Source organism: Mesocricetus auratus, unplaced genomic scaffold (genome assembly GCF_017639785.1).
Source record: "Mesocricetus auratus isolate SY011 unplaced genomic scaffold, BCM_Maur_2.0 Super-Scaffold_100011, whole genome shotgun sequence".
NCBI classification, from domain to species: Eukaryota; Metazoa; Chordata; class Mammalia; order Rodentia; family Cricetidae; genus Mesocricetus; species Mesocricetus auratus.
In genome coordinates, this window is record NW_024429195.1 from 7,838,809 (window position 1) to 7,960,071 (window position 121,263).

At 42.5% G+C, this 121,263-nt stretch overlaps 2 protein-coding genes across 3 annotated transcripts; one reads left to right on the forward strand and one right to left on the reverse strand.

The window, feature by feature from the left end:
* The first annotated feature begins 10,187 nt into the window (after positions 1-10,187).
* Pfn2 (profilin 2) lies at positions 10,188-16,093 on the forward strand. 2 transcript variants are annotated; one of them, XM_040754400.1, is made up of 3 exons: positions 10,188-10,413; positions 12,432-12,624; positions 14,790-16,093. In XM_040754400.1, the coding sequence occupies exons 1-3, from the start codon at positions 10,282-10,284 to the stop codon at positions 14,885-14,887; spliced, it is 423 nt and encodes a 140-aa protein (XP_040610334.1). In that variant the 5' UTR covers positions 10,188-10,281; the 3' UTR covers positions 14,888-16,093. The 2 variants fall into 2 exon arrangements, with proteins under 2 accessions (XP_040610334.1, XP_040610333.1); XM_040754399.1 differs by having other exon boundaries at positions 10,197-10,413; positions 14,469-16,093.
* Positions 16,094-21,995: 5,902 nt separating this feature from the next.
* Rnf13 (ring finger protein 13) lies at positions 21,996-100,011 on the reverse strand. The gene is made up of 10 exons (XM_005077902.4): positions 99,876-100,011; positions 72,824-72,948; positions 69,503-69,583; positions 56,010-56,135; positions 45,168-45,255; positions 40,684-40,774; positions 35,960-36,065; positions 28,776-28,869; positions 24,071-24,151; positions 21,996-23,613 (listed from the first exon to the last, which is right to left on the reverse strand). The coding sequence occupies exons 2-10, from the start codon at positions 72,935-72,937 to the stop codon at positions 23,252-23,254; spliced, it is 1,143 nt and encodes a 380-aa protein (XP_005077959.1). The 5' UTR covers positions 72,938-72,948; positions 99,876-100,011; the 3' UTR covers positions 21,996-23,251.
* Positions 100,012-121,263: the final 21,252 nt, after the last annotated feature.

A 121,263-nucleotide genomic window follows, 5' to 3' on the forward strand; every position in this document is an offset into this window, starting at 1 on the left:
TATGGCCAACCTACAGCAAAAAACTGAATGTGAAAAAGCAGGATCAAGAAATTATATGTCCATTTCCACCACACTTATTCAGGTAGTACTGGAATGCCATGCAATAAGACAAGAGAAGAAAGGTAACCAAGACGCTGATAAGAAAGGGACATCCAGGTATCTCCATTTGCCGATAATACGATTCTCTACGTAAAACCTCCACACCTCCGTCAAACATCTGTAAGAACTCATACTGCAGCAAGGAACAAATTCAATACAGAAAAAGAAGCACGCCGAGAAACAAATCAGAGAAACAATTCTTTCATAATCGCCTCAGAAACACACCGTAGTAACTCTAAAAAGCATGCGAAAGACCCTTATCATGAAAACTCCGAGACACCAAAGCAACTGAAGATGGGAACCGCCTGTGCTCCAGGATCAGCATTAATACTGAGAAAATGGTCATCCTATGAAAAGCAGCCTCCGGATTCCATGCAATCCCAGTCAAATTGCACTGAAATTCCTCACAGAAATAGAAGAAAAAACAAAAACAAAACACCCAAATGGAACATAAAAAAAATCCCAGGATGGTCACAAAAAGCAAACACAGTACCTCTAGAGGTATCACCACACCTGACATCTTAGGGTTTCTATGGCTGTGATGAGACACCAGGAGACAAAAGCAGCTTGGGGAGGGAGGATTTGTTCATTCACAGTTCTATAGAACAGTCCATGTTCAAAGTAAGTAGGGGCAGGAACCCGGAGGCGGGAGCTGACTGATGCAGAGGTCATGGAGGAGGGCTGCTTACCATCTACAGCGTTCTTATAGAATCCAGGACTACCAGGCCAGGGGTGGCCCCATCCACGATGGGCTGGGGTCTCACACACCAGTCACGAATTTAAGCCTATAGCTATAGGCATAGCCACAGCCTGACCGTAACTGAAGCATTTTCTCAACTGAAGCTCCCTCCTCCCTGATGACTAACTTGTGTTGACATAAACCAGCCAGCACCCCTGGTTTCAAGTTACACTACAGAGTCACAGGAAGAAAAAAAAACAGCATGGTACTGATCACTGGAATAGAAAGAGGGCCAGACACAAAACATAGTCAACCGAATTTTATAAAGATGCCAAAAGTACAAGTTGGAGAAAGACAGCTTTACAAATGGTGCTGGGAAAACTGGACATCTACATGCAGATGAATGAACCGAGAACTTTTACTCTAATCCCGAACAAAAGTCAACTCCAGATGCAGTGAAGACCTTAGTCTTAGAGAGGAAAACGTAGCAGGACATTTCAAGATACGGGAGTATATAAATAGGACTCGGATCTCAGGAACTAAGCCCAATAACCAACAAATAGGATCTCATGAAATAGAATAGCTCCCATAAAGCAAATGGAAGAAAAACTGCCAGACATATGTTTGATAGAACAGTAGTATCTAGACTATACAAAACAAGCAAACAAAAACAATAGGAAAAAAACCCCTCAAGAAATATCCCAGTCAAATCCTGTCTTGAAAAACCAAACAACAAAACAAAACAAACAAACAAAGAAACAAAAAACATAGGCTAATGAACTCAATAAACAGTTCTCAAATGAAGAAATATAACTAGACAATAAATACTTTAAAAAACGTTCAGTGTGTGGGGCCACAAGCATAAGTTACACCGAAGGCCATTAAAAGCACCAGAGTTGATTTGTTGTTTTTCATTTTGTTTTTAGAGTCAGATTTTCTCTGTGTAACAGTCCAGACTGTCCAGGAACTCTATGTAGACCAGGCTAGCCTCAAACTCCCAGTGTGATGAGATTACAGGTGTGCGTCACCACACCTGGCTTGGGTTGTTTGTTAGTTTTTTTATTTAAATTAGGGACTAGAGAGGTGGCTCTGCTTTTAGGAGCACTTGTTGCTCTTGCTAAGGACTTAGTTTGACTCCCATGGGGGGTCACACGGGAGTTCACCATCTTCTGTAACTCCAGTTCCATGGCCTCCACAACTCCAAAGCCAAGAGATCTGGGACTTTTGTTCAGGAAATCTGACACCCCCATCTGACTTCTGTGAGCACTACCCATATGTAGTATATAGACATGCATACAGGCAAAACACTCATATGCATAAAAGAAACCTTCAAAAATTACAATTAAAAAAGAGGCACGTGGCTGGAGAGACGGCTCAGAGGTTAAGAGCACTGGCTGATCTTCCAGGAGACCAGGGTTCAATTTCCAGCACCCACGCAGTGACTCACAACCATCGGTAACTCAACCTCCATGGGATTTTCTCCTGGCCTCCCTGGGCAACGCATGCATACGTATAAAATAATTTTTAAAAAGAAAGGCATAATGCCAAGTATTGGTAGCCAATGAAACTTTCACATAGCAATCAGAAAAATCTTCAAAATCCCCTATCTACCAAATGAAAAGAAATAGATTTCTCAGAGAAACTAGAGTAGCAGCCTGCATGTGAGTGGGAATGATGGGAATGGTCTGAGGTCAAAGGTCAACAGCCACAGCTCTGACTGAGGGGTGGGACCAGGTTCTTTTGTTTTGAGAGCCCACCACAGAGAGGGCTGAGGGAGGACCAGGTGGCTAGCATCCCAGGACACACAGCAGAAGCAGAGGCAAATCTTGTTTGAAGTGAAGTGCCTTCAATTCAGACCACTAGACTCTCCAACTACTAAGGACGTCAGGTGTGGTGCCACACTCCTACAGTCTCAGAATTTGTAGAAGTAAGAGGCTTACCATTTGAAGGCCAGCCAGGGTTACAGAGTAAGTCTCTGTTTCAAAAATCCAGGGGCTGGCATGTCGCTCACTGGCATAGGACTTGCCTAGCAGGTAAAAGGGCTTGGGTCCCATTCCCAGTGCCACAGAAAGAAATGAAAGCAGGAAGAAATATTAATTCAGAAGCCAGTATGGGTAAGGAAGAGTAAAGTCAAAACGCACAGTTATTGAGAGGCAGACAATGCCAGACAGATACAAACTATACACTAACTAGGTAGCAGATTCCCAGAGAAATGATCCAACTAGCCACAAAGATGACAAGCTAGCCCAGGACCAGCAGGGATCCTGTGAAAGTGAATGCTTAATAGTAAATTGTAATTTCAGAAATGAAAAATAAAGTTTTAGAATAAAAAATATTGGCATTCATCAGATGAAACAATTTAAAACTAAAATGGAGTGTGTAACTAAAGAAATTACCCAGGATACAGTTCCAAAGCAAGAAAGTAAAAATATGGAGAAAGTGTCAGGCTTTCATCAATAGATACAATCTATTTTTTTTCAGAAATGAAATATAAAGACATTTTCAGGAAAACAAAAACATAAAATTTTCCAGCAAAGACCTATATTAAGATGTAATTAAAAACAAAGGAAAATGATAACCTGAGATGTGACAAGTAAATAACAAAAATGCATGTACAAAGACAAATGTCAGTGTAAACGGTCTGCAGAATGACCAGATTTCAAACGCTATGATTCTTGGACCCTTTACAATACTACTTAAAGTTCTACTATGTTAAACATAAAAGGCAGAAATCTTCAGAGTATGACAAAGGTAATAAAATTGAGCATATAAACTTCAAATTAAAATTTTAAAATACCTAGAATAAAAGATCCTCTTCAAGCACATTTCTTCAAATGAAGAAAGAGAAAAAAGCATAAAATGGCACTAATTGATTTGTCTACATATGTTCAAATATATGCTAGTGATTACAATGAATATAAATGGAATAAATTTGCCAACTAATGGATATGGTGTTAGATTTCATAAAATAACAAAATTTCACAAAACACTATGTGGAATTTCCATCTACAATGTAAAGATGGAGAATGTTAAAAACAAGCTGAAGGATGATGGGGGATGTCCTTCTGTATGTTTCTCTTATTGGTTGATGAATAAAGCTGCTTTGGCCAATAGACAGGCAGGATTTAGCCATGTGGGAAATTCAAACAGGGATAGATAAAGGCAGTAGGATGAGTCAGGGAGATGCCATGTAGCTGCTGGGAAAGCAAGAGACCTGGACATCACTGGTAAGCCAAGGTCATTTGTAAACCAAGGCCATTTGGAGATATAAAGATTAATAGAACTGGGTTAATAATTAAGAGAGAGCTAGCCAAGAAGAAGCCTGAGCTATTGACCAGTTTAAAATTAACATAAGCCTCTGTGTGTTTATTTGGGACTGAATGGCAGGAGAGCAACTGTCCATCTACCTGTGGCACCCAACATGTATAAAGAGAAGCCTTCCCGCCAGCCTGGTTCCAGAGCCGCATCAGTCCCAAATAAACACACAGGAGGCTATATTAATTATGAAGCTGTTGGCCTTGCTTGTTTCTTACTGGCTAACTCTGACTTAAGTATTTATCCCAAAATTGTTCATCTAAGTATTTCTCTTACCGGAGAAGTTTCCGGGCTTCTTATCCCTATGGCAGTTACATCTTGACTCCCTGTGTTTCTCCTCCCAGAGTCTTCCTGGACTCCTAGTCCCACCTATCTTGCTTCCCTATTGGCCAACAGTGCTTTATTGACATATACACAGGACTTCCCCAACAAACATGCAACAGAACTTCCACATAAAACCTGACAAAAGCTTAGCAAGGGATTCTACAAACAAAAGAACAAAGTCAAGCACAGCTTCTTGGTAGCAGCATTTTCTCGGGTGGGCTCTGTTTGCTAGAGGCAAGAAGAGACACATCTCCTTCAAGAGAGGTTTCCTGACTCAGCATGAGTAGTAAAAACCACACAGCTCTTTTAAGAAGTCCTGCTACCAGACACCTAAATGGTGTTTATGAGCATGCTTCTTGGTGGTGGAACAGACTAGAAACTCTGAAGAGTTGTGACAAATAAACATGGCTCCCGCCAGTACCTCCATCATGAAGGTAGACTCCCAGGAAGCCAATAAATGTGGCAAATATACTTTGTTTTTGATTTTTGTAATACACATTTCAGAATTTTTGAGATTTGTTGTCTAAAATATACAGTTCTTCTGTATATTTTGGGAGGAGGATGAAAGGATTAGGAATTTGGGGTCATTGTGAAGTTGACTATCAAGTCCGAGGTGAGCCTGAGCTACAGTAAGTAGACTGTGTCTCAAAAAACAATGAAACAGAAAGAAGTTGAAGCAAAAATAGGATATAAAAAGTAAAAGCTAATAGAAAAGGCTGTGATAACTGTCTTAATAATTTAAAAATAGATCTTAAGACAAAGTACTATAGGAGTTAAAGAAGATATTGATAAAAGCTAATTTAAATTTTTCCTGATTACTATATTACTTTTATAATTAATATCCTTCCCCTAAAATGAAAAATGGGGGTGAAGATTTTAGATGAATTAGGTAGATTCAATTCTGATTTTTGTAAATTGGGTAATTGGAAACTATGGCTTTAGTTTTTACTCAACCATTTATCAAGCTGTATATATCTTAAATACAACAGCAATTTCTGTTGGCCAAATTGTTAATTTATGGACTTACATAGTTTACATTGTTTAGTCACCAGCTGACGTCTCCTTTAAAGTTGTTCCACATGAACATGTTTAGGAAAGAATGCACATAGCTAATCACTCCAAATGTAGACATGTGACTAGCTGTTAGCCACACACCATTCTAGTGTCTGCACCGGCAGCAGAGCCACAGCCCTAGACTTCTTCCAAGGCACTGCTTCTCTGAAGGAAAGGAAGGCACACACCAGTGACTCTCTCATTCTGATGCCCCTCTGGCCTATACTGTTGCTCCTAAGCCCCGCTATTCTGTCTCTCCTGATACTTTTTGAAATGTGTGATAAGCAGTAGCTGACCTGGGAACAGACCGTTGTATACATCCTCTTGGCAACAGGCTAGGGGAGTTTGCATTTACTTTCACACAGTACTAAAAACACAGCCACAAATGCACTCTTGGTATACAAGCTTCAATTTAAACTGTAGCTAGCAGAATGTAATTTTCAGAGCTATTTAAAATTTACTCTAGGCATTTCTAGAAAAAAAATAGTATCATGTTGAAAAAGTAAAACTAATTAAAATGCATTGTTACAGTTTGGAAAATATGAGAAAGTGACAGGCTTGAAACTCTTAGGCTTTTTTTTTTATATACTTGATTTTAGACAAAAATAAACAACTGAGATGCAATTAAATTTTATGTCTTTGGCAACATATATTTTTAGAATGTGCAGATTAGGATTTCCAAAATACTAAATCCTTCTAATCCTTAGAATTTTAAAGCCATCACCAAAAGAATGTAAATGAAATAATAAAGTCCAGAATTAAAATCTTAAAAATGCCAGAGAGTGGCTCACAGATGAGACCTAGAGGAACCACGAATCTTAAACACCCAGGGCTGTCCCTTTGAAGGGAACAACGTATGTATAACCTGTTTTCTGCCCAGAAGGCTGGGAATGGACATGATTGGTAGCCTAGTAGCCTTTGCACTATCTTTGTGACCAAGAACACACCAGATCCTCCCGCAGAGTCTTATCAGGAGCTTGTCAATCTATATAACCCATCTGTATGGAAGATGTCACATGTACTGTATAAAGAGTTTTGATGTGGTTATGTGTTAAACTTTGTTGTTCGCATAGAACAGAGTTACTTATCAAGGCAAATTTTCCCTAAATTGTGCTGTGCTTGAATATGCTTAAGCTACTCAGGGTCAGTGTAGGGAAAAGGGACCAGTCAAAGAATCACACCCTGAGCAGAGCCAAAGAAACACACTTTGGCCCTGCAACCAAAACCAAAGAAATGTACCCTGACCTTGAAACCAGTGCCAAAGGAGCACACTTTGTCCCAGGAATCAGAGTCAGTGAAAGAAATGCATCCTGGCCCTAAAATTGGAGCCAAAAGGCTAAAAAGGACCAGAGAAAGAAACACACTTTGGCCCTGAAACCAGAGCCAAATCTGACCCTAATTCTGTGCAGAAAACTAACCAATCCTTGGATAGGTGCTCTAGCCAATCTAAGCTCAGCACTGAAGTCGGACCAATCCCCACCCTGGAAAAACTTCCCCTGCCCCCCAAGAATCCCTATATAAACCCTGTGTATGTTCAGCTTAGCTGGTCCAGCTGCTTCCTTCCAATAAACCCTGGGCAGAGCAGAGAGAGCAGGGCTGTAACACTTTTGCTGGGGAAACCTTCCCTTGGCAAAGCAGTTACACTCTGCTCTCCACTCTCTGGAAGCAGAGCTGAACTGTAGCAACTTCCCCGAGAAAACTCCTGCCAGAGCAAAACTGCTACACTGGGCAGACATCCCCAGCTGGAAGACCCTGTCCTGCTGGAGCTGATGATACACTGGGGAAGCCTGTCCCTGAGGCTGGGCTGTAAGCTGCTATGCTTACTGTGGCCTGTGGTGGTCCTTGGCTCCTGAGCTCCAGGATACCTTTCCACCTGAGCTGTGTAACACTCAGTATTCTGTGGCTCCCAAGCTCCAGGATACCTTTCCATCTGAGCTGTGTAACATTCAGTATCCTGTAACTTCAGAGCTCCAGGATACCTTTCCACTTGAGCTGTGTAACACTCAGTATTCTGTGGCTCCCGAGTGCCAGAATACCTGTCCTGATCCCCCCAAAACGCTTACAGTCAGAGTCTCCAAGTTTGAACCAATACCTGCTGCTTACATGTTGAATGGAACTGCCTTCTTACCTCCAGGGGATCATTACCTCTGCTGGCCACCAACCCACTGCTCTGTGCCAGAGTATAAAACATCATTTCTATATTTCTGTAAGCTATCATGATCTTTTCTCTGATTAAATGTTTAAATTTGCTGAATTATAACACACATAAAGAAGACAAACATTAAACATTATCACTTTATGAGTTTTCAAAAAGTGAACATGTCCATGTTACTGGTAAACTATAGCCACCATTAACTTGATGGGTCTCACTATGTAGCCCTGGCTGACTTGTGACATACTATGTAGACATGGCTTCAAATTTAAAAGTTCCTCCTGAGTCTGCCAGTGCTCGGAATAAAGACATGTGGCACTACACCACACCCCATCCCACCTTTAATTTTTTAAAGGATTTATTTCATTTTATGTGTATGGGTATTGTGCCTGCGTATGTGTGCGTGCGTGTGTGCGTGTGTGCATATGTGTGTGTGTGTGTGTGTGTGTGTGTGTGTTGTGTACCATGGATCACCTGGAACCGGAGTTACAGATATTTGTAAGCTGCCATGCGGCTGCAGGAATTGAACCTGGGTCCTCTAGAGGAATACCCAGCACTCCTAATCACTGAGCCATTTGTCCAGGTCTCCCCCTCCCGTCCCTGATACTTAAGGCGATAATGAAAGTTAAGAAATAATAAATAAGACAGTTGAGACTACACAGGGCAGAGTGATAGGCAGGAAGGAGCAAAGGGCGACTAAATCGGGTGTGGACACCGCAGACACACCGCAGACGTGGAAGGACTTCTTCACGAGCACAGGGGTCTCTGTCTTCTCAGCATAAGGAAACGGTCTCAGCCAGACAGCTGCTTCATCTACAGTTTGTCCTACCCTACCTTCCACAGCCCCAGTCCTACCTGTGCGGGTTTGAATGAGAATGACCCCCATAGGCTCATCTGTGTGAATGGTTAGTCATCTGGGACTGACGCTACTTGAGAAGGATCAGGAGGTGTAGCCTTGTTGGAGGAAGCGTGTCACCGGCTTTGAAGTTTCAAAACCCCAAACTAGGAGGACCAGTGGTCCCACCTCATTTGGATCCAGATGTAGAACTCTCAGTTACTTCTGCATGACAGCCTCCACGCCACCACACCCCCCCCCCATGAGGATGCTAACGAACTAAACTGAAAACGTAAGCAAGTCCCAATTAAATGCCTTTTTTTTTATGAGTCGCTGTGGTCATGGTGTCTCTTCACAGCAACAGAATACTAAGACATTACTTTTATTCTTAAAAGTCGGGGGAGGGGTTGTCAGCGTACTTCACAACTTTAAAATTGACAGTAGTGTGCAAGGTTTTGGTTGGGGCTTTCTTTCCTGTAATAGGCAGGTCAGGCTTGTTCTAAAGCTGGTCATTGTTGGGGAACATCTGATTCTGGGTTTAGACCCTGACCAAAAGCTAATAAAAATGTAGGAGAAAGCTCAGAGACTCAACTATCTTCCACCCTGTTAAATACAAGTCTGTCTCAGATTTGGATTCTGAAACGTTTCTCGCGGTTTAGAACAGTGGTCCTATGGGTCATAGTTCCATTATGATTCGTAACAGTAGCAAAATTACAGTTCTGAAATAACAAGGAGAACAATTTTATGGTTGGGGGTCATCACAACATGAGGACCTGTATTAAAGGGTCGCAGCCATCAGGAAGACTGAGAGCCACCGCTCTAGAACCCTTTCCTAGCTCGGTTACTCTGTTCCTTCCAGCGCACAGCGTCTATTCCAGCGACCAAGTGCACGCAGGTCTGTTTCATGTAGAATTTCTGGACGATCCAGTGCCAGGCATGATTAGCAACACCGGGTTCAGGGCGAAGGTCCCACAGAACCCCAGGCTCCGGGTACCCAAGGAGGCAACAAAGAGCCTGGAGCGCGCTCCCCAGTCCCTGTCTCGGCTGGCTCTGATGTCAGCAGCTGTGCTGGCGAGCAGCTGGCCGAGGTCTCCTTCGAGATTCCTGCCCAGGCATGGGCCACCCGCACTGGCCGCTCCCACCGACCACAAAGAGTAAACCCTCCGCACCCGTCACCAGGGCAACCCCGCCACCAGCCACCGAGGCTGTCAACGCCGCGTCCAGGGCCAGCGTGGGGATAGGAGGAGGGCGCACGGTGGCCCCGCGGCGCCGAGCTCCAGGGACCGGTACCCACTCGAGCTGCCTGGCACGGCCTGAGGCTACCGCGCCGCGCCCCAGCCGGCGCCAGCGCCAGCCGCTCGCCCGCTCGCCCCCCCGGCACGTGCCGGCCGTGATTGTCCCCGGAGGTATCCCTCCGCGCCCCCACCCCGCCTCCGCTCCCCCCCGCCCTTCCCGGGACCCTCGCGGGCGGGCCGGCCGCGCTGCGGAAGGATCGCACGCACACGCACGCGCGCGCTCACGCCCCTCCCGCCCGCCCGCCGCAGTGACAGTCGGCCGCCGCCTGCCCCGCTGCCCGCGTCGCTCCGCCGCCGCCGCCGCCGCTGCCGGCTCGTGAGCCCCGCGGCCGCGGCCGCCCCGGCGCGCCCCGCTGCGGGTCCCCGTCCCCGTCCCCGCCCGCCTCCCGCAGTTCCCCGGAGAGGGGCGGTCGGTGCCTGCGCAGAGCCGCCTCCTCCCCGCCCCCGCCCCGCCCCCGCGCCGCCGCCGCTGCGCCTCTGCTGCTGCCGCCGCCGCCGCCGTCCCCGCTGCAGTGCGAAGGGCTCGAAGATGGCCGGGTGGCAGAGCTACGTGGATAACCTGATGTGCGATGGCTGCTGCCAGGAGGCCGCCATTGTCGGCTACTGCGACGCCAAATACGTCTGGGCGGCCACGGCCGGGGGCGTCTTCCAGAGCATCACGGTGAGGCCCGGGGGGTGGTGGGGGGGGCGCCGAGCCCGGCAGGTGTGCGGCCCGGGGCCTCCGAGCCGGGGACGCCGCCGCCGCCCGCCCGCCCGCCAGGGAGGGGCCCGAGGCGGCCGGGGCTGCGGGCGGGCCCCGGGGGAGGGCGCGGGTGCGGGCCGCCGACACGGGGGATGCTGCCCGAGGCCGCGCGGGGGCGGGGCGGGGCGGCCGGACTCTGAGCCCCGGCTGGCGGCTGCCGGGGTGGGTGGAGGAGGGGACGCCGCCCGAGAGCATCATTCCCCCGTCCCCGGGCGCCCGGGGAGCCCCGTGGGCTGCAGTGCGGGTCCCCGGGTGTGGGCGGGGGTCCTGGCCGGGCGGCCGGCTGGCCCCGGCTCGGCGGGGAGCGCGGGCTGTGGGAGGCGGCGGCGGCGGCCGGGTCCCGAGAATTAATGGAGTGACTCTGCGTAGGCTGGCCGGCCGGGACCCGGGCCTCCGGGGCGGGCAGGCAGGCAGGAAGGGCACGCGGACCACGTAGGTGGAATCGTGCATCTACTTCATCCGTGGCTCTTTAGTTTTTTTTTTTTCCTCCTCCTCCAAGATGGCGAACTGCCATTGATTTCTCTCCTCCACCTATAGAGATTCATCGATATACCGTTATCCCCAGTTACGCAACATAGCTCTAAAACGGAGGATGGTTTGGGGGTGATTGAAAGGAAAAAAATCTGGAAGTCGCAGGAGGGGGTGACACTTCTCCAAGTCACTCCCTCTTGATAGAGACGGTAGTAAAAGAACTAATGGCCGATTTATGCTTCACCGTGCATCATAGTCGTGGTCTTGGTGGCTTCTGACTTGGTTGCCGTACATTTGGGAAATATCCGTCAGTCAGCCCCCAGTACCGCTTATTGTTAGGCCCGTTTCTACGTAAGGCTCTTTAAAATGTTGACGCCAGTATCAAGTACAAGACCATTCCCTTAATCTCGTAGCCCTACACTCCCCCTCTCTCCCGTCACACAGCAGAATCCCTGTCTCATATCACAAGTACTCAGCATTTTACTGCTTAACATGGTTTAACACGTTAGAGTACACTCAGCCCTTGATAGGGCTGCCTCAGGATCTCCTGTCCCGTTGTGGGAGACTACAATTCCCATAGCGAATTGACATTTGGAGATCAACTTTTTTTTCCCCCGCAGTCTTGTCTTTGTGTGTGAGTTCCCGCTGTCTGGCTAAGAAGATTGCGGGAGTGTGCTTGGAAATGGCTGGGGCCTGCTATGACTTTGCAGTTCTGATGGGGGCGACGCCTTCCTTCTTATTCATGGAATGTTCGAATGCACGTTTTTTTCCTTTCCGGTTCTGGTGGCTACCTCACTTTCTTTACCAAAGCCCCTCCATTTTCTCTCATTTTTACTATCGCCTACGGCAGTGCTGGAAACAGAATCCACTCCACATTTGTCCCGAGAGAAGGCTGAAGAGTGAATGAAAGGGCGAGGCAAGTTGGAGAGAAAAGAGTAGTGGCTAGGAAATAGGAGGGAAATACGGATTTGGAAATGTCCGGCAGTCTGGTGATTGAGACTGGCACTGCCAGGGATATTTCAAGCTGCTCCGAGGAGAGAAAGTGAGCAGGTTTATCAGGGAGACTTTTGCCCAACTTTAAATTGGTTGCAACATGGCTGGCTAATGCAGCTGCGTGTGATGGACAAGCTGTGGGAAGAGCTTACAGCTGAATCTTTACAATTGCATAAGCTCCTCCAAGCACACCTGACGTGATAGTTTATAAATAACTCGTTTTCAGTTTGCACCTAGTGTCAACTACCAACTATTTAGGGAGACTCTTTGTATGGCTGGTATTGCACTAGCTTTTAGTTAGCAGACCTCACTGTTACAGTGCAAAAGCAGACTAATTAATGTGTGAAGCATGTAATCATGTAGGAATAGGCAGTAACGGAAATCGTTATCTTCACTTTACATCAGCACTGTCTCTTGTATCAAACTCTGAAAGGAATTAACTGCAATTTTTTTTCTTTGTTTTTGGTGGCCAGCCAGTAGAAATAGATATGATTGTAGGAAAAGACCGGGAAGGTTTCTTTACCAACGGCTTGACTCTTGGTGCAAAGAAGTGTTCAGTGATCAGAGATAGTCTATACGTTGATGGTGACTGCACAATGGACATCCGGACAAAGAGCCAAGGTGGGGAGCCAACATACAATGTTGCTGTTGGCAGAGCTGGTAGAGGTAAGTAAGCTACTTTTTATTTGTGTGTGTCTGTGCGTGCGTGTGCTTAAAAGTTGCATGCCATATGACAACTGGAGTTTCTTAGTGTGTACACTAAAAGGAGCTCATGATGTCTGTGCAGGTGGTTTGTGAACTGCTCAGCACTGAAGGGAGCTTCAGTGTCGCTTCCCAGTCTTTGCACACGCAGCCTCATGTCTTTAACCTGACTCACTCTAAATTACTAGTGTCAACTCTCCATCTTAGCTTCAGTACCCTAAAATGCAGAGTTGCGTCCTCAACAACCCCACGTCCCAACCCTGTGATGGATGTGATGACTAAACTGCTCAAGTCTCCTGGTTATTTTGTTTCTAATGAGTCTTGTGGGTCTTTCAAGTTTGCTTAGATTTGAAATCAATTCACTGCTCATCATAAAAAAATCACATTGGTTCATTCTTCTGCTGGGTACATTTCTGAAGAAGAGAAAAATAGTTAAATGAGGGTTTTGGAGTACATTCTCCATTTACTGAAATAATTCTAAAGATTTCAATTTGAAAAGTAGGAAACTACATGTAGTTTACATACTTGGCCCACAAACTATGGAACCAATCTCCAGACTTGATATAAAGATTCTGGTTTCAACCTGGCAGAAGGAAATCTAATATTTCAAAAAGAACTTTAAATTGAAGTTTTCTCTGACATCTTACTGACACGTGAATGCATTTAACTTGCGTAACTTCCTCAATTGGCTCTACAGATAGATGAGCCTGCAGTGAGTTATCATTTAATGCTGGCATTTTATCAACTTCCTGTGGGCATCTGATATAGGTGTGATTTGCTTAAGGGTTTCTTCAAAACAAGATGACTTTAAAAAGACAAATCTTAAGTTTTAGCAGCTTCCAGTTATATTAGATGCTTTTTTTAAAAATGCATCAGTTGAAGGGCTGGAGGACTGGAGATTCGGCCCAGTGGTTAATAGCAATGACTTGTCTTCTATAGAACTGGGGTTCTAGTCCCTACACCTACTGTCTGTAACTACTGTCCCAGGGGCTCTGATGCCCTTTGCTGGCCTCCAAGGACACCAGACCATGCACTATAGAGATCTGCATGCATATCCAAAAATACCCATACACATTAAAAAAAAAAAGCCAAATGAAATTTCATACCATACAACAGTGCTGACATCTAGTGGCAGTGAGCATGACATCTGACGCATGCCTGTACATATATTTGAAATAGACCTTTGAAGTACAGTGCAGAATTAGGTGCTAGAAATAGGAAACAATTTTTATGATTTTTATATTGGAAAATGACTAGCAAAGGGAAGCATCTGTATAAGAAATACCATTAATGTAATATTTTCTGACTAACAGTGGAATTGCTGTTTAAAATTTGGTTTTCATTTTTCTCTGGAAGTAATAGACATGTTTATTCATATTTATAGTCATACTCATAAGACATTCATCAAGCACATTTATCCCATTTACCAAGCATGTTAGATTTGGGAAGAATTTGTAAATGGAAAATATCAAAAGTTTGTAAAGTATATTTTGGGAGACAAATACTGTATCACCCAGACTAATTCTTCCTAGAATGCAAGGTGATCACTTTTCTCCTGGCTCTCATAAAGACCCCTTTATGGAACTCTCTTTTGCTTGGTGGGGTTTCCCAGGGACATCCAGTCGTGTGCTCTGAGTTTAGTTATTCCTAGCCTGGAAGCTCCATTCCCGAGACTTGATGGATTTCAGTGCTTGACAGTTCACGGAGAACTAACTTTTGTTAACTTATTAATCGGGGCTCTGTCTGCTTAGACTTAAGTGATCTCTGACTAACACTTCTTTTGAAACGCTTCTCTCTTTCTCTTTCAGTCTTGGTCTTTGTAATGGGAAAAGAAGGGGTCCATGGAGGCGGACTGAATAAGAAGGCATACTCAATGGCAAAATACTTGAGAGACTCTGGGTTCTAGCTGCTAGGCAGACTGCTAAGTATTAGGGGAAAATTGCTCTTAAATTTTCCTAGCTGTAAGCTTCGGTCTTAATTGTGGAAATTTTATTAGCAATGCAGGGTGATGGGATATGAACCTGTGTCTCCTTTGTGTCCCTCTGTTGGTGGGGAAAGGTGTCTTTCTTTCTGCCCCTCCCCCTCACATAATTGTGTTCACTTTTGTTTTGTCTCCTTGTGTACTCCAGCGCTGGTTATAGTCATGGGAAAGGAAGGTGTCCACGGAGGCACACTTAACAAGAAAGCGTATGAACTTGCTTTGTACCTGAGGAGGTCTGAGGTGTAAGCAGCCTGTCCCATCCACCTACCAACTGTCTCATCACCACCCCAGTTATGGTCACAGTGCTACCAGATTGTAGATGGTAGCTAGTTTTCCTTTATCTGTTTTTTAATGTCACAGTTCCCAAAGGGTCATTTGTATGTTAACCACTGTGTGTAACCAACCTTTATCTGGCATCATAATTGCAGCACAATAATGATTTGCATGATATCTTGAAATTGGGGAAGGGGGCATGCCGAGGTGGGCATCACTTTGTCTTAGCAATTAATGGGATACTGATTACTAAAATAAGTTACTATTAAGCAAGGTGCCGGTTGTACAATCTCTAATTTGATCAATGTCTTTTCAGCACTTTGAGCATTTTCTTGGCTCATTTAGTCTTCCTTTTGTAGCGCATGCTTGGGAGGAAACAGTGCATGCATCTTTACTTCACTCTGTTCTCATCCCTTCCCTTTGAACATGAGGGATTTAGTTTGCTTCCATTTTCTTCTGTGTAGTGCCTGGTTTACTTAACCTAATTAATACCTCTTTGTTGACGAGCTGTTGAGAGTGATTTCCTTTAATGCTGTGGTTGCACTTGAGACAGACCGTCTGTAGTACCTGTGGGCTATGAAGAGTGCAGCTGTCAAGAGCAAAGACACTTCCTCCCACGACCTCACTACAGTAACCACGCCATCAAATCCCCAGGGACATTCTGTCAGCACAGTAGCTCAGACTTCTTGTCCTTTCTTTGCACACCAGCTCTGTTCTTGAGTAAAGTTGTGAAAGGCTGCCATTATGGATATTAGGTATCCCAACATAACCATCTGGAGTGTGTCCAGTTTATTTTTCATAGGACCAATTTTTATTTGCAGCTTAGGTTTTTATATGAAGTTGCATTATTGTGGACTTGGCTGTCTTGTGATGTATTTTTTCATATGTATTCTGTGCCATACTATTGTTAAAATGAACTGTTGCTATTGTGAGATGGAGTTTCTTTCGAATGGCACTACTTTAGGGGACATTCTAGTATTTGCTTCTATTGTTTGGGCATTGTGGATAATGTACAGATTTAAAAACAAATCTTGTTGCTGATTTGTCCATTTCTTTCCCTGCACTTTGTTACATCTGGGATACAGTCTAACTCATCTGATTTAATATGCATTTAAAAAAATGCCATAACTATTAAACACCTTGTTTACAGACAGATGAAATAAATTTATTCCAACCAAATACTTTATAGACTCCTGTTGTTATTATAAATTCTAAGTTGTTGGCTTTACTGTTGGTGTTGACTTGAGGGTGGGATGGGGTGGGAGGCTTAAACTCAAAATTCTCCTGCCTAAGCCTTCATGGTGGTGGCATGTGTCATCACACCTAGCTATAGCTGACCAAAGGAGATGTAGGGGATGGGCCAGACTCATCTGTAAGCGTATATAAGTATCTACAGCTCTCTTTTCATTAAGCTCTGGTGTACTAAAGGTGGCTTTTGGTCATTCATTCCATGATCATCCTCAAACTTACATGAAGAAAACAACCTGATAGGAAATAAATGTGTTAGGTTGGTCTCTTGACGTGAACTCAATCTCATAAGCACATAGAGGCCCCGGCAGCAAGAAGAGTTTCTGTGGTATCCACTATTGAGGGTTCTTCTGGATTGAACTGTCAGTGACTTTAGATTGGCAGTCTGCTGTCAGCCCATGAGTCTCATAAAAGAGCAGAGCCATTCCTCAAGCAGTACTTGAAGTGAGTTGGAAACTTTTACATACTCTGGTTTTCAGGGTAACATGTTGATCACAGCCAAGTGTTGTAGTGCTAGAGTTTCTTAAGTAAATATTAAAGTTCAAGACTATTGAGACAAACCATTACTCAGCAGTAGGTGTCAAGTTATTCTGAGTGAAAGCGGGGAGCTAGGAACTGTGTGAATAGACTCCAGGGTTCTGCCCTATACGTGGACATTCCGTAGCCCGGATAATCAGTGTTTAGAAATAAGTCAGTGTGGTTTATATCAACTGACCTGCATCCTATCCTTGAGAAATAATAGGAAATAGGAGTTAATCTGTTCCATACTTAAGGTATACTGTACATGATGAATCTTTCTTTGACAAGTTGTTAGGCATGAATTTAATTTACATATAAGATGTAAAATAAATAGAAGATAAAATCTGGCTCTACTTTAGTACATAAAAACACCCTAGAAATTACAAAAGTTAAATTTTGGTATCAGTCTTTGTCAAGAATAAAGGGTGAGCAAATGAAAATTTAGTGAAGGTGAGTAATCATTCACATATTAGTTGTAGTAAACCAGATAGTGAAACCCTTAATGTACCAACCAGTAGATCACAGTGTATGTTGAATGTGTGGTAGCGGAAGATTGTCACACTGAAATAGTAAAAGACTAAGTCGTTGGCTCCTGTTCTCGATTTGAATAGAAAATGCACTTAGGGAGGTGAATATGGGGTGGGGTGTGTGCATGTATGCACATGCCCATTTTCTTACGTACTGAGAATTTAGCATAAGGAAATGGAGCTACACAGACACTTGCCTATCAAAATGCCCATCTCACTTAACAATAGCCAAACGTGGAAAACTTTGTAGAACTCAGCAATCAGAATGAGTAGATACGTCCTTGGGCAGAGCAGTTGTGGAAGAATGACACACGACGCTGCTGCTGCTGATCTAGATAGGCAGGCTGCACAGTATGTTACACTTGAACTCTGAAGGCAGAACGTTCAGGTACTGTTATCCTTGGGACAGTTTCTAGGTGACTGTCTTGATTCCCAGTGTTTTATATTAGAATTTAAAGTAGAACCTTTAATAGAAAGTGGATATTATTTTATTTCATGCCATACTGAAAAAAGTTAATAGCTATAACCATGAAATTGTAGATTTTAAGTAAATATTGAAAACAAATGCCAGCCATGGCTAGTGTTTTAAAAAGATGACCCAGAAGAAACCCTAACTTATATGTAAGGGCACCAGGTTCTTGTTCTGACCTGAGCTTTAATGACTAAAGGTAGTCACAATCTTACACGTAACTAGAAACACAGTGGCTTTAAACTTTTAACATACCCCACTTGACTGTGATGTTTTTATTATTTTAACAGCTATTCACTGTGCATTCATTGGTAGACAGTGAGCTTAGTGTTACATAATCTTCCTTATCTTAGATTAAAGTTGGGGCCTGGGTCTAGGATGGCTCAACAGTTAGGAACACTTCCCGAGGGCCTGCATTCATGTCCCAGCAACCATGGAGGCTTACAACACCCATAACTCTAGTACCAAGGGATCCAACACTCTCTCCTGACCTCCCCAGGCACTATACATGGTGCACAGGCAGATGCAAGCAAATCACCATGCACTTGAAAAAAAATAACGCTTAGATTCAGAAAATAATGCCGTGTTTTAACTTCTACCTAACTACCATGGTAAAGTGTTTCTCAGGCCTCTGCTTTATCTTAAAGGAGTAGGAAACGGCACTGACATCTAGTGTATGTTGAACTGAACCTTTTACTTTCCCAAACAGAAATAACATTTTATACTTTATAAGAAATTACAGTGTTGCCATTGCTCGGTAATAAGATTATGATTTTAGTTTCTTGTGTTTTTATTACATATTCTAAGGTCAATTTTATGACAAATTTATTGAATGAGGAAATATACTTTGAAAAAAAGTAAGTACAGGAGTTTAATCTAATTTGGTAGCATTTTCCATAATATTTAAAGCATTTCTACTAAAAGTGTCAATAGAAGAACTGCCATACAACCTAATTTAAAATTCTAAGGGGTTGTGTATTTAAGCTCCTCCTCAAACTATGTCTGCTAGGTTAGCTGTGACACTTCGTGCTGTCAGTTAGCAAAAGGCAGAGGGATTGCATTATGGATACAGTCCTCCACAAGAAGACCAAAGCTCTGGTATAGTTACTGTCCAGTAGTAGTTCAAAGGGATTACCAGAAAACGATAGTGGCTCAGCCTTAATTTGTCACTGTTTGTTAGTAGTGTCTGTCAAGCTACCAACAGCTAGTGTGCCCTCGGAGTTCTGGATGGTTCATTTCCATCTAAAAGTCAACACATCCTGTCATCTTTGTCCTAGATACACACACTTGACTGGATCAAGACCTCTAAGCACTTTAATCTGGAAACCGAATAGCCTCCGTGTGAGTTTTCTGTCCCGTCTAGTCATTTTGGACTGGACATGAATTTTTTTTGATGGCTTGAATTTTTATGAATAGACTTTCCGACTACCAGAATATTTTGTCTATAAATTTGTACATTGAGTACAAATATTTTTAATAGAGATCTCAAAATATGAAACTAAATCTAATTTTTCACAGTCAAACTTATTTTGAGTCTCATGAAGTCCTGCCTGGCCGCCTGCCTCTGCCTCCCAGTGCTGGGGTCAAAGGTGTGTGCCATGTCCAGCAAGCTTTCTGCATTTTCTAAGGTTTTTGACAGTTTCATATAATGGATTTTAGTTGTTCTCAAGACCTGTTCCCCTCCTCCACTGGAACCCTTCTTAATAAGGCCTGCCCTACCTCCATTCCCCTCCCCCTTCTGAGTTCCTTTAGTCTCTTGCTCAAGCATAAGTGGGGGTTACTTACTAGAGCAAGGGCAACTTCCTAGTGCTTACACCACTGGAGAGTTACCCCCTCCAACACTGTTGATCGCCGTGGTCCCTCAGGGAGGGATGGGGCCCCTTCCCAGCCCACAGTAAAATGTTGCCGGGCCTGTCCTGTGCAGATTAAGCAGAGCTGCTGTGAGCTCGTGAGTGTGATGGCTATGTCATGTCCAGAAGTCATCATTTTGCTTCAACTTTGCCCATCCTTTTAATAGTCTCCCCACCCTCTCTTTCATGATTCCCTGACCCTTGAAGGAGGCTGTTCCATTTGGGACTGAGCACACACCACTGTCACTTACGCTTAGCGTTTTGGCATTTAATGAGTTTCTATGTTAGCCTCTGTCCTCTGCTCTAAGCTTCTGTGGTGAAGGTTGGGAGCAGCACTGACACATAACTGTGAACATGAGTGTTTACCATGTAGTAAGACAACAGGGCCTGTGACCTCCCTAGCCATGGGCTCTTGACCAGGTTTACAGAACTAGGCATAGTTTCTCTCTTGTACAGTAGGCCTCTAACCAGTAGTTGGTATCCCCTACAGTCATGGCACTCTTTCATAAGCTGGCATATCTTGCCTGGTAAGGCATTATGACAGTGCTCAGGATTCGTAGCTTAGTAACACCATTAATGACTTTTCTCTCCCAGCAGCCTGCATAGCACACTCTTGCAGCAGGAAAGAATATTCCAACTGAGCTCCAGCCCTATTCTGTCTTACGACCAGAGTGTGTGATATCTCCAACAATGGTCTTAATCAGGTTCAGGTGGGCAACCAGGTTCAGTATCAATGGCCTTGAAATGTTTGAGCTCCCTCCCCTGCCCCCAGTCAAACTCACAGGAGAGGGATCCCATATCTGGCACTGAGGTTTTTACTTAATAATCTATGGCTTTTGGAGGAACATTATCCATCCACAGAGGATACCTATGACCAAACTTTTTTCTTTTTTTAACGACCTCATAAAACGAGTACCCATTTGGGTTTTCTATATATCCTTGGGTTATCCTTCCCTGTACCACCCTCCTCTCTCTGTTCTCTCATGCCTTCTCCCTGTCAGACCTTCTTATCCCTAGTAACCCCACTTAACTTTCATGCCCACTGTACACACAAACACACACACACACACACACACACACACACACACACCCCTCCTGCCCCCCCCACCTCTTTCTGGCCTTTACCAAGACTCAATATTAAGCATGCTGTCCTAAAACTCCTAATTAGGATTGTCATACAAGGGAGAACCACAGTGTTCGTCTTTCTGGACCTGGATCATAGTTCTCATTTTATTCTTTACCACTACTGAATAAAATTCATGTGTGTATACACTTTGGTTATCCATTCTTCATCCACTGACATTTAAGCTGGCTCCTTTTCTTCTGTTAGGAACAGATCTGCAATGGACATGGGGCCACAAGTGCCCCTGCTGGAGGGTGTGGAACTTTGGGTCTGTGTCCAGTCGGGTCATATGGCACAATTCTGTTTTTGGGGTTTGAGACACTGACACTGATCTTCATAGTGGCTGCTCCAGTTGTACATTCCCACCAGAAGTGGGTAAGTTTTCCTTTCCCACAGCACGGCCAGAATTTGGCATCATTTGCTCGTGATAATAGTTGTTCTGATTTGGGGGAAGATGTTGAACACTTAACTAATTGTTTTTCTTGATGACTGTTCAGTTCCCTAGACCACTGTTTGAATCGGACTGTTTCTGGTTTTGATTTTTAGCTTTTTAAGGTCTTTATATACTCTGTATACAACAATCCTCTATCAGATCTCTGGCAAAGACTTTCTTCCATTCCTTAGACTGCCTCTTCACTTGATTAACAGTGTCCTCTGTTGGCCTTACTTCCTGAGCAACTGGAGTTGGCTACAGACACTCATCACCTATTCCTATATCTAGTTTACTCAGAACTTTGTCCTCTGTTAGCTCAGAGTTGCAGGTCTAACACTCAAGTTTTCACTATGTTTGGAGTTGATTTTGTGCAGGGAGAGAGAGAAAATTCAAGTTTCACTCTTTGTATATGGATACCCAGCTTTCTCGGGCCGTCTGCTGAAGACGCTGTCCTTTCTCCACTGTGTATCTGTGGCATCTTTCTCAAACCAGAAACCAGGCGGCTGTGATTATGTAGCCTCATACCTGGGTCCTCTGTTCTTTTCTGTTCATCTCTGTATATTTTTGCATCAGTACCATGTGCTTTTATTTCTATAGTAAATAATCTGGTTTTTTAAGGGTGGTGGTGGTAGTATACACCTTTAATCCCAGTACTCCAGAGGCAAAGACAGGAGGATCTCTGAGTTTGAGGAGAGCCTGGTTTACAGAGCGAATTCCAGGAAAGCCAGTACTACACAGACAAAACCCTGTCTCAAAACAAACAAAACCCTGTCTCAAAACAAACAAATGAAAACAAACAAAAAGGGTATTTTTTTACAGAAAATTCAAAAATTAAAATGTCTTTTTTTACTGTTACATTTCTCTTAAAATACAGCATTTTAAAACAATAATGAAAGGTTCATACACCTGATATACTTATTCTATAACACGATTTTATTCACTTTCCCATATCACTAGATAAGCTACTGTAAAGTGTGTGCCACAATTTACAACAGAGTACCCTAATTCACACTATTTAGGGGATGATTCTGACTGTAGTGTTGCTTTGGTGGATAGGCCTGAAAGCTTGAGAGTAGTTAGTAAGTAACCTTGTATAAAATCGTAAGGTGATGCACGATCTCTGCCATTTTCCTTTAGAGCACCCTGCATATAAGGCTAATGTGGTAAGAGTTCATCAGAACAAATACTTTGTGGCTTTTAAAATGGAAAACATTTATTAACATTGAAGCTCCCATCATACAAGGCCATATAAAAAGTCTTAACATTCTGATTATACTTAAGTATATTTTCATAGTTACAGTGTTATATAATTTAGCTTTTCATAATACATTGCCTCAATACATTAGTTCTGTTAAGCAAAAGCACTTATTTTCAAACCCAATACTTGAACGATTTCCTCTGCCCAGGTTCAGCAGGGCCAACTAGTATAGGATGCTCTTTATGAAGAGGTATATGATCTCAGTGTTAACAGTTGCTGAAATTTGCTATTTTTATGCAGCATTTTTTTTATTGCAACACAAAAGGATACTGAAATATGGAAAAGTAAGGTCCAGAGATGTTCCTGTGGAATCAAGCTCATAACACTATAGTGTTTAAAAAACCTTATAATGAAATATTTGAAGTCTACACTGACCTTTCTTATGAGGAAAAACTATTTTGGAATAGGAAAGAAAATGACATCTTTTAGTTTCTTTGTGGTTCTAAGAAGAAAAATCCTAAAGTACCAATTGTCGCTCACTAATCATGACAGGAAATATCAGAACAGACATGGACCAACCCAACAATTCTAGGCAACTTATGGAAGTGGGAGTTGTTTTAGCTCGTGCTAGATGACCATAGCAGACTTCATGTGTAAGACATTTGCATACTGTGATCTAGGTCTTCATTTCAAGGTGTACTGACAATTTTTAAAATGCCTTGGCTACATTTCATCATCCCCAGAGAGTAATTTGATGCCTGAGTTACAGCACCAGTGTGTTACATGTTAGTGAAATGGAAGTATACTATTGGAGATAAGTGTCATAGATCAAATAGCCTATTTCAGGAACGTGATTACCCTAGAAAATTAAAAAATAAGTTATTTCTACAGAAACCTCTAAGAGAGCAGAAAAACCAAACCATATACCTAAATAAACATTTTAAGGGGAAATAAACCAACCACCCGAAAGTCACACAGTATTTGCTATGTTGTAATCCTGTTCCCCATTGGGCTGCAGCTGGACCACAACACTGTGCTGAGTAATTTCATTGTCTGCGTCACTGCTGTCGGTCTCATTGTCATCTTCCTCGTAGTCTGAAGACTCTGTCATGTTCTGGTGTGAGTGGGACTCTGACAAAGACCCAAATGACTGGGTCCTGACAGAAGCTGAAGGTGGGAGTAAAGGGGTGTGCTCTGACACTTCATTTTCTTCCTGACTGCTGTCTGTGTCAGAGTCCGAATCACCTTGGGAAGGAACAACTTTTTGTTTGCAGACTGGACAGGTTTTTTTGGTTTTAGTTAGCCAGGGATCTACACACTTGCAGTGATAAGCTGTTGAAGCAAAACATACATCTTCAGTACAACAATTCTGTTAGACCAAAGCACTAATTTTCAAATTCAATACCTGATTTGGTTTGGCAGGGCATAGGATGCTCTTTATGAAGAGGTATATGATCTCAGTGTTAACAGTGGCTGAAATTTGCTATTTTTATGCAGCGTTTTCTGTTTATCACAACACAAAAGCATGATACTGAAATATGGAAAGTACGTTCCACAAACATTCCTGTTGAGTCGGTCATGCCTAACACTATAGTGTGAAGAGAATGCTACTTTTAAGTGCTTGCTGTGTTCATTCAGGGTGGTGGTTTCTATACATTATATATACACAAAAGTTAGTACATTTTTAGAATCGCATCTACGGATTAGTTTTGTATTGCGGTGTCTTCTCCCTTGATAAAGAACTCAAAATTAAATTATAAACTCAAGGCAGTATGTGATTTACTCATACCATGGGAACAGGGAAGGATCCTTAGCTTATCCCCATCTTCATATTCCTCCAAGCAAATAGCACACACATCGTACTCATCTCCTGTAATGAAAATTGTAAATAAAAATATGGAGACTTGAGAATTACAAAAGCATTGAAATGTTAGTTTTGAAATATTCTAAGGAATAAAATTTCACCAAACTTTTCAAATTCTGAATCATTTCCGTGGCTGATAGTAGGATTGAATTCAGGTATGCTAGCAGCTTTATGACCAAGCCACATCCCCACCCCACCCCACCTTCACACAAAAGCAAATCAAAGCACTCAAATACTTACAATACGTTTAATAAAACAGATTTGAAGTGGTTTTGGTTTCAAATAACCACCATGTGCCAGTTCTGTGGCGTTGAGGCTGATAGGTAAGCTAATGGCCAAGGAAACAGGCATCCGCTACACAGCTACTTAACAGTAACACAATTGCTATTTTGTTTTACTATTGTTTACTGTCTTATAAAATCTAGTTTTCTTAATTCATAGCTCTTCTGGGATTCAAAGGATACATTTTTTAAGGAAGCAAGGCAGCATTCTTTTAAATACAGGTGCTATTGGGGGGGATGTTTAAAAATACTTTGACACCTCTGACTGCTTTAGTTAAGTGTTTTCTAGTTACTTTAAAAAATAAACTTAGGGCCACCATGCCTTTAAACCCAGCACTCAGGAGGCAGAGACAGGCGGATCTCTGTGAGTTCGAGGCCAGCCTGGTCTACAGAGCAGAGTTCCAGGACAGGCTCCAAAACAATACAGAGAAACCCTGTCTCAAAAAAAAAAAAAAAAAAGAAAAAAGAAAAAAAAGAAAAAAAGAAAAAAAAGAAAAAGAAAAAACCCTTAGGAAACAAAAGAGGGTTGCACTGCCTGACATACATACACTGAGGAAAAACACGAAATTAAGTACCTGTTAAGTGTAAGAAGAAAAGGCGTTGTTGGGAGCCAGTGGCATGGCTCAGCAGCTAAAGGCACTCGCACCAAGCCTTCACCTGAGCCTGATCTGCAAGCTCACAGAAGGAGGGAATCAACTCTTACAGTCGCCCTCTGGCCTTGACATGTGCCTTGTGATGCCTGTACTCCTCCCATAAACAAGTAACAAAATAAATGAAAAAAAAAAGCAGAAAAAAGAGGGTTTTTCCCCCTTTTCAGCAATGACCTTGGAACTAGAATATGGCTTTAGTGGATTTGCTGAGCTTGGTGGAAGAATGTTGTCTATGTAAGGTAGGAGGGGCTCTGGGAGATCTTAACTGCAGTCCAGCATATACATTGAATTTAAAATCCTACAGCAATCCCGAGGTGTTGGGGGAAGTCCTGTGTATATGTCAATAAAGCACTGTTGGCCAATAGGGAACCAAGATAGGAGGGACTAGGAGTCCAGGAGGACTCTGGGAAAGAGAAACACAGGGAGTCAAGATGTAACGCCATGGGGTAGGAAGCCCGGAACTATTCTCCGGTAAGAGAAATACTTAGATTAACAATTATGGGGTAATTACTTAAGTCAGAGCTAGCCAGTAAGAAACAAGCAAGGCCAACAGCTTCATAACTAATATAGCCTCCTGTGTGTTTATTTGGGACTGACGCGGCTCTAGAACCAGGCTGGCGGGAAGGCTCCTCTCAAGGAAAAGGTTTCCCTTTACACCGAGGAGCGGAGAAGGACAAAACAAACAATGAGGTCTATCTGGGTCCTTCAGAAGATCATTGTGGTAAATGACCTGTCTCTGGAGTTCCTGAGCAAAACATTAACACAGAGACAAATGCTGTGTTAATTTCTAGAAGGGAGAAAACTGTTGCCTGAGCAACAGTTCAGAGAAAATATAAATGATAAATATAGTGCAAATTAAAAGGATTAAGCTCATCCTAGGGAGTGTACAATTATTTACACACACACACACACACACACACACACACACACACACACACACAGTGTTCTGTATACATTTCTTCTCCGGTTTAAAAGTAAAGTACATTGAGATTGGAGATTTATCGCCCAGACTGGGGCTTTCAGTGACCCATGTGCCAATGAAAATGAAAGGGACACAGTGCTAGCTAAGCTGATCAGAGCTGGGGGCCAACTGCAGTGGCAGCACAGGAGTCTGTTGCTCTTGCTTCACCTTGGGCCTGATGCAGGCTAAGCAGCACAAACTGGCCCCACCAAGACCACAGAGCATCGGGGAGGACGCACAGAGACTCCACAGCAGATGTAGCGACACAGCAAGAAGACTACCAAATGCCTCATGGAAAATGACCGTGGGCTACAGAGTTGGATGGGTTAGTGCCCCATCTATGCTGCTGTGCAAAACACTGCTCTTTTCCTGCAACACCGCTGATACAAATGAGGATCTTCTCATGCAGTACTGGACCATGCGAGCGCCTTTTCAGTAGCAGTCCAAGACAGCAGCAGGCTTCAAAGGCCTTGCCACCTTCTGTAAATGCTAACCCGGTGTGTCTTACAGATGTGGGACGGGATCTGGAAGAATGGTAAAACTATAACAACTGAAGTGTTTGAATGAAGTCACTGTGCATGGGTAAGAAAAGATATTCCCAGGAGCCATAAGGTTGCTAGGTAAAAACTTAAGTCCCAGGAGTAGGTTGCCTTCCTATGATTTGCTGGCAAAGGAATCCCCTGATACTCTACAAACAATAGGGTTATTCTCACTGCTGTTAGCTGCACACCAGAGCCAGATGGTAAGACCCGATTTCTAAAGATGACAGACACTTAGGCTGTAGGACATAGAGAAATGAGACTGAGACCAAGCTCAAAGTCCCCTCCTTTTACAATACAGTATCAGACTTTGCACATTCCTAGGGAAGAATTGTTGCTAATAGTTCTGCTCAGATACAGATGCTGTGTGCTGTACTAACACACCAGGCAAGCTGAGCATACTGGTATAACAGTGGCATAATGGGCACAACAACTAACTGCTTTTTAAAATTAGATCTAAAACCTACTCCACAGGATAGAATCCATGATCGGTATTCTAAAACAAGCAACAGCAACAACAACACGCGCGCACGCACACACACACACACACACACACACACACACACACACACGGCTGAGGAAATGAAGAAAGACTAATCAATGATGAGGAAGAGGACAGGGAGAGTGGGGTGAGCCAATCAAGCTAAAGATATATGAAAAACTCTTACAGAAACCTACTATTTTATTTTTTATTTTTTAAAGATTTATTTATTGTGTATACAATGTTCAGCCTGCATGTGTGCCTGCACACCAAATCTCATTATAGATGGTCGTGAACCACCATGTGGTTGCTGGGAATTGAACTCAGAACCTCTAGAAGAGCAGCCAGTGTTTTCAACATCTCTCCAGCCTCATGCCCAGAGGTATTTTTGTAGACTTTTTGATCACATTGCTTTGTTTGGATATTTTTGTCTCACTGGCTTTGTGCTTGTATATTTTGGTTTCCATTTTTTGTGTTGTGGTGTTTTTGAGCATGTGTGTTTCTTGGGGTTTTGCTTTTGTTTAAAGAAAGGGCATGGAGTTGGGTCAGTGGGGAGGTGGGAAGATCTGGGAGAAACTGGAGGAGGGGAAGCATGATCAGAGTATATTGTGTGAAAAAGATTATCTCACATTACTCAAGGAAAAAGTCTTTAAGGTAGGGAGTAAGAAATATGAAACTAAGCCTAGAAAACAGGGCCTTAAAAGTGATTCCTACAGCTAGCTTTCTTTTGGGGTCTGTCTGTAAAGAACTTCTAGATGCTCATTTCACACGTTAGCAGTTTTATAGCATCTGTGTCCTTCAAACCGGAATGGGATGCTGTCTCCACTTTTCTTATTGTCACATTTTTAACAAGATAAAATTATAAATGGCAATAAAACATTTAGCTATGTGGAAAATGAAATTTTGCTTTTTATTTACTAATCATTCATGCATTTATTTTATATATATGGGCATATTTTGTCCGTATGTGTGTCTGATGCCCGGTGCCCATGAAAGTCACAGAGGGAGGGTGTTGGAGTCCCAGGGACTGGAGCCACAGAGGAATTGAATCCCAGTTCTCTAGGAGAGAAGCCAGTGCTCTTAACCACTGAGCCATCTGCCCATCCCCTAGAAGAACATTTTAAAGCCTTTTCTATTTTCACCTTCTGTCCCCTACACTCTCTGGGAAGTACTAGTCCACAGGATTAACAAGTACACACCTACATTAGGAGCTCAGCAAGCCCAGAGAAGGGAGCTGTCGGCTGTAGGACAGAACCTAGACTCCTATCCAGCTCTGTCAGTAGAGTCCAAGCCCCAGGGAAGGTCTATTTCCTTGTGTATAATGGAGGGATGATGATAGCACCCATTTCATATTAATGTGAACATTAAATGACAGGCAAAATGCATACATATCATAGCTCCCTATGCCTTTAACAGCACACTGTACAGTGTACAACATAGCAGAGCCCAGGAGGAAGGCCATGAGAGCAGACCACCATGGTGCAAGGAAGTGTCAAAGAAACTGCTGGCATATGGTGGTAGCTTTCTGCCAACCCTGTACCCTCTACCTGCCTTTAGCAAGCTACCAGAGCATAAATGTCTCTCATAAGCATTCATTATTAATGTTAGTTAGTGTTGGACATGGTATATAGCCGAGACTCAGAATGTAGTATAAGCATAGTCATCATGCATTCTGAAACACACTAAATATTATCATTTAGAAAACAATATTCACTTACCCTTCTTGAATTTATGTACAGGGAGTTTTTTAAGTTGATCTTTACGAAGTCTGTTTCTTCTGTTTCTATGTCTGTCCTGGACAAACTTTGTGATCTAAAGATTTAAAAAAAAAAGGGGGGGAGAAGGGACAGGTCAGATACAATTAGAGAATTGACACTGAAATAAAAAATATTTTAATGTATATGAGTCCTCTATCTGCATGAATGCCTTTATGCCAGAAGAGAGCATAAGACCCCAACCATAGATGGTTGTGACCCACGATGTAGTTGCTGGGAATTGAACTCAAGACCTCTGGAAGAACAGACAGTGCTCTTAATGACTGAGCCATCTCTATACTGCAGCTTCCATGATGAGACTTTTCCTTTCTCCTCCCCACTTTTTTCTCTTAAATTTTGTTTTTTTTTTTCCCCCGGAGGGAGGGAGACAAGATTGGGAGGCATGACAAAAAAGATACAAAGAATAAAATAAATAAAAATCCTAACAATGAAACCAGAAGTGACAGTTTTGAAGGAAAAAATCTATTAAGCTTCTGGATACCAACTATAAAAAAATTTATTCAGTCCTAATGACAATATTATTAATTAAAACATTAAGTTAAAAGTGATTAGCTATCTTACATATTATTATTTGAACTTCTTATTAATGAATTTTATGTTCTTAAAATTATTAATTTGTTTACGTACATATCTGTTCTGTATGTGTGTATACATACACACAGGTTCCAATATGAACATGTGGAAGTCAGAGGACATCTTGGAGGAATGGGCTCTCTCCTTCTACCCTCTGGGTCCCAGGAATCGAACTCAGGTCATCAGGCTTGGCGGTAAGCCTTACTTGATGAGTCATTTTGCCAGTCCAAACTTTACCCTTAATTTACTGATAGCGGCATTAAAAATCATATTGTTTGCAAAAATACAAATAATAAGCTACAGATTATTATTGGTTAAAAAAAATGGGAAATTGGGTCTGGAGAGATGGCTCAATGGTTAACAGCACTTGCAGCTCTTACAGAGGACCCAGATTCAGTTTCCAGCACCCAAACAGAGGCCCACAACCACTTGTAACTCCAGTTCCAGAGGATCCAACGCCCTCTTCTGGTATCCATGAGCACTGGGCAAACTAGAACGAATACAACTCAGCAAGGAAAAGAATGAATAATCAACATACTCAATAATTTACATAGATGCCAAAAGATGACATTCATAATTGATTAGTAAAAAGCCACTGTGAACAAGCTGTAGTGAATAAAATCAGGTTTGTGGTTATCTAGGCATGAGAGTCCAAAGAGATATCAAATAGAAGGGGATTGCCAAGGAATATAGGGAAATTTTTCAAGATGATGGTTACCTCATTATCTTGACTGTAATAGTGATATTTTTATATTTGTGTATGTTTGAGTACACATACATGTAATTATATAAGTGCTAAATTTATTAAGGCATATAACTTAAATATGTGTGGCTTATTTTATGTCAATTATACCTTAATAAATATTTTAAATAATCATTAAAATTAACAGTATGAGGTATCAGGCTAGGAATACAACTCAGTAGTAGAGTGGTTGACTAGTTTATACAACGCTCTTGCTTCTAAAAAGAAAAAATTCAACAATATGATATAAGCTTTTAAAGCAATGAGAAAAAAGTAAAACTTATGTAATCCAAATTTACATAAAGAAAGCTGAATATTATACTGTCATTAATTCAAATGTGTATGAGTACAATTGATGTAAATGGGATGATAAGTTCATCAATTTTAAGAGGATATATAATAAGAAAAAATCCAATTTTATGCCATTTACAAGATATTATTAAAACTGAATGACACCTTGAAGTTTAAAAAGAGGGAGGGTACAGATATGCCGTAAGCACATTAAGAGAAAAAAACCAATAGTAAAAAGAGTATTTCATCAAGAATATGCTGAAGACTATGGGGCAATATGCAATTCAAAGCGTTAGGGACTGTATCTAAATCAAACACAAGCATTTCAATGGCAGAGCTGCCCTGGCTCTCATTGCATGCCACAAACAGGCACTTGAAGGGCAGCCCTTCCACGGGAGGGAGCGCTCTGAGAACAGACACAGCGGCCCCGAGATGCAGTGCTGAGAGATAAACCACAGTTGTATGTGTGCATTGAGGCCTCAAACATTGTAACCTTAAGCAAAGTATTCAAATTCACCTCACTTGTTTCCTTTTACTTTGTTGAATTTGGCTACTGGGGTGTTCTATTGCTTGGTATGGTTTTAGAAAACCTAAGAATACAATACAGACAACTATAGTCAAAGTTGCACAATTTCATGAACATACTGAAATCGCTAAATTATGCGTTTTAAATATGTCATTTTTATTCTGTAGGAATTATATTTTTTAAGCTAGACAAGTCCACAAACTTAAATGAAAGAACATGTATGTAACTTGGAATTCTCCACATATATGAATGACATTTATAAAATTTAACTACGAAAGGATCCACAGAGCAGGTGTTTGAAAATTACGTAAGAAATTTCTTACCATAATACAACTAAATTAGAAATATATAGGAAAAGACACTGAGAAAAATACATGCCTGCGATTTAAAATTTTAATAAGGTAATCTGTGAACCACAAAACAACTCACAATGGGTAACAGGTTTCTGGTGAAGCCTCTTTACCCCCTAGAATCTCAGCAACACAGGAAAGACCATGAATTATGGAGGAAGGTGAAACACTGCCTCACTGGAGAGAGGAGGCTTTTTACTGAGCCATAGAATTAGACAACCTTAACCACTCAAATGTCTGACGGCAGCTCTGAGACGGTGCGGGCTACCCCAGAACCACCCTGGGGAGCTGCACACCAGCTGCAGCAGATGGGAGGGAAGCTGGGGTACAGCCAGGTATGCCTGTGTGTTCCCCCAAATGTTCCACAGGGTTACTATTCTCTCCATGACAGAATGGGCAAGAGAACAGAGGAAGGCTGGAGTTGAGTTCCCTTCACGTGGAAGGAAAAACAAAACAGAGAAATGCCATACACGGGGATGAAGCTTGAAATGAACTGTACAGCCCAGTTCCAGCGGGTGTATCTACGCACACTCCCTCACGGGAGTCTCAGGGAACCCTGCAGAAGAGGGGCACGGAGACTCTAAGAGCCCAAGGTCTGGAGAGTATGCTGTGGGGCCTGTTTCCTAGCAATACCAGAAGGCGCAGCCGTCAAGTCTCACCAAGACAACCGGCCATCTGAGCTGAACAGAGGGCAACAGTGAACACCCTGAGCTGGAGGAAGAGAAACCCCTGAGCACTCGAGCGTCACGGCAACTGAGGACAGCTGGGGACAGAAGACGCGGTTCTCCCTAGCCAAGGGCACACAGACTGCTTTCCAAAACTAAACAGACAGCCCCGAAGTCACTCACATTCTATGCACTGGACAGGTTATACACAGGAATATATATATATATGTATATACATATATATATATATATATATTCATGAATATGCATGTGTATACTTACATGCATGCAGTAACATTAGTCTTTAAAAACAGGCCATGAATTTGAAGGAAAGAAGGGAGAGTACATGGGAGGGTTTGGAGGAAGGAAACAGAAGGGAGAAAAGTGATCAAATTATAATCTCAAAAATAAAATACAAACCTTTTTCTGGGAACCTGCATGGAGCCAAACTAGACCCTCTGAATGTGGGTGACAGTTACATGACTTGATCAGTTAGGGAGGCCCCAGGCAGTGGCACCAGGACCTATCCCAGGGGTTATGAACTGGCTTTTTGAAGTCCATTCCCTAAGGTGGGATACCTTGCTCAGCATTGATACAGGGGGAGGGACTAGGCCCCGCCTCAATTTGGTATGCCAGGCTTTGTTGACTCCCCAAGGAAGGCCTTTGCCCCAATGAGGACTGGATGGGGTGAAAGGGGGCAGGTAGGGGGACAGAAGAAGGGGAGAGAAGGGGAACTGAGGTTGGTATGTAAAATGAAATTTATTCTTCATTTTACATACTAATTAAATTACCATTTACATACCAAATTAAAATAAAGACTTGACTTAAATCCCCTAAGGGACAAAGGTGTAAATAAGAGCAATAAAAAGACTTTAAGAAAAAACAAACTTTTAGCCAGGTGTGATGGCACACACTCTTAATCCCAGCACTTGAGGAGGCAGAGGCAGGTAAATCTCTGTGAATTCAAGGCTAGCCTGGTCTACACAAAGAGAGAGTTTCAAGAAACCTTGCCTAAACAAGTGAATGAATGAATGAATCAATGAATACTTATTTTTATGTATTTTGCTCACTGATGAATATATAGATCCCAAAACAATGTGGACCTGGTTTATTATGGAGACAGAAGGAAACTCTTTGGAAGACAAATCACACAAACATCCAACAACCAGGCACAGCTAATAAGAAAGGGAACTGACTCCACATATGACAGAAATTCTCCTAAAAATGTTAGTGAAGCATATGAATAACTGAGAACATTCTGTCTTCTATACCGAGTAATTCCTTACAGGAGACCGCTTCCTGAACATAATACCAGTAGCACAGACACTGAGAAGCTTCTGTAAGGCAAAGGACACAGTCAACAAGACAAAAAGGCAGCCCACAGAATGGGAAAAGATATTAATAAACTCCACATCTGACAGAGGGGTGATCTCTAAAATTTACAAAGAACTAAAGAAGCTAGTCTCCAAAACACCAAAGGATCCAATTAAAAAGTATAGAGCTAAATAGAGAATTCTCAGTACAGGAGTCTAACATGGCTGAGAGGCACTTGAGAAAGTACTCAACATCCTTAGCCATCTGGGAAATGCAAATCGAAAAACAACTCTGAGATACCATCTTACTCCTGTCAGAATGGCTAAAATCAAAAACACCAATGACAGTTTATGCTGGAGAGGATGTGGAGAAAGGGGAACACTCCTCCACTGCTGGTGGGAGTGCAAATTTGTACAGCCACTTTGGAAATCAGTATGGAGATTTCTCAGGAAAATGGGAATCAGTCTACCACAAGACCCAGCAATTCCACTCTTAGGCATATACCCAAAAGATGCACATTCATACAAGGACATCTATGTTCATAACAGCACTATTTGTAATAGCCAGAACCTGGAAGCAACCTAGCTGCCCCTCAACTGAAGAGTGGATAGAGAAAATGTGGTACATTTACACAATGGAGTACTATTCAGCGGACAAAAACAATGGAATTCTGAAATTTGGAGGCAAATGGATGGCACTAGAAGAAACCATCCTGAGTGAGATAACCCAGTCACAAAAGGACAAACATGGTATGTACTCACTCGTATATGGATTTTAGACATGGATCAGGGGAGTGCCAGTCTACAGAGTCTGGGAAACAGAACCTTCAGCCAATGACTGATGGAAGCAGAGGCAGACATCCACAGCTAAACACTGAGAACTCAAGGAACCCAATGACAGAGAAGGAGGACTGATGAGCATAGGGGTCAAGACTGGGCTTGTTTAACCCCCAGAAACATGCTGGGAATCCAGCATGACCCCCTGAATGTGAGTGTCAGTGAGGAGGCCTAGGCAATCTATGGGGTCTTGGGTAGTAGATCAGTATTTATCCCTGGCATACAAATGGACTTTGGGTGCCCATCCCACAATGAGAGATGCACTCTCAGCCTGAACTCTTGGGGGAGGGCCTAGGCCCTGCCCTGGATGAAATGACAGACTATGGATAACTCCCATGGAGGGCCTCACCCTCCCTGGGGAAAGGAGTGGGGACTGGAGGAGGGGGGATGGGGGGTTGGTGGAAGGGTGTGGGAGGAGGGGAGGGAGAGGGAGCTGAGATTGCCATGTGAAACAACCTTGTTCCTAATTTAAATTGAAAAAAATAAAAGACATAAAACTATATAAGTTAGACTAGGTGGTGGTGGTGCACGCCTTTAATTCCAGGCCTTGGGAGGCAGAAGCAGGTTGATCATTTTGAGTTCGAGGCCAGCCTAGTTTACAAAGTGAGTTCCAGGACAGCCAGAGATGTTACACAGAGAAACCCTGTCTAGAAAAACCAAAAGACAAAGAAAAAAGTATAATTTAGTAAAACGTTGAGCTCTTCCAGGAAAATGGAGGACTTTAAGCTGCCTCTACATGGCCGGTTAAGGAGAGACATTGGGACAAGACAGAGTAGAGCTGATTCCAAAGGAAGGAGGTAGAAGTCAGCTTCAGAACTCAGAATGGCAGAACAGAACCTGAGACAGACGATGGAGAGAGGCAGGGGGGTGCGCATCCACAAAAGGAGCTCCGCCACGCACAGCGCCAACCATGGCTGACTGCTGGTGTGAGAGGACACAACCATAACCTAAACTGGGCGACCCGCCCATGGTGACAAGAGACTTGCCCTAAGGGACAAACGTGTAGCCCTCCCCAGCCTCCAGTGCAATTCCTGGTCTAGGTAGAGTGTAGTAGAGAGGAACCCATTTTATTACCCTGTGACTAGAGGGTGAGATCTTCAGGCAGTCTGTGTTTAAACCTAGCTAGAGTAGGGGCCTGAGAACAGACAACAACCTCAAGCCAGGGAGTTATAATTTAACATGGCTCAGCCCTGGGCCAAGAGACGGTCTTGGAAGACACTTACAAAAAGCAGGAGGGCCAGATGCTGACAAGCTCAAATTGTAGGCTACAGGACAGTTGACTCAGGGGACTGAGAGAATAAGCCCATCTTTGGTGGCCCGAACAGGTGCACTGATGGAAATAACCATGCTGTCTGACAGCCCTGGGCATGGGATCCAACTCTGTAGTCACCTGTCTACTATTCATTACTACAGGGCCCAGGAACACTGAAGTGCATCATCAGCATGGAGACTAACACTTAGATCTTGAGCACGTGGACACAGGTCCTCCTCTACACATCTCAAAGCTGTGGCTGCCTCTTATGCATCTTTCATGTTTAAGAGATGGCCCCCTGCTAGAACATTAGCTACCCTCTTGGATATAATCTTGAGAGCCTCTAGAAAGAACTTACTCAGCCAACAGACTACTAAGCTAACTATGACCAACAGAGGCCTGTAGTACATGAAGTTTTCAGTGGAGACACCTTTGGTACACAATGGACACTTGAACAACAGACTCAATACATGCTCAATATGTACTCTTTCAAATAAGGCTTCTCTGACTTAATTGTTCAATAATTTTTAGATCTACCCATAGTACTTTTCATAATTCCTAGACGTTAACTGACCTACCATAAAAATGACTATCAGGATGAGGCAGATGCCCACTATGATGAGGAAAGGGATCAGATAGTACTCCAAAGGAAGACTCATCTCTGGAACCAAGATGACGTGGCCCCTAGAAGAAAGAAAAATTAATAACTGAGAGTAACAATTATCAAGTTATGTTATTAAAATATCTACTCTGCATATCTCATTGTCTATGATAAGACTTACATAGTTTAAGACAGTGGTTCTCAACCTGTGGGTCAAGACCCATTTAGCTTTTACAGGGGTCACCTAAAGCTATCAGCAAACATAGATATTTATATTACTATCCAAAACCAGTAGCAAAATTACAGTTGTAAAGTAGCAATGAAAACAATTTTATGGTTGGAGGTCACCATAACATGAGGAACTGTATTAAAGTGTCACAGCATTAGGAAGGTTAAAAGTCACTGGTTTAAGAGATAAATTTCACATTTTTAAGCCTGTTTTGCACATTTTTCAGAATAACTGGAGGAATACTATTTACTGAATAAACTATGCAAAAATCTATGCAAAAGTTGTATTTTATATGTAACATCACCCTAAAAAAAAAACAACTGTAGGGTTAAAGAGATGGTTCAGTGGTTAAGAGCACTTGCTGCTGTTGGCAAGGGCCTGGTTTTGATTCCCAGAACCCACATGATGGTTCACACCATAAGTCCTGTTATGGCCTCCATGACACACACATTCACAAAACCACACACACACACACACACACACACACACACACACACACACACACACACACACAGAGAGAGAGAGAGAGAATAAAATAATAACCCTTAAGAAAAGCATCTCCAGTAGCACATAATAAGAACCTCTACCTCATTTATTATTCCCATCATCAACATAAAAACTATAGAGTCTGGGGCTGGAGAAATGGCAGCTCAATGCTTAAGAGCAGTTGCTGCTCTTGCAGAGGGACAGGGATCAATTTCTACATCCACACTGGGTGACTCACAACCACCTCTAACTCCAACTAGAGGATCAAATGCCCTCTCCTGGCCTTCGTGGGTACCCGACATACACACGGTACAAATACATAGATGTAGACAAACACTCATGAGTGTAAAATAAAAATAAATACATCTTTTTTTACTTCTAGTTATTCTCAGCCTCCCTACAGTTGTGACCCCTTAATACAGTTCCTCATGTTGTGGTGACCCCCAACCATAAAATTATTCCATTGCTACTTCATAAGTGTAGTTTTGCCACTGTTATGAATCATAATGTAAATATCTAATATGCAGGATATGATATTCAAACTCAAAGGGGTTGCAAACCATGGGTTGAGAGCCACTGCTCTAGAGTAATTTACTGACACAAATTATACTCCTCTTCATTATACACTTCACCTGTTGTACAACAGACACAGTCCCAGAACACCTGCATTCATCTGGGAGACCTGGCATAAAAAAATGTCAAGAAATTCTGAGAGTGATTTCTCCTATACGTCTATGTTCTCCACTATCTGGCAGAAACTGTTGCAAAAAATATGTACATTGTGGGGATGGGAATCAGAAGGTATTACATATTTCATTCCTCTTTGCTATATAACCATGCTCTTGGTTGTTGTGACATCACTATTACAAAATAGACAAAACCCTCTCCGATAAAAACAATGATCAGAATTAAGCTCACTAACTGTATCTCATGAATGGCTACACTTCACATGGTATGAAAGCATCGCTTTACAAGCACCTTAGTCTAAGGAGAATACAAAGTTCAGCAGTATGGACGTTCCCTCCATTGGGAGGGCTGCAGTACTAGACCACAACAGTGTCAGCCATGTTACCCAATACTCACTGCTAGGTGATTTTTTAAGGTGATAATGCCATATACTCAGTCCAAAGTAAAGTAACAACTCTCAGAATGAAAGAAAATAAGAACAAGTTGCTTCTTTTCCCGCTAACAGGGGTCTTTAGGATTTCACAGTACACGAAAAAAATGAATATTTTGCTTCCAAGCTGTTTTTACTGCTTTAATTTGTCAAATTTGCATCTAAGGTATTCAATTAAACTACAACACATATAAACAGTACCAGAGATTTCTCCCAAATAATGTAAATACCCTCCAGAAAACTTGCTAGGATCACTAGAGTACAAGCATAACTTTTCAGTAGAATAGAGGATAACAAATTATTTCACGTACGTTTTTGTAGTTTTGTAAAAATATATCTAGGTGATAATAGAAAGGAAAAAGCAGCAGCAGGCTTTGGACTAATTTGATTATCTCTTCTAGCAAAACGCCATTTCAGAAAATAGCTTTCCAGTTCTGGGCACAAAGCCTCTGCACTACACCAATGTCACATTCTGTGTGAGCCTTCTGGTGCACCATTACCACACCTACCAACATGTGCTGAGGGCCAAAGGCCAGACTACTTGGTAACTAACGTTAGCCAATCATGGCTGCGGCTGCTGCTGCTGCTTCCTCCTCCTCCTCCCTCCCTCCTCCGAGACAGGGTTTCTCTGTAGCTTTGGAGCCTGTCCTGAAACTCAATCTGTAGACCAGGCTGGCCTCAAACTCACAATTATAGCCTCCTAATTATCTTTAAGTAGGAAGCTTATACTTCTTCTATTCTGGTTTTTCTTTTCTTTATGCTTATGACTTACATAGATACATTTTCTCTAGTGACCTAAATAAATAAATAAGCACTGTTCTGTGATTTAACATTATGAATTGCTTGGAAAAAACTTACTAGGCATGAAGAAACAAGGTGTAAAAGCAAATCAAGAAGTTCTAATAAAGCAAAAATTAAAACACTTCAGAATAAAACTGGAAATCACTACAGACATCCCCAGAGGCACTGATGGAACTCAGTGGTCTGGATTCTAAACCTGAAACTCTACATGTCCCATTCATGCAAGCCTGCCACAGCTCGAATCATTTTGGCTATGGTCAAGACATATTACTAGACGTCTAAACAGTCTAAATTGATTAAGTATTTAAAGGGTCTTGAATTACAGGCTGTCCTGCCTGCTTTATTATCAACTTCACACCAGTTAGAGTTATCTGAGAACAGAGAACCACAATTCAGAACCCTGTAAGATTGGTCACAGGCAAGCCTGTGGGGCATTTTCCTAATGAGTGATTGATGTGGGAGGGCTCAGGCCACTGGAGGTGGTGCCACCGCAGAGCAGGCGGTCCTGGCTGGGGTTTATAAAACAGTAGGCTGAGTAAGACATGAGCGAGCCAGTGAACACGGATCGTCATGGTCTCTGCTCCAGGTCCTGCCTGCCATGACTTCCCTCAGTTACAAAACCAACCTGCTCCCCAGATTGCTTTTGGTCATAGTATTTTATCACAGCAATATGAACCTAACTAAGACATAAATTCAATACACAGTCAAAATACTGCTCTTTCCTAGCCAAATGCTAATGGTGTAGGTGGTGACAGTGACGACACATGGCTGAGAACTGCTCTCTATTTTTTATCTGCCACAGCTGAACCTACAGGTTCACCTCAGATTAATCCCAATTTGGGGAACAATAACAAAAAGAGGTGTTTAAACAGTTTTAGTAATTTCTTACAACATTGCCTTCCATGACCACGCTTAAATACTGTAAAGTCCACAGGGTTTGAAGCTAATATTTGATTTTTGAAGCAGAGAAATGTGTAATGAAGGAAATAAGGTTTATTCTGGTGTGTGTGTGTGTGTGTGTGTGTGTGTGTGTGTGTGTGTGTGTTTCTGTCTGTCTGTTCAGGTTCATTTCAAACCTAATGTCAAGGACTACATATCAAAACAACTTGTTAATTTCCAACGCCCCTGATGACACACAGAGCCTTGTCTCATCTCTTCCTGACAATTAACATCAGCCTACTAAGTACAGAGCCTTCAGAACCACACACCAGAGTCTTCTGTACAGCCTGTGATCAGCTCAAACACCGGGTACCAATGTGCGTGCTGGAAATTGAACTCAGGTCCTCCACAAGAGCAGTATACCCTCTTAATCTCTGAGCCATCTCTCCAGTCCCCCAAAATGCTATGATCTTTAACAGTGGTTAAATAAATAGACAGTAGAGTTAAAAACTACGAATAAAGTAAAACTGATTCTTAATATGATTAAAAGCCAGAATCCTACTTTGAAACAAATTATCTCACTAATGACTAAGGCAAAGATACCTACTATCTCTACTGATTAGCTTGGTGTTAAAGGTATTGTTAATGCATTTAGATGACAGGAAGCAATTTGAAGCAGAAAAACTAGAAAGGAAAGATGAAGCCATTCATATTTATAATAGAAAAATTATTATCAATCATAACATAATTTTGGCAATCACAGATTAATATCACCAAATATAATAAGCTTCCATTTATGCAAATTAAACTTTCCTTAGCAACTGTAATAAAAGAGTAGAGTCTACCAATAATTGTAAACAATAAAATACCTCATCATAAACATAAAAAGAAACTATAAATGGAAAATTTATTCTTAGTAACACTGATGCCAACATTAGCAACTCTCTGTAGCATGAACATAATTTTAATACATAATTAAATACAAAAGAAACAATTGTTTGTATTAAAAAGAGATAATTTAGCACAATCTATTAGCACATTATAAAACAATCTTTCCCAGGCCAGCCGTGGCTACATAGTGAGATCTTATCTCTAAATAAATAAACAAATATCAATGTAACTAAAATTATAAAATTTTACTCTAGGGAACAATCTGAAGTTACATGATCTTTTGATATTGATTACTTACCCTTTTTCATATGTGAATTCATCCTTCAGAGAATTAGCCGACACTTCACCAATAAAGACAGACGGAATGTCAATTTTCTTTAACACATCAACTGCGTAAAAGAACAGTGCATTTGTTTGTGCAAAGCCAACATTTGAGGTTCTCTCTCTCACAGCAGCAAATGCAACTGAAAACAATCACACCCACATTCCCAGGCCTACTGGCTGATCCCTCAGACTGCAGCCTGGCATGTCCCATCAGAGTTCAGAAGCACCGCATGACATTACAAGGGCGATGTTTCTCATGCACACATTCACTTAGTTCTCAAGTATTACCAGACAGAGACATAATTTTTTATCTTATTTCCAGTGGACTTACTCTCCTATACATAAAACTGTAACCATCAAAGAACAAAGAAGAGGGCAAAGCTTTAACCTTCCTTCCCACACAAGACCTAATTCCTAAGTAAGGAGGAGAAACTTTACTTTACATACCCTATTCTAAGATGGAAACAAGCCACCAATGTAAGACGACACCATGACTCTGACAGGGTTAACTGGCCTGAGACAAGGAGCTATAGGAGTTCTCACTTCCTCCTAGAGGCCACAGCAGAGCTAGGTTCTCACTGGTTACCACAAGAAACTTGACCCTGACCTCTGTATTTAAAGCCAAAATAAAACATCACACACACACACACACACACACACACACACACACACACACACACACAAAGATTTTTGTTTTTAAGATTACCATCTATTCAGGTAATAAAATCATCAAAAACACAAACAAAAGCAATCTTCTTAAGGGAGGGATTTGATGGAGATAGCCCATTTAGAGGTGAGTGTTCCAAGGTCTCTCAGTCTCTGTAGAATTTCTGGCTGTGGGTCTCTGTTTGTCCCCATCTCCTACAAGACCTTCTCTGATTGTGGAAGTGTCTCTGAGGATGGCTGAACAAGGCACTGATCTATGAGCATAACAAACTATCACTGGGAGTCATTTTGTTTTATTCTTTTAGATCAGCACTATTTGGTGTTAGCCTAGGTCCCTGGGCTATCTAGTCTCAGGTTTTCAGGCACCCAAGCAGTCTCAGGTACAAGTTTCATCTCAGGGAGTGAGCTTCAGTCAGAGCAGTGACTGGTCATTTATTACACCACTGCTGTAGAGTATCTTGCAGGCAGTACACCATATGAGGAGGTGGGGATGGAGGACACCAAGGGAACAAGACCCTCTAAATCAACGTAAGAAATCTCAGATGAGCTCAGATACTGAAGCAGCAACCACAGGGCCTTCATTCTGCACCAACACTGTGTGTGTGAGTGTGTGTGTGAGTGTGTGTGAGTGTGCGTGAGTGTGCGTGAGTGTGCGTGCGCGTGCGTGCGTGCGTGCGCGCGCGTGTATGTATGTATGTATGTATGTATGTATGTATGTATGTATATCAGGACCCCAGACCTTAGTAAGCACTGAGACCTTAGCATAACTGACTCCATGATGGAAGTTCCATTCAGGTCGTAAAACTCAGCACATAGACAGCACCACCTGTCAAAACTAAAACAAACACCCAGTCCATCAAAGTCCACAGTTCTGGAAGACTCTAAATGCTCTAACCTTGCTTTTGGCTTCAGAAGTTCTGCTTCTGGGTAACTGTTCTTGTTAACTGAAGTAGTTAACCCAGAACTTGGTTTTTGTGCTTAAGAGCTCACCCTGAGAAAGGCTCGGGACTGCACTGGGATCTGAACACTCAGTGTAGTCAGACTATTTTGACTAAACTCATGTTCAAGCAACCTTCTATAGAGAACTCCCCACAACCATTATGGCTTCCAATTGTGTTTTTATGGATTCCTGAGTGCCTGAACAAGTGGGTTTCTGGTTCTTGTGCCTTCTTTTGGGCTCTTTTCCTTCTGTTGGTTTGTCTTTTCCAACTTCGATGTGATAGTTTTTGTTTTATTTTGATATATTTTTCAAATGAATGAATGAATGAAAACCTAGCCACCAGGATAAAAATTAACAACTGAATTGTCACTTGTACCTGCTGGGAGGTATAAGTTTTCACTGGGTATATCAACCACTCCAGAACAGGGCTCATGTTCCTGAACAGTTGATCAGCATATAATTGGACTCCACAGTTTTTCTGTCTGCTTTCATTTGGTTTCAGTTTGGTGGGGGGAGGGTGTTAATTTTGTTTGGTTTGTGGGGTTGGTTATTATATCAAGTTTTTGTTTGTCTTTTGAAAAAGAACTTAAAGTTAGGTGGGTAGGGAATGGTAGAGGAACGACTTGAGGGAGTGGAAAATAAGAACAAAATATATTTAAATTTAAAATTGTTTTAAGTAATAAAATATATAATATTAAAATAATCTGGTAGCAAAAGCACCAATCTTTTTAATGTCACTAATTTAAAAAATCAGCTTCATTATCTGTGAGTTAATCTAGAGACAGTTCACACATTTGTTGGTTTGGAAGAAGGAAGCTTGCTCCTTCTCGCTCTCGTTCTCACTAGCAAATGCACTCCTTCACTGGCGTTAGAGCCTACTTCCAGGATATCCACCCAGCCTCACGGACTAAACTGGATTCTTGGACCTTCCACTGGTAGACAGCAGTCTTTGGAGTAGCCAGGCTGGCCTGGAAGTCATTCTAATAAACCCTCATTCTATGTAGAGATAGATTCATTCTAGAGAAATAATTCTCTTCCACTTTATTGAGGGAGGTCTTTCTTGCTAATTCTGTGGGGCTGCGTGGGGCAGGGAGGGCTGGCTCCCGGCTTCTGCTTGATTCTCCATGTCTGCTCCACCTCACTGCAGGAGCGCTGGGAGCGCAGACACACGTCATCACAGCTGCCATTTCCCTCGGGTTCCAGGAGTGAACTCAGATTGCACAGGCTGACAAAGCACTTTCACCCAATGAGCCGTATCACCAGCCCCTAAATTTTATTTTAATGAAGCTTAAAATTATATTCCCTTTGCAAGAGATTTTATTCTTTCATGAAGATACTGTGATAAAGTCAAAGAGAGACTTGACTTGAAGCTATTGACTTACAAGTATTAGAAATAACATCTAATGATCTGTACTATCAAGAAAGATACAGAATAGTACTCACTTTAATACAAATCTTGAGTTTAAATTAGAACTCTAGTCATAGGAAGCCTTTCTTTATTTTGCAAATAATGTACACAGATCACAAATGTTACTGAGTTAGGATGTATCAACTGAGATTTAAAAAGAAAAAATTAAAGGAGGGTATTTTAAAGAGAAAAGGAAACAGTCAAATCTACAGTCTTTTGTACAACAATGGCACATGTATCTAGGGGATAACCAACAACTCTCTAACGGGACTTAAAGTCTACTTAGTAGGACAGATTCCGTGCCTAATTCTGCAAACCTAAGCAGCCAGCCATGGTTGATGAGGTCATGGACTGTAGCAGAGAACCTTTCCTAAAACAGCATCATTTCTAACTGCATTCTAAAGGCCTACCCTTACACCCACAGGCAAATGTAGCTCTCACCCCTCACCAGAGAAGCTTCTTTTTGCAGCAGATGGAGGCTGCTACAGAGATCACAACTGGACAAAACACTGAGCACAAGTGACAGTGGATTGCCAAGCCTCAACTGATACAACACAACACAACCCTTACAGCTAAGGCTCAAGAAAATCAAGGAAGAAGGGGCAGAAAGAGTCTAAGAGACAGAGGACCAGGAGGCCTGCTGCAAAGACAGTATCTTCTAGACAAGACCGGAAAACTGTGCCCATGAAATATGGCTGCCCAAACAAGACACACGTCATGACAACGCCAGCTGACATGTTGATGGGGAAAATTCAAAGGCTCCACTTCTGCATGAAGAGCTACAGGCAATCAATGGCTGGAGAGAGAGTAAGTTTTCTCCAGGATGAGGCGGATAGGCTGAACAATCCTAAGTGGTCAGCCCTAAACACACTGCATACAAGCAACACTAAAGCGACTCGGCAGTTGTGAATGTGCGTGTAAACAATAACAGCTGAAGAGAGAAGACCATCAGTTTAAGAGGGCTGGAGGGAATAAAGGGAGGGAGAGAACTGCTGTGGAATACCCCTCTACCCTGGGAGAAAGGAATTTCATGTAAGGTTGGTGAACAAGTTGTTCTTATATGCCTCATTTCTCAGTGAGTTTGAGGTCAGACTGGTCTACAGAACGAGTTCCAGGACAGCCAGGACTACACACAGTGAATCCCTGTCTCAAAAAACAAAACAGCAGCAAAACAACAACAACAAAATCTCATCCTGAAGAAGAGCTACACGGGATCCAAACACCCAGTGTAGCCCCTGACCAGCTAATAAGGACTGTCTATTGGCTTCAACCCACGCCTGAGCAGTCTTCTCTGGCGATACCCCACAACAGTCCCATGAAATCTAACTATCTGATAAAAAAGAAACTTCACTGTTTGGACAGAAATTGAAAGAAGAAATTCTGTTAACTTTAATTTCAAATGATCTGTCAATCAGGAGACAAGAAAAGTGATACCTGTACTTACTGTCGTTGGATCCCATGCTAATCAGGTCATCAGAGTCTACATTGTGAACTATGGCTGCTTTGTATCCTGCTCTCTGTGCATTTAAAACCTGCAGATGAGAAAACAGTCACAGTATGAGGAAGATGCTCACAAGTCTATGCTTTTTGTCTAGAAACATCATGGGCATCTGTAGGAATAAAGCACAGATGTTCACGTAACACGTGGGTGTCTTTGGGGGACTACTGAGTTCTTTAGACACTTTCTTAATTCATTCAGGACATTAAGAGAATTTGAAGCAAACAGGGGTTAGAGATGCGGCACAAGTATTAAGAGGACCCAAAGCAATAAGGAGTCTTATTTCCCAAACAGAAACTTGCTGTGATCAGACTGACTAATCACGAGGGTTCAGGCATTCAAATCTCATCTCAATACTTATTAGTGGTATAAACTCAGGCATATTACTTTCTCTGATGTGAGGGGTGAATAAGGTATGCATGTCCGTGTGTGTCTGTGTTTGTCTGTGTGTCTGTGTCTATGAATGAGTACATCTTGAGACCAAAGGTTGACATCAGTTGTCTTCCGTGATCACTCTCTATTTAATCTCTTTTTAATCCCAGAGCTCACAGATCTAACTAGTCTAGGTAGCCAGCTTGCCCTGGGGATTCTCTGTCTCCTCTTCCCCAAGGCTGGGATTTCAGGAAGGCTGCCTCACATATTTAATGTGCATGGGTGCTTGAGATCAGTCTTCACAGATGGGGAAGGGATGTGTCTTTTAAGTCATCTGTCTACCCAGCTCTACTTTCTTTTTTAATCCTCAGTTTCCTAAATTTCCTCATATGTAAAAATATTTTAAATGCTTAAAACCATGCTTCACACGTAGAAATGAAGCATATAAGAACAACTTAGATCAACTTGTTCAGCAACCTTACATAAAATTCCTTCCAAAGAATTAAAAATAACTCTAGCCAGATAACCTCCAATTCTAGAGAAATACTTAGTCTTTTCCTAATGTCTCTAAAACAGTAACTGATGACCATTCAGACTTAGCTAGTTGTGTGGCAAAAGTTTGCGACAAGAAAGATTTGAAAAGTGTCCAAGCATCCTATTAGGTAGAATAATATATGCACGATGAATATTACACATGTCTTTACATGCATTTTCAATATTTTGGATGTTTTAAAACATAAATTACATTTAAAAACTATAAACATTTTATATGCTAAATATTTAATACAGCAAGAAACTCTTGAAATGCACTTTATAACTGAGGCTTTCTATGAACAAGCTGATTAATTTTTTAAATTTCTAGGCCTAATATTAGTTTTTATTTTGGTTAGCAGGACTACAAAATATTGAAAATTGTTGTAATTTAATAGAAATAAAACCTATACCAAGCTCCGAAGAGGAAAGCCTGGGGTTGAGTTCTCTGGAATGTCTCATTATTCATTCTCTGAGCCTGACAAATGAGCTAAACAGAACTAGACTCTGTATTCATGAAAGTGTGGGGAAGTCTGAATAGTTTTATCATATAGTTTTTAAGAATGAATCTGTGGGAGATATGAGTGTCTTAAGTCAGGAATATTTTGTTCATATTTAGGGCCCCATCATCTGTAAAGTAGCCCCACACAGAGTGGAGCATCACTAAATAAATGTCACTGATGAGGTAAGTAAATAAAGTATTTGTTTGGATTAAAAATTCACATGAGTGGAAAAGCTGGGCAGAAAGATTTTTCTGAAGAACTAATTAAAAGAAATAGCTCACTGACATAGGACCTTTAATACAAAGAACTTTAACTCCTTAACATTAGGAATAAAGGCAAGAAATCAAGCAGTTAACAAACCTAGCATAATATTCTGTACTCACGGAAAGAAAAGATCAATAATTAAGAGCAAAAGGTTTATTATCTTCACACACAGTGCAGTATTTTATTTTCAGGTGGATTTTTATTACCATTTAATTGTATCACCTAACTGAAACCAAGAGACAACGAGAGCCTCTTCCTCACAGAAGCCACTGCTGTCCAAGAGCGGGCAGCTCCTGGAGAAGAACACTGAGGTTTCTGCCGCCTCACCAGGTGCTAACTACCATTCATTCATTCATTCATTATATCACCACACTAACACAGACTTCTATAGTCTTTTTAAAATAAAAGCATACTTAGGTGGTGTTCCTGTTAGCTTTTCTAACACTTCAAAGACCATTTTAACTCTCCCCCTAAAAGCTAGCCAAGTAACCAAGAAGTGTTTCTTTTCACATCAAAAAGTGCCTTTTGCCAGACATAATTTAAGAAATAAAAGATTAAATCAATATCAAAAGCCATTTCCTGCTGATCTAAAACACAAGTTTAAAATTTTTAAAGTTAACTACTTCTCTAAGAGCACAGGTGTAGCATGTTAGGGCTGACAAAGTCACCACAGAACCCACACTAAAGAGCAAGTAAGACACCGTATGCTGTACAAGCAGACATCAAAGATCAATCAGAAACGCTGTCGTCCTTATGGGGGTGCAATCTCCTAGACAGTCAAGAGGTTAGGGCTGGCCTGCTTCTCACCATTGTCTCCAGCGAGCTCCACCTTGTGGAAGCGTCAGCCCACACCACCTGTGGAGTGCACTCCGCCACTGTCCTATCTTCACACACCTTCCATCCACGCCGCTCATTCTCTGCCGAGAACACGTTCATCCATCTGCTTCCTTCTCAAGTAGTGACATGCCACACGTTAAATCTATGCATACATGTATCATCCCAATTCCAAAGCAGGCTACCAAAGGCTCCTTAAATATGTTGACGCCACCTATGGAGCCAAAGTATTTTGTAAAAAGCTTTCTCATCCAAAATTATTTTTGAGATTTACTCCTTGTCATTGGTGGTGGTGAACGTGGGAGTGCCACAGCGCACGCCTTGAGGCCAGAGGACAGTGTCCAGGAGTAGTTCTCCCCACCTTTTCATGGGGTCAGGGAACGGAACTCAGGTAAGAGCACCTGCTGAGCCATCTTTCCAAACCCTCACCCACAAGTTACCAAAACACACCAACGGGAGTGGACGGGTTAACAGCATGCTAGCTGTACACGTGAATAAAGCAGCCAGGAAGTTGTTGTTGAGACTCTATTAAGCAACTGGGGGGAAATATTTACTTCACGTATCTAGCATACAACTGTTTCCACAAGTAAAATGCAAAATTATATTAACTATCAAAAGCTGTTTCTGCTAACAAAAGTTCCTAAAATAGAAAATGTAAAACTACCAAAATGGGAAAGAATTCTGTGAGCGTAAGTGTGAAAAATAAAAGAATGTTTTAAAAAGTTTAACAATTTCCCTCCAAGGTTTTTTATTGTTTTATTGATTTCTAAAATGAAGGAAGTGAAATCAAGAGACATATTAACATATGAACCAAAATGCTTATGAAAACAAACAAGGAAAATATATTCATGTTTAGAAACTATAAATCTCAAGTGTCAGTCAAATTAAATTGCAGTTCAACTAAGCAGCAGCTGGTATTTTTAAGACTACATGAGACAGAAATAAAACCTAAATCATTTAGTAATCATGTTCATGGTTTTACATCCATAAAACGCAACCTCAAACACGTGGTATCAGATGGAAGCAAAGGATGAAAAGATTCATGAATAAGAAGCACACATGGTGAACAAAACCCTAAACCCAAAACAGCCATCAAAGCTAAAAATGCATGGAAGAACCTACTGAACAATGTCACCAATCTACCTTCTAAGGGCCTGGTCAGGGCTGTTAGTTCAAACTGCAGTGAACATACTGAATGTTTTACGTGAAGTCAACAAGCCAGATGCAACCGCACTCTGCAGACCAGGTGGCGTCTAACAAGGAGTTGCAAGGGAATATAAATAGGCGGCATGTCAGAAGACGGCTCAATGCTAATGACAGACAGGCATCAACGAAACGGTATAAAGAAATCCTGGAAAGGAAACAACAGCTCATCGCTTTTCAATCTGAACAAATTGGTAATAAACTTATAAGAAGACAGAAGTGATTGTGCTCTCAATATGACCATGAATAAAGGACTCATAGCTATTACAAGTTGGGAAGCTATTAATATGATATAGATAACTGAGTTCCAGAACAAAAATAGTAAGAACAAAAGAAAGCTCTACCTGCTAGACATTTGTGTTATTATCTCCAATGTTTTCAGCATGGTCCTAAATCTCGATATTCTTTTCTACATTTCAGAGGCAAGGCAAGCTAGGCCCCACAGTCGGCTACCCTTAGGTGGCGCTGGTACAGAACAATGTTAGGTTAGAGAGAAGCCTGGGGCTATAGTTTGGATCTACAATGTCCCAAAGACCCACATTAAAGGCTTAGTCCTTAGCTTGGCACTATTAGAAGGTGGTCGAATAAGATGAGGATCTGGATGGTATGTTTTAGGTGAGTGAGGAGCTGCCTTTGGGAGGGCTGTAGGATGCTAGTCTCCTCCAGCTCTCTGTGCTTCCTGCCCATGGGCGAGTAAGCACATTGCTCAGCCACATGCTTCCCACCAGAAGCAACACAGTCAAGGAATAATGGACAGAATCTGTTGAAACTATGACTGAAAAACATTTTCTCTTCATAGACTGCGTGTAACACAATTAATAAAAACCCACAACAGATATTGGGGTTCAAGCTTGAAGCTGAAGATCAGAAAATCAAAGCAGCCAATAGATCTTACCTCTACCTCAGACTGAATAAGTCCTCAGACTGCAGTCCTAGACTGCTTGTCTCCTCAACGTAGCCGGAGACGAAATCTTTGTAAAACTTACTTTGCTTCTTCCTTTGTGCCTCTTAAACCTGGGATTACAGGCATCTGACTCAAAATGCTGAGATCGCCTTTGTGCAAGCTGTTGCTCTTTAGGACCAAGTTCATGTAGCTCAGTGAGTCAGTAGCCTTAAACAGAGATTGTCAGCCTCTGGCTCCTGAGTCCTGGGATTAAAGGTGTACGCCACCACTGCCTGCCTCTATGGCTTGCTAGTATGGCTGCTGGGATTAAAGGTGTGTATCACCATTGCCTGGCTCTAACACTTGCAGCTATACCTCAGGCAAGCTTTAATAAATCATAAATAATATATTACCACAACTGCCTATCTCAGATAGGTACCTTATAAGGGAACAGAGAGAAAGTTAAACGGCACAATGGGATTTGCTGATGGGTCAGGATGAGAGTCAGGACCACACTAGCACTTAGCATCTTACCAAGGCTGGGAAGAAAAGCTGAAGTGACAGAGACTTGGATACATTAATATTAGGATCTTGTAGGAAAAGCAACCTTACTAAATAAACAACATGTGCCGAGAAGAAGCGTGTTAAAATACTGGGGTAAAGTAAATGGAAACTTAAGAGAAGCAAATATTACGGCACAAAATAACTATGGCAGATGTTTTGGAACTTACATCTCTACAAAAGGAAAAATTTGATTTAATGGTAGTTAGAAGAGATTTTTTTCTTGCAGAGAAGACACCAATAACAAACCAACAGCATACTAAAAACAAAATTAGAAATAGAAAGAACTACTTGACTTGAAGGCAAGACAACCAAGAACAGAATCTTATGACTATATAACCTGGCTTTGAGTGCTTCTCTTATTATTATGAGATGTGTTCATTTAAGCGGGTAACTTCCATAATGATTAATATAACATGCCCAACTGAGAAGGCTGCTCTGGGGATTTAACAAGTTAATATGTTCAAAGCTCTTCGAACAGCACTTAGATACCTCCTGGGACATGGGAGATGTGCTCTTGCTATGACTAATGCATGGCAATTCAATCTCATTATTACTGGCAGACAGTCAGGGGTGAGCAAGATAAAGACAATCAGGCCATTCAGACAGCACGCTTGTAGTTTCCTCCTGTGAATTCCAAGCTGATCCTTGGAAAAGGATGAATGGGGTGTCAATGGTGTTTAGAGCAATCTGGTGTGGCTGGCTGGATTTAACAAGGTAGCATGATGCAATGGCGTTATTTTTCTTCATAACTAACTTTACTTTGTCCTTGGGATCCTGGAATATGTCTTTGACCAAAAGCCACAAAAACCAACATGAATGACTTCATAAAGGGAACTAGAACTGGTCTTGCACATGTTAAATTTGAGAAGTAGCAAGGTTTATTAGGTAAGAAGATTACATCAATCAAACTATAGACAAATAATCAAAGATTTTCAGCAAATAAATTCATTTATTAACTCAGTGTGTTGGATAAAACTACCTGTATTTTTCAACCTAAACTTCAAAGAAAACATAACCCACATCCTTATCTTCCCTGTCACTTCAATCTTCTTTATTTTATTTTTTTTAACATCTTATTGTTTTATTGTTACTGTTTGTATTATATTTCAATAACAATTTTATGTATATTATGAGCTAAAACAAATGAGTAAATTGTTGAAGTCTTATAATTGAAGGATTTTGGTGTCAATCTTCTTTAATATCTATACACAGAGCTAAATAAAACTTGTTACTCTATCAAGACACAAATAAGCAAACATGTATACACATCTGTCTTATAAACCTGCGAAAACTATAAAAGCATAACAGAGGTGGAAAAGAATCTTTTAAGGAGCACAATAACTGCATTAGACTGAACAAACTTAGAAATCTTTTTACTTGAATTCAAGTCAACATTTCAAATTTACAACTGTTGTCTGAAATACGTTGCAGAGACAATAATTTCTCATATTTTAACAAGTGGGGGAAGGATCAGAAGCAGGAGACTACCTCAGACAGACAGACGATACTCCATGAGCATCATGCATCCACCCCCAGAGCATGCGTAGTACTCTGAGAACAATGGCTTCAGACGACTAGAAAAGGATGTCTGAGGAGAGACGCAGTTGCTCTAAATGTACTCTCTTCTAACTATAATGTTAGCACAGCTCTTACGTATAGACTATTATTTCAACATATTTTGATAGGGAACCCAAAACCCAGAGTGACCCCAAAACTGAAAAACAAGCATCATCTTTCTGATCAACAGTGCTTCCACTGAGGCAACAGCAAACTACAAAGGTGAGACCAAGAAACAAGATCTACACCAAGAAACACCACAAATGTCATCATCTGAACACTAGCAAAAAAAAAGCAAACATGAACAACCAAGTCAGCATGCCTCCTCCAGAAGTCAAAAACTATTGCAATAGACCCCAAGGAAAGCAACTTAGCTCCAGCACAAGACAAGGTCTTCAGAATAGCAATTGTGAGTGTGTTCATGAACCTTAAAGAGGATGTGAATGAAGACCATAGAAACAGAGTACAATGAAATAAAAAATTCAGGTTATGAAAGTAGAATTTAACATGGAAATACAATTGCTAAAGAAAAAACAAATTGAAACAAAGCTCAAATTGAAAAATTCAGTCAAACAAAAAGCTCATAGGTAGGCATCGCCAACAGATTAAAAGACATACAAGAGTGAATGAATTTCAGGTCTTGAAGTTCAAGGAAAGAAAATGTTAAGTCTAAAAAATCCAGGCAAAGGTTCAGCATGGTGGCTTACATTTTAATCCCAGCACTTAGGAGGCAGAGGCAGAGGCAGGAAAATCTCAGAATTTGAGCCAAGTCTACCCAGTGAGAGCTTCAGGCAGCCAAAGCTATATAGAGACCCTGTCTATGAAGACAAAAAGGAACTCAGGGAGGTTCTTAGTGCCAGCCAGTGCTAGATGTTAGTACACATGTCCTTTAATGCCCACTCACTGTTCTAGCATTCTAGACCCTGTTAATATCCAGATGTGCATAAAATATAAGCTCTAATGCTATGAAGCTAAACTTAGAGAAAAAAAAATCCATCGACTGTCAGGACAGCATCAAGCAAGGAGGGGAAAACACTGTTATTGGACAAAGAATATTCTTTATCCACCAAAAAGTACAAAAGAACTAGCTGGCCGCGCATGCCTTTAATTCTAGCATTCAAAAGGCAGAGGCAGGTGGATCTCTGTGAGTTCCAAGCTGGCCAGAGCTATATAATGAGATGCTGTCTCAAAGCAGAAGCAGAAAATGCTTTGTTGTGGTTCTCCCTGGTCTGAAGAAATAATGTTTCTTTTCACGAGAGTTTCAAGACAAGATAAAGGTGGAGAAGGCAGGAGAGTCCCTGCAAGTCCAAGAGCAGACTGGACTGTAGAGCACATGTCATGCCAGCGTGGCTACACGGAAGGACCTTATCTCAAGGAGAGGGGCTTGCTGCCAGGCCTGACCATAAGCGAGCTCTCTAGAACCCACATGGTGCCAGATAAACTCACTCCTACAAGTTGTCCCCCAGGGGATCTTGGACCCATCCCTGTAAGATGCTTTAACATCTTACAGTTTGGTGACATAAATCATCTTTCTCTTAGGTTACATTTTTCTTCTTGCCTAGACAGTATTCATTAGGGGACATCAGAGTAAACTCAGTACACTGTGTTTGAGGAACATGCAAATAAGTTAGTTTTCTAATATTTGCTTAAGCCAATGCATTCACACAAAATTACAAATAGACATAAATGGACCACTATTGACTACTTGAAATATATTTATGTAAAATTCAGAAAAAGGTTCTGTATCTTCATTGTAAATTATTAGATTCTATGTGTAATATAAAGGTGTATGTAATAATCAATCTGGAAGGTCAGAAAAATACAGTGATTTCTAATCAAAGGCTGATACCTATTCAACAGAATTTATCTCAGGTAAAATCACACTTGTTCCTCCAGCAACTAAGATGATTTTATCCTTCCTTAAATTACTTCGATAGGTGGTCCATAATTATTAACATTAGTAATAACCTGCATTTTCTTTATTACATGCTAATGAAACTAAAAGGCCTTTTTTAATCAACAGCAGAATTTTACAACTGACACTGAGTCACTAAATCAATGTCCTTTTCCAATAAGTAAATAACCATCACTTTTGCTGTCTTATTATATTTGTCTACGGTGGGAAAAACCAGGCAACACCCACAGCTGACACCTATTGCCTGCATCTCACATTCAAGGCACTGGCAGGCGTCTGGGATTCCAATGCATGCAACTGATTTCCATGTCTTAGTTGGAATCACTTCTTCCCCTAAACTGACGCCCCTGTACTTAATACAACTATGGAGAAGATAAAATCACCTGAGTCATAAAGCATATCTTTGAAGAAAAAATAATAGCTAAAAAAACATGCACAACCAACTAAAATTTTATCCATTGAGACTGTGCCTATATGGTCAAATTTAATGTGGAAAAACGTTAACATCTTTCTTCCTAAAATGAAAATGGTTTAATTTAAACATTTCTACAAGTTTTCCACACATATATTCTTTTAGATTTAGTTTAACTTTTTAAACATATGTATGTTTGGGGTATATGTACACAAGAAAGGTTCCCTCAGAGGCCAGAGGCATGGGATCTCCAGAAGCTAGAGTTATAAGCAGGTATGAGCTTCCCATTGTGGGTGCCGGAATCAAACCCAGGTCCTCTACAAGAGCCATGTGCACTCTGACCACCCAGACATCTCTCTTGCATCCCACACAGACGTTCTCTAAGCATGCGTTATGCACAAAAGCAGAGAGCTGACTACCACACGGCTTGCCTTAATAAGCCTTGATTAGTAATCCATGTAAATGGATGATAACAATCATCTTGGACAAAAATCTTGCACTGAGAAAATTGTGTAAAACATAAAGGTGCTGTCAACATACCCAAAAATGGAGAGGCTTCAAAAAGACAGTGTGGCTGCAGACAAAATTAAAGGTGGGGGAAAGCAGGGGCGTCTGTTAGACACACCCCGACTCATGGCAAAGGTGCGCTGGGCATAGCTAATAGACAGTAAGCTAAAGCCTGCCTGCCTGCTTATCCCATCCTTACACATTTCCAGACCACCAGTCTCCAGTCTCCATCTAACAAGGAAGGTTAGAACAATGTAACACCCTAGCTTCTTCTCATCCAAGACTGTACTGAGTCAGAAATTAATAAATGAGCCAATACCAATGGCTCAGTTTTAATTTCCTCCTAGCAAAAATTAATGTGTTATTACATCTTATTTTGGTTGGGACCATCTGTATTACGTTTACTTCTGGGTCAAATACTGAACTGGTTTAAGGTAAAACTACATAAATAACTCAGGAGAGGCAATCCACATTTGACTCACACTAACTGGTTTTCTCATGAAAGAGAACTGAGAGTCTAAACTTGGAACTAATATACAATAGCAATGAGGCTTATGCTGGGCAAATTCTTTACAATTATTGTCTTATTCTTTTAATGAGTTTATTATAGAGGTATCATTTCTTCCATGTAATGAAAGGTAAGAGTCAAAGTTCAGAATGGCTTTTCTTATTGAACAGACCAAGTACAATCAAACTAGGTAAGATGTATTAAAATAATATCCAGTGTCTATTCTGTGAGAGTTTTGAGTGTCTCTAGATTTTGTTATTACTATTATTATCACTATTACTAAATAATAAATACAAAAGGGAGAGAAGTTCTGTGGTGAGCTCTGCTTTACTATCTGAAACGTCACCTTCCCCACCTGTAGGGAGACAAAGCCGAATACAGGAATCGGCTAGGTGTACAAGAGAGATCTCATGTCAGCGTTGCTAAAAGTGAAGGGTAAGCTTTTGTCCACACTGTAAAAGTTAAGGCTAAAACTAAGCCTCCTAAAATGGGGAGTATCTTCCTTTTTCCCTTTTCCACTAGCCACTAAATACCTAACGTTCACTTTGTAGCAAGTGACACTTAAATAAAATTTCTCCCTAATCCTCTTTTCAATGTTTTTATAATTTCCTTGGACTGGCTTCATTCTTATTTTAATCTAAATAATTCCATACACTGACTTTAATCTTTCCTAAAAGGGGAATAATTTAGATTAGATAACTAAAATAAATTAATCTTATCAAAAGAAAATATTACCTTTATGTCAAAATTACAATCAAGTCTTCGAATCAACACGATGAAGGTGCTGGATGAATTGTCTTTCAGCGGTGGAGGCACTATGGGCTCGCAAGCATTCTCTGGTTTTGAGTTAATCAAAAATCCCTGAAAAAGAATCAGCAGTAAATCATTTCTGTTTCACTCAATAGGTCAACTAGCTCACCAACACACGGCTTCCGTAGTCTCCTGTGTCTTACACTATCATGTGTGTGTCACCCAACACGGCTTCCGTAGTCTCCTGTGTCTTACACTACTGTGTGTGTGTCACCCAACACGGCTTCCGTAGTCTCCTGTGTCTTACACTACTGTGTGTCACCCAACATGGCTTCCGTAGTCTCCTGTGTCTTACACTACTGTGTATCATCCACACACGGCTTCCGTAGTCTCCTGTGTCTTACACTACTGTGTGTGTGTCACCCAACACGGCTTCCGTAGTCTCCTGTGTCTTACACTACTGTGTGTCACCCAACACGGCTTCCGTAGTCTCCTGTGTCTTACACTACTGTGTGTCATCCACACACGGCTGCCGTAGTCTCCTGTGTCTTACACTACTGTGTGTCACCCAACATGGCTTCCGTAGTCTCCTGTGTCTTACACTACTGTGTGTCACCCACACACGGCTTCCGTAGTCTCCTGTGTCTTACACTACTGTGTGTCACCCACACACGGCTTCCGTAGTCTCCTGTGTCTTACACTACTGTGTGTGTGTCACCCAACACGGCTTCTGTAGTCTCCTGTGTCTTACACTACTGTGTGTCACCCAACACGGCTTCCGTAGTCTCCTGTGTCTTACACTACTGTGTGTCACCTAACACGGCTTCCGTAGTCTCCTGTGTCTTACACTACTGTGTGTGTGTCACCCAACACGGCTTCCGTAGTCTCCTGTGTCTTACACTACTGTGTGTGTGTCACCCAACACGGCTTCCGTAGTCTCCTGTGTCTTACACTACTGTGTGTGTGTCACCCAACACGGCTTCTGTAGTCTCCTGTGTCTTACACTACTGTGTGTGTGTCACCCAACATGGCTTCCGTAGTCTCCTGTGTCTTACACTACTGTGTGTCACCCAACACGGCTTCCGTAGTCTCCTGTGCCTTACACTATTGTGCGTATACTTTCTAGAAGCTATAGTAGTTCACAATCCCAGAACTTTTAAGGTATAATCTGGGTTCATAACCATTCATTTTTAATAGGTTCAGCTTTTCAGAATATTAACACATAAGAGAATTAGACCAAAGATAGCCACTCCTAACATGTTGGTACTATTTCCCAACAAGGACATTTCTAAACCAAGAAAATTTTAAAGTTAGCTTTTACTTTTTACATTAGCAAACAAGAAAATGACACATATTACATATAAATTATAAATAAACTGTTTTCTGTATCAGTGCTCTCCTGAGTATATATATATATATATAAGCATATGTACAAATATGTTAATTTCTTTTTTGTTGTTTTTATTTTGTTTTTGAAGGCAGGGTTTCTCTGTGTAGCCCTGGTTGTCCTGGAACTTGCTCTGTAGACCTGGCTGGCCTCTGCCTCCAGAGTGCTGGGATTAAAGGTGTGCAGCACCATCTGGCTTTTATATTGTTTTTATAGTTAAAAAAATCAAGCTCATGAATGAAGTAAATATTTTTAGATCATATGATATAAACATGAGAGAAAAGTTATGCATTTGTTTAAAAGTGAAGATAAAACAATGGAATTTCTTCAGCTGTAAAGAAAAGGAAAATCCTGATATATTCAGGGTGAAACTATATTAAACAAAATAAGCCAGAATCAGAAATAATCGATATTTTTCCCTCATATATGGAATCGGGAAGCAGGCAGGCAGGCAGACAGGCAGGCAGGCAGGCAGACAGACAGACAGACACACACACACACACACACACACACACACACACACACACGACCATGATGGAGGGAAGAAGTCTAACAGCTTGGAGGAGGGGAAGAGAGGACAGTGAAATATGTATGACGTGAATGCAGAAGGAAGGACTACTTGGGACAGGGAGAGAACAGACAGGAAGAGAATGGCAGAGATGGGAACCAACAAGACAGAAAATAATACCATATATGTATGAAAATAAAAATGAGATCCATCAATTTATGTGAGCTTAAATAATCTTTTTGATATAATTAATATTGCAGCAAAGGGGATAGCAAGATAACTATTTAAAAATTTAAGAAGAAAACAGAAAATTGCTTTCCCCAAAATGCACAATGGTCTAACATCAATGCATTAATCTGAAAAGCTGTATTAACAAACTGAAATACAAAAACCAAACAATCTTGACATAGTGAATCAATAAATCTAAAATTATCAAACTTATATTTTAAAAGAAAGATACCATCTTACTCCTGTCAGAATGGCTAAAATCAAAAACACCAATGGCAGTGTATGCTGGAGAGGATGTGGAGAAAGGGGAATACTCCTCCACTGCTGGTGGGAGTGCCAACTTGTACAGCCACTTTAGAAATCAGTATGGAGATTCCTCAGGAAAATGGAAATCAGTCTACCACAAGACCCAGCAACTCCACTCTTAGGCATATACCTAAAAGATGTATATTCGTACAAGGACATCTGTTCCATTATGTTCATAGCAGCACTATTTGTAATAGCCAGAACCTGGAAGCAACCTACATGCCCCTCAACTGAAGAGCGGATAGAGAAAATGTGGTACATTTACACAATGAATTCAGCAAGAAAAAAAACAATGGAATCTTGAAATTTGCAGGCAAATGGATGGCACTAGAAGAAACCATCCTGAGTGAGGTAACCCAGTCACAAAAGGACAAACATGGTATGTACTCTCTCATATATGGATTTTAGACATGGATCAGGGGAGTGCCAGCCTACAATCCCACTGCCAGAGAGTCTGGGAAACAGAACCTTCATCCAATGACAGACGGAAGCAGAGGCAGACACCCACAGCTAAACACTGAGCTGAATTCCTGGAATCCAGTGACAGAGAGGGAGAACTGATGAGCAAAAGGGTTAAGACTGGGCTGGTTTAACCCACAGAAACAGCTGACCTGAACAAGGGGGAGTTCTTGAACCCCAAACTGATGGCTGGGAATCCGGCATGGGACTGATCAAGACCCCCCTGAATGTGAGTGTCAATGAGGAGGCCTAGGCAATCTATGGGGTCTTGAGTAGTAGTAGACCAGCATTCAAATGGACTTTGGGTGCCCATCCCACAATGAGGGATGCTCTGTCAGCCTGGACTCTTGGGGGAGGGCGTAGGTCCTGCCCTGAATGAAATGACAGATTCTAGAGATCTCCATGGAGGGCCTCCCCCTTCCTAGGGATGGGAGTGGGAATTGGGTGGGGGGTTGGAGGAGCTGGCGGGGGAGAAGGGTAGGAGGGGAGGGAGAGGGAGCTCAGATTGACATGTGAAGCAAGCTTGTTAGTAATTGAAGTAAAAAAAAAGTTTTTTTAAAGATATAAACAAACGAAGCTATGGCATGGTGTTGGAATTTGTCCCATGAACCAGTTCTTAGGGTTTAGGGATCTCTTCTGCCTTAAGCTGTATTGCTTGGTTTGTGATAAGACAGTGCTTGCACATGCTCCAGGATCGGAAAGTATCAGTCCTTCATTCACCCACACAATAGCTCTCTTGACTACACACAATACTTGGTTTTGAATGTCAGAGAAACAGAATTGTGGTCATTTTCAGAATGGCTATTTTCTTCACATATGTTTAAACCCTGGTTCTTCTGGATTTAAACTTTAATGCATACACTGCATACACTTTAATGCAAACCATGAGGCAGTAATCCCCTTTCCACTCACTTACGACAGCAAGTAAACTCAGCGCACACTAAGAAGGCACAGGACTCAAGTGAAGACCTATAGAACTAGGGGCTGCAGCAGGAGCCAGGGTCCCAACTACTCGGGAGGTTGAAAGGACCGGTGCAAAGCATGGAAGAATCCTTTACACATGAGTACAGTAGACACCATGTAATATTTCTAATACAAGAAATGTATAAAGCTCAAAAACACATACACTAAAGGTCTTGTAAATAATTTTTTTGCTTTAAGTTGCTTGGCATGTCTTAAATTATTAAGTGTCATCTTCCCTATGGGTTATAATGAAGAGAATAACTTGCGAAAATAGCTTCTTACATTACTAGCCTCAAATATGAGCCACTTAAAATTAAGTGCAAACTGACTCTGTTTCATCCACAAAGCCTAACAGAAGCAGGGTGATCTTTGCCAACTTGGCAGAACTCTCTGGCCCCTAAAAGAAAAGTGGCCAAGAAGGGGCACCATCAGCCAGGTTCCACGCTTAGTACCAGTCTCCAGGTCCAGTGTCTCCTCACGGAAAGAAAGCTTGCTCTTCTCTCCTGGCTTCTGACAGGAGTACTTCAGAGGGCTACTTGCCATGTAGGAAGCCCGAGGAACTACTAAGGCCTAGGAAATACAAACCCCCTTTTCTCTTCTTTGTCATTTTAGTCTTCTGGTAAGTAAATGAGGATGTAGAAAATAATAGTGCACACTAAATGACATCCACAAATCATCAAACATATAACTCAGTGCACAACAATATAGTTACAATGCATTCACAAGCTAGAAAAGCTTTTAGGACTACGGTATTCATAAAATGAAATGCATAAATGCCTTTAGCCTGATGAACTGTCCTATATGAACACATCTGCATCGGGAAATAAATTAACTTCAGAAGTGTCCTCAACCCTCCCTACTAGTCAGGACTTCCATTAGGACTTCCTACAGTTATATTTGGTTTTGCCTAATTTTACATTTGACACAAACAGAAATATACAATAAAGTAAATGCTTTTGTAGACTACTTTCTGTACAGAACTTTTGAAATTTACCCTACTGTTAAACGTGTGTGTGTGTGTGTGTGTGACTTTTATTTCTAGTTAGTACTCAAATGTGAAATCTATCACAAGCTGTTCCACTGGTTGGTGAATACTGAGTGGCTTCTACTGAGCTCAGGCAACCCTGCCTAAGAAGAGGAGGAAGGAGTGAAGGAGCCAGAGGGGTCAAGGACAACAGGAGAACACAGCTCACAGAGTCACCCAAGCTGGGATCATGGGGGGAGGAGCGATACTCTATTAGCACAGTCACAGTGGTCCACAGCTCTAGTTCCAGGGCATCTGACAGCATCTTGTAGCCTCCTGGGCACTACACAAATATGAAGGCAAAACACCCACATACGTAAAAATAATTTTAAAAATTAACTACAAGTTGCCAAAAAAAATGAATTACATGTATGAAAAAAGGGATTGGCAACAAGAAAGCGCAGCAACTACAAACCCTGTCGATACAACTCTTGCTTTGCTTCAACACTTTCATTCCAATTAACAGAGAGCAAAACAATTGTTTTTTAAAAAAGAGTTCTCACCCTACAATGAGCCATGGAAAGAGCCTGCTGCTCCTGAGTGCTAAGGCTGGAGTCTCAGCAGTCTAACCCCCAATAACCCCCAGACCCCCCCCCGAGATTAGAGAGCCTCAGAGCACCCGTGTCCCATCAAGAAGCCAGACAGAAAACCTGTCAGCTTCTGAGGGCAGAGGCCGGTGCCCCAGAAGGTGCTGGCACCTCACATGCAACCACAGATGCTAGAAAAGCGCCTGCCCACTTCTGCCATTAGAGCAGACTCAAGCAGACCACAGGACCCTACAACGTGCTGAGAACAGTGCAGAGTCTGCCCACAACAGAGTTCAGAGATCAGAGCACCCACGGAGTTTGGCAGCCCACCTCTTGCTGCTTGCCATGCAAAACCAATGGCTGCCTGTCAGGCCCACCTCAGCACCCCAGTACCACATGCACTGCTGAGGTCATACTGACCACAACAATCCCCCAACCTCTCATAAAGCCAGAGCTGTGCACCACCTAGCCACCCATAAATCAGTACCAATTACCACCACAGAGGAGCTCCAAGCATCATATAGCCAACCAACAAATGAATGATTAACTACAAATAAAGTGACTAAGCCCTAGTAATATCAAGCATAGGAACACTGACTAAAGCCAAGTGGGCAGAGATTCCTACCAAAAAATCTCAACCAAAGAACAAACTCCAGACGCACAAGTCATAATGCAAAAACCAAGAAGAGGCAAAAAATCAAGACAAAAGTCCCAAAACTATCCCTAAAAGCACTAGCCCTACAGTCAATGAGACACACTTGAACAAAATTCCAGACAGAGAATTCAAAGAAACAATTAGAAATATGCTTCATGAATCCAAAGAGGCCATGAGTAACATTCAGAATGTACTTTAAATGCTTAAGAGTAAATTGCTGAATGAATTCTATGGCATAACCAGATTAATGAGTTGCCTTGGTCATAGTGTCTCTTCACAGCAATAGAAAAGCAACCAGAACCAGATGATAAGGCCCTATCACTGAAGACATCACATACCATGGATACCCAAATAGACAAGTCAAACTGGAATTGAGACGGAAACTTCCTCCCAGCTGACTAGCATGTACGGTGGCGAGTCCGCTATGCTGGTCAGAGGACAAGAAAAGGCATAAATGGCTGTACCCACCATGGATGCTGCATACAGAAATACTGACTTTCCAGGAACAGTGGCATGGCTGTTTTGAAAGTGAATGACTGCTTTCTGGTTGGATCTGAGGCCTACTCCATGGGACGGAATATATACCTGCTACTATAAAACTAAGCAAAAGACTATAGCTAGGGAGGTCAGAGCCTATGAGTACTGATGTCAAGCTAACGGGACAAGTACCCAAATTCCCTTTACATATTCGTGTGTTTCCTGTTAAACTGGCGCTGCTCTCCACCTTGTACAGAGTTCTTTTTGTGCTGGTGGACAGCTAATGGATTCACAAGTGGTCAAAGCACTGACAGTGACTGACAGCTGAGCGCTCAGCCCTACACAGGGTCTCTGTACCCCCACCAGGACCCACAGGGCATCACAGAAGACAGAGCAGAGACTGTAAGAGCTGGAGGATGGAGGAGGGCTAGGAAACAGTGTCTTCTAGATACGACGTGGCTGATGCAGTCATGAACACACACACCTTTAGCTCCATGAATAACATGACCCACACAGAGATATAAACGTACCAGAGGGACTATCTGGGAAAAGTAAGGGTGTCTCCAGGAGTAGGGGGATAGTAAAAGGTAATGGTGGTTAATGTTCAAAATACACTGCGTACATGCACAAAATCATCAAAAATTAAAATAATCATTTTTAAAAGATTTTTTGTTTTAATGCAAGGATAACTTTCAGATACCCTTACAAAGTAAATTCTCTCATTATCATTGGTATGACAGAAATCACAAGAAATGCATGTTTTGTAAATATATTATTTCATTCAGTTTTGTAAATGTATTATTTCAGCTCATGAAGAGTTGTGATTCCCTCTGATGTCAAATGCCTGTGGGCAGCCCTACACTTTTAGCCTACATGACCAGTCAATACTCAAAACAGAAATAAACTAAGCAAGGCATCAAGGTAGACACAAAGTCAGGCTTAGCATCAGTCTGCTTCCTTATGTTCAATATACTCAGGATCTTGGGAACATTATTCTCAACTTTACACACACACACACACACACACACACACACACACACACACAAAGTGATCATTTACTATTCTATTCTTTAACTTATTTAAATTAGAAGCATTAATTACAATTTTATTGCACTTACTGACCAAGGATTTATTGAACATCTACCATAAGGCAAGCACTGCCAGGCAGTCTAAGTGCTGTTTGTAAAGATTTTACCCTTGAAACACTTATATCCTGCACCAGGAGACCTTCCTCGGAATCCATGCAGTATTGTTTCCAGAATCCCAAGTAGACAGCAAATCTATAAATGCCCAAGTCTCTTAAATGTCATGGTTGGTAGGCAAGTCTAGGTTTATTCGTGATACCTAACATGATACAAATGCTATAGAAATAGCAGTTAGTGTTACTATATTTTTTAGGTAACTACAAAAAGAAAATGCTATCTATATATGGTCAATACAGATGTAAATTTTAACAATTCACAGTGCTTTCTCAGTTGTTATAACATTTGTATTTATTTATAATATGTATATATTATATGACCACATATAATATATATTATATATGGTGGCATACCTGTAGCGATCAAAGCACAATTTGTAGGAATAGAGTCTCTCCTTCTGCCACAAGTATCAAACTTTAATTATTAGGATTGGCATCCAAGTGCCTTTATCTAACACTGATCCTTCTCACTGGCCCAGATACAATTTCTGCAAAAGTCCTTGATCCATGGATCTTAGTCACTGTTCTACTGCTGTGAAGACACACCATGACCATGACCAAGGCAGCTCTAATAAAAGAAGGCATCTAATTGGTGACTTGCTTACAGTAGTCAAAGTGTGGGGGTGGAGGGGACAAACACACATGAACAGACACATGGCTGCATGCAGGTAGGTGCTGGAGCAGTACTTAGAGCTACATCCTGGGTCACTGGCAGAGAAAGGGGAGACACTAGGCCTGGCATGATATACCTCTTCCAACAACACACCTCCTCATCTTTCCAAAGAGCTCGCCAACTGTGAACTAAGCACGCAAATATGAGCCTATGGGAGCATTCTCATTCCAAGTACACGTGGTTATTTGACTCCATATGCAAAACTCATGGACATGATGCAAAGGGCCGTCTACAGCAGAAAGATATTAGAAAAAAGCTCCTGTCCCAGGGTTGAATAGATGCCTCAGCAGTTAAGAGCATTTATGACTCTTGCAGAGGACCTGGGTTTGGTTCCCAGGACCTACAGAGCAGTATACAACCACCTGTTACTCAAATTTTATGGGATTTGGTACCCTCTTCTAACCTCCACAGGCACTGCACAGACATGGTGCACATACACACATACAGGCAAAACATTCATACACATAAAATAAAAATGAATACCTACAAAGTAATGTTCCCTTACAAGTTTTAAATTTATCAAATATAGTGTTTTATTAATAGTGAATATAACCTGTGTATCCACTCATGTGGGTAAGGTTGCTCAAAGAGAACTGTGGGGAAAATATTTGCAGAAGCTGACAACTGTTTTAAGTGTGTACCTAAATTATAAATGAAGACGTATAAGGATTGGAGAGATGGCTCAGTGGGGAACATGCTTGCTGTGAGAGCACAGGGACCTGAGTTCAGATCTCCAGCATCCAGCTGTGTTGGTTGGTTTTTCTCAGCTCCACACAAACCTAGAAGACAGAACCTCAACCAAAGAACTGCCTATATCAGAGTTCCGTGAGCAAGTCTGTGGGGCAAGTTTCTTAATCAATGATTGATGTGGGTAATGTCTCCCTTAGGCAGGTGGTCCTGCATTGTATAAGCAAACTGAGCAAGCCATGAAGAGCAAGCCATAAGCAATGTCCTCCATGACCCATGTTCTAGTTCCTGCCTCCAGGGTTCTGCCTTTAGTCCCTGCCCTGACTTCACAATGGACTGTCATTGGGAGCCCATTCCCCATGGAGGGCTACTCTCTCAGCCTAGATACACGGAGGAGGGCCTAGGCCCTGTCCCAACTAACATGACCGACTTTGATGATCCCCCATGGGAGGCATCACACTCCTTAGGGAGTGGATGTGGGGGTGGGGTGAGGGGATTGGTGGGGGGCATGGAACTGGGCTTGATATGTAAAATAAGACTGTTTCTAATTTAAATAAAAATTTATAAAAATAATAATAATATGGGTGTTAAGAATTAAGGGAACTGAAGGTGGAGGGATGGCTCAGCAGTTCAGAGCACTTACTGTTCTTCTAGAGGACCAGAATCTGAGTCCCATAACCCACACAGCAGCTCACAACTAACTATCTACACCTCTAATTCCAGGGAGCATGACAACGTCTTTTGGTCTGTGTGGGCACCAAATACACATGTGTCATAGAAGACAAGTAAGTAGGCAAAACACCCAAACACATAAAAATAAGATAAGTAAATAAAATAAAATAAGTAATTAAAAAACTCTTTAGAACAAGCCTGTGAGACAAGGAAGTTCTGGGGTGAATCCTTCTCGCCCCTTATCCTGGAGTGAAAGACAGGCTGGCAGTTCGAATTCCTCAGCTATCAGAGGAATGAAGCCTGACCATAATGCATGCTGTCAAGGGTATGGAGAGAAGTGTATTATCATATACGGGTGGTGGGAACAAACTGATATTACCTGTGAGATTTTAAAATGTATATACTCATCCTATTTCAAGGTCTTATAGACATAACTAAACTTGGAATCAGAACTAAAATAAGAGCTATAACACAACTCCTGCCTTAGGCTCAGAGAACACCTCAGCCGAGGGGCCCGAGGGCCAAGAGATCCTCTGTGAGATTGTGTCTGCTAGAATGGGCAGAGGAGCTTTGCCTCAACAATGATACGGCTACCTAAGCAAGACTGAGGAAGTATAACACCATTAGACATGTTAGCATAGTATAACAGGCCCCGTGCATGGGCAAAGAACTACAGTAACTGACAGAGCAGAAGAAAGAGCCATCTACAGAGATGAGCCTTCTAATTGATTATCCAATATCAAGTAATCAGCCCTGAATTTGTGTGTGTGTGTGTGTGTGTGTGTGTGTGTGTGTGTGTGTGTGTGTGTGTGTGTGTGACACTGAATAGATCCAACTGATTGTATTTATAAATTTAGGCATTTGTATAGACATGTCACTGTAATAACAGAAAAAAGAGGAAAAGAAACTAGAATATCTTGTAATAGGAAACAGCTACAATCACTTATAATACAGATTATGCAGCACTCACAAGACGAACTATATTTATAGGTGCTGCTGTGGAAAGGTCTATAAGACATAGGAAAAGTGGGGAAATCAAATTTAAAGTAATTAGTAAAGGAGGTTTCTGTCATTCATGGTCCACAGATATTCTAAAATCCATCTCCCTACAGGATAATCATCATCTTCTCAAAACACACTAAAAGTAACAATAAAAATACTACGCAATATTCTCCAGCATTCCTGCCCGGCAAACATGTGGTTAACAACTATATAACCAGTATTGTATTTAGAAATGACCACATGAGCAGACTCTGACAAATGATATACATATATATATATTCATATATATGTATAGATAGATAGATATGTAGATATAGAGATAGATATAGATAAAGATATCCCTTTGAGTAGCTTAAGTCACAGCAGCAGCAGAATATTCTGAGCTAAAACTGCATGGGCATTCTGATGTAGCTTGAGGTTCTAATAGCTGCATTTCCTAGCTAGCTTTAACTGTCAGCTTGACATAGCCGACAGTCACCCGAGGAGAGTCTCCACGGAGGGGCTGCCCAGCTCAGACGGCCTGTGGACATGTATGTGGGAAATTGTCCTAGCTGTAGGCTGATGTGCATGAGTGCAGTCCACCGTAGGCAGCGCCACCCCTATGACAAGTGGTCCTGGGCTGTAACCATGAGCCAGCGACTGACTGTACCTCCAACAGTTCTACTTCAGTGTCCTGCGGCGACTGCTGCCCAGGCTGCCCTCAGTGGTGACCGCTGCCACTGAGCTGAAACACACCTCTCTGCCCTGGTTGCTTTCGGTCTTGGTGTTTGTCACACATAAAAGGAGCTAGAACACCAATCCTCTTTGAAGCCTGCACATTGGTTCTGAGTTTTATCCGTAAAGCAGTGTCATCACCTTTTCATAATCCCTTCCAAGTAAAATCACTGAAGAAACATTTCATGCATGCAAACAACACAGTTTTGAAATTTATAACGTCATAAATTTATGAAGAGAAAGAAGGAGAAAGGGGCAGGTGAGATGGCTCTGTGGATGGTGCTTGCTGCCAACTCTGAAAGCCTGCGTCCAGTCCCTGGACCCATGAGAAGAGGAGACCACTAACGCAGGCCTCCATGGGCGCGCTCACACACACACGCACACACACACACACACACACACACACGTATGCACACATGCACACACACACACGAATGCACACATGCACACACACAAAACAAATAAATGTAACAAGTTTTTTAAAGAACTAAAAAGTGCTACATATTCAGAAAAGGTCCCAAAGTATTACCTGTAAGTCACTGGTAATACTTAACTCTGGATAGAAAGTATCTCACTGGTAGGTAAAGGTAAAGAAAAAACAAAGGAAAGCTTTTCCTTTTCTTCTATTTCCCTGTCTGTGTAAATATTCACTCCAATGATAATAATCACGTGACACTGACTGTTTTTTTCTTTTTAAATAACTTAAACTCTTAAAGAAAACTAAAAGTGGATTTGTCAAATGCAGAGTTGCTCACCATGCTGATTGAGAACTGGAAACACTATGTATATGTGTTCTAACTTATACAACAAAAATCTCACAGTCTTGGAATAAGGAAGGATTTTCTAACTATTATGCCAAAGGAAAACATATTCATTTTTAACCACATAAATAAAATACTGAAATCCAATTACTTAAACTCAAGAAAAATATTCTAAAGCATATGTAAGGAACTGTGGCAAAATACGAATGTATTAGTTTTTAAATACACATAAAGCATTTATAGTCAACTAAGTCTTTCAACAAGTCCATACAAGCATGTGTGCATATATGTTATACAAGCAGAAAAACTAAGATGTTTAGTCTTATGAGATACTTCTGGCAAACTAGTGAATATTTTATATCTAACACTGAAGATAGTATTAAAAAAAAAGATGGTCTCAGACATTATTTATAGAATTTTAAACTGCCCTTAACTTTCTATAGGGCAGCCTGAAATCTAACCGAAATTTAAAACATGTAAGCCACAAAGAAAGCAGTTTTATGTTTCAAGACATACTCTATAGTAATAAATTCAGCAGGATGAAAACATTGATTAAGCCAGGACTAGTAATACATGCCTTTATTCCCAACAATCAGGAGGCAGAGGCAGGAGGATCTTTGTGAGTTCGAGACTCGTCTAGTCTATATAGCAAGCTCTAGCTCTAGGCCAGCCAAGGCTATAGTGAGACTGTCTCAAAAAGAAAGAAAGAAAGAAAGAAAGAAAGAAAGAAAGAAGGAAGGAAGGAAGGAAGGAAGGAAGGAAGGAAGGAAGGAAGGAAGGAAGGAAGGAAGGAAGGAAGGAAGGAAGGAAGGAAGGAAGGAAAAAGAAATCACTGAAACAATGTTAGTAATAGGCTAGAAAATATAAACATACACATCAAAAAGTTAAAATGTTCAAAATCCATAGCATTCATATTGCAAAACCAAGAAATCATTCAAAATAATAATGGAGGTCTTTGGCTATCAGCAAGAAAACTTGATACAGAGAAACAATGATGGAGGAAGGGATCAAGCATCAATATAGCTTTATTGTGTACATAAGTATTTACATAAACATGCATACACACATATGTAAAAACGCATGCATAGCACACAACAGCTTTTATAACTTCATCTTTTCAAATGACTACCTCAGGTTTTATAATAACAAATACTAAGAAATGTTTTCACTGAGTAAATGATCACTAAAAGCACCTTATTAAATCACATGTCCCTTTACATTAGTATCTTCTCACCTTTAAGCCTTCAGCTGGTAGTCTATAGCCAAATCTTGCTGGAAGGTCCTCAAATGTACGAGTTGCATTTTCAAAATTATACTAAATATAAAAAGAATAAAGTTAAAATCAATTTATATATTACATTTTAAGAGTTTATATTAAATCATATACATTAACATTTCTGTAATTCTGATTTAGTACTTCAATTATCACAAAATAGAGAGAGTATCAATTAAAATAGCAAGAATATAATTTACATAAACCATTTAAATTTGATTCTAACTTCATATTTTATTTCACAGCAACAATAATTATGTAACATTACACATCTACTGTTTTCTGGGTACATATTATTCCCTAGCAAGGAATTTTCTAGATAAATAATTTAGAGCAGAAGAGTTCCATTTTATTTTCTCTATATTTCAAGGGTCTGATTTAATAGAAGAGATTTACAGGATTTCTGGTGATAGCTATGAGAGATGCCCCCAGAAAAAGCAACATCAACTCATACATACTCTTATGAACCGTCAATTTTTATATAAAGCAGTAGCTCTCCACCTTCCTAATGCTGTGACCCTTTAAAACAGTTCCTCGTGTTGTGCTGAACCCCAAACATAACTTCATAACTATAATTTTGCTACTGTTAGGAGCTGTAATGTAAATATCTGTGTTCTCTGATGTTCTTAGGCAACCCCTATGATAGGATTGTTCTCTTCCCACAATGGGTCACAACCCACAGGTTGAGAACCAGTGACTTAAGGACCAAATTCAGTGTAGCACATAATAGGGAAAGCTAAAACTATCTAAGTATTTTGATTTGATTTATTATTGTTGGGAATGGTAAGCACATGCCATGGTGCACATACATAAGTCAGAAGATAACTTTGTGGAGATGGTTCTTCGTGTCCCCTTTGATGTGGGTTTCAGGGACTGGATTTCAGGGCTCAGACTTGTGAGGTAAGCACTTTACCCATCTCACTAGCCCAAGTTATTCAAACAATTTCCACTTTCCATACAGACATGGGGTCTTGTGCTATAGTATTAAGAGTCTTCTACTGACCCAACTGTGAGATGTCTGCTTTGTCATCTAATAATGATTAATCTGTTATACAGAAAACAGAGAAACAAGGACAATAGAAGGAAGCATAGATGGCAAACAGATGAATCTATGCTATAGTAGAGTGAAGACCATTGTTCATAACCTGTAAGTCATAAATGGAAAACACATTTACAAAGGAGGGGAGCTATAAGACACTAATCACAACACAGAAAAAGCTGCAGGGGCTGAAGAGGTGGCTCAGAGGCTAAGAGCACTTCCAGGGGAGCCAGGTTCCATTCCTAGCAACAACCATATAGTAGCTTAAAATCACCTATAACTCCAGTTCAAGATCTGACACCCTCTTCTGCCTTCATGGGCACTATGTAGTACACATACATACATCCTGGCACTCACAAATACATATAAAATAAAAATAAATAAGTCCTTTCTTTAAAAAGATGTAAACATTAAGTAAGCCTTAGGAGTCACGAAGCATAGAGGTCATCCAGGAGGACAGGTATGCTACCCAGAACAAGTCAGCTACTGGGCAAGCCTGTTCTTGCATCATCTGCCAGAGGTACAAGACAAGTAGTACTGCAGCTTAGCACCATCATCCTCTGAGCCATGCCAAGGCACAGACATCCCTCTCCTATACAATCAGTACCATTCAGTCGGACACCTGCCGGCTGCTAAGACTCTTGGCTTCACCCTCAGCTCATGTCACTGTTAACAACGAAAGCTGATTCAGGCAGCAAAGGTGAAATCAGGCTCAGACAGCAGACAGGACAGGACCGAGGTGATGCAGCACCCGAATGTCTTCATACACCCAGCTTTCCCCTTTGTTTCTCACCATACAACATAATCACTCATTCTGACTTGGGTACCCAGCCCAGAATCGTACCTGGGGGCCACCAAACATACATAGTGACTGCTCCTCCTGTTGCAACAGTAACTCACACTTCCAGGTGATTTACAAAGTAAATCACATCTAATCTCCTAAAGCATCACTATTTTAGCTATTCGACCATGGTCACCTCGATATTGAATCTGAGAAGGTCACTTAACACCTCCCAAAACACCGATGTAAAATGAAGACACTGGTTTAGATCAGTGTTAAAGAACAAGGGAAAACACAAGTGTCTGAAAGCAGCACTTTCAAATGTATGCTTGGAAGACTAACAAATGGAGCATTCTACAAACAAGTGTTCTTTGATCGCTTTTATGGCTAAAGTTTTGGAAATAAAACCTTTAGCTTAAACAGTAATTGTAACGTCCATCAGGGCTTGGAATACAGGTATTCATTAATTTACAACTCTATAATGTAAACCATTACTATCTTCTTCATTTTGCATGATACACACAGAATACTAAAAACTACGTACACCATTAGAGGGGCCAGGAGTCTAACCAAGGCAGTCTGGCAACAGAGCCCTGACTCTTAGACTACTGACCTACAAGGTACATCCATACTTCTAACTTTATTGTCAATTAACTATGGACTGAGATGTTAGGTAATTTGCTCAGGGTTATCTCACCACATGAACAAGAATTTAACTCAGCTGACTACCATTATGTATAATCTATCCATTCATGCCACTTCTTAATATGTGATTCTCTATCTCACCTTGCTGACCATCAAGTAACCAATTCTCTCGGGCAAATAAACACAATGGAATCAAAGGCAAATTAGGATCAACTAAAATGATGTCACCCAACTGTAATTAGCAAAATAATGCAAAGTGGCACATTCATGTTTAACGTTGCTATATTCACAACAGCATGATGTTTTCTATGAAAGGAGGGAGGGAGGGAGGGAGGGAGGGAGGGAGGGAGGGAGGGAGGGAGGGAGGGAGGGAGGGAGGGAGGGAGGGAGGGAGGGAGGGAACCAGGTGTGGTGGCACACTTCTGTAAACCCAGCACTCAGGAGACAAAGACAGGTGGATCTCTAGGCCAGCCTAGTCAACACAGTGTGTTTCATGACAGCCAGAGTTATGATAGCAATAACTGTCTCAAAAGAAGGAAATAAAAGATACTAGACATTAAAGAAACCAATAAGATTCTACATAGAACATAAACATGTAGGTATGGGCACAGAGTTTAAGGGACAAACACACCATTTATTGGGTACTTAATGTACATGAAATTTACACTGGATTTTAAGCAAACAAAAGAAAATAAAACACACCCAATTTTCAAGTAACTATATGCAGTTTGGCATGTTTATAAACATAAGATCACATCATTCATGGCTTCTTTAAAGCATTAAGTGATATTTTTAGACATAAATAAATTATACTTACTGCTAAAATGTTTGCTTCTACAGGCAGCAGGTTCAGGAATGCAAAGATCTGCACAGTCAAGATGGTGTAGACTTGCGTGGCGGACAGCATTAGCATCCCTATGGAGAGCAGCATCTTGTAATCACCTAGAAGATAAGGAAAGAATAAATGGAAGACAGGTGCTTTCTTCCAGAATAAATCATTTCCCACGTTAATTCCTAAGATCCCAAATAATCCATTTAATGACAAATGTACTAATATTAAAACGAAGACATATTTTGAAGGCAGGCATGGTAGTGTGATGTGGGATGTCCTTCTACATGCTACAAATATGTGTTGCTTTTATTGGTTGTTGAATAAAGCTGTTTTGACCTATGACATGGCAGAATATAGCTAGGCGGGAAATCCAAACAGGGATAGAGAAAGAAAGAAGGCAGAGTCAAAGAGATGCCATGCAGCCACCATTGAAGTAAGATACCAGAATATGACCGGTAAGTCACAGTCTCGTGTTGACACACAGATTATTAGAAATGGGTTAATTTAAGAAGAGAGAGCCAATAACAAGTCTGAGCCATCAGCCAAACAATTATATTTAACTTAGCCTCTGAGTGATTATTTTATAAGCAGCTGCAGGACTGGGCAAGACACATAAAAGCTTCCAACTACAGTAGTGCACACCTTTAATCCCAGCACTAAGGGGGCAGAGGCAGGCTGCTCCCTGTGACTGCCAGCTAGGTCTACATAGTGAGTTCCAGAACAACAAGGGGGAGGGAGAGGGAGAGGGAGACAGGGGGGAGACGGAGAGGGAGAGGGAGTGGGAGAGAGAGAGGGAGAGGAAGAGGGAGAGAGAGGGGGGGAGAGCTTGTCTCAAAAAAATTAGCACAAAACAAAAATCAAATAAAACCAAGGTATTTCAAAATCACAAGAATTTCCGGGAACTAGGACATTTAGTTAATCAATACAGGATGACCTAGAGCATTTGCCTAGCAAAAATAAGGGTATGTTCAATCCCACAGTACTAGGGGTGGGGCTAGTTTTAAATGATAGCACACACCCAGTGATTCTATGTTCTGCGTTTTAAGCAAAAACAAATGTTTCCCTCACAGTGCTTGGCTATAACACAACTTGTTCACCAACCCAGTTTTTGGAGAAACAAGATTTCAATCAAAATAAAGAAAAAAGAAAACAGACAACTTTGCTTTAAATTTTAAAGTTTTTCTACATTTTGCATCTTTTGTTCAATATAAAAATTCATATGGAGCCGGGCGTTGGTGGCGCACGCCTTTAATCCCAGCACTCGGGAGGCAGAGGCAGGCGGATCTCTGTGAGTTTGAGGCCAGGCTGGACCGACAGCCTCCAAAACAATACAGAGAAACCCTGTCTCGTAAAAACCAAAAAAAAAAAAAAATAATATGGATTTGTTAAACACAAATTCATATAATTTGAGCTAGGCTTCACTGAATGATCCTGGCTGGCCTAGAATTCCCTACGCAGACTAGGCGATTGGGCTGGCTTTGAACTCACAGGGACCACCTCCATCTAGAGATGTATGCCACCATGACCACATGTGTACTTTCCTCTTTTCCTCCCTTCTTTCTTTCTTTCTTTTTGAGACAAGGTCTCACAATAACAACAGCTGACTTACAGCTTAATATGTAGGACTTGAATACATGTCCTCTACCTCCCTAATGCTGGGATTAAAGGTAGAAGATACTTTTGTGTGTTACATGGACATTAAAGAAAAAAAAAACTGGTTGACCCTCTCTGATCTAGAAATCAAACAGTTCCAGATTTTGTAGCATTTCACATTTGTGATTTTTGGATTAGGAACATTTTACTGGTTTAATTTGCAGAAATACTTTAAAAGTACTGAAACACTAGTCATACCAAGGACTTTTTGTAAGGGGCACTCAATGTTTTGCCTTAATCTCCTAATAGCATATAATCTTATTTTCCATATATATATCCAAAAATGGCCCCTTCTCTTCTTTACACTCTTGGACCCAGGGCACAGAAATGTCGTGGCTTACTCCCAGACCTCCTTGTATCTCCCCCTCATAAACTTCATCTCCTTTGGTGTCGGCTTCTCCCAAATCAATCAGTTCTCTAAATTACTCTCCAATCTGTGTTATAGCAAATCAAAATCCCAGGATAGGGCTGAATACAGTCAACAATGGATAAAATCTTTATTTGCAAGTCTCAAAAGTATAGTATACTTTCTACGAAAAAAATGAGATTAACAAAGACAATAAACTTTATAATGAACTGTTTCATTTAATATCACCAAGTTACAGAGAATCAACACTGATGATACTGAGTGTTCTTGGTGGGGAATGATACAGAATCTGACTCACACACTGAAAGAAAAATACCTGTATGTAGTTTTTTAAACGCCATTTTACAAAGCCATCAATATTGCCGATGAAAGTGTGTTAAAGTTGACTAGTGGTTGACAGAAGTTACCACAAGACAAGGGGACAGGTGAAAACAGAGTAACTGCCCACAGAGACAGGGAGAGAAGATTAGACAAATGTTCTAAACTAGATTTTTGTATTAGTTGCCCAATTTTATAAATATATTAAAACCACTGTACTGTATATTTGAAGTAAGTTTTATCTTGTAAATTGGGATATAATAAAAATGTAGATGTATAATCGTTGAAATTATTTTTTAGGGTAAAGTATCTTCACTGGTGTGTTATTCGGACACTAGGCAGCACACACGTTCATACGGGCCTCTACAGTGTGCAATGGTTGGGGCCATGGGTGTGGTCAGTGATAGTACAGTCAGCCTACGAGCTACATCTTCAGACATTTGCAAACTAGGTGTCAGACTCAGATGCATCTGTGTGAGCAAGTCAGTGAGCAACTGACAGACTGTTGGCCTTGATAAGCACATGAACCTCACATTACATAATACAGTACAGATGCATAAAACAATCTGAACAGAGATCGTACTTCTGAAACATTTATTCACATTGTTTTGATGACCCTCGCATTACTATCAGGTGACACTAAATGCTGTGAGGTTTTTTTTTGTTGTTGTTATTTTTAAGAATTTGGAGGAAAACTACAAATATGACACAAATATTAATTTTTGTATGTATAACTATATGCAGTTTCTATGAAGAAGGTTCATTGTGCTGACTAGTTTTATCAACTTGACCCAAGCTAAAGTCATCTGAGAGGAGGGAGCCTCAATTGAGACAATGCCCCTCTAAGAGCATAAGATCTAACTACAGGCAAGCCTGTAAGGCATATTTTAAATTAGTGACTGATGGGGGAGGGCCCAAAATAGTGTGGGTGATGCCACCGCTGGGCTGGTGGTCCAGGGCTCTATAAGAAAGCAAGTTGAGTAAACCACGAAGAGCAAGACAGAGAGCAGCACCCCTCTGTGGACTCTGTCAGTTCCTGCCTCCAGGTTCCTGCCCTGTGTGGGTTCCTGTCCTGACGTCCTCCAATGATGACTAAGGCTGTGGAAGTGTAAACCAAATAAACCGTCCTCCAAGTTGTTTTCGGTCACAGTGCTTCATCCCAACATCAGGAACACAAACTAAGACTTTCATGATTAATACATTTTCAAGAAAGCACAAAAGTTTTTACCTTTGGTTTAAGTTAACTTTGCTTCCCCAAGAAGCCTTCTAATGGGAAAAGGTTCTTTAATGGCTCCTCCCAGCACTTCACTACTGTGTGGAGAGAAATGCAAACTGCCAATCATGTTACTAAGCAGCATTCAGATATAAATGCTTTCCCAAGCAAGGTACAAGAACACAAACCTGTAGCCCCAGCTACTTAGAAAGCTGATGTGACTGGATTGCTTGATCTAGGGATTGGAGACGAGCCTGAACAACAACATAGCGAGGCTCTCACCACTCAACACCCACCCTTACCCCGCAGACTCAACCGCAGTCTTGTAGGAAAGAAGAAAAAAATAATGACATTTGAAAAAAAATATTTGCTTGCCTGTGCCATATATTTCTTAAAACTGAGCATGATCTCCAAGGGAATCTGGAGGCTACTCACCAGCTGTTAAAGGAAGCTGTTCCTTTCAGCTGGATAAAGGGAGACTTCTCCAGAGCCACATAGTTTGTTTATATTGGTACTGTGTGTGTCCAGTCTGTCTACTTCCAGAGTGAGTACAATGCCACCTACACAATGTCTGTGTGGCAGCACACAACTGAAACTCCAGCAGTGAGGGAGACAGGGACAGGCAGAGATCCCAGGGCTCACTTGTCGCCTGTCTATCTAATTGATGAGCACCATGCTCAGCATGAGGCCCTGCCTCAAAAAAGTACATGCATACATGCATACATACATACATGCATACATACATACATACATACATACATACATACATACATACGGCAGAGAACAATAGAGGAAGCAGAGATATCAACTGTCAGACTTCACACGTAAACGCACAACACACCATACACAGAACACACGCAAAGAAAAGTCTAGCAAATCCGACTCAAGAACACAGGAAGCAACATGCCATGAAGATGGTTCAACATATGCCAGGCAGTAAGCATGATTCAGCTCATAAGCAGACACAAGGTGACAAAGCACGCGACCATCTCAGTCGCTACAGATGAGCTTTCCACAACGTCCAGCATCACTTCGTGACAAAGCCCCGGAGAAGCGAGGGACTGAAAGAAACTACTCAACATAGAAAGTTATGTATGACATACGCATAGCCTGTGACATTCTAAATGGGAAAAACAGAGTGTTTCCTCTGAAATCTAGAATGACAAAGGTGCCCACTTCCTGCATTTATTCACTGTACAATTGGAAGTCTTGGCTAGAACAATACAATAAGATAAAGAAAAGGAATACAGACAAAACCAAAAAGTAAAACTATATCTACTTGTAGACTACATGATCCTATACTTACAAACCTTCAAGACTCCAGCAGAAAGAAAATTCTTAGACCTAATGAACACTTTCAGTAAAGTTAACAGGATACAAAAAAAACTCAGTAGTTTTTCTATATACCAACAGCAAACTTGACAACAATAAAGTAAGGGGGAAATTCCATTCACAATAGAAAAGAAAGGTTAAAAGGTCAAGATCACACAAAAAATTGACATGCAATCATTGGAACAGAATAGAGGCCCCAAAAATAAGTACACACAGCTACAACTGTAAAACACATACATCGGAGAAATGACCACCTCTTAAAAAACTGGTGTGTGCCGGGAAAACTGTATTTCCACATGTAGAAAATCTCTCTCTCCCTCCCTCCCTCCCTCCCTCTCTCTCTCTCTCTCCCTCCCTCCCTCCCTCCCTCTCTCTCTCTCTCTCTCTCTCTCTATCTATCTCTGTTTCTCTGTGTCTGTCTCTGTCTATGTCTCTCTCTGTGTTTGTCTCTGTCTGTCTGTGTCTCTGTCTGTCTCCGTCCCTCCCTTCCTCCCTCCCTCCCTCCCTCCCCCCCCTCTCTCTGAAGTCAATTCAATGTGGATCAAACACCAATGTAGACCTGAATCTACTAGAGGAAAATTATGATGTACACTTCAAGATGTAAACATAGGCAAGGACTTCTAAACAGGGTTCTAACAGTGAGGAAAACAATCACTGGACTCAAGAAACCCTCTCTGCCAACCATCAGAAAGGGGTTAGTATATAAGATTAAAAAACAGAAAAAGTAAACATCAATAAAATCAAAGAAGTCAACCAGTACCAGAACCAATGAACTCAATGAACAGTTCTCAAAAGAAGAACTACAAATGGCCAATGAGTACCATGTGTGTTCAGCATTCTCAGTCACGGAGGCATGCTAATTACAACTGAAGCATCCTTTCTCATCAGACTCAGAATGATAACATCGAGGAAACAAATAGTAAGTGCTGGCAAGGAGACCAGAAATAAAGAGCCCCACCTATTGCTGACAGGAATGTAAATTTGCACAACCAACCTGCCCAGTCAGAATGGATTTTCCTCAAGAAACTGAAAACAGAGCCACTAACTAAGATGGACGACCAGGTGAATGCGCCTGCTGGCAAGGCTGACACCCTGTGTTCAGTCTCCAGGACACAGTTGGTAGAGGGAGAGACCCAACGCCTTTGACCCCCACATGTGTAATAACAAGTTCACAAATACCCATGCATGAGCACACTTGAACATACACACAGATACAGTAATGAAGAAATGAAAATTGAATAACCATATGACCACCGCTGGGTGTACACTTGAATGATTCTAAGTCTACATCACCGAAATGCTTGTGCACTTATGTCATGTCTGCGCTGTTCACAACCAGGAGATAGAAACAGATGGATAAAGAACATATAGTACATGTACAAAACGGAACATTATCAGTGATAAGGAAAAATGAAATACTGACATACTCAAGAGAATTAATGCAAATGGAGGTCATTAAATGAATTAAGTAGTCTCAGAAAAGCAAATAACATGTTTTCTCTCTTATGCAGAAACTTAAAATTATCTGTGTGTGCACACACGTGAGCATGTACGCACAAGTGAGTGCATGCACACAGGTAAATCGCAAAACTTGAAAGGGGAGCTTAGATCACTGGGAAACAGGGTAATGAAACCAGGGAGCAGGAAGAAGGAAGGAACTACTAATGGGGAAGGGACTCAGCTAGAGGGGGTGGGGGAGGACAGCTGGGGAGAAAAATGAATGGAAACAATGTACAACGACACAAATGCATGATGATACCACGACAAAGCCTGTTGTTTTATCCTAATCTAAAAAAATAGTTTAAAAAGAATACTTTTCAGGGTCACAGAGATGACTCAGCAGATAAAGACACTTGCTGCCAAACCTGGTAGTCTGAGTTCCATGCACAGGACCCACAACAATGGAAGGAAACTTATTCTTGTAAATTGGCCTCTGACCTACATACACATCCTAGAGCATGCACACACCAATACATACACACACACACACACACACACACACACAATAAATAAAAATGAGATGCAAATTTTAGTTTTTAAAAATGCTTTTTCTCCTTCGCTGCCTTCTTCCCAACAACCTTCCTAAAGAGCTCCATAGACACCCAGTGCTCTGCACCACAGGTCACACTGACCACTGGGGACACTCTTATAGTCACCCAGTGCTCTGCATCACAGGTGACACTGACCACTGGGGAAGTTCAAAAGAGAATGCACAGGAAAATCTGCTTAGTTTTCTCAAGATGTGACCATCCCCACATTCTTCTGTTTTAAAGCCTTGTCTTTATTTTGTGTGTGGGTGTTTGTCTGAAGGCATGTGTGAGCACCACATGTGTGCCTGGTGGCAGTGGAGCCCTGGGCCGGGAGTCGCATGGCTGTGAGTCACCACAGAGGTGCCGTGAGAGAGAGCACGCTCTAACCACTGAGCACTCTGGAGCCACCAGCGCCATCTGTAGTCACAGCCTAGTCTTCATTCACCCTGCTTTGAAAGAGTCCTAATGCATATTAGTAGACATTTTATCTAAAACCAGCTTCCTGGCATAATACAAAGTTTTCCAATTCTCATTCTATTTTCTGTCCAGGTTAGACTGTATCTTGCCTGAGAAATAACCTTACAGCAATGTCTTAATTTGATTCTAATCTGCAACAATTTCCTTCTCCCTAACTTCAAGCTTACAGGAATTACATGAAATACAAAAACAAAAATAAAATAAATAAGTTATAAGACATGACAAGGTGATTGCCTAGCTTAAAGGTCAGAATTTCTTCAAAATGTAATAGAAGACAAAACAAAGGCAACACAAGGTAAGAGAATAAGGAAACAGCAAGAGGTTGTTAAACATAAAGAGATCACCAGGCATGATGGTTTATGACTGTAATCCCAGCACCAGGGAGGCAGAGGCAGGAGGATTGCTGCAAATTCAAGACCAGCCAGGGCTTTATTTATCAAGACCCTGCCCCCAAAACATTTTCTGTTTAATTTTAAATAAAGAGAATAAAATGTTTTAAAATAATGAGAAACACTGAGTACAACATAGTCTCATCAAACCAACAATAAAAAGACAGCTTGGAGGCAACAAGGACAGCGTAGCTATGATGTCTACTTGACAGACCCTAAAACCTCCTCAGAAGAGTCCTAGTCACAGAGTGTCCACATGGACAGGCTTGTAGGTGATGGAGAGGCACTCTGGAGTCCATTATTCTCGTGTTTGGTGTGATATGTGTAAAACTTACCAACTCAAAAGCAGCTCAGTGACAAACCATGTTTTTACTGTCATGCATTATGTCACCAATATGTATCTTGAGACCTTCTCACCCTGACAAAATGCAGCCTGCGGCACTCAGCAGGGCTTACTCCATTTCCTGCCGGAGTCTGACAGTGTGGGGTAGCTGTCACCGTGACTGGCGCGTTCACCAGCATGTCTTAAACACTCATCTGTGCTATCCAAACACTGGCTCTGCTTCCTCTTGCAGCTGAAGAGTGAGTGCCCCATGGGGTGCACACACCACATCGTGTTTACCTACTCATCCATTAGCAAACATTTCTTAACTGGTTAAGACACATTACCTGTGTGTCTGCTGTCAGTTTGGTTGTGACAGATCGCCTCAGTTGTAAAAACAGAATTCCTCTGAGATTACAGCTAGCTCTGTTCAACAGTCATTGGTCAGCCCAGATGGGAATGTTTGCTAAGACAACATGTGTCCCATGACAGTCTGTCCTGCCTGAGGAAAACAAATCCAGAAAGGCAAGACCAGAGCTGCATCAGTTCCTCATTCCAAAGCCCTGCACCTATAGGAGTCCCAGCCAGATTCTTCCCATGGGAGAGAGCTTCCCTTGGCTCTGTATGCAGTAACTGCAAACGTGTTGTAGTCAGACTGTTCCCTGCCTGTCTTCCGTCTCTTCACTCTGTGCTCCAGATCCAATGCAGTGACAGCAGAGGTGGAACTGAAGGGTCACAGGCTAAGGCTGACTTTTGGAGAATCAAACCACTTTCCATGGGTGCTGAAGCGCGTGTGTCCCACCAGGAGTGCACAGGGCCCCCATGCTAGCAACACCTGCTGTTGGCTCTTTTTGACACAGCCACCCTAGAGGGCACTGAGTTTAACTTCCAATTTGCATTTCTCTATGAATTAGCAATGTTGAGCACCTCGTACTGTGTGACCATCTGTACATCTTCTCTGGAGAAATAGCCACTCATTTAACTTGTAATCAAACTGTTCTGTTGTCGTTGAGCTATGGGGGTTAGTATAACACTGAAAATATATTTCCTCCCATTCAGTGCATTATCTTTTCACTATGTAAACAGTAGAAAAGTCCTTCAACACACAAACACTTAATTTTTCATGGAATCTAATTCATCTATTTTTGATTTTATTAAAACCTTTGCTTTAGGTGTCATATGTAAGAAATCCAATTATGCAAACCTTTTCCTTGATTTCTTTATATACTATTTCTATGCTTAGATCTTGAACACATTTATGTTAATGTTTACATTAAACACTAATATAAGTTATGAGTCCAACGCATAATTGGAAAACACTTCCTTGATCAGGCATGAAAAGTGACATATCATGCAATTATTCATAAACTTCTTACAAGTCAAAGGACAATGAATAGGTCAACGTACAAGAAGAAAGGCGGGGTAGAAACACAAACAGAAACATACTTCATAGTTCTCTCAATGCCGCTACTGTCAACTCTATCACAGGCTGTCAACCCCGGCAATGAGTCACACAGAAAACAAGAAATGAACAATTGACAATGAAACCTTTTTCAGGGATTTTGAAATCTTGAGCATTAGGGAAACACAGTAGACAATTCTGGGTTTTGTGGTTATCAAAATATGCACAGTGTACTTCACAGTATATCTCCTAAACCAGAATGTCTTATTTTTACGATGTTCCATGCAAATGGGAATCCTACCACTATAGCTAAGACTGAAAGAAAACCTGATTTTATGCTATGCTCTGTGTTAATGACCTGACAGGAATGCCATCCTCTCTAGTGCTGTACACAACCTTTAGGATAGAACAGGAGACAGTCACTTGAACTGTCACTCCAGCTTCCTTACTTTAGGGGAAAGAACTTCTAGTGTAAATACTAGGAACAATTCTGTTTACTCGCCAGCATCACCTTCATCCCTCATTCTTCAATATTAGTACAGTTCTTAGATAGAAAACAACAAAGCAGTCAAGGATCTACAGGAAGTGTGGTGTGTAAACGTGGACTCTCAAGTGTTAATGGTGGCACCAGAGGGAGTGTGGGTGTGTAAACGTGGACTCTCATAGTGAGTTAATGGTGGCATACAGGGAGTATGGGTGTGTAAACGTGGACTCTCAAGTGTTAATGGTGGCACCAGAGGGAGTGTGGGTGTGTAAACGTGGACTGTCATAGTGAGTTAATGGTGGCATACAGGGAGTATGGGTGTGTAAACGTGGACTGTCAGTGAGTTAATGGTGGCATACAGGGAGGGTGGGTGTGTAAACGTGGACTGTCAGTGAGTTAATGGTGGCATACAGGGAGTATGGGTGTGTAAACGTGGACTCTCATAGTGAGTTAATGGTGGCATACAGGGAGGGTGGGTGTCTAAACGTGGACTCTGAGTTAATGGTGGCACCACAGGGAGTGTGGGTATGTAAACGTGGACTGTCAGTGAGTTAATGGTGGCATACAGGGAGTGTGGGTGTGTAAACGTGGACTCTCATAGTGAGTTAATGGTGGCATACAGGGAGTATGGGTGTGTAAACGTGGACTCTCAAGTGTTAATGGTGGCACCAGAGGGAGTGTGGGTGTGTAAACGTGGACTGTCAGTGAGTTAATGGTGGCATACAGGGAGGGTGGGTGTGTAAACGTGGACTGTCAGTGAGTTAATGGTGGCATACAGGGAGTATGGGTGTGTAAACGTGGACTCTCATAGTGAGTTAATGGTGGCATACAGGGAGGGTGGGTGTCTAAACGTGGACTCTGAGTTAATGGTGGCACCACAGGGAGTGTGGGTATGTAAACGTGGACTGTCAGTGAGTTAATGGTGGCATACAGGGAGGGTGGGTGTGTAAACGTGGACTGTCAGTGAGTTAATGGTGGCATACAGGGAGTATGGGTGTGTAAACGTGGACTGTCAGTGAGTTAATGGTGGCATACAGGGAGTATGGGTGTGTAAACGTGGACTGTCAGTGAGTTAATGGTGGCATACAGGGAGTGTGGGTGTGTAAACGTGGACTCTCATAGTGAGTTAATGGTGGCATACAGGGAGGGTGGGTGTGTAAACATGGACTCTGTCATAGTGAGTTAATGGTGGCATCACAGGGAGTGTGGGTGTGTAAATGTGGACTCTCATAGTGAGTTAATGGTGGCACCACAGGGAGTGTGGGTGTGTAAACGTGGACTGTCATAGTGAGTTAATGGTGGCACCACAGGGAGTGTGGGTGTGTAAACGTGGACTCTGAGTTAATGGTGGCACACTGTCACACACCAGATCTTACGTCAGCATCATTGCCACAACTTTCTCTTTACATTTTATTTCAGTTGTGTGTGTGAGGAGAGGAGCTCTTCAGTGCAGGAGCCTGCAGAGGCCAAAGACCCCAGATCCCGTGGAGCTAGAGTTACAGGGAGTTGTGACCACAGGATTTGGATGATGGGAACAAAACTCCAAGAGTGCTCTGAACCGCAGGCCCTCCTGTGCACAGATCCCGCAACCTGCTGCTTTACGGTGTCCCCCCAGCTACGGCCTCCACCCTCGTTTCTAGAAGCCAGACCCACCCCTAGCAAGTGTCTGCGGTCAGTTTACACATCCACCATGATTTACTCCTTTTATCTCCTGCTTTTTAAAATGTTCATTGCTTCCTGTCTTAATTTCTAATTCTTATTTTCATTGTTTGGGGTTCTTATTTGCTGGAAGAATAAGTACTTCTCGGGGACATCAGTATTTACAGATGTGTAAACAGCACTTGACAAAAATTAGGTGCTTAACATTTATAAAACAAATGCACACAGCACTTCTCTTTATCTGTCTCCGATGAAACCTTTAATGTGATTGCCTGCTAACCTCTCTTTTAAAAGTTTTAAGACTTTACACTAAAGCTGTCCTAATGCTCAGAAGGAGAGCAGCTCCTAACATGGGCCTCACCACCAAAAGCAAATAAAAATCCTGTTTCCACTAAAGCCAGGTGTGGTGGTTTCAACAGTAGTCCCAGCTGCTCAATGGAATTCAAGGCCAACATAGGCAACACAGTGAGATACTGTCTCAGAAAGGCTAAGTGAGAGACGTCCCACGCATGTATTAAAAATATACATGAATATACAAACGCTGAACGCTGGAGGCTGAAGACACGGCTCAGCAGTTAAAGGTAGCTGTTGGTGTTGCAAAGGACCCAGGTTTGGATCCCAGCATCCATGTCAGGTGGCTCACAAACCTCTTCCGCCTTCCCTCTTCTAGCCTCTGAAGGTCCCTGCACACATGTGGTATGCATCTTTATACTGTGGCACATACATATACATGTAAAAATAAGTAATTCCTTAAATATTATGAAACTAAAATAGTCTGTAAATGTGTTAACTCTGGGTGGTGGGTCTTTATGTCATTTTTGGTTTAGTCTTCACGCTGATTTCTAAAATTTATGGTGGTGCCCACCTTTAATCCCAGCACTCAGGGGACACAGGCAAGTTGATCTCTATGAGTTCAAAGCTACCCTGGCCTACATAGGGAGCTGCAGGATAGCCAGGGCTACATCATAGACCTTGTCTCAAAAAAAAAAATCAAAATGACGATGATCATGATGATGGTTCGGATATATGATTGCTGGTTGGTTTCCCATACTCCATGAAGACCCTGTATCCACGTACATGTAAGCAGTGTAATTGCCCTCAGTGGAGTTTACAAAAAGAAAGGGCATGAAGGAGGGAGAGGGACCTGTGGGGGAATTCTATGAGGAATAGGAGGGAGACTTAGGGTAAATATAATCAAGATTGTACACATGCATGATATTGTCAATGAATAGATAAAAATATTTTAAAAACAAAGAAAAAGGCAGATCTCGGGCAGAAAATTCAATTTTTTTGCAATAAACGCACTCAATTACACACAAACTATTCCTTCTTTAAAGATTATCTTCATGTGTATGTATGAGTACCTGTATATAGGTATGTGTACCACACACGTGCTGTTGATGTCCACCAAGGTCAGAAGTGGATAAGACCTCCTGAAACTGGAGTCACAGGCTAAGAGAGGGTTGAACGAGATATGTCCCCACAGTCTTGGACATCTGAACCCCGCTGGTGGCACTGCCTGGGGAGGTTTAGGCGGTGCAGCCTTGTTAGTGACTGGATGCAGGCATTCAGATTAAATGCCTTGTGTCACTTCATGCTTGCAGCTGAAGAGATGAGCTCTCAGCTTCCCGTTCTGCTGCTTCCCATCGCAGCCCTGCATTCCCCGCTCTTACCCTCTGAGTCATGGGTCTACACAAACCCTTCCATCTGTAAGGCTTCTGATCATAGTGTTTTGTCACAGCAACAGGAAGGTAACTAATACGCCGGCAGTTGCAATCCTTACACAGGTGAGTTATAGGTACTAGGAACTAAACTTAGGCCTTCCGCAAGTGTACAATTGCTGAGCCACTACCCCAGCTCCACTCCCAAAGCATTCTACCCCACACAGCAGAGTATGACTGACATAGAGTTCAAAAGCAGCAGGCATGTGCATCACTAGGCAATACAAACAACTGCAGTCCATAGCTTAGCAACTGTGACGCTGTGATTGCTACCATCCAAGTCCAACTGGCAAATGGCTCAGCACTGTCCTCAGACCCAAGGTAAAACAAGACAAAAACAAAAACCTCAATTTTTTTTAAGCATCCCAGATCTATTCCAGATACCAATACCATTTTGTTCCAGGAGGGGGTTCTATCAGGAGACATGAACCACACAATACACTAAATTATGGTATGACAGTAAGTATAAAGATGCACATTACAGAGGCAGGAGGGTGGGAATCCTATGGGGTGTGAGAAAACTGCTAAGAATAATGGACAAGTTTGTCAACTTCATTATTGTAGTTGTTTCACAGCTATATAAATGTCAGTGCTTATCAGAGTTTATACTCAATATCTGCAAGTTTTTTCAATCAACTAGTCAAAAATCTGCTTTTAACCTTTTATGAAGAAGATTACCAGAAATGGCCCTTAATCCCAGGACTCAAGAGGCAGAGAAAAGAGGATCTCTGTGAGTTAAGTTCATCCTGATCTAAACAGCAAGTATCAGGCCAGCCAGAGCTACCTGTGAGACCCTGTCTCAACAGACAGACAGACAGACAGACAGATAAACTATGATAGGAGATTAAGACTGAGGTTTCCAAAAGGACAAACGTAGAAGAGGGATTCTTTTTCCACAGCTGGGTAGTTCTCAGTTGAGCAGGGTGGAAGAAAAAGCAGGCAGCAGATAATTTCACTACGTTGTCCAGATAGAGCTGGTCCAACACCGCCAAGAAAGCAGGCCACAACCAGAGTCTCTGCCACAGGCAAGGAAATTCTGGTGTACAGATACCATCAGAGATCTGCAGCAGAGCACAGCCTGGAGCGTGTGGTGCTTGTGAGAGCTGGCTAAAGGGTTCTCTTCCCAGGCCCACGGAGGCCCACAGGCTTGCAGAGAGCTAGGGCCCTGCTCCACGGCCTGCGTGAGGGCCCCTGCATTAAGAGGATGTCACCTGTCGGTACACCCACCTGTCGCCGCTTCTCACTGCTGTCACAACTGAGGCTGCAAAAGCCACCAAATACCAGCACATGGCCCCTTCGTGCCTCTCGGAATGCCCCAGCACATGGCTCCTTCGTGCCTCTCGGAATGCCCACACAAATGTCACATAAAAACTGTTCGCAAGGCTTCAGGTGGGAACCATGACTCTTTCGGAAAATGGATGTGTGTAATATTCTGTCAAAGAATTCATCTAAGCCGGGCAGTGGTGGCGCGCCTTTAATCCCAGCACTCGGGAGGCAGAGGCAGGCGGATCTCTGTGAGTTTGAGGCCAGCCTGGTCTACAAGAGCTAGTTCCAGGACAGTCTCCAAAGCCACAGAGAAACCCTGTCTCGAAAAACCAAAAAAAAAAAAAAATTCATCTATATTTTGTTCATGCCTTAGGCAAGACTGTGTTGTGGGTTAATTTAAAGGTGACAAATTGATCTGGCAGAGGAAATTTCAATACAGTCCAGCACTTAAGTGGGACATTACCCTTTGCTTACTAAGTTGATAGTGAAAACTAGGAACAAGAAGTAAAAGAGATTTGGAAAACTTGCAATCTGTCCAGGAAAGCAAGGGCAGGCAGTGTTATCCCAAGCATGAGGAAGCTACGGGCTTAACAGAGCAATGACATGGCGTGAAGGCATCCCGGGGCTTGCCACACCACGTCCATCACAGGCCACCACGTAAAAAGAAAACTGGGAAGCGTCTCCAGGACACCTGTTCACACAAGGCCACCTAGGGAAGTGCTTCCCGGGGTCAGCACCCAGGTAGTCAGCAGTAACTGCAGCCATGGTGGAAGCAGTCAAGCGCGGCTTAAGCTGGTAGACACTGGATCGGCCGTGTGCTGCAGGGTTAAGACAATGGTTATGGGGTCATAACAGCATCTGCTTATCTTTATGTTTAAAAGGGTCCAAGTCCCTGAAGGCAAACACCAAGAGGACAACGTGAGTCTGTGGGCGTGAAGTGGAGGAGGCGATGGAGATCTGAGGGGCCAGGAAAATGGAATGTCTACCAAGACAGGCAGCAAAGAGGCCGCAGGGCCTGCGACCAGCAACGCTGTGAGGCACAGTTGTCCCAGTCCTTGAGGGCTGATGCCACGCGTACAGAAGCCAGGCGGGGGCTACAGGGTTTCACCTTCTCCATGCCTTGACTCTCCTGTGCCACAGTAACTCCAGGCACCCTGCGTCACTTCAGCAGGTTCCACAGCTAACATCTGTGTCCCTTTAGCGGGTTTCACAGCTAACATCTGTTTCACTTTAGTAGGTTTCACGGCTAATATCTGTTTCACTTTAGTGGGTTCCACGGCTAACATCTGTGTCCCTTTAGCAGGTTTCACGGCTAACATCTGTTTCACTTTAGTAGGTTTCACGGCTAATATCTGTTTCACTTTAGTGGGTTCCACGGCTAACATCTGTGTCCCTTTAGCAGGTTTCACGGCTAACATCTGTTTCACTTTAGCGGGTTCCACGGCTAACATCTGTGTCCCTTTAGCAGGTTTCACAGCTAACATCTGTTTCACTTTAGCGGGTTTCACAGCTAACATCTGTTTCACTTTAGTAGGTTCCACGGCTAACATCTGTTTCACTTTAGTGGGTTCCACGGCTAACATCTGTTTCACTTTAGCGGGTTCCACGGCTAACATCTGTTTCACTTTAGCGGGTTCCACGGCTAACATCTGTTTCACTTTAGCGGGTTCCACGGCTAACATCTGTTTCACTTTAGCGGGTTTCACGGCTAACATCTGTTTCACTTTAGTGGGTTTCACAGCTAACATCTGTTTCACTTTAGCGGGTTTCACAGCTAACATCTGTTTCACTTTAGCGGGTTCCATGGCTAACATCTGTTTCACTTTAGCGGGTTTCACGGCTAACATCTGTTTCACATTAGCGGGTTTCACGGCTAACACTCTGGCTTGAGGCTCAGGGGAGACTGGAGACTCAGGCTACAGAGCAGCGGCACTGGAACCAGTGAGCTTTCGAGACTCCTGGAGGTGACTAGACGCAGTTTGCACTACGAGGGCACGTGACTATGGAGGACCCAAGTACAGAATGTGAATTTGACTAAGAAATATCCCTCACAGGCTCATGTGTTGAAGGCATGGCCCTGTGCAGGCAGCAAGTAGCTGGCTGTGCTGGTACAATGGTTAGCACTCTCCAGTGTGAAAGTCAGCCGAGGCTGCCACAGTAGAAGGTGATTGAAATTTTAGGGTGTGGAGCCTGGTGAGAAGTGGGTTACTGGGGATGTGGCTTGTGATCATCTAACGCCACCATTTTCTGGATCTCAAAACTTCCTCTCTACAAAGCTACAATAATCAAAATTGTATGATGCTTCTATAAGCATGTACACAGAGTTTGGCAGCAGAACAGAGCATCTGGACGTAAGCCCTTGTACGTACACAGGGACACATCATCTTTTTAAAGGCTGCTGAGCCCAGAGAGTGCCATCCTCAGCCAGGGGTACTGAAACATACATGACAATGAAGCTGTAACCGAAATTGACACCACACCAAAACAGTAACAGAAAAGTGGACCAATGGCCTGAATATAAGAGTTCAAATTAGGAAAGTCCTTGAAGAAAACTCAGGGTCAGGCCAGATATGGCAGTGCATACCTGCAAATTCCAGCACTCGGAAAGATGAAGGAAAAAATCACAAATTCATATAGCTTACTTTACATACTGAAATATTATTCTAAAAGAAAACAAAAAGAGCCATGTAGAGTGGGACACCTAGAGTCTAAGTTGGGAGACAAAAGCAGGTGTGAGTTCAAGGTCAGCCTGGGCAAGTTCCAGGCCAGCTAGTTCTCAAAAAAAAAATTGCAAAAAACATAAATTTCCATGTTAGCAATTAAACTGGGCTACTGAAAATTGAAAACTTTTATGTATCAAAGAACATTATTAAGATAAAGAGATCACACAACAAAAGGAAAAAAAATCTGTCCATCTGTGTATCTGATAAGGGTCTAATACCTGACTACAGAAAGGAGCAGGACTGAGGGTTTAATTGTTAACACTGCTTATTGCTCTCTCAAAGGACCGGGATTTAGTTCCAGGTTCCCAGCATTCACTGCAGACAGCTTACCACAACCTGTAACTCCAGCTTCAGGGGATCCAACACCCCTTTTAGCCTCGAAGGGGACCCACACATGTACAACACAGATACACAAAAATAAAAGCAAATTAATTTCAACATATTATAAACCACTTTTGCTCTGTTTTCTGAGATAGAGTTTTTTTGTGAAGCCTTGGCTGACCTGGAACTTGCTCTGTAGACCAGGCTGGCCTTGAACGCAGAGATCTGCTTGCCTCTGCCTCCTGAGTGCTGGGATTAAAGGTGTGTACCATATAAACCACTTTTTAAAAATTCAGTATCAAAAAGATAATTTTTAAAGATAAAGACCTTAAGTAAAAAATGGTGCCGGGTGTTGGTGGTGCACACCTTTAATCCCAGCACTCGGGAGGCAGAGGCAGGCGGATCTCTGTGAGTTCAAGGCCAGCCTGGTCTACAGAGTGAGTTTCAGGACAGCCTCAAAAACAATACAGAGAAAAACTGTCTGGAAAAATGGCAAATAAGTGTACGAAAGGATGCTCAGGGGCTAGAGAGATGGTTTAGTGGTTAAGAACACTGGCTGCTCTTCTAGAGGACCAGGGTTCAATTCCTAGCACCCACATGGCAGCTCACAATTGTCTGTAACTTCAGTTCCAGGGGATCTGATGCCCTCATACCTGCAGGTAAAACACCAAAGCACATAAAATAAAATAAACAAATTATTTTAAAAAACAAGAAAGAAAATATGTTCAAAGTCATTGGTGTCAGGGCAACACAAATCAAAATCATGAGTAGGGCTAGGCATAGTGGAACATACTTTTAATTCCAGCACTTGGGAAGCTGACAGATCTCCGTGAATTTGAGGCTAACCTGGTCTACATAGCAATCTCCAGGCATAGTGAGACCTTGTCTCAAACAAACAAAAACCATAGGTAGGTACCACTTCATACTCACAAGGGTAACAATAATAATTTTTAAGACAGAAAATAGGAAGCTGGAGAAGGATCAGTAAGTAGATAAAGTCCTTGCCACACAAATATGAAGATCCAAGTCCAGATACCCACCACTCAGAAAGCTGGTCATGGTGGTACACAACTGTCTCCCCAGTGCTCAGGACACAGAAACAGGGGACCCTGGAGCTTGCTGAACCAGTGTGATACAGGTTAGTGAGAGACTGTCTCAAAAATTACTGTAGAGAGAGACTGAGGAAGACACCCATCATCACACACATCCTGTCTAGAACACAAACATACAAACACACGCACAGGAATAAACCAGACATACACACATCCTGTCTAGCACACATACAAACACACGCACAGGCATAAACCAGACATTCACACACCAAGCAGGTTAATTTTTTTAAAAAAGGAAAAACAGGAAATACAAAGATGTAGAGAAGTTATTATCTTCACTCTCTGCCAATGTAAATATAGACTATTCTAGGCACTATGGAAAACAGTTATGCAGGTTCTCAAAAACCTAGACACAGGCTTACCATAAGCAACTCCACTCTTAGGGTATACCTAGAGAAAACTGGTACTCAAACACATCCTCATTGATGAATGCTAACAGAGACCCTAAACATAACAGGCAAAGGGTTAAGACAATCCAAATATCCATCATGACTGGTGCTTGTAAAGGAATACGCACACGTTACTACATGTCACTAAGTGAATGTTACTAAGTCACAACCATGCAACATTTGATTCCATATAAAATATCAGAGTAAGTATATGCATAGAAAGAGAAATAATTAGTGGTTGGTATGGCTAAGGGTATTAGGAAATAAAGAGTAGTAGCTAATGGTACAGGATTTTTTTTTTGAAGTGGTGAAAACATTTCAAAACTAAACAACGTTGAAAATATACAAAATGCCACTGAATTGCTACTTTCTTTTTTTTTTTTTTTTTTTTTGGTGTTTTCGGGACAGGGTTTCTCTATATTGTTTTGGAGGCTGTCCTGGAACTCGCTCTGTAGACCAGGCTGGCCTCGAACTCACAGAGATCCGCCTGCCTCTGCCTCCCGGTGCTGGGATTAAAGGCGTGTGCCACCAACGCCCGGCTTGAATTGCTACTTTCTAAATGATTAGATCTTTTGGTGTAAGAGGGACATTGTAAATGTGTGGCGCATCTGAGTATGATGGTATGCAGCTGGTGCACAATGTATGGAGGCCAGCAGGGGCTGTGGGATGTGTTCCTCTATCTTATGACTTACTGCCCTAGACAGGGTCTCTCACCGAGGCAGAAGCTTGTTATTTCAACCAGAATGGCCAGCCAGCAAGCTCTCAGGATCCACTCCCGATTCACAGCCTTGCCCGGCTTTTTATGTGGATGCTACAAATTTGAACTCAGGTCCTCATGTTGCAGGGCAAGTGCTCTTACGCACTATGCTACCTTTCCAATCCTTCCATGGTTACTTTTGTTAGGTGATTATCAATTTTACCCCCCTTAAAAAGTCAATTAGCATTTATAATTCATGAGCATAAAGCACTTTCTTTCTATGGTCAAATATGGAAATTACAAGAACAGTAAGCAGATAAACTTCAGCGTTGCTGAGGTGCTTTCTGTAAGAAAAGCTAGAGTTCAATGACTGCTCTCTCTCTCTCAGGGCTTCACTCGGAAGCCTTCATCTCTCATCGGCTCAATAGAACGTCTTCCACAGTGGGAAGTAATTCTATTGAGATTCACTCCCTCTGCAAAGTTTAAGTGGATATTTCAATCATTAAATATTGAACTTGAACTAGACAACACTTAAGCAACAAAACATTAACCTATTTCTAATTTCCTTAGTAATTATTTTAGACCAAATTCTTTTACCCAACCAGAAGTCCTCTTATATTAGTGAACAGAATTATCCCAAAATCTATTGCTCTTTAAATTGTATAAATGTGGCTATGAATGTTTACATATTTGATGCGTATGTTTTACGATTATCAGCACCATAAAAAGACATGTTTAGAATTTGCAGTTAGAAGATTGATTTCTTCAAGAAGGTTTATGACCATCGTTGACAATAGCATGAATGTCTTCTTCTAGAGGAAGGCAAAGTTACACACAAAAAATGTCTCAGAAAGGAAGAGGAGGGGAACAAGTGAGAATAATAGTAAATGAATATGATGAAGACTGTATAAACTTAAAACACGAAAAGGTGAAAAATCTACTATGACCTAGTACTAAAGCTCAATATAAAGTATTACAGCTCACCAGGCGGTGGTGGCGCACGCCTTTAATCCCAGCACTCGGGAGGCAGAGGCAGGCGGATCTCTGTGAGTTCGAGGCGGGGCTGGACCGATAGCCTCCAAAACAATACAGAGAAACCCTGTCTCGTAAAAACAAAAAAAAAAAAAAGTATTACAGCTCATTTTCCTCTGTATGAAAGAGCTGGCAACTACATTTCACCCTGTTTTTAAAAGGCACACAGCAGTCATTAGTAAACTGAACCAAAACATAACACGAATTTGGTAAAAATTTAGTCTTAAACCTATTTCATCAAGCTGTTTAGCTTGATCTGTATTCAATGGAAATTTATAATCGGCTCCATTTTATCTATGTTAGCAAAGCAAAATATTAATGCAACATTTTTGTAAGCTGATTTCTAAGCTGAAAAATTCCAATTACCTTACCAATGAGAGAATTAACTGGAAGGTTAAAAAAAAAGTCATTGTTAGTGAATAATAACACCCAGATTCCCTTAATGTTGATGCTTTTGTCTCCAACAACCTTATTTCAGTTGGTCTCTTAGAGCAGCAAGAAATACAATTCAGAGCGCCCTTCTCGCTGGTCATGCAGTGAATGCGCAGTCCTTACTACTTACTGCAGTACAAATTTCCTTCAGAGCCTGGCCCCTGCCTTGGCACAGCCTCCTCCTGCCTACCACAAACATTTAATGTACACTTACTTTTGCATACATTAATAGCTTTCTGACTTTAAACGTTTTGTCTAAGAGGAGATAACAAAAGCAAAGTTGGAGACAGAACAATTTAACATTCAACATATGTGTAACACTTGGCCCTGTTCAGAAGGTAAGCCCTTGTTGGGGAGGAGGTAAAAGAAAGACATGATCCCTTCTTTCAAAGTACTCTTCACAGCCAACCAGGACCTGGTATCGTTATTCTTTTCTGCTTACGTAGCATGGCTTGAACATGCAGCAGAAAAAAATCTAATTGCAATGACAAAAAGGCACCCATTTCTCCCACAAAAAGTCAAGCTTCAGAAGGACAGGGCCTTCAGTCAAGTGATGCTCACCAAATGCCTAGAACAGCGCATGAGGAAGAAGGCACTGGATACTGTGCTGGGTGAAAGAATGCCGGGTAAAGAAAGAGAGGAACGCGAGCAGCAGAGTTCAAGGAGTGTTCTCTAGTGAGGTGACACACACGGACCTGCTCTCTTCCCGCTCACCAACAAAGACTCCTGTTTGACTGGCCAGTTACTCAGGCCTAACCTGACATCAGAGAACTAAATATAATTCAGTGACGAAGTCCACAGCATAATCTAAAATCAAGCAATTTCATGAAAGCCCTGGAAAATCTGAAAAAAAAACAAAACTTATAGACTTCCAGGCCCTTCTTTTATTAGTCCTGAGCCCTTTAAGATGCTGACGAGGGCTTTAAGACATGTTCCCTCTCTCTTACCACAGGTCCCATTAGCTGAGTGTAATGATAACACAGACATCTCAGTTACTATTACCATTTCACATACTAACTAATCTTCAAAACAACTCCAAAGCAGTGCTGTTGCCATCATCAGCTGCCAGAACGGGCAGACTGAAGCCAGAGCATGGGAGGCGACAGGATTCTCTCACAGAGCTTGACCCAGCCCACCGTCCCACCCTTCTAAGTTCTTTCAGTGCAAACCTCAGTGCAGGGTGCACGCTTCCTAATTGTGCACTCCCTTTGCTGTCCATCTCTGAAACAGGGCTTTGCTATAATCAAGTCAAGTTCATTAACAACGAGGTCACGGAAATGTTGCTGAGCACGTGTTTAAATGCCTGGTAGAATAGAAAACTCAAACATCTTCCGACATTACTGTGAGAACCTCTAGTGTCCAGTTTGCAGCTCTTTAGAAATGGGAGCCTTATGTGTTTACATGGAGTTTCCTCCCCACTGCTTCTCAAACATCTTCCGACATTACTGTGAGAACCTCTAGTGTCCAGTTTGCAGCTCTTTAGAAATGGGAGCCTTATGTGTTTACATGACGTTTCCTCCCCACTGCTTCTCAAACATCTTCCGACATTACTGTGAGAACCTCTAGTGTCCAGTTTGCAGCTCTTTAGAAATGGGAGCCTTATGTGTTTACATGACGTTTCCTCCCCACTGCTTCTCAAACATCTTCCGACATTACTGTGAGAACCTCTAGTGTCCAGTTTGCAGCTCTTTAGAAATGGGAGCCTTATGTGTTTACATGACGTTTCCTCCCCACTGCTTCCCCTCCACTAGCAGAGTGTGCTGCAGGCAAACATCAGCACATTCTTACCTACTGAGGAATTCCCAGGCCTGAGGAATTGCCTAATAGGAATGGCAGTTTAGGCCGTTTCCTCGGGGTGTGACCCTCACGCCTCTGCTCATGGGACACAGAGCTTCCAGGACCCACTTTACCTTTCCACATGCTGATTCTTCTCCGCCATTCAGTCTACTCCTGCTATCAGTCCACTGAAACTTGTTCACCGCGATATCCTTCATCTACAGTAATAGCAGCAGCATTCCCCCTAGATCCGCCCAGAGCCAGGTCAAGTCCCAATGTTATTTTAAGTGTTACTCTAAACCTATCCTTCCTTACAGTCCTCACACGTTGTCTTAACTCTGAACGCCCACCTCAGGCTTCCACTTCTCCACTGCTGGACCTCTGTTCCCAAATTAGTGTTCATAACAGAGGGATTTGTCTCAACTAAAATCCAAACTCAAAATCCTTAATCTGGCATCGGAGGGCTTCCACACTCTTTAGCATTTCTCTCCACGAGCCTGCTCCTTAGATACACAACCTCGGCAGACATTCTCTGACTTTCTTTCCTCCATACCTCTGCTTTGATCATGTCCTCGTAGGGTCTGCTGTCTCCCACTCTCCTCCGTTTACAAACAGCTATGCAAATAGCCACATCCTCAGCTAGAGAACAAGACTGAGGCTTCTCATTCTCTCCAGTGATTTACAAACTGTCCCGGTGCCCAGACACTATGACAAAAGAGTTAAGCAAACTAGCCGAAGTCACCAGCAAGTCAAACCTTAGAATTTTCAAGAGTATTTCATGTGGGGGAGAGGCATTATGATGGTGTGTGGTACAGAATATACATGCGTACATACGTGCCAGCCCCAGACATCCTCCTGTCTCCCACCATCTCTCCAGGATACGGTTACAAGCGTGGACCACTCTCAGATCTTTCGCATGGGTGCAGGGATCTGAACTAAAGTCTTTATGCTTATGCAGCAAATGTTCTTTACCCACTAAGCCACCTTCTCAGCCCCACCCTGGGTGTCTTTTAAGGAATGTGACACAGAGAGACAGGCTTTATATAGTTAGTGTCAAATCTGGAGGGGTTCAATTCGATCTGCTCTACTACATGCATGAGCTCACCCTGATGCCTGAGCTCATCTGTAAGAAAGGCATATGTAAGTGGGCACTAAGGACATGGTGGAGAAGAGCTTCCTGCTCCTCCAAAAGACCTGAGTTTGGGTCCCAGCACCTACATCAGGTGGCTCACAGCCACCTTAACTCAAACCTCAGGGTAGCCAGCACCGTCTTCTGGCCTCCACAGTCCACCATACATATATACACACATACACAGAAATTTAAACATGTAGAAATATAAGTTGAAATAATTTAGCCAGACAAGATAGCACATATCTTTAATCCCTGCATTAGGGAGGCAGAGGTAGGCAGAGTTCTGTGAATTTGAGGCCACATACAAAAAAATAACTTTAAGTCATAATTGTACTATCTACCACAATAATGAATTTGAGAGTTGTGTGTGATAACACAAGGTAATTAGAAATCTTTTGGACCCATAGCTAATAACATTAACTATTAGGTTTTGTTATTTGTATACTATGACACTAGCAATCATATACTTTCATTCTTCTCAAATCAATCTTAGTGCAGTGCAAAATCTTCATAAAAGCTTAATTCTATGTTGTAGATGTGTTCAATAATTATCTGCAGAATATATGAACTTAAAACCATCATTCATCTCCGTACTTTATTAAAATGAACTCACATGTCTGCTAATTCTGTTTCTTCTGCTGAGAACTTAACAGTGTTTACCAACTGCCTTCCTCTTTTTTATGTCACAGGAAATGACCATACTGGCACATACGGTAATAACAAGTCAAACACTATTGTGACTTGCTCATCAGCTTTCAGATATACATTATTCATTCATTAAGTCATTTTTTTAATTTCAAAATCCAACTATTTTAGTTAATGCTAACATAAGTATACCATAGTATTTTATCAAATCACTTAATACCTATTCAAAATAAAAACTACAAAACATAAAGTCGTGCTCATCACTATAAACCTAACCCTAGAGTCAAACCCCTACTCTGCCCTCACTTTGCTGACCTGAGTGCCTGAAAGCTGACACAAAATCTGTTCGTCTCAGATGTAGAAACGTCAAAGTAAGTCGCTTGCTATCAACACAGCACCTCCAAAATCCTTAAAGAAATAACGAGGACAACTGAGAAGTCAGCCCCAAACCCTTCCATAGTCAACCCCTATCCATGGTTTTTACACACGACTTACACTGCACATCAAGACACCATGCTGACTTCAAGAAAAGTAGAGAAAAACGCTCGTGTGCTATTAAGATAACTGTCATTCCTTACATAGGGACCACTGTAGTTCTATACAGTCAACTCAGTGACGTTGAACTATGTAGCAGACATGCTTCATTTCATTTAATCTTCACAACTTTTCCATTTTTTTTCATTTTTTAACTCTTTTGCTTATTGTGTGTGTATGACTTAAAAGGGAAGTCACACACTGCAGGGTTCGTGTGGAGGGCAGAGGATGGCTTTGCAGAGTGAGTTCTCCACTTCTGCATCTACGTGGGTTCTGGAAATCTAATTCAGGTCATTGGGCTTGCACAGCAAGCTCTGCTACTCACTGAAACATCTCACCAGCCCTTTCTGTATTTATGGATGTCCCAGAACACCGGAGTTAAATCTAGTCTGACTCCCAAAGTGTAACCCCCGTCTTTGGAAACATTTTTTTCCCTGAATTCTACAATAATACATTTTACAGCTTCCTCTTCAAAAAGAAAAACTGAAGCGGACTTTCTCCATCAACTATTTTTAAAAAATCAATTAATGAATCCCTGTGGCCCTGCACACTCAAGTCCAGGGGCGTTCCTCTGAAATGGAGTTATCTTCCTGGACCCATTAAAAACTGTCTTTAAACAAGGCTTGATGGCCCAGTAATTCCAGCACTCAGCAGGCTGAGAGACGGAAGAATGGCAAGTTTGAGGTCAGTCCGGGCTACACAGAGGGATCCTGTCTCAAATAAATAAACCATGACCCCATGACGGATTAAACTCTCAAACCGCCCTTCCCTACATCTTTAAACGGCCTGTTTCCACCGGCTCTGGTGAGGCTTAGCCGTCCGTGTCCTCTCAGCCGCTGCTGAGAGGAAAGCAGTTTGCACCCTAACTGCTGCATCGCTGGCAGCGAACAGTGACACCCGGGCAGGGTTTGGGGGGCAGACAGCAGCCCACACAGCAGCTGCCCACGGTGCTGAAACTGAGGATTTTAAAAAGACGCTGCCAGGTGAGGACCAAACCAGAGCGGTTCACCGACAGCAAGCGGAGGACGCCTGCAGCAGAGGCTGCCGAAGGGCTTCCCTCTTGGGGACCGGTCTGTTTCTGAGCGTCCTCGCCGAAGTTTGGACTTCAGGACTGGGGGGAGGAGTGTAGTAGCCCCAGCAAGGTCACGTCCAAGCCTGAACGCTGAGCTCTCCGGGGGACGGGAGGGGGAGGCGAAGAGAGAGCAAGGAAGCGAGCGATCGCATTTGGCTGTCTTCATTTTTTTTCCTTTTTTTAAAAGACAAAACAGCCCCCAGGGGGATTTCGCCCAGGACTTAGGAGTCCAGTGCGGGACCAAGGGAAGGAAGCGCTGCAAGTCCCTGCCCAGGCCATACCTCGGGGAGGGAGCGTGGGACGCGGAGTCCATCCCCCGACACCCTGAGACCTCCAAGCGGGCAGGTCGGGGCGCTAGGGCCCGGTCTCCGGCGCGGGCCTCGGCTGTCACAGCCCGCGGCCCGGGGGCCACGCACGTCCCCGCCGCGGGCCGCTGCACCCAGGCCGGAGGGAGGGGGTGGGGTGTGTGTTCTCCCGGCCCGGCCTGGGGACAGCCCCCGCCCGCCCGCCTGCCGCTGCCGAGCCACCCGGGCTCTTACCTGCAGTCCGTCCCCGGAACCCAGGCTCGCGAGCACCCAGGAGAAAGTCGCTACCCGGACCTCATGACGGAGGATCCACAGCGAGCCCCGTCCCCAGCCAGTCCCCGGGAAGGGACAACAGCGGGACGAGCGGAAGTCCCGCCCCCTCGCGGGATTCATTGGGCCGCCCTGGGAGGCGAAGAGACGCTATTGGTCCGCGGCGCTGCCCGTCAAGGCCCCGCCCCTCTCCCCCGAGCCGCGCCCCCGGCGTCGGCTGGCTCGGGAGAGCTACCCTGTGGCGGGGCGTCTTTCTGAGCCGCCCCCGGTGTGGACGGGGAGGCGAGAGGAGGGGCTGCTGTCGGAAGCCGCGGGTGCGGTGGAGAAGCCACCTGGACTGCCCCGGGCGGTGCACAGGGGCCGGCGCCTCTTCCCTGTACCCATCCCGGCCGAGGAGCCTCGACGTGGCTGGCGCGCGGCCCTCCAGCGAGCCGGCGGACGAGGGCGGGGAACGCCGGTGACGCCTGGCTCTGGAATCCAGGTCGGCTTGGAGCGAGCCGCCTGCGGTCTGGGCAGGGACCCCTGAGGCCTGGCCCGGAGCCCAGCGGGTCAGCACACTCCTTGACTAGCACACGTCCAACCCACGTGATGATCCAGTCCCCAAAACAGCCTTTCGGGAACCTTGTCACCGCCTTAGGAACGAAAACCTCATCCCCCTTCGGCTCCTCTCGAACCACCACCCCCAGTTTAAATCTGAAAAGCAACCACTTGGATTTAAATGAACCACCGACCTTAGCAGCTGCCACACCACTGCTGCTGCTGTTTTTAATGTAGTTTGATGCAAAGACTGCAGGATCCTGACATGCCCTACTGGGCCTACTGTAGCTTAAAATAATAAGAATTGTTAACAAGGGCCATGCTGGCATCAAATCCTTTAATGTGGGGAGGAGGGTTATAACAAGGGATATCAGTAGTTTGCAACCTCGTTTGTTTTCCAGCGGCCTAAGTGGGTGGGGGAACAGGGATAGAAAGATTTCCTGTTCTTCTTGTGCCTTTAATTAGAGCCGACTCTAAATACCTCACGAGCCACTTAAAAAGCAAATGTGAGGTGTTGGAGATTTAGTGCAGCGGCAGAGCGCTTGCTTAGCAAGCACTAAGGTTCTGGGTTAGGGGGAGGGGAGGGACGGCACACAAAAGAATCAAAATTGGAAATTAAAGACCATCAAAAGCATTATCACCTATGTAGTGCACAACTATAATCAACGTACTTTCATTCACTGAGAAGGCATTCAATACTGCATAGTTCTGCTTTAACGAAAGTTATAAAGATCAGGATTGGGGCTATTGTTGCCAGGGCTAGAGTAATTAGTATAAAAATATTTGCCATTCTTTATATATATTTTCACTAAATCCTCTCAAATGGCTTTCTATGCTAAATCCAATTTCTTGCATAATATAAAAAATTTAAAGCACAAAACAGCTGTTGATTCCTTAAATAAGGACTCGTAAGGAAAGAACATTTTCCTTCTGTTATCAGCCTCCTCTGTAGACCATGGTAACTGTAGTTCTCTCAGAACTAAACAAGGTAATATGTTCGTGTTATCAAGTCTCCTCTGTAGATCATGGTAAATATACATAGTTCTCTCAGAACTAAACATAAATACATTTGTGCTGCACTTGGGCAGACTAATGATATAATTATAAATATATATTCCCCTTGTATTAAATAGTGGCAAGTGGCCAGGCGTTGGTGGCACACGCCTTTAATCCCAGCAGGCAGAGGCAGGCGGATCTCTGTGAGTTTAAGGCCAGCCTGGTCTACAGAGGGAGATCCAGGACAGCCTCCAAAACAATACAGAGAAACCCTGTCTTCAAAAAACAACAACAAAAAAAAAAATGGTAGCAAGTTAGAAGACTTATTGGAAAATAATATTTTTTTTCTTTATTTGGTTTTTCGAGACAGGGTTTCTCTGTATTGTTTTGGAGGCTGTCCTGGAACTCACTCTGTAGACCAGGCAGGCCTCAAACTCACAGAGATCTGCCTGCCTCTGCCTCCCGAGTGCTGGGATTAAAGGCATGCGCCACCAACGCCCGGTTTGGAAAATAATATTTTAACTGTGGTTTTTCAAGAATATGGGAGACTTTAATGGAGTATAGGATGATTGAAATGACCAGTATTGGCACAAGACACCCCAAGACCAAGTTCTCAGCACAAGCATTTATTTGCCCCCAGGGACAAAGGGCAGGGAATAAGGACAAAGGCAGGAGACAGTCGATGAGGGAGAAGGGGAAAAGAACAGGGAGAGAGGGGAGGGGCGATTTGCTGCTGGGGGACAAAGGGCTGCCTCTGGGTAGAGAAGAGACAGGTGGGGCCCACAGACAGATGGCAGTTTATAACGGTAAAGGGGGACGCCCTGTATTGGGATGATTTGGTTTGCTTTCATTGAGCACGTTAATCAGGGTGGCCCACAGGGGACCTTTGATTGATACACATCCATACTTTGATAGCTGGACCTTGGAAGTCAGCCTCAGGAGGAGGAAGTAGCCAATTAAGGGACTAGACCTTGGTGGCTAGCTTTAGGGACATAATCTAACGTTTTTAGCAAAGAAGAGGGAATAGGGGAAGGCCTGTCAGAGCCGTGTTTGCCATTCTTGGGCCTGCCAAAGTCCCACCTGTTTGTTTTATAAGTGGGAACCCTTGTCTCTGGCTGCTTCCAGCTGATACTGGGCCTTCAGTGTTAAGGGACACAAGGGAGCTGGGTTGCTGGCCAAGAAGAGCACGCCGTTTCATTTGCTGTGACATTTGGAAGTGTAAGCAGGGTTCAACAGTCTGTGAGGCTGGACTGTCTTCCAGCTAGCCGCTTTGGGGCTGTCTAGGATGTGGACTCCAAGGAAACTGCCGAAGCTGTGGCTGGAATTGCCAGAGCAGTCTGTAGTTTAAAGAGATAAACTACAGACTGAGGTAAAGTTAAGGAGTATATGATGCTCTGTATGCCGGGAGGTGGTGGCGCACACCTTTAATCCCAGCACTCAGGAGGCAGAGGCAGGCGGATCTATGTGAGTTCAAGACCAGCCTGGTCTACAGAGAGAGTTCCAGGCCAGCCAGCCTCCAAACCCACAGAGAAACTCTCTCGAAAAACCAAAAAAAGAAAAAAGGAGAATATGATGGGGGAAGTCCTTCTGTGTATATGTTGTCTGATTGGTTGATAAATAAAGCACTGTTGGCCAATAGGGAAGCAAGATAGGTGGGACTAGGAGTCAAGGAGGATTCTGGGAAACGTAGTCAAGAGTGGGGAGTCACTATGTGATGTCGGGAAGAAAGGATGAATGGGGATGTGTCCTCAGTAAGATAAGATCTTATAAAAATACATATTAGTAATTATGGGTTAATAATTTAATCAGAGAAAGCCATTAAGAAACCATAGCAAACGACGACAGCTTTATAATTAATACAGCATCCTGTGTGTTCATTTGGGACGGACGCGGCTCTGGGACCAGGCTGGCAGGAAGAATGCTCGTTACAAGTTTAGGATTTTTTTTTTAAATCTTGGATGTACATTTGAATCTTCTAGGCCTATGGTCCTGGTAGTTGGAAACAGAGTTCCAAGACCAGGGATATGGGTGGAAAGAATGAGAGAGCTTGCTTGGCTCCTAGAGGGTGACTTGGATGGTCAAGGGGACAAGCGGCCAGTACTGGCAGTGGGGCTGTGCTGGCAGAGCACGTGGCACACGGTGGGATTTTACTCTTGGGACTCCTAGCTGTGCCAGGCCACAGACACAGCATCTGGCAGATGTCAGCATCCCTGCGGTGCACAGGGGTTTACATAGGATAAGAAACAGAGGATCCATGTAACAATGGAATGTGGAAAGTTCAGGCAGTGTAGATCACACAGGGGTCTTGAAGAGAACACAAGAGGAAGCAGACACGTCCAGGCACCAGAGTCATCGCTGGGTGCTGAGTTGCACCATTAATATTGGGTATGAGTTTTCCAGCTGGAGGAAGACATTCCCGTCACTCCACAAGCCCTTATCCCTAGGGCTTATGGAGTCTTCCAGGTACCCTCCACGAGTCCCGTCACTCGCTGACTGCCCACCCTGGGGCTACCCCAAGAGGAACCATAACAGCACCTGGAGCCACAAGAGTACTTGACCATTGAATTCAGGCAGAGCCCCCTACTCTCATCGAGCCAAGAGACCAGAACTTCTAGTCCATGTTCCCAAAGAGTGAGTCACTAGCTGCCACTGTAGTCCAGGGACTCCTTGCAATAAGCAGACACTGGGCAGAGCATCAAAGGGGGGTTGTGGTGTGTGTGTGTGTATGTGCCTGTCTTGGAAACCTAAAGTCTTCTGTGTCTGACTCTTAGGGTTTCTATTGTTATAAGAAACACTGTGACCATGGCAACTCTTAAAAAGGAAAATGCTGGGGCTGGCTTACACGTTCAGAGGTTTATTAGTATATTATCTCCATGGTAGGAAGCATGGCATGTGCAGGCAGACACGGTGCTGGAGAAGGAGCTGAGAGTTCTATGTCTTGATCTGCAAGCAACAGAAAAAGATTGTATGCCACATGGTGTAACTTACGCATATGAGACCCCAAAGTCTGCCCCCACAGTGGCACAGTTCCTCCAAGGCCGTACCTCCTAATAGTGTCCCTCTCTATGAGCCAAGAGTTCAAACACATGAGTCTGTGGGTTCCATTTCTATTCAAACCAGCACAAGAAGTTAAAGGTCTCTTTGGTTCAAAACCACCCTAGGAAACATAAGACTGTCTTAGTCACTGTGACAAAACACCATGACCAAGGTAACTTACAGAAGAAAATGTTAAATTAGGCTTTTGATTTCAGAGGGTGTGTTAGCCAGAGTTCTCTGTAGTAACAGAATTAATCAAATGAATTTCTCTGTATATATCTAAAGGGAGTTTATTAGAATGACTCAATAGGCTGTGGTCTAGCTAATCCAATAATGACTGTCTAGGAGCAGAAAGCCCAAGAACCCAGTAGTTTCAGCTGGTTTTCAAAATATGATAGTATTCCTAAGTGGGCTCTAATGCCAGTGAAGGAATGGACTTGCTAACAAGGCGAGGGCAAGCAGGCAAAGAGCAAAAGCTTCCTCCCAAGAGCTGGGATTAAAGGTGTGTGCTACCATCTCCCAGCATACAGAGCATCATATACTCCTTAACTTTACCTCAGTCTGTAGTTTATCTCTTCAGACAGATTTTATGTCCTCATATAGGCTTCCGGCAGAAAGTATGGTTCAGATTAGAGGTGGGTTTCCCCATCCCAAACAATCTGGATTAAAGGTGTGTCTTCCACCTCAAAGATTCAGATTAGAAGTGGATCTTCTCATTCAAATTTTGCAAAATTTCCTCACGGGTATGCCTTATTTGGGGGGTATTAATTGATTTCACATATAGTCAAATTATCAACCAAAATAGCCATCACAGAGGATCAGAGTCCGTGTAAGCTGAGCTCACATCTTGGTCTAAAAGCAGGAAGCAGAGAAAACACTAGGGATGGGGTCAGTCCTTTGAAACCTCAAAGCCAGCCCCCAATGACACACCTTCCAATCCTTCCCAAACAGTTCCACTAACTGAGGCCCAAACATTCAAACGTAGGAGCCTAAAGGGCCATTCTTACTCAAACCGCCACAGAGACCATGTCCCAAAACAAAATGAAATATAAATATGTAATATAAAATAAAAGGCCTATGCCTTAGTTAGGGACACCATGACCACCACCACAACTCTTACAAGGGAAAGCATTTAATTGGGGCTGGCTTACAGTTCAGAGGTTTAGTCCGTTTTCAAGTCAGAAAGCATGGGAGGACACATGGAGGGACGGAAGCAGGCAAGGTGCTGGAGAATAGCTGAGTTCTACAGCCAGACTGGCAGGCAGCAGAAAGAGCCAGTGAGCCACCAGACCTGGCTTGAGCATCTGAAACCTCAAAGCCAGTGACACACTTCCTTCAACAAGCCACATCCACTCCAACAAGGCCACACCTCCTAACAGGTCTACTCCCTACAGGCCTATGGGGGCTATTTTTATTCAAACCACCACAGCTTTATGTGACGGCTCTTCTTAGTGGCTGTACTGGGTGATTTTGTGTGTTGATTTGACATAAACTAGAGTCATCAGAAGAAGGAGACTCCATCGAGGAAATGCTCCCTTGAGATCCAGCTGTAAGGCATTTTTCTCATTTAGTGATCTACTGTGGAGGGTCAAGCCTGTGGTGGGTGGTGCCATTCCTGCTGGCCCTTCATTGTATAAGAAGGTGGGTTGAGCAAGCCAGGGGAGGCAAGCCAGTAAGCAGGGGTCCTCTGTGGCCTCTGCATCAGCTCCTGCCGGTTTGAGTTCCCGTCCTGACTTCCTTCAGTGATGAATAGCGATGCTGAAGTGTAAGCCAGATAAACCCTGTCCTCCCCAACTTGCTTTTTGGCCATGGTGTTTTGTCACAGTGGTAGAAAGAAACCCTAGCAAACAGTGGTCAGCCTTGTGCCATCTGGAATTAACTAAAGCCCCAAAATGGAATCTGAGGGATTCTGCTTAATTTGAAGTAGGAAGATAAACTCCTAGTCAGGAACTATGAGGAGGGAAGACACGGCTTGGGACCAGATCATTTAACTGGGAAAACACTGTAACCCAGGTCGTTTGAGTTGGGAAAACCCACCCGTAATCTGGGCCTCACCACTTGCTGGAAGCCTAAAAGGAGGGAAGTTTTCGCTCGTTGCCTGCTTCCTCTTGTCTGACTGGCGGTTAAGGGAGTCCACTCCTTCACTGGCATTCAAGTCTACTCAGGAATTCCAGCATATACTGAAGACGACAGGATTCTTGGATTTTCTCTTCTTAGCCAGGCAGTATCGGATTAGCTAGACTTAGCCTGCTAAGTCATTCTAACGAATCCTATCTTTAAATACAGAGAGAGAGAGTCAGTCTATATGTTGTTTCTCCAGAGAACTCTGACTAATACAGCATACAAAAGTGACACATGCTGGTAATTCCAAGTGGCAGCCAAGCAAATTGAGCCTGACCCGTATGGTAAGATTCGACCTCAAAAGGATTAAAAATAAAAACAAAAGGAAGTGAGATTTTCAAGCTTAGCGTGCGGCTGTTGTTGCTCTTCCTAAAAAGCACGGATAGATAGCATGAAAGCGCAGTCTTTGGCCAATCTCCTGCTTCCAAAAGCAACCATGGCAGGACCAGATAGGGTTGAAGTAATCCTGGATGAAGACTAAACAAAATGCAAGCAGTCTCTTTCACACTGAGATACTCAGAAACACAAATAATGCAACAAATCACTCATAAACAATAGAATCCAGAAAGAAGCCATATATGTCTGAATACCAACAGAAGTTTTTTGGTTTTTTTTTTTTTTTGGTTTTTTGAGACAGGGTTTCTCTGTAGCTTTGGAGGCTGTCCTGGAACTCACTTTGTAGACCAGGCTGGCCTTGACCTCACAGAGATCCGCCTGCCTCTGCCTCCCGAGTGCTGGGATTAAAGGTGTGCGCCACCAACGCCCGGCCAGAAGTTATTTTTAAAAATGCTTTAGAGAATTAGTCCAAGATTCAAATTAATAACTTTGCATGCCAGGTGGATAGTGAAAAGTTTAAAAGAGAAGGAAGCATATCACAGGGATTTCCAACAAAGTTTTTGCTCAAAGAGTTGAGAAAGATGACACAAATGTTAAGTCTCTTTAAGCTCAATGCCTAAAAAGGCTTAAAAGAACTTTAAGACCAGCAAAAGCTTTGCCAGTCCTAAAAGAACCAGAGCAAAGAAAATGAAGGAAGCTGTTAGCTGTCCCAGGCCACCAAATTCTGGGAATGCAGTGGGGTCTTGTATAAACAAAAGCTTTACCTGGTAGAGGGGATTAAATGATTCCCATAAAAGTTTTGCAAGGTGAGAGAGGTTTATGGAATATTGGGCCTTGGTAGGCCTACTACCTTTGATAGAGAAAAAAAATCTCACATTTATAATATCTAAGATGATGACTGACACACAATGCCAACTTTATAGCTACTTATTTAGGGCATTCAAACAAAGACAGTGTCTTCGTTACAAAATGATAATTTAAAAGAGGCAGGCAAAAATTCATGTGAAGTAATATGTACACATGGTAGTGAAAATTTTGGGAAATAACTGGAAACTCATTCTGTGCAGGCTAGTTTTATGCTATCTTCACCCCTAGGCAGACGGCCTTGGATGGTGTAAGAAAGCAGGCTGGGAGCCAGGAGGAACACTCCAGTGCTCCTCCCTCCTCCGTGCCCTCTGCACCGGCCTCGCCTCCAGGTCCCTGTCTTCCTTCTGTGGTGGAACTGTGATGTGGAAATGTAAGGAAAATTAAGCCTTTCCTCCCTAAGCTGCTCTTGGCATGGTGTTTTATTATTATAGAAACTGGAACCCTAGCTAAGATGCCCCCTAAATACAAAATGATACTATAGTGGATTTTTAAAAAGCTAAAGGAAAGAGAGAAATTATTAAATGGAAAGAAAATGCCTATAAAGGAATGACTGCTTCCTTTCCAAACACAACAAAAGAGAACCAAATTCAATAAAGCTTCTTCCGACACTAGGATAGACCAGGCTAACTCTTTTACAGAAATGGTGGCATAGACTTTTTCAAGCAAAACCAGCATTTACCACTAAGTCACTCTTGCTGAAAAGAACTTTCAAGGATATCTTCAGAAAGACAAAAAAAAAAAAATCTCGGGGCAAAAAAGAGTGTGTGTGTTTCAGTGGTGGCAGAGGTAACAGGCACAAATGCATAGAGTACAAATCTATTAAGTACAGAAGCCAACGTCTCTTCCAGGGGACCTGAGTTCAATTCCCAGCAACCACATGGTGGCTCACGACCATCGGCAGTGGGATCAGATGCCCTCTTCTGGTACAAAGGTATCCGTGCAGATAGAGCACTCGTACACATTAAAGAAGTAAATTAATTTAAAAAACATTCTAAATGTATTAAGTACAATTTCCATGTCAACAGACATAAGAGATGGAATAAAGCAGTCAGGCCTACAATACTAACACTGAAGAGGAGGAGGCAGGGGGAGGGCCAGGCTTACAGTAACCTGTCTCAAAAATACCACCCAAAGGAAAAGGAATAAAAGAAACATAATTACTGAAAAGCAGGGAAATACTGATATAAAGAAGCAAATAAAATGCACTGTGAATAGCAAATTCAAAATGAGTTGGCAGGGCAACACCATCCAAACCGCTGAGTGGAATTGCGATTGGTCTGAATGAGAACGGTCCCCATACACTCACACAGATGAATGCTTGGTCCCCATCAATGAGCTGCTTGGGAAAGATTAGGAGGTGTGGCCTTGGTGGAGGAGGTGTCACTGAGTGTTTGCTTTTGAATTCAAGAGCCTATGTCCAGCGTCCTTTTCTCTGCCTTCCTGCCCCTAGCTGACCAGGACCTCAGGCTCTATGGCTCCGACACCATGCATGCCGCCATTCCAGATAAGGATGTGGGAGAGGAAATGCAAGATGCTAACGAAGGGGGATTAATGTGATCAAAGTAAACCACAGCCTGAAAGAATAAATCAAATTATTATCTTTTTAATCAGAAAGAGCACAGATGGCTTGATGATGCAACTTAAACACTTGAAAGCAAAACCCAACTCCAGTGGATGGTACGAAATGTCAGAACCAAAAATAATGAAATCAGTACATGGAATCAACAATTCAAAGAGCTTGCTCTTCCATGATGGCAATGGACTAACCCTGAAACTGTAGCCTAACTAAACGTCCTCTCTGATGAGTTGCCTTGCCCATGTGTCTCTTCACAGCAGTACATAGTAAGACGGGGTGTTGCTACTGTCAACCGTCTACACCTTTAAAACCAAGAACAGACACATTTCAAGAGAGTACAGCCACTTTCCCATGTAAGAAACAGTTCCATTTTGATACTCGTTGGGTCTGTGATTTCTCCCACAAAAAATAAAGAGTCAGAATTTAATGTCCTGGCCCCCTGGAATATGAGACACTCTCCAAGAAGCCCATAGGGCGGAACAAAAATGGTGATAGAAAACACTTACCCATCAATTATAACAAGTAGAATTAACTCAATTCTCCAATGAAGGGATATAAGATAGGAGTTAGAGAGATGACTCAGGAGTTAAAAGCGCACACTGCTCTAGCAGACAATGCCAGGTGGGCTCCCAGCAACTATGCTGGGCAGCTCATACCTGCCTGTAACTCCAGTTCAAGGGGAGCCTACACTGAGAGCATCTATATTCAGGTGCCTACTGACACACAGACACATAATTAAAAAACAAAAGTAAATCATTTTACAAAAAAGACATAAATTGTTTGAAAGATAAGACAGGCAGCTAACGGTGCCTACAGGACACTCCAGTCAGCCTTCAGAACACACCTGGACTAAAAGTGAAGGAACGCAAAGACAGCAGATACTTCATGGAAGGAGAAACAACAGAGAGCAGACATGTCATTTAAAAGAGAGCCAGTTAACTAACAGGAAATAACGGCCGGTAAACACATGCACCCAACATTGGAATACCAACACGTCAAAGAAAGCGTCAGTTGATCTGCACAGAGGAAAATGGCGATGCAACAGGAGACTTTAATACGCACTTTCAACCATGACTTGGTCAGACAGAAAGTCATTTCCATGTGTATCTACCCTCTTGATACCATGACATCACGTGGTCTTCTACAACTGGTTCACACTTGAGAACTATACAAAAAAAAATCACAAAAAGAAATAATTTTTAACTGAGCTTGCAATGTTGTATTAGGCCACGTTCAATTAATCATGGCCCATGGGCCACGCTGAACACAGCAGCTCTTTTGAGGCCCTACAGACCTAAAAAATTTATATGAAACATGTCATACAAAAATCTCCAGAGCATACACATTTTTTTTTCTAAAATGCACATGGAACATTCTCTAGAATTGGTAAAAATCACATTTTAATAAATAAAAACTAATATCCTCTCTTGCCATGACAATTGTTGTGCTTTAACCAAGATGTCCCATAATCTCAAGCATTGGAATGCTCGGTCCCCAGTTAGAGGCTCATTTTGGGGAGGTTCGAGAGGTGTGGCCTTGCTGAAGGACGCTCCTGAATGTGTGTTTTGAAAGCTCAAAGACTTCCACAGTTTCAGGTTGGCTCCCCCTGCTTTGTGTTTGTGATTAGAGATGAGAACCCCTGGCTCTCGGCTTCCAGCTGCAGTCATCACGCCTCCATGCTGCTCTGCCTCCTTTCCATGATGGACAGTGGACTCTTCCTCTCTGCAACCGTGAGGCTGCAATAGACCCTCCCTTCGGTAGGTTGCCTTGGCCACAGTATTTAATCTCAGCAACAGGAAAGTAACTAATACAATGGTATAAAACTAGTAACACAAAGAACACTAAAAATCTCCTAATATGTGAAAACTAAAGAAGAGCCAAGTGGGTCGAATAGTAAAGCAATCAAGAAATACCTTGGTAAAAACATAAAGGAAGTTATCACCACGTGCCAATGTGGGAAACTGAAAAAGAAATCCCAAGAGAGACTTCGGTGGCAACAAACGTATGTTGAGAACAGTCCCCGGGGGAGGTTTTGGAATTACAGCCTTGTTGGAGGAAGTGTGCTGCTGAGGGGGGTGGCCTTTGAAAGCTTAAAATCTCACACCAGTTCCAGATTGTTCTCTCTGCTTTGTGCCTGTGGCGGAGCGTGCTCTTTCAGCTCTCAGTGGATGCCACCGTGCCTGCTCAATGCTGCCATTCCTTCCTGCCATGACAAAGCCATACACACTTGAGCTTCCCTAAGAGAAGAGATCTTAAATGCATCCTCGTCACAGAAGAAAAATGGGAATGACTGATACGCTAATTAGCCCAATCGTATTAAACATTTCACAATGCATACACAAAACATCACATTGTATATATTTATATACAACCTTGCCATTTATATCTTAATAGACCAAACAAAAGGAGACAGAAGAAACCCCCCAGTATCTAAAAAGGTTGTAAATGGGCATGTTCATACAATTACTGTTGGCATCAAAAGGTACTAGGTTATAAATAGAGATGTTGATTTGACTCACAGTTTTGAAGGTCCAAGAACATGGTCCCAGCTTCTGCTTAGCTCTAGCAATGGTGGGTGGCATTCCAATGACGGAAACACCTGTGAGAGAGTTCACAGGCGAAGGAGACACAAAGGGAGACCAGAAACCAGAGACTAGTAAGAGCCCATTGCCACTCTCGTGAGAACTCCATCAACCTCCTCTGAGAGCGTGCCCCAACGGCCTAGCCACCTTCCAAAGGTCCAATCCCCCATTCACAACTACCACCGTGAGGATGAACCCTCGCGGGACAAGCATGCAGTGGAGTAAACTGCCCAAGCAAACAACAGATTTTTCAGCTGTGTTGTTTCTAACAAGACATGGCGTTAAAACTTAGAGGGCATCACAAATTTGACAGGGGAAAAAAAAGGAAGGGAGGCATGCAAAACAAATAACCAAAAGATACGGCTGTGGGAGCATGGGGTAGAAAACCTAAAAACAAGAGCACTGTTAGCAGTATAAGCAGGATTGCTAAACGATGGCAAAAGGACACATTCGCAAAGAACTTACAGCAATCCTAAACCTATATGCATCTAGAAACTAAGCCACAAATATTTAATATAGTGAAGACCACAAACAGCAGCACTAATTGTCCCCCTAATCAAGATTATTATATTTACACCATAATACATTTAAAGCAAGGACTGACACGCTTGTACAGAAGAGTCGGCAGAGCAGCAACTATAACAAAATTTTATGTGTGAATTTCATAACTGATAAATCTAACAGACAAAGTATTATCATGAACATAGAATCTTTGGGCAATGTGAGGAGCACACAGAGACCCTTGAAGATATTCCTTTTAGGCGCATGTGAAATTTTCCTTCAAATGACAGCATATCCCCTCATAAAGCAAATGGTAATTAGTATCTGACAATTGGTGGCTTTTAACCCATACGCTATGGTGAGAATGTGGTATTAGTTTAATTATAGATTAATTTTTAATTTGAGATTTCATTTATTTCATTTTACATGTATGAGTGCTTGCCCAAATGCATATTTGCACTAAACGTGTGCAGAGCCCACGGAGGTTAGAAGAGGGTGTCAGGTACCCTGGGACTAGTGCTGGGAATTAAACCCCGGTCCCCTAGAAGAGCAGCCAGTAATCTGAACCCCAAGTCATCTCTCAAAGCCCCAACTGGATTTTTTAAGGTAAGATAAAACTATATTTAACCTTAGATAATTTTAAAAATCAAGGAATTTTCTTTTAAGAAATTAACTGGCTCAAATGTATGAAAAGATAAAGGAGAAAATTTAGAGGGGTTAAAAAAAGTACTTAGAAATCTGCAATCTTCCTCCTAAAATCTCAACTCCAAAAACTTTTAAAGATAAGTTCACCAAACAACCAAGAGATGGACTGTCTACTTTTCACAAGCCAATTCATGTAATTCATGAGGAAAATACAATTTTACTTCAAAACATGGACAGTTCTAGTAAGAAAAAATAAAGATCAACCTCACTGTGAATACACCACACACCACACACACACACACACACACACACACACACACACTGAAGACTGACAAAAAAAAGACAACAAAAACAAAACTAACAGACACCAAAACTTTAAAAGAAACTATGATCCGGTTTATCCCAGGACTGTAAACCAGCAGCCTAAATTGCACTAAGTAAACAGTGTAACTTACCAGGATAGATGCGGAAAAGCCTTTGACATTTAGGGAAAGACCCTGTGATGTGCAGGTTGATCACAGAAACCTCTCTAACAAGCGGCAGGCGCCAAGGCTTGAGGAATTCAGCTTTTTAGGTTGCCAGCCTCAGGAGTCAATGCTGATAAATTTCAGCACAGCAAGAAAATCTGTTTGAAGGATATGGACTACGCAGGGTTAAAAGAATGCTTGCAGGCTGGTAAGATGACTCTGCAGTTAAAAGCGTTTGAGGATCTTGCAGAGGACCTGGGATTGATTTTCCAGCACCCCACAGTGGCTCAAAACTGTCTTACCTCTGCAGGATCAGACACGTTCTACCCAGTTCCTCTGGTACCTACCCATGTTGCACATTCATACAGGCAGGCACAACATTCCTATACATAAGGTAATTTTTGAGTGTTTAGGACTCAGGATCTCCAGTCACTGTACCTAATCAGTATTTTCACCTGGCATCATCATCCAGGCAATGCTCATCAGTCTGCTCCTGGTTCAAATTGCAGCGAAAGATGTACTGTGTAATACATATAACCATCCTTTGGCCAAGATGTCCTCATTAACTGTCCCGTCAAATCATCCCAAAAGACAGCAGGAAAAAGAAAATCAGGATGGCATTACCAAAAGAAGATCAAATACACATTCTATAAGAATGAGTGGTATGTTAGACAGAGCACACCTGTCATCCCTCCTTGCACTCAGAAGGCAGAGACAGGAGGATCTCTGTGAGTTGGACAGTCTGGTATACACAGCAAGTTCCAGGACAGCCAGGGCTACATAGTGAGACCCTGCCTCAAAAAACTTAAAAAAATTAAAAAGGAAAAGACATAAGGAAGAAAAGAAAAGGGCATCCAGAAGCCTTGAGACTGAGCGGCATGGGTTGGGATGGGGGGTGGGGAGCTATGAGGTTAAGAAAGAAACTCATGGGAGTGGAATATGATGACAAATGGTAGACTAATAGAAGATGAGCTTAGAACTGGCATTGCTGTTCAAAGTGTTGTCCCTGACTGACCATCAGCCTCATCCAGTAGAAGATGAGTTTAGAATTGGCATTGCTGTTCAAAATGTTGTCCCTGACTGACCATATCAGCCTCATCCAGAAGCGTGTTAGACAATCCCATTTTGGTCCAACCTAAGTATCAGATCTTCCAACAGTCAGAGAGAGGAATCCGTGTTTAACCCACACCTGGTGATCTTCCTGGAAGTTGCTAAAAGTCTTTAAGACAACAATCAAAGTTCAGGCTATATTTTAAAGGTCCTTAAGAGCCTCAGGTAGGGCTGGGGGAGGAGAGAAGAGGGGGAGGGAGCTGGGATTGACATGTGAAGCAAGCTTGTTTCTAACTTAAATTTTAAAAAGTATTTAAAAAAAAGAACCTCAAGTAGAAGGGTGACGTATTAAACTTGTTTAGAATATGGATTGGAGAAAGACGGAAGTGAAAATAACGAGACTGATAGAGACTGTAGAAACAGCTGAATACTGTGAATGGTCTGTACTGAAGCAAGGGCGGTAACAGTGGCAAGAGACGGTCAGTTAAAGATTTGTTGGCTGCTGAGATAGCTCAGCGGGTCAAAGTTCTTGCTGCCAAGCCTGATGGAAACAAAAACCAAAGGCCAGTATTACTGCAGACCCCACGAGGTGGAGAAGACAGTCTACTCCTCCAAGCGATGTTTACCAGTTCCCATTGGTTTACTGATGGCTTTGAAGCTGAGGGAAAACACAAGAATTGAGAATGACTCTCAGATTTCTGGTTTGAGCAACTAAGGAACTTGCACCAACCATGAGATGAAGAAAACTGGGTGATGATGTAAGAGGAAATGTTGCTGATGAAAAAGCATAAGTCCGCTTTTGTACTTTACGATGGAGACTTCCAAATCCCAGCACTCAGGGGCCCGAGGCAGACGGATCTCTGAGTTCAAGGCCAGCCTGGTCTACAGAGTGACTTCCAGGACAGCCAGAGAAATCCTGTCTTGGAGGGGAAGAAAAAGACTGAAACTTCCAAATGGAGATGTCCAGGAGACATCACTGAATGTGCTGGGATGTGTGAGGTCTTTAAGAAGCAGCCTTCTTTGCAGACTATTCATGAGACCATTAAATTAAATCAAATGCATTTAAGCCAGGCTCAGCTCCGTGCGAATCAAGCAGGTGGCTTCCTGCACACTGTTTTGAGAATTCTCAGCCCCTATTCTTTTTTCCTTCATGAAATCCTTACAATGATATTTGAAATCTTTACATGATTTTATTTGGGTTGAGAAAGAAGGCAGGAAGCTAGAGAGATGGCTAGGAGGTTGAATATTTATTGCTACTGCGAAAGACCTGGATTCAGTCCCCAGCACCCATATGGTAGCTCACAACCACCTGTAACTCTAGTTCCAGGGGTTCTGACACCCTCTTCTAACCTCTGTGAGTATCAGACACACACATGGTGTACACAGGTAGACAGACAGACAGACAGACAGACAGACAGACAGATATGCAGGCAAAACACTCATACACAAAAAATAAAGTAGATATTTTAAAGTTTTTTCAAAGATTTAATTCCTTATCAATCACTGAATATATCTTATCAGTCCTCCTCCCTTACAGATTACAAGATCAGATTATAAAATACTAAACAAAATGATAAGAGCTCAGAACATGTCCTAATCTTTAAGGATCTGGTGAACATGTGAGACTTTTCTCCACAACTAGGGAGATGATGGGGACAACAGAACATTAGGCAGAAGGGGAAAGGCTACCAAGCATGAGGCTGAATTTTATTAAACAGGACAGTGGCAAAAAAATTAATTTCCCGATTCCTTATTGCTATAAAACATTCCAACTCACACTATGACGCTTGTAGTCCTATTGTTTGTTTGCTTGTTTGTTTGGTTTTTGGTTTTTCCAGACAGGGTTTCTCTGTGGCATTGGAGTCTGTCCTGGAACTCACTCTGTAGATCAGGCTGGTCTAGAACTTACAGAGATCTGCCTGCCTCTGCCTCCCAAGTGCTGGGATTAAGAGCGTGCACCACCAACACCTGGCTTATTGTTTGTTTTATTTTGGTTGACAATGAGCTGTATTTTACAACTGCGATTTTTTTCAGTGCTGCTTGTTTCCCTACTTGGAGATTTCTCTTCTGTCGACGGCTTGCTATCTCCTGCTTAAAGCACGAAAGCGTCTCAACTATCAACTGTACATTTTTACTTCCTTGAAAGACTCTGCACCTGGCGGCGAGCTTCATAGCCTGGAAATTCTCCCAGCTTCCATCCTGAGTTTTTAAAGTAAACTATTGACTTATTTGTATTGTATGTGTATGAGTGTTTGTCTACATGTGTCGCGCATGCCTGGTGCCCAGGGAGAACAGAAGAGGGTGTCAGACCCCCTGAACTGGAATTGCAGGGAGTGTGAGCTGGGAACCAAACATGTGGGTGCTGGGAACCAAATTTGGGTCCTCTACAAGAGGACTCCGTGGGCTTAGCCACCAAGCCACCTCTCCAGCCCCTGCAGTAAAGTCTTACCAATCTTAGCAGTGTTTTTAGATGTATCTGCTTCTGACTTATATATTTCTAAAGAAAAAGACATGAGGGAATGATTGAGTCACACTTACCGTGTGTTTAGATGATCAAGTTAAAGCTACAAGATATGCTAGACAGTAGACACCATAAAGAACAGGAAATCCGTATCCACTGACTTGTCATTTCCAGAGCAGATTGCTGTCTCTGACCTTTTCTAGCTGACTTAGTCATCTTTCTCCAGCTTGCTCCTCTCACTGCTACTCCACAATGATACCGCTTTTTTTTTTGTTTGTTTTTGTTTTTTTGTTTTTCGAGACAGGGTTTCTCTGTGGCTTTGGAGGCTGTCCTGGAACTAGCTCTTGTATACCAGGCTGGCCTCGAACTCACAGAGATCCGCCTGCCTCTGCCTCCCGAGTGCTGGGATTAAAGACATGCGCCACCAACGCCCGGCCGATACCGCTTTTTTTATTAGTTTTTTCCTAATTGTGTTCAGTGCCAAGTCAAAATGTTTAACTGCGCAAAGTGTATCTGAAGCCTTTCCCATTTTTATTTTCATAACCGTTCTTGTCTATATCTAACTGTCTGTAGGAGACGAGTGCCCTTGAAGCCTTTCCATATTTTTTCAACGTTTCAGTTCTCTTCAGTAACTGAAGAAGCACCAACAGCAACACAACACTGCTCTGAGGTTTTGCATCAGTTCTATGAACAGCCTCAGAACCATTGCTGTTTAGCTTTCTGAGAAGGGTGCTATGACTCAAAGAAACTGCTCACACAGCTCATGAGGAATGGAGCAAATATCCTGGGCTCTGGAACTGTTTTCTGTTTGTTTGTTGCTTCTTGTTGTTTGTCTTTTGAGACAGGGTTCCTCTGTGTAACAGCCCTGGCTGTCCTGGAACTCTCTCTGTAGAACAGGTCTGCCTCTGCCTCCTGAGTGCCTGGATTAAAGGCATTCACCACTGTGCTCTGCTTGGAACTGGAGTTCAGCCTGAGCTCTGCATCCAAATGATTCATGAGAGCCATTGTGATATGAGAAAGAGGATTTCAGGTCTAAACCAAAGAACTCTCTCCTAAGTAATCTGGGGCAAATAATGCAATGTCTTGAGTTTTGATTTGATTACATGACTGCCCTCCCTAACTACACACATTATTCAAACCCATCATTCTGACTCCAACATGTGAAACTTATTAGTCTTGCATGACCACAGCTCCCCCTCCTTTTAGAAAAGTTTCAAGTAGATAAATACAAGGGAATTTGCCTTCAGAAGCCACAGTGCCTCCAGCGAAAAGGAAAATTTAGATTCTGAAATAATAGGTGAGAAAACTCTGTGGTCAAGAGACATCTCATCGGTATTGCTGAACTATGAACTACAGCATTATGTACAGGATCATTTTTCAAATTTTATAAGCAGCAACACTTGAGAAAATCAGTACACTAAGTTTTCTGACTCAGTAGGTCTAAAGTAGAAGTTGGAAATTTGGTTTTAGGCTGCTGGTCAACCTTCTCGCTATTTATTTATTGTTATTTCATGTGCATGACTGTTTTGCCTGTATTCATGTATATGCCCTGCATGCAACACCACAGCCCCTGAGTCTGGAGCTATGGGTGGGTGGGAGCCACCACATGGGTGCTGATGTTGAACTCGTCCTCTGCGAGAGAAACAAGTGCTCTGAGCCAGGGAGCAGTAGCTTTGTCCCCTGAACAAACTTCCTGATCACCATTCCTTCTGTACTTGGGAGTGGTAATATATTGGCCCTCTCCTGCTTTTCTATTTGCCCAGTAACAAATTCAAGGAACCGTGTCTTGGTTTTTCAGTTCCCTCTTTATTTGAGGGGAAAAAAATCTCCTTTTCTCTGCTTGCCCTTTGCAAAGGCCTGCTGTATTTAGAACAACATATCTAGATGTCAATTTCCCAAACCCACATGGTTGTTTTTCCAGTTAAAGTAATGATTAATAGGTTATTTTCTTTTCTTTTTCTTTCTTTCTTTCTTTTTTTTTTTTTTTTGAGACAGGTTCTCTCTACATAGGCCTGGCTGTTCTGGAACTTACTATGTAGACCATGCTGGTGTCTAACTCACAGAGATCTACCTATCTCTGCCATCCAATAAGTTACTTTAAAGATAAAATTAAGCTAAACCACAAAGAATCGGGATTAATATGAAAACACAAAGAATACTAACAAGAAGTTATATTCCTTTAGAAATTTAATTCTCAAAACACAGGGCAAGAGGACTGGGGAGATGGCTCAGAGGTTAAGAGCACTGGTTGCTCTTCCAGAGGACCTGAATTCAATTTCCAGCATCCACATGGCAGCTCGCGACTGTCTGTAACTCCAATCTCAGGCAATCTTCCGCCCTCTTCTGGATTCTGAGGGCCCCAGGCATGTGATGCACAAACATACTTCCAGGCAATACACCCATATCCATAAAAATAATAAATAAATACATAAATAAATATCATGGGCAGGGGACGTGCATACGGCTCAGTTGGTAATGTGATTGCTAAGAGACAGCATCTCCCGCCATAGCTCTGGCGGGCCTCCAAGTCGTGGCAAGCCTCCTCTCTCAGTCCTCTGGCACTGGCCTTACAAGCAGGAGCCACCACGCTGAGCCAGGTTAACACCAAACACCTGCCGAGTGACTCAAGTTGTGCTCAGTGCAGTTAAGAACAATTTTTATTAATTATATGTGTTAATTATATATAATTATATTTACTAATTATAAATTATATTATTCAAGATCACGGTTCTGTCCTGAGTCAGATGCTTTTAGGGAGAAGGCAGAGGTACACACACACACACACACACACACACACACACACACGCATACGTACGTATCAGACGCCAAGCGTGTCATAAAGAGGATTTCAGGGGACAGATTTTCAGGTTTGGGGAAATGTTCAAACTGAAATTTGATCAACGTTCCCACACTAACCTGGCTGTTCACACACTAACCTGGCCGTCCCCACACTAACCTGGCTGTCCCCACACTAACCTGGCCGTCCACACACTAACCTGGCCATCCACACACTAACTTGCATTCACACACTAACCTGGCCATCCCCACACTAACCTGGCCGTTCACACACTAACCTGGCCGTTCACACACTAACTTGGCCGTCCCCACAAGCTCTGCACCACCATTGTCCCAGCACGTCTTGCAGCCAGGACAGATTGTAAGGAGAGTTCCGTGGCTGGGTTGGTGTCTGGGTTTCTCCTTCCATAGCCTGCAGAGCACCTTCTCACACTAAAGAGATTAGAGCAGTGGTTCTCAACCTGCAGGTCACGACCCCTCCGAGAGCTGAACTACCCTTCCTTAGGGTTCGCACATCAAATATCCTGCATATCAGATATTTACGTTATTTATCCATAACAGCAGCAAAATTATAGATGCGAAGCAGCAACAAAAATAATTTTACGCTTGGAGGTCGCTACATGGGGAACTGTATTAACGGGTCGCAGCAACTGTCCACACAACTCTTTGATCGCCCCACGCAGGCTCCAGCTCAACCTCTCTGCATTCAAAGAGTTGTGTGGATGTTGTCCTTGGCAATGTTTGGTTTACCTTGAGGTCCACACCACGTGGGAGCCCATCCCTACCCTGCCTGGATGGACAGAAGCCAAAGACTGCTTAGCCTTGAGAGACCTAGGGGAGAACCAAACATGACTGGGGGGAAAAAAATCAATGAAATGAGTCCTGGTGATACTCTGCTTTACTCATAGTTCAACGCCCTGTCCAGTTGTCATCGCGGGGAGGCTTCCTCTGGGCGGGTGGCAGCCAGTGCAAAGAGGGAGAGGGAGGGGGAGGGGGAGGGGAGGGGGAGAGGGAGAGGGAGAGGGAGAGGGGGAGGGGGAGGGGAGGGGAGGGGGAGGGGAGAGGGAGGGGAGAGGGAGAGGGAGAGGGAGAGGGGAGGGGGAGGGGGAGGGGGAGGGGGAGGGAGAGGGAGAGAGAGAGAGAGAGAGAGAGAGAGAGAGAGAGAGAGAGAGAGAGAGAGGAGAGAGAGATCAGGGAGGAAAGACTCAAGGACTCAGAAGGGATGGAGGACACTAGGAGGGCGTGGCCCGCAGAATCAACCAAGCAGGGCTCACGTGGGCTCACAGAGACCGAAGCTGCAGGCACAGAGCCTGCGTGGGTCTGCACCAGGCCCTCTGCATATACATTAGGGCCGACAGCTTGGGGTCCTGTGGGACTCTGT

Excerpts from the sequence above, each read along its gene's own strand:
- Pfn2 (XM_040754400.1), top strand. The coding sequence starts at position 10,282 with ATGGCCGGGTGGCAGAGCTACGTGGATAACCTGATGTGCGATGGCTGC. Across the intron at positions 10,414-12,431 it reads GCGTCTTCCAGAGCATCACG|CCAGTAGAAATAGATATGAT; the intron begins GTGAGGCCCGGG and ends TTTGGTGGCCAG. Across the intron at positions 12,625-14,789 it reads TGTTGGCAGAGCTGGTAGAG|CGCTGGTTATAGTCATGGGA; the intron begins GTAAGTAAGCTA and ends TGTGTACTCCAG.
- Rnf13 (XM_005077902.4), bottom strand. The coding sequence starts at position 72,937 with ATGCTGCTCTCCATAGGGATGCTAATGCTGTCCGCCACGCAAGTCTAC. Across the intron at positions 69,584-72,823 it reads TAGAAGCAAACATTTTAGCA|TATAATTTTGAAAATGCAAC; the intron begins GTAAGTATAATT and ends TTTTATATTTAG. Across the intron at positions 40,775-45,167 it reads TAGCATGGGATCCAACGACA|TTGATGTGTTAAAGAAAATT; the intron begins GTAAGTACAGGT and ends TCTTTTACGCAG.